The sequence below is a fragment of the Peromyscus californicus genome, unplaced genomic scaffold, assembly GCF_007827085.1.
Source record: "Peromyscus californicus insignis strain IS unplaced genomic scaffold, ASM782708v3 Scaffold_23__1_contigs__length_62951481, whole genome shotgun sequence".
Classification (NCBI taxonomy): domain Eukaryota; kingdom Metazoa; phylum Chordata; class Mammalia; order Rodentia; family Cricetidae; genus Peromyscus; species Peromyscus californicus.
The window spans coordinates 37,424,059-37,568,237 of NW_026294534.1; the positions used below are offsets into that span (position 1 = coordinate 37,424,059).

The 144,179-nt window shown below is 43.4% G+C and overlaps 3 protein-coding genes across 13 annotated transcripts; 2 read left to right on the plus strand and 1 right to left on the minus strand.

The window, feature by feature from the left end:
• Window positions 1–13,507: 13,507 nt before the first annotated feature.
• Window positions 13,508–36,009, plus strand: Cenpu (centromere protein U). Of its 2 annotated transcripts, none has more exons than XM_052752242.1 (13): window positions 13,508–13,638; window positions 15,243–15,291; window positions 17,162–17,273; window positions 20,277–20,379; window positions 22,645–22,705; window positions 23,297–23,521; window positions 26,115–26,184; window positions 27,398–27,506; window positions 29,589–29,667; window positions 30,463–30,510; window positions 31,031–31,092; window positions 33,782–33,938; window positions 35,878–36,009. In XM_052752242.1, the coding sequence occupies exons 1-13, from the start codon at window positions 13,598–13,600 to the stop codon at window positions 36,004–36,006; spliced, it is 1,245 nt and encodes a 414-aa protein (XP_052608202.1). In that variant the 5' UTR covers window positions 13,508–13,597; the 3' UTR covers window positions 36,007–36,009. The 2 variants fall into 2 exon arrangements, with proteins under 2 accessions (XP_052608202.1, XP_052608204.1); XM_052752244.1 differs by having other exon boundaries at window positions 33,885–33,938.
• Window positions 36,010–36,022: 13 nt separating this feature from the next.
• Primpol (primase and DNA directed polymerase) lies at window positions 36,023–70,165 on the minus strand. 9 transcript variants are annotated; one of them, XM_052752235.1, is made up of 17 exons: window positions 70,070–70,163; window positions 69,703–69,911; window positions 69,036–69,187; window positions 66,785–66,881; window positions 66,296–66,371; window positions 64,955–65,192; window positions 64,236–64,333; window positions 60,302–60,431; window positions 55,318–55,465; window positions 50,871–51,086; window positions 49,962–50,124; window positions 47,360–47,448; window positions 44,892–44,981; window positions 44,706–44,814; window positions 39,934–40,016; window positions 39,795–39,841; window positions 36,023–36,802 (listed from the first exon to the last, which is right to left on the minus strand). In XM_052752235.1, the coding sequence occupies exons 6-17, from the start codon at window positions 65,129–65,131 to the stop codon at window positions 36,548–36,550; spliced, it is 1,605 nt and encodes a 534-aa protein (XP_052608195.1). In that variant the 5' UTR covers window positions 65,132–65,192; window positions 66,296–66,371; window positions 66,785–66,881; window positions 69,036–69,187; window positions 69,703–69,911; window positions 70,070–70,163; the 3' UTR covers window positions 36,023–36,547. The 9 variants fall into 9 exon arrangements, with proteins under 9 accessions (XP_052608195.1, XP_052608197.1, XP_052608193.1 ...); XM_052752237.1 differs by lacking the exon at window positions 66,785–66,881 and having other exon boundaries at window positions 64,955–65,189; XM_052752233.1 differs by lacking the exon at window positions 66,785–66,881.
• Window positions 70,166–70,364: 199 nt separating this feature from the next.
• Casp3 (caspase 3) lies at window positions 70,365–93,683 on the plus strand. Of its 2 annotated transcripts, none has more exons than XM_052752245.1 (7): window positions 70,365–70,463; window positions 82,027–82,094; window positions 82,181–82,305; window positions 86,335–86,463; window positions 87,586–87,761; window positions 88,013–88,133; window positions 91,919–93,683. In XM_052752245.1, exons 2-7 carry the CDS (start codon window positions 82,042–82,044, stop codon window positions 92,146–92,148), a joined length of 834 nt encoding a protein of 277 aa, XP_052608205.1. In that variant the 5' UTR covers window positions 70,365–70,463; window positions 82,027–82,041; the 3' UTR covers window positions 92,149–93,683. The 2 variants fall into 2 exon arrangements, with proteins under 2 accessions (XP_052608205.1, XP_052608206.1); XM_052752246.1 differs by lacking the exon at window positions 70,365–70,463 and adding an exon at window positions 70,822–70,845.
• Window positions 93,684–144,179: the final 50,496 nt, after the last annotated feature.

The following is a 144,179-nucleotide window of genomic DNA, read 5'->3' on the forward strand; positions in this document are numbered from 1 at the left end:
GTTTAATACCACTGCCACCATTGTTACCACACCAACCTCTTCAAGTTTGTGTTTGTCTTTGTGAGGGGGGTGATGGTGGTGTTTTGCTTTTAGGAGGGGAGGAAGGAGAGAGAGAGAACCAGAGCGAAAGAGTGTGTGTCTTGTAGGGGTTTGAACCCAGGGCCCGATAGATGCTAGGCAAGTGCTTTGTCATTGAGCTATCCCCCTAGTACTCTCTTCTTTGATGAGTTCTCATTAAACCACTCCAAGCTGGCCTCGAACTCACTGTGAAGTCAAAGGTTGGCTTGAACGCCTCCTGGGGAGCTGGTATTACAGGCCTATGACATTAGGCCTAGTCTGTTCTTTCTGGTTTATGTTTAGTGTTTCATGTTTGTATTCTTCCTCTAAAGCCCAAGTTTATGAATATCTGGCACAGCTTGGTTTATTCCATTTTCTGTTGCTATAACACCGTATTAGAGACCAGGTAGTTTGTAAAGAGTAAAGGTTATTTAGCTCACGGTTCTAGAGGCTTGGAAGCCCGAGAGCACAGCAGCCACCGTCTTAAAGTGTACAGTTGTGGGTCTAAAGACAGTTCACATTCATGGACCCATCTGATTAGATGCCATCTGGCTGATAGGGACTCTCTGCAGAGCCCCAAGGTGTACAGGTTATCACATGGCAAAGGGGGGCCTATGGGGGTGGCCGAGCTCGCTTTTATTAAATTATTGTATTATTTTATGTGTATGGGTGTTTTTTGCCTGCATATATCACCATATGAATGCAGTGTCTGAGGAGGCCAGAAGGGGGCACTGGATCCCTGGAACTGAAGTCACAGACCGTTGTTAGCCACCATGTGGGTGCTAGGAATTGAACACTGGTCCTCGTAACCACGGAGCCATCTCTCCAGCCCCCAAGCTTGCTTTTCTAGCAGACCTACCTGAAAAACCCAGTAACTCCTTTGACAACCCGTGACTGTGCAAATGGGTTAACCCATTAGTGACCACAGAGCCAATCACCTCTAATACATAAGGTATTGGGAGTGACATTTCTAATGAATTCATGGCTCCTGGTCCAGACCGCCTTCCTTGTTTTAAAGATCCCATTTTGCCTTCATTTCCCCTCTTGCCCTGATGGAAGCACAAGGTCTTGAGAGAAGGCATTGCTCTTCTTACAGCACCAAACCTGGGTCTTACAAACTAGTGAATATTCACTAAACCAGCCTTGTAATTCAGAGCAGAGCTGTTACAGTGAGGTTAACAGACAGGTTGTTGGGTTTGTCCTGGGGAAGTGCTCAGACAGGCCTCGTCTTAACCTGTTTAAACATCCACCTCTGAGAGGCCTTGTGTTGACATTCCTGGGGTGTTGCTGTCTTCCTTCCCGAGGAAATCTTTTGAAGTACAAACTTTGTGTCTGTTAGTCAATAACTCCCATGCTTCCTTTCACCTCGGCCCCTAGCCTCCACCATCCCACTTCCTCTCTGTGAACTTAAGTATAACCCTGGTAAGTGGCAGCAGGTAACACTGGTCCTTTCATGGCTGCTGGCTTATTCCACTTAGCACGTGTCTTAGTTAGGGTTTCTATTGCTGTGAAGAGACACCATGAGGGCCACAGCAACTCTTATAAAGGAAAAAATATTTCATTGGGGCTGGCTTACAGTTCAGAGGTTCAGTCCGTTATCATCATGGCAGGACATGGCAGCATGCAGGCAGACATGGTGCTGGAGAAGGAGCTGAGAGTTCTACATCTTGACCCAAAGGCAACAGGAAGTGGTCTGAGTGTCACAATGAGCGAAGCTTGGACAAGGGAGACCTTTGAGACCTTTTTGAGTCCCTGCTTTCGACACTTCTTTGTGTGTTCCTGGAAGTGGAATTGCTGGGCCGAATGATCATTGTGTGCGTATACATTTTTTTTTTAACAGAAATGTTTTCTGCGGTGGCTGCACCATTTTACATTTCTGCTAGCACCATCATTTGTTTTTCATAATAGTCTGAGTGAGTGTGGTTTGGGTTTGCATTCCCCAGGTAGCCATTGATACTGAGCATCTCTGCTTCAAGGACATTTCTATATCCTCTCTGGAGGAGCTGTCAGTGAAAACCCTCTCCCCCTTTAAAAACCTGAGTTCATGGAGCTGGAGAGGAGTGCTGTAGTTAAAAGCACTCACTGCTCTTGTAGAGGACCAGGGTTCAGTGCTCAGCACTCACATGGTGGCTCACAACTGTCTGTAACTCTACTTTTGGGGGCTCTGATTCCACCTTCTGGCCTCTGCAGGTGCCAGGCACGCATGTTGTATGCATACATTCATGCAGGCAAACACTCATTGCATTGAATAAAAAAAAAAAAACCAATTTTTTAAAAACTGGATTCTTTGGGTTTTTTGTTATTGTACTGTGGGAGTTCTTTATATATTCAGGCTATCAGTCCCTGAGCATCAATCACTTAATTCTTGTAAGGTGAGCTGTTGAGGGTGGGCACCCACACAGCAGAACTGACTCTACAATGGGCTTTCTTCCCACAAACAAAGGCTGCACCTCAGAAGCTCACTGGGCTCTGTCTCTCGCCTCTCCAGAAAGGCAAATGCCTTCAGGGTGTCTTTGCCTACCCACAAGGCAGTTCTTTCTTCCCTCCAGGCTCACTGCCTATTAAGCATCTTAGCCACTGCCAGGACAGCTGGTCCTCTGATAGACACCGAGCCAGGGGCCAGAACCTGAAGAGCATTTCACTGCAGGGCAGGCCAGTCCAGCATGCAACCCTGCTGCCCTGGAAGCTCGTCAACCCTCCCTCCAGGCCGGTCAGGAGACACCCTCACTCACTCTCTACTCCCAAAGGCAGTCTGTTTTTAAGGACAGCTGGCATTTAGTAAGTGTGTCGGCTTGCTTCCCGCCTTTAGAGCTGCCTAGACTCATGACTAGGCTGTGTGGAGTGCTGCCACAAGCCAGATCAGCTCGTCTTTTTAGCCAGTTTCTGCTTTTATCCCCAGGTGACAGATGCAACTAAAGCGAACATATTTAGAGCAGCGTCCCGCACTAGACAGAGTCGACAGTCTAGCCGGTTTGTGTGTGTGTGTGTGTGCGTGTGTGCAGTCTGGCCACATAGACTGAACCTTAGAGGATAGATTGCTGGTGTGTGTGTGTGTGTGTGTGTGTGTGTGTGTGTGTGTGTGTGTGTGTGTTTCAGCAATGAACTTGGAGGAAATGTGGACTGCTGGATGGTGGCAGTTGTACCTCTAAGCTTTAGTACCTGTGGCCTTGGGTTCTAGGTAATGGCTTTTCTGCATCATACATCAGCTAACGCCGCTTGAGTTGTACTCTGTTGTTTATGATGTCAAAAGTTATGCTCGATTTTGGCAGCCCCAAATCCACTGGGAGCCAACGGCTTGATGGAAACCGCCATTGTGTGTAAGGGGGAAATATGCATAAAGCTGGGTTATGGATGTGCTGTGACTCATTACACGTCTCGGAACCCCCAGGAGTCACCAATGGTGAGGATGGCGATAACCACACCTATTGGGAACCTGCTGTGGGCCGTGTCTATGTGGTGCTCTGTGCAATTAATCTTAAAGCCCTATCAGGAGAGTGATCATGGTCACCGCTTATCTGCCATTGCCAAGCTCCAGACTTGCTCTGTTTGGAGGGATACACAGTCCTCCCGGCCAACAAGGTCCTTCCATGGAGATGAATCAGAGAGGCAGGCAATCGGCAAGGAAGCGAAGGAGTATTCGGATGTGATGGGCTTAAAGCAAAAAAGGTTGTGTTGATCTGCCCTTTTGAGTGTCATCACAGTGGTTCTCAACCGTCCTGATGCCCTGTCCCTTTAATACAGTCCCTTGTGTGGTGACCCCCAGCCATAATATTATTTCGTGGCTACTTCATCACTTAATTTGCTACTGTTATGAATTGGAATGTAGATATCTGTGTTTTCCGAGGGTCTTAGGCAACCCCTGCGAAAGGGTCATTTGACACACACCCCCCCAAAGAGTCACAACCCACAGGTTGAGAACCACTGCATTACCAGAAGAGGTCTGTGTGGGGAGGTGACACTGGGGGTGACAACCTGGGTGAACAGGAAACAGCTTCCCATGGCTTCCAGAAAACAGTTTTCAACTAGAAGAAACTGAGTGCAAAGGCCCAGGGGTGAGAGAGAACCTGATTTGTTCAAGGAAGCAGAAGGGAGTCCGTGTGGCTTCAGCATCATAAGCAGGAGAAAGTAAAAGAGATTGCCTGAGTTGACAGCCAGGAAAGGGGTCTTAATTGAGCTCTGAGTTCAGGAGGAAACTTCCAAAAGTAAAGAGTGATCTTCCCTGAACTACCCTTCTGGGGAGCAGCTGGCTGCTCTAGAAATTGCTGCAGAGGGATAAAAACAGAAGACTAAGGGCCAGATAAGAACCACAGAGTCAGCTGGGGTTGGTGGCACACACCTTTAATCCCAGCCCTCGGGAGGCAGAGGCAGGCAGATCTGTGAGTTCCAGGCCAGCCTGATCTACAGAGAAGAGTTCCAGGACAGCCAGAACTGTTACACAGACCCTGTCCTCGAAAAACCAAAACAAACAAAAACCATAGTCTAAGGTGACAGCTGGAACAAGCTGGTTTCAGTGTTGAGAGAGTATTTGGATAATCAGAGCAGAGCCTAGGTGTGTGCAGAGTGATCTAGAGTCTGCTTACTGAGCTGTAGAGGACTCGGAGCCGCATAGATCTTGAGAGGGAACTTGGGGCCTTGATTTGAACTCTTCTCCCTTGAGGATCCTACTGAACAATGGAAGAGACTGATGAGCCTGTGGCCAGCTGTGGAACTGGCAGCCACAGCTGGAGCCGGGAGTTAGAGCTGTCAATAACCCCCGAGAACCTGGGGACGATGGCTATCTAGACAATAGAGAACGGTTCCCGACTGATCCTACCCTGACGGAAGGCAGGACAAGTCAGGGACCCCGGAGAACCATCAGCGGCTCTGGACAGAACTTGCTGGGGAACAGGGAGGACAGAGCCCTGGGTAGTGAGTCAAGGCACGCTGCCAGTCTGCAGCCTCCCCCCTTCCCATTTTCTATGGAACCAGGCCTAAAATGTGAGTCTGACTGCAGGGGGGTGAGTGGTCCTTAGGTCTCAGTTCAGCAGCAGTTCTTCCAACGTGGGCTCCAGGTGGTCACGGGCTAGAAACCTGGGCTCCAGGTTAGCATGGCCCCTGAGGAATGGGAGCTCCTTTTTTTTTTTTTTTTTTTTTTCCGAGACAGGGTTTCTCTGTGTAGCTTTGTGCCTTTCCTGGAACTCACTCTGTAGCCCAGGCTGGCCTTGAACTCACAGAGATCCGCCTGGCTCTGCCTCCCGAGTGCTGGGATTAAAGGCGAGTGCCACCACCGCCCGGCTCGGAATGGGAGCTCCTAAAAGGCCACCTGTCGTCTTCCCCAACCCGCTTGAGCTACCAGTTCACCGCTGTTTCCCAGACTAAGTGCCAAAATCTGTACTGGTTCCCATCACACTCACTTCTTTTGGCAGGGGTAATTGTGAAATTGGCCTGCCATATTAACTATCCATATATTTGGGCTAAAAAGCAATCTAGATTCCCCTCCCCATTGGATCCTTAACCCTTTGACACCTTGTTCAAAAAGGTGTGTGTGTGTGTGTGTGTGTGTGTGTGTGTGTGTGTGTGTGTGTACATGTGTGTCACTTGTATACACATGCATGTGGAGGCCAGAGTCAAACTCAGGCGTTGTTCCTCAGGACCCATCCACCTTAAGACAGGGTCTCTCACTGGGACTTGGGGCTCACTGAGGCCAGAGTAGCTGGCCAGCAAGTCCGGGAGATCTACTTGTCTCCACCAACCCGGATCGGTGGGTGCTGAGACTATAAGCACAACACTGTCACACATGCCACCAGGCTGAGCTTCTGATGTGGGTGCTGGCAGTTGAACTCGGGTTCGGGTCCTCATGCCTATACAGCAGTCATTTTTACCAGCTGAGTGGTCTCTTCCCCTCAGAGAAGCCTTGGCAGTTGGATTTTGTTTCTATATCATGTTCTTGAGTTATAGAATGTTCTGGTTTTGGCCTGAAGTAGAACCTTTCCCCCAATATATTTTGCATAGAATTTTTTTTTTTTTTTGAGACAGGGTTTCTCTATGTAGCCCTGGCTGTTCTGGAACTCTCTCTGTAGACCAGGCTGGCCTTGAACTCTCAGAAACCCACCTGCCACTGCCTCCCGAGTGCTGGGATTAATTGTGTGTGTCTTCCACTGCCCGGCTTGCAGAGTTCTTAGCAGCTCTTTCGTGCTGATGTTTTGAACAGGAGAAGGGAAATACTTCTGACTGCCAAATTTCACAGATCAGATTCATCTTTGCTCAATACCGCAAGGCTGCTGGGGTTCCAGATAACTCGGGCAGGCTTCCTGCTTTACATGTAGGTTCTGCAGAAGGGAGGGAGAAGAGAGGGTGCTGGGAGTAACCCTGGCAGCAGTGCCCTGCCACAGGGGTGGGTGGACACTATGCTCAGGTGACATGTGTGAAGCGTAGACAAAAACCAGTTTGCCCGCATTCGGCATTAGGCAACATATGCCAACCCAGAACTCTCGCCTCTGATTCTCTTGTGTTCCCATAGCCATGGATGCTGTTCCCCGACAGCTCTTTGGTCCTAGGAAGTCTTCCTAATAAAGAAGCTATGCCTTTGGGAAAAATTCAGGCCTACCTCCTACCAGGTGCTAGTGATAAATTCTGTTATCTACAACTCTGGTTGCTTCTCTCTGTCTTTCATGTCCACTGCCCAAGAAGGGCAGAAGCCATCTTTTGCCAAGACAATTATGCCAGCCTTAGCTGCCCACCTGTCCCCTCTATGGGTCTTTGCTGCCCCACTCTCTAGCAAGAATGGTTAGTGTTATGTGAGTTCCCTGTTTAATCTGTCAGGGGCCTATCGCATGCCACGCCGAACTGCCTGATGTCCTCAGAGGAGGGCATTTCAGACTGTACAAAACATCACACCACGTGTTGAACTTGAAGACTCTGGTGCATGAAGTCTGGAGTTGGGCCAAGAGTTCTGCACATCTGTGGACACCCGGTGACAATGTCGCTGGTCTCTGCCCTGCACTTTGGGAGTAAAGAAATCGGAGACACTAGTCCCTCTCTAGCCTCGTCTTTTGCCGCCTCGTCAGCGCTGTCCAAGCCATGCTGAACTTCCTTCAGTTCCCAAAATGCATCACACTTTTGTTTCCTGCACACCCTTTGGGCATGCCATGCTTTTTCAAACCCTGGCCTAGCAGGCCCCTACTTCATTAGTTCGGTAGGATTGTAAGATTGTAAATCACTTCCTCCAGGAAAGCTGCACTTTTCCAAGCCCAGAGAAAGTGATGCTCATGGCCTACTGAGGGGGAAGGGCATTGTGATCTTCATTTATACTTACAAGGTCAAAGGGTTGTGAGGGCTGGCTGTGAGGGGTTTAGCACAGCAGAGGAAGAAGCTATGTCCTAGAGAAGATCTTACAAAGAGGGTGGTATGTCGACCGGGAAGCCATCTGATGGATACTTTCTGTTGACAGTACCTTTGGCTATCCGGCCACTCCCATTCTCAGCAGAGCAGAAAGGGCTGGGTTGTTGTCTGGTTGGTTTGTTCTGCTTTGAGACAGGAGCTCACAGTGTAGTTCTAGATGACCCAGAACTCACTGAGATCTGCCCGCCTCTGCCTTCCCAGTCCTGGCTGCAGAAAGTGTTACTGTGGGCAATTGCCAGGAGCCATCAAATCAGGGCTGGCTTTGCAATTGTGTATATTCTCAGGCTAATCAAAAGTTGTGTCAGAATGAGCAAGGTTGCTAAAAATGTGAAATATTGTGTTTCCTACTAAGTTTTGCTTTTGAAGTGCTGGGAAATGACCCCAAGGGCCTTGTACATGCTAGACAAGTGCCTTCTTGGTGAGCTACATCCCCCAGCCCAGAAGGTTCTAACCATTGTTTGCAGAAGTACTGGGGAGACCCCTCTCCTGTAGAGATTTTCTTTTTATTCTTGTCTTTCTTTGCTTTTCTCTCTTTATTTCCCTAAGAAACTCTTGCCCTTCCTTGATTCTTTTATATCAGTTTGGATTATAATAAAATGGTCCCAAGCCGGTGAGTAGGCTATTCCGAGGCTAGAGAAACCCTGGATTCGGGTGGAGTTGTTCCCGCCAGGGTTCCATCTGCTGTCCCTCTCAGCCCTTCAGGGCTCTGGGAATGGAATTTGAAACACGTGAGGTTGCAAACTCATGAGGTGCTGGTCTGACTGCTTTAGCCGCGTGGGCTGGCACGGTGCCAGTCAGGTCTGGAAAAAGTAGGCCAATATTAGTTACATAGCAGCAAGTAAGTTTAGTCTCCTGGTGAGAGGGGCCAAGGGACTGTTGGAAAGCATGTGACACAGAAGGAATCTGATGTCCCGGCTGTTGGGTGTAATGGAAAAAATCTTTCTGCTCTCTAATTTTAAAAGACACCGAATGTGACCGCTTCCTTTCTGGGTCTCTTAAAGGGACCAGACCAAGGGCAAGTGGCCCTCCCTCCCTGGCCCTCCTGGGGACTGCAATTTGTTTTTGCAACGTCACAGCTACAGTTACAACCGTTGGTCTGTTTGAAACAGATAATGACCTGTTTATTTGTGAAATTGCAAATTTAGTATCTACGCAAAGTTGAATAAGTGCTGTAGGAAGGTAAATAACAGAGCAGGAAAATCGGAGAGCTTCTCTTCCATGGCATAAGACCAGACTCTGAGACTGGCATGGCAGCCCATGCCTGTAATCCCAGCACTTGGGAGGCAGAGGCCGGAGGATGGGGACCTCAAAGTCATCTTCAGCTACATGGTGAGGTCAAGGCCGGCCGGCATGGGCTATATTAGACCCTATAAGTAATATAAGATACAAGGAAGGAAGGGAAGTCAGACTGGTTTAAAGGGACAGTAGCCGGAATGTCTTTCACAAGCTAGGGAAGACTAGAATTCACACAATGGGGAGGAACAAGGTAAGCAACCTCGGTCCTCGATCTCAAACTGATGACATGTGTGACGTCCTCGTCGTTATGAAGCAGCTCAGGTCTCCCGGGACAGTTGGAAGTCTCCAGTCCCTTTCTTTTTCTGCCCTCTGCTGGACACTGCTGAACAGAAAATTCAACAAGTGGTTCCTAGAGTGAGGAGTGTGCTAAGCCATTCCGTGTACTATCTAGGGTCCTGTTCTCTTACCTCCTCACAGTCCTGAAAAGGAAACAACAATACCCCCATCTAAACGTCAGCTACAAATTCAGGACATGGACCAATGTATACAGTAAACTACTCCACAGGGGAGAGTTATCATAGGGAGGTATCCGTTACTCCCCCACCCCACTCAGTTTATCCCAAGTGGTCAGTGGGTTTCATGGCGCTTTCTTTTGCTTTTTTTTTTTTTTTGGATTGGTTTTGGTTGGTTGTTTGTTGTTGTTTCTTCTTGTTGATAGGATCTTATTATATAGCTCCTCTGGTGACCTAGAACTTACTATATAGATCAGGTTGGCCTTGAACTCAAAGAGATCTACCTACCTCTGTCTGCCTCCTGAGTGCCGGGATTAAAGGCATACCCCACCACGCCTGGCTGGTTTTATTTTTTGAGACACCCCTGCTATGTAGCTCAGGTTGGCATAAGGCCTTGAGATTCTCCGGCCTCAGTCTCTCAACTGTTAGAACTAACAAGCATGCACCAGGAGACTTTGAGTATTCTCTTTTGTATTATAATAGCAGTAGCTTTTCCTTCAGCTTTCTAAACATGAAAATATTATATGTAACTTAAATCCCCACAACCCACGTCCTGAAGTAACCTGTTCTCAGATGTCATGAAGGCTCCCCAGTCCTCGCTGCCATTGTTCCAGGTCACCCTGGACTGTGTCCTCTGCCCCCTTTCCACTCTTCTCCCCCCTGAACCCGAGCTTTCATTCATTACCACCCTATGAGCTACAGTGACTCAAGGCCGGTGAATTCAGCCAACATTCACAAAAGGCAGGCAGTGGTGGAAAGGCACAGCCCGACACAGCTGCCATCTTGAAATAGAAAACACTGGCCGTGGCCTCCCTGCAATACAGCCCACCATTCTCTTCATGGGATGTTTCTCACAGTCGGATCCTCCTTGGCTGTGGTGTCTCCTGTCTACTGCCCCCTTCCCTCTCCTGACCACTTCTGCTAATTGGCCACTTGGTAGCACCCACATTTCTGTTAATGCCTGAGGATGAGTGAGCTCTTCTGTTCTTTTCTTCCCACTCCCAAGCTAGGCTGTAGCTTTACCTCTTGGGAAACTCAGGCGGGCACCCTGGTTTCCATCGTCCATACAGACAGCCAACAGAGACTTTGAAATTGTGTTTTCAGGTGTGAATTGCTATGCCTGCTCTCACGTACAGCCAGCTAGAGCTGTGATATACACCGGTCTGCTTTAATCATGCCACTGCTACCCTAGACAGCTCCTACGATCTCCTGCCCTCTGTTCTCTGCTCCCTCCACCCGAGAATTACTAACTCTGCAGATGTTGAATAAAAGTAGCGCTAGAGAGTGGATGGAACAAAGTTGAGCTCAGATGTTCAAATACTTAGATGGAAATTTTCGTGCTCCCGTGACCAGTTTTGGAAGCAGCAGGCTTGAACTGTCTGTCTCAAAGCACCCATTTCCCCTTTCATGCCTAGCACCCCATTTCCTGTGGGAATCCATGTGATTCCAGGAGGTTAAGGAGTATATTGTCTATCCCCAGCCACAAGTAGCGTTGAGTAGTGTGATTGTTAATGTTTATATGTCCATAAACATTGTTTGTAACTAACATTTCAGTTAGTATTCTGACGTGGCCTTGTGGCCCAAGCCCAGAAACCCAGCTAGTCAGGAGGCCGAGGCAGGAGGATCTCAAGTTCAAAGCCAGCCTGAGCAACTTAGTGAGACTATGTCTCAAAAGGAAAAGGAGGGCTTGGATTTAGAGACATTGTAGAGTCTTTGCCTAGCATGCAGGCAGACCCTATGAAAAAGCCTGAGCAACATAGATGGACACATGTATGTCAGGCCTTTTCCTGAGTGTTCAAGTCTAGGCTTTTGCACTGAATGAATGGTGGAATCCAAACCACCCCTTCATTTTCTTCCCCTTCAGGAAGATAAGTCTCAACACAGCAGCATACCTGCCAGGTACAGACCTGATCTAGACCCCTGCGTCAAGGGCAGGCAGATCCACTAGCTTTTGATGGGACTGTTCTTGAGCGTCTTCAGATGTAAAACGGGGTTACAGTGCCCACCACACAGGGGTATGAAGAGCATTCAGTGAGCTGACAGAGACTAAGCACCTAGAACAATGCCTGGGTCATAGTAAATCCAGGCGGCGGTGGTGGTGGTGTGGGGTGGTAGAACCCAGCCTGAGGAAAAGGTTGACGAGGAAGTCAAGAAAGTGTCCCTAGAGCTCCAGTGACCTCTCGAACCTTTGGATCAACTGAGAAAACAACATGACACACATCCTATCTCAGGACTTTTCAGTGACACACACTCAGAAATTCCTTTAATGATTTCAACCTACTTGGGTTGAGTTTTGGTTGTTTCCACTGAGGGAAGAATCCTTTCCTGTTTTAGCGTCTGAGTGATTTCTTTTTTTTCCAGAACCACAAAGCATAAAAGGTTTATCCCAACCCCCTTTCCCAGAAAATGGAGCTACCGCCTCTCTCCAACTCATGCCAGTTTTCAGTGGTTCCAGGAAGCCCGTTTCTACCCATCCATGGGGAACTTCCTTCAATACCCTCAAGGTCATTTACCCTTCTAAGGCAGTCACCCAGAGGATTTCTGGGTAGTTGTGAACACACATTTCACTGAAGAGGAAACAGGAATGAACTGTAAGCAATGGGGAGATGATTTGCTTGAGGAAAAGGCAAATTATAAGCACAAGCATTTCATCTCAAAACCTTATCAGAAATGTGGAATCAAGGGGTGCGTAAACTGAACAGTCTACAGTTTACAAAACAATGTACTAAAACTGGCATGACGCAAAGCTGATCACGTCTATATCTCCCACAGTAGCATCTCTACTGACTCTGTCTCTAGGCACTCACAGACATGTGCCCTGGGATACATGGGAATGTGTAGCGATGCACTGTTGGGAACAGCAAAGGGCAAGAAAGTATCCATAGAGCAAGAGTATAAAAATGATACAGGTATTTACTTAATGAATTCCAAGGGCAGTGTGAGTGAGCTACAGCCACACACTTCAAAATTATGGCTTTGGTAAGGGTACTTGCAGACAACCTATAAATGTTATTTATAACTATGCAATAATTATGCATAGGGGCATATCAAGGCTGAAAAACATTAAAATGCTTTAAAAATAAAAAAGATAGTTATGGTTGGGAAGAAGAGGGCACCATAGAAGAGTCTGAAAACTATAACATTTTATGTCCTAATTCAGTAATATGGGTGTTTGTGTTTTATCTTTACATTATTATATTCTTTTGTACGCATATTTTTATTGTGATAAAATATATAAAAAAGTTGGACATTCCATTTTTTTTCATTCTAATCTTTTTTTTTTTTTTTTTGGTTTTTCGAGACAGGGTTTCTCTGTGTAGCTTTGCGCCTTTCCTGGATCTCACTCTGTAGACCAGGCTGGCCTCGAACTCACAGAGATCCGCCTGGCTCTGCCTCCCGAGTGCTGGGATTAAAGGCGTGCGCCACCACCGCCCGGCCATTCTAATCATTTTTAAGTGTATGGCTTAGAATTAAATACGTCCTCCTTTTTGTACAACCATCTCTAGCATTTCTTATTGCCAACTGTGCTTTTAAGTTAATCAGTAAATCATTGTTGGGGTTGGAGCGATGACTCAGCCATTTAGAGCCTCTTGCTGAAGACCGCGGGTTCGATTCTCAGCACTCGCATAGTGGCTCACAAACAAGTTAACTCCAGTTTCAGGGTATCTGATGCCCTCTTCTGACTTCCACAGGGACCATTCACGTACATCACACACACACGTAAAACATTCATACACATAAATCTTTAAAAAACTCATTGCTATGTCCAATGTTTTGACTCCGTTTTCTTCTGAGTTTCGCCGTTTTAGCTCTTACGTCTTTGATCTATTGAAGTTCATTTTTCATTCTTCTGCACCACAAGAAATTAAAAAAAACAAACAAAAAAGAGAATCGTAAGTATGCATGCAAAAGGGACCCTCCCGGGTTACAACGGAAGAGCCTGGAACGGAGGATAAATAACATGTTAAGTCCAACAGTTAGCTGCTGCAGGGAGCTAAAAGCAGCGCCTGCATCTCTCCATGCAAAGCGCTTGACAGCTGTCCACAAACTAGCAAATAAACCTCCCGGAAGCCCAGGCGTTTGGATCCGCCGGCGGCTGGCTCGGATCCACCCACACCCACACCAGCTCCGGGTCATGTCAGCCTCGCGAGTTCTGAATTTCCGGAACACTGGAGCGGCATCCGGGCGGGAGGGACAGACAGCCGGGGAGCAGCTAAGCGGTACGCTTCGGGACTCCGCTCCGCTGCCGCGTGGCATCCAGGCCTGGGTTTTTATCATGCTCTTGCTCTGGAAGCCCTCTGGGCCCGCCCCGGAAGAGGCGGAGCAGGGAGAGGGCTAGGCTCTGATTGGCTGCTCTGAACAGGGCAAGTTTGGCGCGAGTTTTGGCAGCCGGAGGCGTCCGGAGCGGTAGGATGGCATCACCGGGAAGCTTAAGATACCCGGGGTCCCCGGGGTAAGTGCTGCCGCCCCGCACGGCGTCCTGGACGGGCTCAGCTTGTCCCAGAGACTCGCCGACCGGTTCCCACAGTTCCGGGTCCTAGAGTCGTGGGGAGGGGAATTTAGTCCCAGCAGTCAAGCTGGGTGGGAGAGGACCCTAGACACCAGCTTTGCGTGACAAGCAGTTAACCCATCCTTCCGGGTTGGTGGTCATTGCTTTTTTTTTAATGTCCAAGACCCAGCTGTTTTCGTAATGGACAACACGGACCCTGAAGACAAACCAGATCTGTAGCGAGGGTCCAAGCGCCCGCTTGTTTAGTGTTTGGGATGGCCTAAATGCCCAAAGGACATGCAGGGTGCGTCAGGCATCTTTTTATTATAAAGAGAAATACGTCTGAAAAGAAGTCGCCAAATTGTGCTCTGAAAGGTTAGTGCTAGGATCTCCTGGCGAAGGATCTTCTGGGAGTGTCTGGCGCGCATCCAACGCCTGGTAGAGTAAATAGGTCTCCGCTGGGTAGGATGTCTTCCATGGGAAGATTGCCTATGGAAGATGGTGTTTGTAGGTACAACAGGACACAGATCGTGGGAAGTCCACACTCGGCTAGCAGTGAGGAGAAAGATTACAAGTCAGCTGACTAGAGAAATGTTCAAAGCTTGATCTGCTAAGCCACTGGTTTTTGTTTCAACACCTTGAGGCTTGAGACTAGTGAAATCTGTTCATCTTTCACCCCTAAAACACTGGCGCATACAGCAGAGATTGTATAAATGGTTATCGTAGAGTTTTCCATCGTTTGGAAGCTGCTCCCGGACTCCAGCGCAAAGCCAGAGGGAAATTGCTTTGTGTTTTTTGGAGCATAGACAAGAGAAAGGTGGGAAGAAGTCAGGCTAAGCAGCTTGCACCACCTGGTTTTCATACCCACGTCTGTCACGTGGGACAGTTCAGAAGTCACTTAAGTGTTCTGAACCCCGGAGTTACAGTCTGTAGTTATCACAAAGCAGATGTTCTACAGGTCTGAGATCAACTAAAGCTGGGGATTGGTCGGAAGTGGGAAATCTCGGCCTCAGCTTAGAGTTTCTGGGGTAGCGGATGCTGGGGATGCAGTGACTTCGGGCAACTTGTTTTTAACAAGGCACTGAGGCAAAGCAGCAGTGTTTAGCACCCCATTTCAGTCCTGGAGATGAAACCTAGGGTCCATGTGTGCTGGACAAGGGTACCATTGGCCTGCATTCCAAGCCCACGCCTTTTAGGTGGCTCATGTCAGCAGGTGTTAGAGTGTGTGTGGGGGGGGGGGGTACTCGTACACAGAGTAGTCTTGTGAAAATTCTATACCTGGCGCAGGCTTTTAAAAGCATTTTCCTGCAACTCATAGGAAGACATACCTGTTATTGTAACCTAACACACACAATTGAGCTGGTTTACAGGTGGTGTATCTTGTGTGCTCCCCTCCCCCATTCTGCTTCCTTTGTTGCCATAGCTTCTGCTCTGCTGGGTGAGCAACCAAAGAAGAGAATTTGGCAAAGGACTGCCTGGGAAGGATCACAGCTTATAGCACTTTCCCCAATTACTTAAAACATTTTCTAATTCCCCCTTCTTTAACTTTGTTGTCTGTGTTTTAATAGTGCAAAACATTCAAAGAACACTCTGGGAAGAGCACATTCCAGGAAACACGTAAGTAATCTTGGTTAATGCGATTTTTTTTTTAAACCTTTGATAACAAAACTTGTCATTTTGTGGGATCACATTTTTTGTAGCCTTCTTTTGACAATTTTTTTTTTTAATGATTGCTTTATCAGCTGGGCAGTGGTGGCTCACGCCTTTAATGCCAGGAGGGAGAGAGAGGCAGGTGGATCTCTGAGTTTTAGGCCAGCCTGGTCTACAAAGCGAGTTCCAGGACAGCCAGGACCATACTTCGTCAACATTTTAGAACTATCGTTCTTTTTTCTGAGCCTAGATTGGCATTAATTTTATTCAGATAGTTGACATCATGTAAAAGTTGTATAATGTTCTGTATTGTCATTTTTCACTTATAGTAATTTCTCCCTGCTACAGTTTTTTAACAGCTGCACGTGGGTTTATGGTATTCCTCTCGGTCCATATTATAGTTTTATTTTTCTACAGGAAGTGTATATTAAAGGCAAGTGCATTTGTTTAACACTCTTGATTGCCAATTCCGAAATATCCGTTGCCATTTCAAATTAGTGTGATGAAGGTGCTTGCTTTTCAAGTTTAGGGCTAGCTCTTCAGAGCACTTTTGGCCACCTTCTCTGTCCCTGGCTTTCTCCATCTGAGGCAGGCTTTGTCCTGACTCTAGCCCTGCTGCCCTGACCCTAGCCTTGGATGATGCTCCTTCACTGTGGTGAATCTCTAGCATACGTCTGGGGGTGCTCAGCTTTCCTGCCCACCACTGCCCAGAGTAGCTTTGTCCATTGTGCCCTGGGGATGGGTGGGGTGGGGGAGTCGTTCTTTACTCACTTTAGCCTTTTTCCAGCCTTTCTTGCTGGAAATCAGTGTCTAGAATGGATTTTCTCAGCCTTCAGGTTCTCCCTGTGGGAGTTAATTGCCTTGCATGGGATGGAATCTTTTTTGGCTTGAAAGCAAATCTTGGCATTTCTCCATATAACACTCTGAATGAGGCTTTCCCTGAGGCTCGGAGTTTTGTCTGCCAGTGTTATTGCATATTCTTTATATCTTCCAGATTTTTCTTATCTGTAATAATAATATCCTCTTTTGTAAGCTACCATAGGAGATTATCTCATTTTGGTCTTTCATCGGGATTTAGGGTTTAATCTGTGTATTGAACTAGATTGAACTGTAAGCCCCGGTCTCTGCCCTGTAGAAGGCAGCTTTAGCCTGTGTGCGTTCAAAACTGCTTATGAGCTTTTGGGTATGTGTCCTTTTTGTGGGACAGGATCATAGCGTCCCCTACATCAAGGATTTAGGTAAATGATACCCTGTGGGCCAAATGTAGCCTGCCATTTGTTTTTGTACAGCCTTGTGAACTAAGAATGGTTTTTGTTTGTTGTATTTTTTTTTTTTTTTTTTTTTGGTTTTTTCGAGACAGGGTTTCTCTGTGTAGCTTTGCGCCTTTCCTGGAACTCACTCTGTAGACCAGGCTGGCCTCGAACTCACAGAGATCCACCTGGCTCTGCCTCCCGAGTGCTGGGATTAAAGGCGTGCGCCACCACCGCCTGGCTTGTTTGTTGTATTTTAAAATGATTTAAACAAGCTGGACATGATGGTTTACACCTGCTTCTAATTCTAGTACTTAGGAGGACTCCTGTGAGTTGAGTTCAAGACCAGCCTGGAATACAGTGATACCGTGTCTCAAAAAATAAAGATGGCCTAGAATGAAAATGTCTCTTCACCTGTAAAAATGATAGGAAATTTCGGTCCCTGCCTTGGATCATCAGAGTAGTCTGGAGGTTCAGAAAGCGTCAGCTGCTTCCATGGACCGTGGGACTAGCTAGAGGGTCCTAAGGAGAGGAATGTGGTAATGTTCACAGTCGCCATTTCCGTGACTGGTTTTATTCACTCTTAGAAAGCTGATCAAAAGCACAAGCCTAAGGACGTGTTTGACTTTCCTAATAATTCTGATGTCTCAAGCATGCTGGAAGAAATGGAGGAAGAAGAGGAACCGTATGAAACCTTTGGTTAGTATTCTACATTCCTATTCAGGACTTAGTTAACAAGAGATGAGCGGTCATCTCCATTATCTAATTCCAGAGCATTTTTGTTGGCCTAGAAGAAACCTCCCGACACCCGTCAGCTCCTTTTTCCCTTCCTTTGGTCTCTGGACACCATGAATTTACTTCCAATCTCTATGGATTTGTCTCTCCTGATGTTTCATATAAATAGTCATATAATATATATCCTGTTCTGGTGAGCTCCTTTGGATTAGCATCACATTTTCAAGGTTGTAGCCTGTGCTTATTTCATCCTTAATTTTTATGGCTCAATTATGCTCAGTTGGCTTTGGGTTCTCCTTTTCTTGATCATAATGCTGCTATGAACATTCATGGTCAAGGTTTGTGTGTCTGTGTGTGTGTGTGAATTTTTGAGTCTATAGCAACTCTGGTATTAACATTCTGACATTTTTATTCTAGCCAGTCTAGTGAGTATAAAATAATGTCTCATTGTGGTATCATATGCATAGAGGGTTGATCTACGACACACAATGTACTATTTTAAGCGGTTTTAAACGTGCAGGTCTGTGGCCTATAGGTCATCCACATTGCTGAATAACCATCTGTCACCATTCATCTTCAGAACTCTCAATTTCCTTAACCCAGACTCTCTGCAGCCACTAAACAGCTCCCTGTTCTCACACCCCAGCCCCCGGCAACTACTCTGTGAATTAGGCAACTCTAGGAACCTCATGGAAGAGGAAGATCCGATGCTTGCTCTCTTAGTCAGGGTGACTACTGCTGTGATAGAACACTGTGGCCAGAGTAACTTGGGGAGGAAAGGGTTTGTTTGGCTTCCACTTCTCATCACTGTTCATCATCGAAGGAAGTCAGGACAGGAGCTTAAACAGGGCCGGAACCTGGAGGCAGGAGCTGATGCAGAGGCCATGGAAAGGTGCCTCTTACTGACTTGCTCCTCAGGGCTTGCTCAGCCTGCTTTCTTATAGAACCCAGGACCACCAGCCCAGGAATGGCACCACCCACAATGGGCTGGACCATCCCCCATCAATCACCAATTAAGAAAATGCCCTACAGGCTTGCCTGCATTTTCTTAATTGAGGCTCCTTTCTCTCAGATAACTTCAGCCTGTGTCAAGTTGTCGTAAAACTAGCCAGCACACTTGTCCTCTTGTAACTGGCTAGTTTCATTCAGCTATTGCCTTTTGGTTCATTACTCTCGTCATGTGTCCAAACTAACTGCCTCTGGTCCGGTTGTTTTCTGTCTGGTGCTGGGGATTGGCCCAGGATCCTGCAATGGTACAGGACTGTCTTTGTGAACCCGACTCCAGCTGAATGTGGTAGCACACTGTAGTCATAGCCCTTGGGAGGTGGAGGCAGTAAAATCAGAAGTCGAAAGTCAAGCTTGAGTACACAGCCTGGGCTGCATGACTCAAACGTGCTGTCGAAAACACAGCAGTGAGAGAAAGCGGACTTCATCAGCCACTCCTCTGCCATGGAGCTTTGGTGTGCAGACGTCTGAGCCCCGCTTCACTTTTGTGCAGGCACCCACAGGTAGGGCCTCTGGGGTGGGGGTGTCGGTCATAGTTGTAGGGTTGTGTTTGTGAGGACTCCTCGATGCTGTTTGCCACAGTTTCTGTCTTACATCGGTGTGTGTGGTTCAGTTCCTGGCTGACCCAGACTTGCGAGTTTGGGCTTTCTCTGCTTTCTTTCATTCTTTCTCTTCTCTCTTCCTGGTTATAGTTATCTACGGGATGTGAGTGTATCGAATGGTTGTATGTGCGTCTCCATAATGCTGTCAAGTGTCTTCTCGGTGTGCTCCTGATCTGTTGTACATCTTCAGTGAAGTTGGCTGTCTGTGGAAGTTTAGCTTGGATTTATCTGTCTTTGTGCATCCGCTGATGACCCCCCCTCCCCGCCCCAGCTGCAGAATAAATAAATCCCATTGCTTAATGGAGGGCGTCATGGAATATATTATCAGTCTTAAAATCATGCACTTGACATGTTCAGTATTTAAGCTACTATTTATTTGGGGAAGAAAGTTTTTAAGTTTGTACATCATGCTAGCATTTGAACACTAAAAAAAAAAAAAAAAGTGGTTGCTTGGCTCTTCCCAGCTCCCCTTGCAGCAATTAAGTCTGTTGGGACTGGTCACCTCTTTTGTCCCTTCAGGTTTTCCATCCCTGCCATATCCCCCGCCCCCCAGGTAGGAGCAGCCTTAGCGTCTCCTTTCCACTAAGGCCCCGTTGTCTCCTGCATCTTCATTCAGGCTCACTTTGTGCTCTAGTGTAAGGTTCTTGCAGTCCAGGTGAGCTCAAGAGGCAGGGAAGTGAGAGAGGACAGGCGCCCTCCCCAGCGCCCTCAGATGCTGGCTCGGCACTCTGTGAGTGATGACGTCAGAGGGCCGCCCTGTAAACTCGAGCAGTTAATAACTGGTGCAGTGGCCTCCCGGCTGTACATATGATGATGCAGAGCGCTATGGAAAGACCACGTCAGTCTTCCCATTCATGTTTATCTTATGTTATGAAAACATTTCTATCAATATACATGAGAACATAGATACATAATTTGAAAATATGTCTTTAAAAAGTTTTTTAGCTTTATTTTCTTTTGTGTGTATGAGTGTTTTGCTTGCATGTATGTCTGTACCGTGTGCATGCTTGGTGGCCGTGGAGGCCAGAAGAGGGTATTGGAAGTCCTGGAACTGGAGCTAGAGAAGGTTAAAAGCTGCCTTGTGGATTCTGGGAATCAAGGCCAGGTCCTTGGCAAGAGCAACAAGTGCTCTCGACCCCTGAGCCACTTCTCCAGCCCCTGAAAACGTGTTTTTTATTGGCAATAAGGTTTATGTTTTCTGTTGCTGGAGTACGAGATAAACATTGTCTGCGAAGTGCCTTGTATAACAGACTTTGACTTTGTCAGCCATTTAAACAAAGATGGCCTTGTATCCACTGTCAGGGAATATAACTTAATTCCCCAGAGAGCCCACGTTAAATTTGCTGTTTTGTTTTGTTAGACCCTCCTCTGCACAGTACTGCTATCTATGCTGAAGAGGAACTATCCAAACACTGCGGGTCCTCTGCCTCTCCGGCCACTCACGGAAGAGAGGAAGGCAGAAGGTACGGATCCATCTCGAGCAATTGGGGCTTTTGGTTGGTTGGTTTTGTTTCAGGAGGGTTAGATTTACTTCTATTATTTTTAATTATGTGTGTGGGTATATGCAAGTGAGCTCAGGTGCCCAAGGAGTCCAGAGGCGTTGGATCCCCAGGTGCCAGAGTGTCTTCGTTACGGTTTCTATTGCTGTGAAGACACCATGACCACCACAACTTTTATAAAGGAAAACATTTAATTGGGGTGGCTCACTTACAGTTCAGAGGCTCAGTCCATTATCATGATGGGACATGACAGTGTTCAGGCAGACATAGTGTTGGAGGGGTAGCTGAGAGTTTTACATCTTGAAATTCTGGCTATAGGAAGTGAACTGACTCACTGGGCATGGCTTGAGCATATATGAGATCTCAAAGCCCGCCTCCATAGTTGATACACTTCCTCCAACAAGACCACACCTACTCAAACAAGGCCACACCTCCTAATAGTGCCACTCCTAATGAGCTTATGGGGGCCTGTTACATTCAAACTACCACACAGAGTTACAGATGGTTGTGTAAGTCACCTGACATCAGGTCGTCAGGAAGAGCAAGTGCTCATAACTGCCAAGCCATCTCTAGCCCTTAAGCGGTTGTTTCTTATAGATATTAAAAAACAAACAAACAAACTAAAGTCATTTTAGAATCTTTTGAACCAGTCTGTTATGATTTTCCTCAAAAAAACTGCTGCATAAAAACATAATTTTCAGCCTTTAATCCCAGCACTCGGGAGGCCGAGGCAGAGGCAGGAAGATCTCTGTGAGTTCGAGGCCAGCCTGGTCTATAAAGCAAGTTCCAGGACAGCCAGGGCTACACAGTGAAACCCTGTTTCAAAAAACAAAAACAAAAAAACAAAAAACAAAGCAAATGCCCATAAAACCTGACTTTCTGTAATTGTTATTGCTTACCGTAACTATGACTGGCACCCTGGTGCCCTAGCATGCCGTCTCTTTGGTTGGGTGGCAGATTGAAGATCTAGACGGAAGAGGTGTCTGGTGCTGAGCGCTGCAGTGTCTGCTCCTGGGCTCAAGGGCTCTGCATCCTTTGGTGATGTCCTAAGTTTATTCATTTGGATTCTGACTCTTTCTTGGGTTTATTCCAAGGTTATTTGTCAATATTTTTGTCTGTTTGGCAGTTACTATAAATAGGATCTTCCATTTTATCTGTTGTAGTTAATAATATGTGTGAAAGCTATCAGTTTCTTACAACACACACACACACACACACACACACACACACGTGCACACACACGAAGGCCAGAGGATGACCCTGGCTGTCTTCCTCTGTCACTTCCTACCTTACTTTTGTGAGACATAGTTTGTCACTGAACCTGGACCTCATGAATTCAGCCAGTGGCAGGGCAGGAGCCCCCAGGACTCCCTGTCTCCACCCCAGTCAGCACTGGGGTTCCAGCCAGCCTTTTATGTGAGTGAGAGGGAGAGGGGCATTGGAGAGACCAGTTTGTGAGCTGCTTTCATGGTGAGGGTGGGGTGGTGATTTCAGAGATGATGGGAAGTGGATGGGTCTGAGGCATAGTCGAGAAGCACACCGGTAGGTCTTGATGCTGGAAGAGAGTGGCCAACCAGGCAGCTCTGGGATTGCTTCACGGTCTCTAGATAGATGGGGTTAATGGTCCTGCTACCAAAGGAAGGACTTAGGAAATAAGGCAGGGTTTACATAGAAGTACAAAAGAAAGTCAGGGAGGCATGGGGAGAGCTTAGCATGTCCCAGGACCCCAAGAGGCCTCAGTGACAGTTGGCACCTTCTCCCTAAGTTGTTCAACTGTTTTGTTCTTGGATCTCTCCCTCCCTCTCCTCCCGCCCCCCAGCATCCTGGCTAGCTGGTCTGTCATGGAGAGGCCTTGCATCTGAGACCACCTCTGCTGGAGCCGATGCTTCTAGGTTTAGGTGTTGCTGCGAAATCTTCCACTCCCCCCATCTGCCTGCATCTGCCTACCCAAGGCTCCAGATTAGCACAGGGCCTTCTGTGTCCTACACACAGCAGGCGGTGACCCAGCCATGGGACCAGTGACTTGGGGGACCTGATCACATTGGCCCATGATTACTCAGTTGCTTAGGGAAAAGTGACGCGAGCAGATGTAAGAAATGGCCAGAAAATCTAGAAAGGTGACAGAGCTGCCGTGGCAGGTAGAAACCTCCTCACAGCCCACTTGTTTTCACGCTGAAGCAGCGTATAGAACACGTTCTGACAGGATAATGACGGCTTGTTGTTTGGCAGTATGGACCCTTCTGCAAACGAAGCAAATGGAAACAAGTCTGTAAAGATGAGTTCGAAAAAGGTATGTGGGGTGTTTCTTCTTCTGTCTTTATTCGCAAGGAACTTCATACTTTACTTGGAGTAGATGCAAATAGAGAAAAACGTCCTGTAGCAGTATTTTCCTATACAGAAATGTCTGAGAAATTTCTTTTATAATAAAGGAAGTTTAAAAAATAGATTGATTTGTTTTGTGTATGTATGTATGTGGGCATGTACGTGATACAGTGTGTTTAGAGGTCAGAGGACAGACAACTCGTGGGAGTCCATTCTTCACCTCGACCGTATGGGTCTTAGGGATTGAACTCAGACTTGGTGGCCAGTGCCGTTCGTTCCCTGCCGCACTATCAGACTAGCCCAGGAAAAAGATTTTTATATCCGCAGTGTTATGAAAGAGTTCTCAGCTTTCTACTTACCCGCCAGTTTCTGCAACATTCTGATAGTGTGTTCAGGTTGTGGCTTACAAAGGCAGAGGGAAATTGTTGGCATTCTGATCGTGCTGTCTTCTATATGTCATGTGCAGTTTTGATGTTTATAGATGGGGATTCCGTGGCCCCCGACATTAAGAATCCTAAGATTTGCGTTTTCTAAACTGGCCGTGCTGTTTCCTTCGTAGCCGAGTAGAAAGCTGGATCCCATCAGCGACGAGTGTGAGAGCTCTGAAGATGACGTCAGGAGGAGAGTGGGGTCCCTGGAGAGAGCAGAACAGCACCAGGCTGCTCCTGCAGTGTCTTCGGCACCCCCTGTGAAGCCAGCCGAGCGATCCACTCCTAAGAGGACAAGACCCCACAGCACTCAGCCCTCTGCTGCAGAGGGGACTCGAGCAACACAAAGACAGCGGGTGAGCAGTGTTTGCCATCCGGCCCTCAGAGAGAAAAGTTCATTAGAAAGATTGAGGAGGAGGAGGGCTGGAGAGCTGGCTCAGCGCTCTTCTTGAGGACCTGGGTTCGATTCCCAATACCTGTATCAGGAGGCTTACAGCTGCTTGTAACCCTAGCTCCAGGGGGCTCTGCCACCTCTGACCTCTGTGGGCACTTGCATGATGTGCACATACACCCCTCCCCCCATACACATAATTAAAAACTAATAAAAATAAATCTTAAAAAAAAAAAAAGATTAATGGGGACTGGAGAGGTGGCTCAGAAGTTAAGAGCACTAGCTGCTCTTCCAGAGGTCCTGAGTTCAATTCCCAGCAAACACATGATGGTTCACAACCATCTGTAATGAGATCTGGTGCCCTCTTCTGGCCTGCAGGCGTACATGCAGACGGAACACTGTATACATAATAAATAAATCTTAAGAAAGAAAGAAAGAAAGAGAGAGAGAGAAAGAAAGAGAACAAAAAAAGATTAAGGAAGAAATAAAAATTTTAAAATAAGTATAGAGCTTTTATTACAGAAAGCAATGTTTCCTTTAGAAAACCTAGATGATCTAGAAATATAGATAAATTTATCTACAGAACAACACCTGTGTCCTGGTGTGTGCTCCACAGTCTTTCCACGACATCATTTTAACCAGTGTTTGCACTCTGTTCATGGGTACCCATAGTATCGATTGATGGAAATTGCAATTTTGGTGCTTTGATGAGTTTCTTTATATTCTTGAGATTGTAATATGGTGACATCATCTCCCTTCCCTTTCCTCCCTCCAAGCCCTCCTATACACCCCCATTGCTCTTTTTCAAATACACGGCCTCTTTTCTCACTAATTGCTAGTGTGTGTGTGTGTGTGTGTGTGTGTGTGTGTGTGTGTGTGTGTGTGTTTTCCTCAGTGTGTAAGTATAACCTGCTCAGTCATGGATTTCTTTGTAGCAAAGTCTTCATATATACTCTTGATTCATTTCTTTATGAAGAAATGATATGGGTCATAATTTGTTTTTGAGGTCATTGAAATATAGTATCTTTTGGCTCATATTCTTATATATTTTATTAACTTATTTGGTTGAATATTTTAGATAAATAATTCTGCTTATATTGGTAGCCAGAGATACACCCTCATGAATTATATGTGTAACCACGAATGTCGTCATAGGTATTCTTATAAGAGAGATGTAGATTAGACACAGAGGGTGATGTGAGGGTGGGTGAAACGTCCATGGCACCAGTCACAGCCCCCGGAAGCTGGAATGGACAAAGAATGCTTTTACACCCCCCCCACACACACACCCCTTGCTGGGGACAGGGATGGGTGGGGGTGGGCTGGGGGGTAGGGGCTGCCTATAATCTTGACTGGGTCACTTCTGTTCCCCAGGAGGTTCTCTGCTAAGACTGTTGTTCCCTTCCTAGACACAATGGCCACCGCTTCAGCCCTGGTTTCCTGAACCACTGTCTGGGTCATCTTTGGGTCAACTTCTCTTGGGTCTGTTTTTGTCTTGACTCAGGGTCACATTTTCTGGTGTGTCCATTTTAGACTAGAACTTGAAATGTAGTCCCTGTTGTTTGGAGATACTGAGTTCTGTGTCCTGTCTTGTGAGTGGCTATTCTGAACTCAGCCTGACATTGGCCTGCTGTTTTGAAATTACAGGCTTGATTTTATCCTTTGCTAGGGGTGAGTGTGTAGAAGAAAGCCTAAGATGTTTTCCCAGTATCTAATTTAGTGGCACTCAGTTTCTCTATTTGTTTATGATTGTTTCACAACTAATTACCACAAAGTTGGTTACTTACACATGCATATTTATCATGGCATAGTTTCTGAAGGCTGGGAGTCCAGCTTCAATTTAGCTGGCTTCTTTGCTCGGGGTGGTATAAGGCTGAAGCCGAGGGCTGTCCAGGACCAACCTCTCAGGTGAGGCTTGGATTTCTCCTTAAGAGTTTTCAAGTTGTTGATAGAGTTGAGTTCATTGAGTTCATTTCTCTCTTTTTGGAGGTTGAGGTTGCTCTCAGTTCCTGCAGGTGCTATATGTGGCCCTTGAAGTATGGTGCCCACATCTGCAGAGCCAGCCCAAGACTACAGGTTACGACAGCGGTGTCTTACCCACACAGAGAGTCCAGGGAACAGATCCTGTCCTGTTCACAGGTGCTGCCCAAACTTGAGAGGGCGGGAATTCTGGCTGCCAGTCATCTTGGAATTCTTACCTTTGTGCTCTTCCTGGTGAATCCCTTGAGGAGTTGGTTTTAGGCTTTGTTAGGAAGGGGTTCTCGAGTGGGCCTCACGCCAGCTCGGGAGTTTCCCAGCATGCTTCCGTTGCTGTCCTCTGCTAGACACGTTCCCGTCAGCATTCGCACAGATGGAGACCTCAGCACCTCAGAGTGTTGTGTGTTGCCTCGTGTCCTGGAACCCCTGGCCTAAGGTTGTCCTTCATCTTTCCTAAGAACGAAATAAGAACTGGAGCTAAGAGCAGCTGATGATTTGCTAATGTCGTCTTAGTCTTTACATTTTAGAGAAAAGAATTTTTCCTGAATAGCTATACCGTTTCTTCTTTTGTTTTTTGGTAGAAAACTCAGAAGGAAGTGAGGCCGTCTCCCAGCAGAAGGAAGACACCAGGGAACAGAGCCACAGACTCGGGTACAGTGGCGCTTTATCCTTGTCACTTGTGGAGTGTCTCCAAAAGTTCCTGTTTTTAAGTGTCCTGGTTGTTGAAAGAGCAAACTGTATTGGGGGTGGGGGGGCAGATGTGTTGAGATAGTTCCTGGCTGTCCTGGAACTCACTGTGTAGATCAGGCTGGCCTGAACTCACAGATATCCATCTGCCTCTGTCCCCCAGAGTACTGGAGCTAAAGGCGTACACCACCATCTTGGCTAAAACTGCCACTTGATTAAGAAATTATGACTTTGGAGTAACATTTTTCCTTTTTTATCATTTTATCATGAATTTTAACAATGCACACTAATACATGCATATAATAGAGTTTGATAAAATCCAACCCCATTCTCTCCCCTCTCCTCCTTACTTGTCCCAAGTTCAGTTCCCAGCACCCACATCAGGCAGTGTACAACAGTTCCAGGGCATGTGTGCCCTCTCCTGGCCTCCATGGGTACCTGCATGCACTCACACAGACACTTACACGTAATAAAAATGAAGTCCTGTGTAGACGGAATTACACGCGGTAGTCTGTTTGAGAATCCTACTGTTGTGAGTCCTGTCCTTGCTCACTACAGGGCTATGATAAATAAAGCCTGGTGACCCCACCCACCCCTTTTGTTTTCTCTTCCCTCTTTCTTTCATCTTTTTAACCCGTGCAGTGCTAGGGATTGAGCTCCTGGCCTTGCCCGTCCTAGGAAAGTACATGGAGCTCGGGCTCCCGCCTCTTTATGAACTGCCTCCTGCCCGTGAACTTTCGTATGCACAATTTTGTCAACATGCTTTTATTTCTCTTGGAGGAATAGGGAGTGAAATTGTTGAGTCATAAGATAGACATATCCCAATTTCCCAAGTCACTGTAAACTCCTGCTATACGCTGCACAGTTTAAAATGGTACTAAAAATAGAAATGGCCGTGTCATGTGGACAAGCGGAATAGAGTTCAATGTAGCTGAAAGGAGACCCCACTCAGGAGCACGTTAGTGTGGAGAGCCTGTCTCCAAAGGCAAGCTCTAGACGCAGGAAGAGTGACGGCAGGCGGGTTTGTTAGACTGGCCTGGAACAGGGAGAAATGAGTGTGGTTTTAGCTGTTTCTACACCCTGGTAGGGCTACGGTTGTTCAGGGCTCGGAGTCCTGGACCTAGAGCCAGGTTCCAGAGAATGAGTCTATTAAACTGACATGTGCTTACTCTTCTAGATGCTTCTGAAAGTATGCATATTTGGTGTCTAGAAGGAAAGAGACGTGGTGACATCATGGAGTTGGATGTTATTTTGTCTGTCTTTGAGAAAACCTTCCTGGAGTATAAGTAAGTCCTTTGATGTTGTAATGCTTGGACCTGGTCAGTTGTGCTCCGAGTACCACTGGGTTCATCCTAGTTTTTAGTATTATTACGTTTAAGATGTCTTTACATTTTCATTATAATCCTTTTACATACATTTAGTATGCTAGTTTCAAGTTATTGAATCGTCTATTCTAGACATTTCTCATAGACTTGAATTTAATCTAGAAATAAGTGTCTCCCCCAGTGCTGTTAGTTTTTCTCAGTCAGATAGTGTATGCCAAGTATGGCCACACTCCAGTCCCTGCCAGCTCCATGAAGGCAGGGATGGGGGAAGAGCCCACGGCTACCCAGCCTCCATCACTCATGGCAGAGAGCAGCCGCTGCCTCGTAAGGGCTTCACTCTTGCACCCCTCTGGAGCAGGCTTTCCTTTGGACCACCAACCAGCTCCCAAACCATGACACGGAGACTTCTTATTAGTTATGGATGCTCAGCCTTGTCTTATGCTTGACCCACTAGCTCTTATAACTTAATTTAACCTGTTTCTCTTCATCTACATTTTACCTCGGGGCTTTTTACCTTTCTTTCATTCTGTATGTCCTACTCTGTGTCTGTCTGTCAGGCTCCAGGCATCTCTTTTTTTTCATTCCTTCTCTCTCCATTTTCCCTGCTAGCCTAGATTCCTCCTCCTACTTATTCTCTCTGCCCAGCAGCCCCACCAGTCCCTCTCCTGCCCAGCTATTGGACATTCAGGGAGCCCACATGGAGTCAACTGACTGACCAAGGGGCAAAGACAGTACAGTGGAGGCAGTCAGAGAGAGACAAACGGTGCTGCAGGCGGGCTGTGTGCTGCACACCTTCGTCCCGGGCTCTGCAGGCAGGAGCCAGCCTGGTCTACATGTTCTAGGCCGGCCAAGGCTACATAGTGAACAAATATAAAGAAAAATAAAGTCTCAAAAATAAAGAAAACACAGGTACTACACCAGTGGGACATCCATAAACAACCAATACTGCCCCTTAACAAGCTGAACCAGATTGGATCACAACCCTAAATGTAAATCTGCAGAACTAGAGGAGAACATAAGGGAAGCTGCAAGTGACCTTGCATTTGATAATGACCTGTCTACAGCGAGAGCACAACCCATCTAGGTTCATAAGCTGGACTTCAAGACTTAATCATTTCTGCTCTATGCAAGATACTTCCAAGCCTGAAAAGATAGTCCACAGCATGGAAGAACATCTTTGCAAGAGACTTACTTGTTCCCGACCGACCCATGCTTGAGCAGGCAATCCTAAGTAGGTGGATCACAAAAAAAGACAGTAAAGTAGAAGAACTTGAAAAGAAGGGATATGATAGGGAAGGGAAGGGAGTAAGAGTGGATCACGAGGGGGCTTTGATCAAATAACATACGTGTGCATGAAATTATAAGAGAATAAAGTTTTAGATGTATATGGTAAAGGACTGTTACTCAGAATTTACAAAGAACTCTTGGAAACTCGGTGATAAAACCGTGGATTGGGGGTGTGGCTCAGTGGTCAAGTGCTTTTCTAGGTGCTCAAGGCCCTAGTGTGTCAGTGGACAGCTCAATCCAGTCCTGGGCTGGAGACCTAAAAGCTGTTCCTGTGTCCTACCCCGAGGTTCCCAGAGCCTGTCCACCGGTTTCTTCTCCTATTCTCTCCCTGCTCCTCTCCCTCCCTCTCCTCTGTCTCTCCCTCCCCCATCTCTCTCTTTTTTTAAAAAATATTTATTTATTCATTATGTACACAGTATTCTGCCTGCATGTGCCCTTGCAGGCCAGAAGAGGGCACCAGATCTCATTACCTCATTCCGGATGGTTGTGAGTCACCATGTGGTCACTGGGAATTGAACTCAGAACCTCCAGAAGAGCAGTCAGTGCTCTTAACCACTGAGCCATCTCTCCAGCCCCCTTCCCCTCTCTTATTCCCAGTTTGATTAAGTATGAGAAAAAGCTATAGGTTTTACCGTGCTGTCTTAGGTATTTCAACAATATGTGCCAAACTATATGTACTTATGTATCAAGTAAATGAAATGCATCCTTCAGAATCCTTTATGATACCTATTTTGGTTTTCTTATAACAATTTACAGACCAAGAGTAGAATCTGAAAGGTGTAATGAAGCCATCAACAATTTTTATTTTAAAATTAAAGGAGAACTCATCAGAATGGTAAGTTCACTGACATAATTATATTGCTTAAAATTATTTATGTTTTTTGTTTGTTTGTTTGTTTGAGACAGGGTTTCTCTGTGTAGTTTTGGTGCCTGTTCTGGATTTCACTCTGTAGACCAGACTGGCCTCGAACTCACAGAGATTTGCCTGGCTCTGCCTCCACAGTGCCTGGATTAAAGGTGTGCGCCACCACCCGGCTTATTTATGTTTTTCAAGACAGGGTTTCTCTGTATAATCATGGCTGTCCTGGAACTCACTCTGTAGCCCAGGCTGACCTCGAACTCACAGAGATCCGCCTGCCTCCGCCTCTTGGGATTAAAGACGTGTGCCACTGTGTCTGGCTGCTCCAAATTGTTTAAACTAGAGTTTGGAAAGTGTCCTGTGGTTGTAGAAAAGCTTGCATTTGCCGGCTCTGTGGAGTAAACCCATGAGAACTGCCCTTATTTCTTTTTGTGGGTGTGTGGATGTAGAATTGCACATATGCATGTATGTGGAAACCAGAGGCCCACGCCAAGTAACTTCCTCAGTCGGTCTACAACTTATTTTGTGAGACAGGGTCTCACTGAACCTGAAGATCATTGATTTTCACAGCGGGCCTGTGAGCTCCAAGGAGCTGCCCTCCTCACCAGCACCTGGTAAAGCCAAATGTGCTGGTGCTGGGAATCTGAACTCGGGTCCTTGCGCCTTCACAACAGGCAGTTTGTCTGGTGTCTCCCAGCAGCTTCTTACATGGAACTTGAAACACTGAATTTTGGAAAACTAGACATACTTGTCTTTTTGTTGTCTTTGTAGCTTAAAGAAGTCCAGGTGCTGAGAGCCCTGAAAAGGAAGAACGCCAAGGTGAATCGGGGTCTCTTAGTGGGTCTCAGGGTAGGAAATGACACCTGCTGTAGCTTATAACCTGCACACCAAGGTGAATCGGGGTCTCTTAGTGAGTCTCGGGGTAGGAAATGACACCTGCTGTAGCTTATAACCTGCACACCAAGGTGAATCGGGGCCTCTTAGTGAGTCTCGGGGTAGGAAATGACACCTGCTGTAGCTTATAACCTGCACACCAAGGTGAATCAGAGTCTCTTAGTGGGTCTCTGGGAGGAAACAGGAGGAAATAACACCTGCTTTCCTTTATAACCTGTACAGTTTGTGTAAGCTCTTTGTGGTTTGGGTCAGGTTTTAATTTGATTTTGCAATGTTAACGGAGACTAAGGAATGGGGATCTCTGTTAGTCTGCGGTCATTATCATTTCGCACCTGAGACAATCAGCTTATAAAGAGAGAAGGTTATTTGGGCTCGGTTTGGGAAGTTCTGGTCCATGACTGCTGGGATCCACTGTGTTAACCTGAGTAATTATTGCATTGCTCAGATGATCTCCGACATGGAAAAGAGGCGGCAGCGTTTGATTGAGGTCCAGGATGAACTGCTTCGGTAAGATACTGTCCACTCCTGCTAGGACTCACCTACAGGGCAGGAGAGCTTGTCACTTACGGGAGTGCTGTTTGCAGCCGTGACCCAGTTTCCTTTGCACGTGGACAGTCAGTGGCGGCAGCTTCTGATGCCCAGTTGCGGAGCCTTAGCAAAGGACAGTCTGCACGCTCAGTCTCCCAGCATGTCTGGTCTGGCCTCAGGCAGCCTGATTGCAGATTTAATGAGTAGACTCCAGGACTAGACTGTCTGGGACTTGAATCAGGCTCTACCACTGACTGCAGACCTGGGTGAGTTCCTGACTTTCCCAGCGCCTCATTTATGGGTATAATTGTAGTATATGGGTACAACTGTTCCTCAGAGGGTGTTGTGTGAGCCGCTGAGTAAGCCTAGGAAGGGTTCTCGGCAGCAACTCATGCAGATGGTTCTGCTTATGTTGTTTGCTTGCTTGTTTTGTTTTTCAACAGATGGTCTTGCTGTGTAACCCAGGCTGGTCACTGGCTCTTTAGTTACTGTTGAAACATACACTCTACAATGAAACTCATGCCAGTCCATGTCCTGAGGTCTAGGCTTGGGGGCAGTCCACATGCATTAGTGTTCACACACACACGAGTCTGGCAGTCTGTCTCTATATTTTGGCCTTCTGAGGTATGGAGTGCCGTGTGAGACAGAAGCTAAAGTGATGTAGGACTGGAGTGCTCTCCACTCTTAAGATGCTTTAAAAGAGCTTGGACAGGCTGAGGATGTGGTTCAGTGGTAGAGCAGCTGCCTGGCATGAGCAAGGCCGTGGGTTCAATTCCCAGGACCACATGGGTGTGGTAGCAGGAAGCTTGAGCAGAAAGGAGGTATGCCAGCAAACACTTGAAATACTGTGTAAGTAAGCACTAGGTTTTAAAGTGACTGCACAGGATTTTGAGAGAGACCAATGAATTGTCTATTCCATTGTTTACAAGTTTAGTCTATGGGAGGAACTAGAAAGTGTGTTCATTGGCTCTGGCCAAAACATGGAAAATTGGGGTAATATAGTAATCATGACGGTAACAGTTCACAGCTTCCTTTACAACATGGGCAGTTCTTAGCCAATATGATTCCATGACGTAGGCCATTGAATGGCTCTATAACAAGGTTCTGTTTGGTTAACCTTGGCATCCATGTGAGACTGTTGAGATGTGTTGAGACTGGCCTCTTTAGTTCCTTGTCTAGATGCCACTGTAGTAGGACAGACATTTTGAAAAAGCATAGTAAAGAAAAGCATGTTATAGTTTTTCATATGAGAAGCCTAAGGCACAGGGAGTCACTTCACCTCAGCCGGTCCCACCCTCAGGAAAGACAGGGAATGCAATCCCACACCTCTGACCACCACCACCAGTCCAGTCTGGAGTGTGCTGAAGAAATGTTGCAGTTGTTCAGTGTGCAGAGCTCTTTTTTTTTTTTTAATTGAAAATAATTGTTGCTGAAGTTTTCCTGTGTCCACTGAGCTCCTGCAGCTGCTCAGACCCAGGTAAACACACAGCGACTTGTATTACTTATAAACTGTATGGCCGTGGCAGGCTTCTTGTTATCTAGTTCTTATATCTTAAATTAACCCATTTCTGTAAATCTATACCTTGCCACGTGGCTCGTAGCTTACCAGTATCTTTACATCTTACTTCTCATGGCAGCCGTGGCTGGCAGCATCTCCTCACTCAGCCTTCCACCTCCCAGCATTCTCCTCTCTGCTTATCCTGCCTATACTATACTTCCTGCCTGGCTACTGGCCAATCAGCGTTTTATCAGTCAATCAGAGCAACACATTCACAGCATACAGACATCCCCAGCAAATAATTTTTTTAAATTTATTGTTATTTTATTTATTATTTCTGATCATGGTTCCCCTCCCTCATCTCCCAGATCCTCCCCACTTCTCCACCCATCCAATGCCATGCCTTCTTTCTCTTTAGGAAAACAAATAGGCAAATAAAAACAGAGAGAGAAACCAAAGAAAAAAGCACGAGAAACACACATACAGATGCACTATTCTTACATTTGAGAATAGTTGGTTTTTATATTTTTATTTGCAAGATGAGACTGGCAGCCTTTCTTCCTCCCCCACCATAAATCACAAGTTACCCCTTTTCTTTATAGGTGAAGAAACTCAGCCCCAGGGAGGCAGCAGTTGGCCCAAGGTCATGCACACATCTTTCTATCCAGGCCTTATGCCTGCTTTTCTGTTGATTTTATTTGGCCTTGGAAGCTGGAGATTTTAATAAGGGAACTTTCTGCATGGCCTCCTGGTTAAACTGTCATGCTGGCTACTCCTGCCTGTTGGCCAAATTTACATTAATCCAGTAGTTTCCAGGACTTGGACGACTTGAATTCAGCATCTGTGAGGCATGTTCACTGTGGCCATCACTGCTAATTGTGTATCACAGTTGAGATGAACGGAAATGTAGAATCTTCTACATTCATAATCTGAGAGGCAAGCGCAGGTCATCGAGCCCACCCCCATTTCTTCCTTCTTCTCCCAGGATGGTCATGTCCTATATACTGCTGGACTTTATGTCATTTATGTGGGAGAAAATGGTATTTTTGGTTTGGGTTTGTTCTTTATAGTATGGGCATTTTACTATTTTCAGTCCATGAACAGTACATATATTTCTATTAATTTGTGCTTTACCCAATTTAAGATTTAAAAAAAAAAATTGTTGTCTAGATTAGAACCACAACTGAAACAACTACAAAAACAATATGACAACCTTAAGGAGAGAAAGTCATCACTGAAGAATTCCATGCATTTCTTATCTAATTTAAAACAGCTATATCAAGACTATTCGAATGTCCAAGAGAAAGAACCAAAGAAAAAGGAGAAGGTGAGTCCCACTCACCTTTACTGTACGGCAGGAGATGGTGTGGACATTCGCTTGTAGAGTGCCAGGAGCTTTGAAGAAAGGTAACCAGCAGCATTATTGTAAGTCAGTGAGATCACAGCATCACCTTTAGCTACTTAATGAAGAGAAGTATCCGTGTTACTCCCACGTTCCCCCTTCAGAGAACTGCACTCGGAGGGCGGTAAGGGCGGTGTGTACTGTGCACAACTCTCACTTGAACAACTACACTCTGCTTTATTCGTTTCCATCAATACTCGGCTCTCTCAGATGGGCTGTAATGACCAGCTACCTTTATTTGTCCAGCCCATGGTCATGCTTTCGTAGCTGTCCCACAGAAATGGCAGGATTGGCTTGAGAGGTTGAGAAACAGGAAGACAGTTGGGAAAATGTAGCTTTCTATTGCTTTAATACACTTTGAAGTTGCTTCTGGGACTTTGCTATTGCTATGACACCTAATTAAGATAAATAGAAATGTTTGCTAAAAAATTGTAAGTTTGTTTACCTAATAGAACTAGAAAAATATGATTATACTAATAGAATTATGTATAGAATTACACTAATAGAATTGTGTATAGAATTGTATATAGACTTGTACCAATAGGATTGTGTACAGAATTACACTAAGAACTGTGTACAGAACTACACTAAGGATCGTGTGTAGAACTGTGTACAGAAAGCGATACATAATTACACACAATGTCTCTGCGTATCTAATGATCAGTTTTGTATTCTTCACCTCTGAATTCAATTTTAAGAATCTGGCATTGATCTAAGTTTTCCTGAGCTGAAGATTTGTTCATATATAAGCTACAAAAACAAGTTTTTAAAATGTACCTAAAGTTTACTTTAGGGATTTGGTTACTAAGTTTGTGAAAGTTATAGTAGCATTGACCCAGTCTGAACACGGTCCTCAGTTAAGCCAAGATCACTCTTTTCACGTGCAAGGCAAATGCTCCCCGATCTAACCCAGGGCTTGAACACCAAGCTGTGGTAACTGTGGAATACAGTGCTGCTCTCACAAATGAGGTGGTATGCCTTCAGTGTCTGTTGTACTGTTGGGCACTTACCCTTTTTTCCTGGGACATCTGGAGATGTCACACCGCTCCTTACAGAGTGGGTGCTTGAGGTGTCTTGAGCGTAGGCGATCCTACATCTGTTTGGTTGAATTCTCCAGTAACATGGTATGTGTGTGGCAGAAAACAAACCCCATTGTTCTGAGGGGTCACCACTGTCTGGCAGCTTTTCTGCTCAGTTTTCATCACTGAGAAAAATACCTTGGAAACACATTTATCAGCAAGCTGCCAAAAGTATGGTAAATTATTTAAGTGGAATTTAATTTCCCTCAGATAGTTTGCAACAGGAAGTTTGGCTTTGTTAATTACTCCCAGGTCATGAGTTGCATTTCGAGTTCTAATTTAGGCTGGCTTTGTGTTTTAACTTTGTGCTTACATTTGGAATGGGAACCTTTCAGGCTGAATTGATCCAATAAGTAACTGTCCTAAGTAGACTTTAATAGGCCATTCTTCTCATTCCATTAATTCTTGCAGCCAGAGGAAACCTGCTCTAGACATTTCTGTTTTAAAACAGTTGCGATCAAGTAGCCCCCACATACCACTAACACACTTGCCTAGTCCACGTTTGAGGCATGACTTGCCATTTTTAGTCATGCAGATGCCACAGTTCTTTGAGCCAGCTGGTCTTGCCTGGGGTACAGAGATCTGCTCCAGCTTTGTTGAGTGGTTCTATATGACATCATATTCTGAGGAGATGGGATGGACTAAAATATGGTTTCCTACTGATCTTAGCTAAACATAAGGAGTGAGAAAACTCAAAATTGGCCTTGGTTGTAGGGTTATAAACTAAAGAAATTATTAAAGTATCACTATTTGTGAGTCTAAATAGTTTTTTTTTTCATCAACAGTATGATTCATCTAGCCTTCCAGCTCTGTTGTTTAAAGCAAGAACGATTCTAGGAGCCGAAAAACACCTGAAAACCATCAACTATCAGCTGGGGAAGCTCCTTGAGCAGGACCGAGAAGACATTAGCTGAGTCAGCCCCCTGCTGCCATCTCTTGAAACTGCACTCTTGATAACCAAACTTCCGTTCTGATAATAAGTGTGCCTACTCATCAGAATTTATTACCATTTGTCATCCAAACTAAATTACACCAGTTCAACTGTCTAACGGTTTCAGAAGCCATAGTTATAGTTCTGATTATTGTTAATAAATTTCAGTCTCTTGACATGTTAGTCATCATGAGGCATAGAGTTTTAACCTATAATAAGCTTTTTAATGATGTCAATGCAAGCATGGAATAATTTTGATTAGGAGCAGTTACTGAAGTATGTCAAAGCTAATCTTCAATAAAACTGGCTCAGGTAAAAAGCAAATTATTAGAAAATCAAGTGATACAACAGTTGCTATAAACAGGTTTAGTCATAAGCTAATATAATTTGATTTTTTTAGTGTTGGGGATTAAATGCAGGGCCTTCTACCCTTGAGCTATAGCCCCGCCCTAATTTAACACTTATGTCATCAACTCTCAGGCTTCAGGCAAACTGTACCCTCGTTAGGTAAGTTCTATGCATAGTTAGCTACTCTGTAATGCTTCTACAATTAGTTCATCGGGAATATCGTCCATCGCACTCTTGTAACCCAGAAGACTCTTGTCTGCAGCATCAGCAAATTCAACATCTTCTGTAGCTTCCAGGAAGCAGACATCATCTTTGTCATCCCAGTCAGCATCAGAAAACTGGCCGGGTGACAGGTTACTGGATGGTGGGTTTTGAGAATTCTTGGTCAGTGAGTTGCTGGTTTCATCTGCTTCATCAGAAGTGAACTCCTCCTTTATTTTGGTGGAAAAGGGAAGTAGGATAGAGGAATAAAGATTAGCAGAATATGTGACTTCACTACACACTCCAAATATGTTGAGTTAAGGTATGAAGTAATAACCAGTTTTTCAAAGTCAAATGGCATGCTAGATTCCTGTTGTCAAGAACCGTCCCCATGGGGCAGGTAAGTTAGCTCAAACATGGTTGCTTTTGTAGTGTAGACATACTTGAAACGCCAGGCTGAAACTGCCTGTAGTTCATGGCAGATGCATTTCAATATCCCCAGAAGGGGTACAGCAAAGGTAGATGTAAATTCCTAATGGGAAGATAGGCTAGCTGGAGACAAGCTGGAAAATACATTTCCTTTCTTCCTCCCCCCCCCTTTCTTTCTTTCTTTCTTTTCTTCCTTCCTTCTCTTTTCTTTCTTTCTTTCTTTTTCTTTCTTTCTTCCTTTCTTTTTTCCTTTCCCTTCCCTTCCCTTCCCTTTCCCTTTCCCTTTCCCTTCCTTTCCCTTTCTCTTTCTCCCTTTCCCTTTCTCCCTTTCTCTTTCCCTTTCCTTTCCTTTTTGAGACAGGGTTTCTCTCTGTATAACAGTCCTGGCTGGTTGGAACTCACTCTGTAGACCAGGCTGGCCTCGAACTCAGAGATCTGCCTGCCTCTGCCTCTGCTGGGATTAAAGGCATGTGCCACCACCGCCTGGTGAAAATACATTTCTAAGTTAACAAAAATCATTCCCTAGAATCTATGTAAAAAAATGTAATCCCAGTGCTAGAGAGGTAGAGAGAGATGGATCCTTGGAGCTTGGTGGCCATCCATCCAAACCTCCTGAGTGAATACCAACCCAGTCAGAAGCTGTCTCAAAACAGGACAAAACAAAAAGGCTCCTGAGGGAAAGAATCAAAATTGTCCCTCTGGCCTGTATGTGTGTGTTCATGTATGTGCATGAGCACACACAAATGCACATCTATATATACATGTGTATAAAGATGTATATATATAAAGATGAGGGGTAAATGGCAATGTTAACTGTTCACTTGAAAGACATTTCTAGAGTTATTTTTAAATAATAAACATTTAAGTTATGCTCAAATAATGGTAATATTGTACACCAAGAATACTTTCATTTGGCATTTTGGGGGTATTAGAAAAGAAAAAAATGCCACCAAAACCAGTCACCAAAATAAATGAGTGACTGGGAATGTAGCCCGGGGGAGAGCACTTGCTTCCCATGGATGAGGCTGCAGGTTCACTTCCAGCACTGCAAAAGAAATGAAACCACTCAAAACCAAACAAGATGATACATTGCCCTTTCAGAAGATAGTTTAGGATTTTAACCTGTTCCTAGTTATTTCTAGCACTTGTAAACCTAGCAGTCTGCGGGAGAGGGTCTGCCTGTCAGTTCTTTATGGCCAGCTCACGGCATTTTCCCTTTAAACCTGGATGCTGGGTCTGCAGAGATGGCTCAGTGGTTAAGAGGCTGCCTTTCCAGAGGACCCGGGTTCAGTCCCCACCACACACATGGTGCCTCACAACCACCTGTAACTAGAGTTCCAGCGAACTTGCTTTCTTCTGCTTCTTTGGGTACCAAGCACACATGTGGTGCATAGACATACAGGCAATCAAAACACTCATATACATAAAATAAATGTTTTCAGAAGAGATTTTAAACGTAGGTTTCAAAGGATGCCAGTTTTTTAGGATATAAATATAAGTACTTGTTCAGCTTGTAGCAGGTCATTTATTTTAACCAGGGCAATCTGAAAGAAGGTGTTGATAGATGTGGGTGAAAATAAAAATTTAAAAAATTGTAAATAATACATGACAAAAATATTAAGATGTCATAGGAAAATGGACACACATTCCTAAGAGGAACAGAAGAACCTAAAAAGAACACAGCTTCATTAATAAGTACAAATGGAAAGTGACCTGGCACCTGTCTCCAGGCTGGTGATGACTGGACTCTCAGCAGTGCTGGCTAACTTAGCAGCAGGTGCTTTCATCAACATCTGTTCAACATCTGTACAGTCTCAATTCCTAGGATTTCTTTTTTTTGTTGTTAAGACTTTTTTGTTTGTTTTTTCGAGACAGGGTTTCTCTGTGTAGCTTTGCGCCTTTCCTGGATCTCGCTCTGTAGACCAGGCTGACCTCGAACTCACAAAGATCCGCCTGCCTCTGCCTCCCAAGTGCTGGGATTAAAGGCGTGTGCCACCACCTCCCGGCTAATTCCTAGGATTTCATGGAGCAATTTGGCAATAGCTAGTAATGAAAATGTTTCTGATACTTCAGAGAAGAAACCTATCCATGCATTACAACTTTGGAAATAAAGTGAGCACACACAAGTGTAAACAATGGAAGATTTATGCTAAAACCTTTGCATCAGTTTGGCCAAATTATGTGTGAAGGTTTTTACCTTTTTGCTTTTTTTTTTAAATTTTTTTTTTAAATATTTGTGTGTGTGCCAAATGCATGCAGGAGCTTGTGGAGGTCAGAAGAGGGCACTGGATCCCATGGAACTGGACTTGTGAGTCACCATGTGGGTGCTAAGAACTGAACCCGGTTATTCTACAAGAGCAGTAAGTGCTCTTCAACATGAACCATCCAGTCCAACCCACCTTTGCTTTTTATGTTTTTTCTTTCTAACACTAAATAAATCATTTGAATTAAACATTGGTTTGGCAAGCTAATATAATAAACAAAACCAAAATGTGTATTCCCTTTGACACAGTTCTACAGATAGAAATCCAACTTACAGATACTGTTGGTCAAACAGACACTAAGACAAGCACCTTGGTTTATTCTATAAAGCAAATGTTAGAAACTTCTTATATGCCTGGACTAAATTGATTACTCACTTTATTACCTAGCGGTCCATCTTATGAGAGGCCCTAAGGTGGGAAGATGATTAACATGTCCCACAGTGAACACAAGTGCCTCACATTGGACTGGATAATGTTCATAGTTCACTTATGCTATGTACCAAAACACAAGGCCAAGAGCTACACTCACCTCTTTCAGAAGAAACAGGAGACTTACTTCAGTGGGTAATGGGAAACCTGAATCAAAAAGATGGAATATTTTTAGGTGGATGTCTAATTTTCACTTTATGAAATGAATATAAAATTCACTATAAAAATTAATAACTCACAGTTAGATTTGAAGTTTTGTGCTTTACATACAGGGTCATGGCATTTTTGATACCAAACTTCATTTTTCAGGTCAACCAGAATCCTTTATGTATAAAGAAAAGAAAGCATTAATATCCATACTGTATAGAAAATAAAGTTCAGATATATGCCATTTGCCAGAGATGTGCCTATGACTTAAAAGATGGAGAAAGCTTAAAAAGCTAAAGGATGAAAATAAACATGTCTAATCAAAAGAAAACCGGGTGCTAAGAAAACACAGGGGCTAGCTGAGAAGGACCCATGAGGAAGTGCTTATGCCCAAGGCTCTGAGTTCCACCCTCGGAACCCACATGAAAACAAACCAGGAGGAGGCTAGGGAGTTGGCTCAGTGGGGAAGACCTGAGTCCAGATCCCAAGAACCCACATAAAAACTGGAGGCACATCTGTAACCCTTGTGGGGATGGGGAACCTGGGAAGAGGGAATGCAGGAAGATCCTGGGAGCTTGCCAGCCAGCCAGCCTAGCCCAAATGGCGAGCTCCAGGTTGAGCAAGGTATTCTATCTCAAAAAACAAGATGGAAGGCGTAGAGGAAGACACCTGATGATAATCTGTAGTCTGCACATATATATGCATGGATGAGGGCACCTGCACACATAAACACAGAAAACACACAATACACACGCATGCATTTTTTAAAAGGCCACAAGTGGTGGCCCACTTGTGATCCCAGTGGTGGATGTGGAGACAAGCAGATCTTCGGGACTCACTGACCAGCCAGACTTGTCTAATTGGTGAGCTCTAGGCCAGTGAGAGACCCTCTTAAAAACTTTTGTCTTCTGACTTCCACACATGTGCACTTACCTGCATGTGCACATATCAATATATACACTACACAAATGGACTTCTGAACAGGAAAAAAAAAAAAAGCAGGACATTTCTCTAGGAAGATCCAGAAGTTTCCAAGTTATAGCCACCAAAATAATATAGCTTCAAAATACACAAGCAAGAGTGGACAACATGCCAGGTGTGGTGGCACACACCTTTAATCCCAGCACTCAGAGGCAGAGGCAGGGGGATCTCTGTGAGTTCAAGGCCAGCCTGGTCTACAAAGCAAGTTCCAGGACAGCCAGGGCTGTTACACAGAGAAACCCTGCCTTGAAAAACCAACCAAACAAGAGTGACCAGCACTGTGAGGATGACATATCTCTTCACAGAGGTCAGCACAGACAGGGAGTGTGGAGTGTTCAGTCACAAACAGGAAGTCTGTATCTCATTTCCTATCCAAGGCTCAGGGACTGTTTAGAAGAGGGGGTGGAAACACTAAGAGCTGGAGGTCAGGAAGACTGCTGCAAAACATTGTCTTCTGGACATGAAGGACCATTACTCTTGTGAATGCACAGCAGCTGTGGTTGCCTGCACGAAACTTGCACAAGATCAGCTAGTCAATAGTCAATCATGGAGTCGGCACCCCTAGATGAGGGATGCGGACAGTTGATGGCTTCTGGAGGAGGGAAGAGTCAGTTTTCTTTAAGGGTGTAGCTCTTGGTAGGTCAACTACACTCCAGCAGATGACCCCAAACTCAGAAACATATGGGAAGGCGGGAAGGTGGGGGTTGATCTGGAAGGATTTTGGAAAGGAATTAGTATGAATATGATTGATTATAATACATTGTGTAAGGATGGGTGCACATATGCACTGAACGAGACTGAGGCAGCATGCTCAGGGCCTGACCGGTTCTGCACCAGATGGGATCCTAGAGCTGAAAGAAGTGGACATGTGCTCCCATCCCTAACCCAGAAGCTATCACCAATTGATGACCACTCACAAATGAAAATTTACTTTTCTCCAAGGAAGTTTCAAAGAGGAAACAAAGCACTCTTAAGATAGGCTGCATGCCCAGCAGTAGATGGTCAATAGAAAATGAACTCAACAGCGTCTTTGGAGGTTCCTTGTCTCATAATGTCATGTCAGGGCTTTTCCTCCTTTTTTAAATTTTTTTCTTATCTTTTATTTTTGTTTTATTTATATATTTTTCTCTCTTTTTATCCTAAGTGGCATTTTGAAAGATGGACCCCAAAGGGAGTGACACTATTAGAAGGTGTGGTTTGTTGGAGGAAGTGTGTCACTGGGATGGGCTTTGAGGTCTCTTTTGCTCAAGCTTTCCTCAGTGTGACAATCAGTTGACTTCCTGTTGCCTGCACGAAGTAGCACTCTCAGCTCCAATACTACGTCTGCCTGCACGCCACCATACTCACCATCATGATGATAATGGACTGAACCTCTGAAACTGTAAGTGAGTCACCCCAATTAAATGCTTTCTTTATACGAGTTGCCATGGTCAGGGTGTCTCTTCACAGCAATAAAATCCTAACTAAGACACCCTACATGTATATTTTTTCCATATGGCTTCTAGTTTAGTGTTTTTATGGGATTTCTGAGTGTGCAAATGGGTCTCTGCATCTACATCTGTTTCCTGTGCCTTTTCTTGTCCTCTCTTCCTTCTGTTAGTTGGTTTTGTCCTATTCCGATGTGTTTTTGTTTTATCTTATTTTATTTTATTATTATCCCTTACCTATTTGTTTTTCTAATGAGAGACAGAAAGGGGTCAATCCAGAAGAGAGGGAGATGGGGATAAACTGGGAGGAGCAAAGGGAGGAAAAACCATAATCAGGATATATTAAGGGAGGGGGGAAAAACCTATTTTCAATAAAAGGAAAAAAAGAAAAATACACTTTTTTTTTTTTTTTTTTTTGAGACAGGGTTTCTCTGTAGCTTTGATGCCTGTCCTGGAACTCACTCTGTAGCCCAGGCTGGCCTCGAACTCACAGAGATCCGCCTGCCTCTGCCTCCCAAGTGCTGGGATTAAAGGCATGTGCCACCACTGCCCAGCATACACATTTATTTGTAAAAAGAAAAAATAAACATTGTATGAACTTCTCAAATTCTTTGATAAGGATTTGATAAAACATTGTCTTCTCTTAGAAATCGACAGAAAATTAACCACCAAAGTATCAGTAGAGATGCAGAAAATATGAACAGAACAATATCAGTGCAGCTCACAAACTCTGTCTAATAGGCACAGATGAAGAGGCTCTTTGAAATCACGTGCAAACCACTAATGAAGACTGACTCCATGCTAGCTGTACTCGGAGCATCCTCAAATGTAAAAGGACTGGTCTGAGGGCTGCAGAGATGACTTAGTATTAGCGAGGGCTCACTGCTCAGGCAGAGGACCCAGTTCAGTCTGAAGCGCCCACATCAGCTGGCTCACAACTTCCTGTGACTCCAGTTTCAGAGGATCCTTTACCCTCTAAGGGCACTTGCATGCCCATGATGCACATAAATTCACACAGAAATAAACACAGAAATAAAAATAAATAAATCTTTAAAAAAAGAAGTAGATGCATTAGTTTGGGCTGGAGAGATGGCTCAGCAGTGCAGAGCACGTGCAGCTCTTGCAGAGGACCCAGGTTTGGTGCCAACACCACATGACAGCTCACAACTGTCCGTAACTCCAGTTCCAGGGAGGCCGATGCCTTCTGGACTCCACAGGCACCAGGCACATATGTGGTACACACATACTTAGCAGGCAAACACTCAAAGTAAAAATGACTAAATCTTCAAATGACTTGGTTTATATATAACACATTCTCTAACCACAAGGCCAATTTTGCAAATAAAAAGGTGGCTAGTAGAAACCCATAATTTAAAAATAAAAACGTGTCTAAATAACCAATAGCTTCAGTGGATATAATGGAAATTTAAAATGTGTGGGCCTGAGTGTAACCAAAAATACTACATTATTATGTGAAAAGCAGCTAAAGTGATCTTTACAGGGAAATTTATAGTTTTTATACCTTATGTTACAAAAGAAAAATGACTAATGACACCCTGGAAAATGAACAATAAAATACAAGAAATAGTAAAAGGAAAACCTAAAAAAAATTCAAAGATTAATTAAATTATTGCAAAATTGGTAAGGCAGATACAAATACTATTAGGCAGTAAATGCAACACATACTAAAACTAAGATTATGAATGTTTCCCAGCAGCTTTGGCAACTTGGGTAAGATAGACAAATCTTAAAAAAAAAAAAAAACGTAGATGCATTAGTTTGGGCTGGAGGACGGCTGCGCAGTTCAGAGTATGTGCAGCTCCTGCTGCCAACACCACACGACAGCTCACAACTGTCCGTAACTCCAGTTCCAGGGAGGCCGATGCCTCCACAGGCACCAGTGAAATATGCCAAACTAAGCAGACTTCAAAATCAGGAGGAAACTCGACAGTCTTAACTAATGAAAATAAAACCTGAAGCATTTTTTTACATAGTGTTAAATCTCCCCACAGGGAACTGAACCTGGGTCCTCTGCAAGAGCAGCCAGTGCTAAGTATATAGTTTTTACACCTTATACAGGACATACATTTACACATTGTAAAAATGATTTTATATTGTCAACATTGTTTTTTAAATTATAAGTATTTTAAATATATGTTAAAGGCACACAAACCATTAATAAACAATATTACTTCCATAATATTATTACTTTTGTGGGCTACACATTATAAAAATGATTTTATATTGTCAACATTGTTTCTAAAATTATAAGTATTTTCAATATATGTTAAAGGCACACAAGCCATTAATAAACAACATTACTTCCATAATATTATTACTTTTGTGGGCTATACATTATAAAAATGATTTTATATTGTCAACATTGTTTCTAAAATTATAAGTATTTTCAATATATGTTAAAGGCGCACAAGCCATTAATAAACAACATTACTTACATAATATTATTACTTTTGTGAGCTCTTCCAATGTTTTCACACCAGCGGTATTTGCAAATATCATAAACGAGTAATTCTTCTGGGAAAAAGTAGCTCCAACGCCGAATTCCTGAAATGCAAAGGTTGCTGCTCAAGGAACTATCTCTCTGTCGTGTAAGAATTACTAAAAAGTAAGCCAAGCTTTACCTCCTTTGACGTCGTGTTTATTCACCAAAGAAAGAACAAACTGGTCAACTTCAGGATACGGGGAGCACTGAAAACCTTCAATGGACTCGACTGCAACAGAGAGAAGTATGTACAAACGAGAACAGTTAAATGCTGAAAAAATACTGATCAAACTATGATCTCATGCAGTTAAGGGTCTTTCCACCCTCATCTGCAGCTGCCTTACTCTCAGTTCTTGGGCTCTTGCTGTGCCAGAAGGAGGCAGTTAAGACTGAAACTTCAACGAGGTCAAATGCTGCCTAGTTTTTCTAAAAAGACAAAGAGGAAAGGTAGACCCTCAGCCCAGAAGTGGAGAGGAAGGGTGGACCCTCAGCCCAGAAGTGGAGAGGAAGGGTAGACCCTCAGCCCAGAAGTGGAGAGGAAGGATGGACCCTCAGCCCAGAAGTGGAGAGGAAGGGTAGACCCTCAGCCCAGAAGTGGAGAGGAAAGGTAGACCCTCAGCCCAGAAGTGGAGAGGAAGGGTGGACCCTCAGCCCAGAAGTGGCACCACAGGTCTCCTGGCTGAGCCTGGGTGTTGCCTCCAGCTGGCCTGACTCCTACTTCAGCCTTGATGTTTTGCTGTTAAACACAAATGGTGCCACAGGACTTCAGTACATAGATACTGAGGCCATTCTGAGGTCACAAGGATTCAAGACAAAAATAGACCTCTCTGCCGTCTTGTCTGAGCAGGGAGAAAGCGTGAACACCCGAACTACAAAAATGCCCAGACACTACTATCCTGACTACCACAAGCAGCTGTTCTGCTTTACCAAGTATAGTGGTGTAAGTCTCCCTCCAAGATGCCTCCTCCTAGGAAAGATTTCAACACCTTACGAGATACACCAAGGACTTCCATCACCTCAGGGAATAGGAAATCATGAACTCAATTTGTGTTTCCTGGGTCTCTCACTGGAGGGCACTAACAACTTTATTTTATATCTAAGAATCTACTGTCATAATTTAGGATGATCTGTTCACAAATTCATTTAGGGTTTTTTTGGTTGTTCTGTTTTGGTTTTTCATTTTTTTCGAGACAGGGTTTCTCTGTGTAGCTTTGGAGCCTATCCTGAATCTCACTTTGTAGACCAGACTGGACTCACAGAGATTCTCCTGCCTCTGCCTCCCGAGTGCTGGGATTAAAGGCGTGTGCCACCACCGCCCGGCTCATTTAGGTTTTAATGACAGGAAAATCTAGTTTTCTTAAAATGAAGTTGTAATTTCACTTAAAATAGTTAAATATATAACTGGAGACATTTTGGGAAATATTTCAGTGTAGAAATGAGAAAAAACTCCCAGACAATGTCTAGAAATATATCTTAAACAATCAGAAGAAATAAATACAGGAAATATTGCCCATGTTTTTTAACAGGCTTGTAATCATATAATGTGTGTGTGTGTCTGTGTGTGTATATGTGTGTGTGTATGTGTTGTGTTGTTGTTGTTGTTGTGGCAACAGGGGACCTATTGAACCCAGGGCAAGCGCTCGATACTCGTAATTTTAGAGCCTACTTTTTCTCTTACCATCATCCTCAGTGGGCGTCTTCCACATTATACAGGCCTTACAAATCTAAACTTTGTGGTTATGGAGTATGTCATCCAATTCTGTTGTATACTTAGGTTGGAGTTTTTCACTATTCTGATGATATACCAACATATGTGAATAAAAGTATTTATTGGAGGCTTTATATAAGAAACTTTAGAAACTTTAAAAAACCCTATATGTTCTTCCGTACAGGAATGGGCAAAATACGACAAAGTCATCCGTGGAACACTTTTGCAGGAGTGCAGAGTCAAACAGGAAACTACGGTAGTAGTTACCCGTAATTTTAAAAAATACACTCATTTAGTGTGTGTGTGTGTGTGTGTGTGTGTGTGTGTGTGTGTGTGTGTGCATCACAGACTGAGTGTGGAGGACACAGCCTAAGTTGTGGGAGTCAGTTCTTGACTTTCACGTGGGACGTGGGTCCCGGACTGAATTTGGGTTGTGAGACTTGGTGGCAAACGCTTTTAGCTGCTGAGCCCTCTCCGCAGTCCACCTGTCTGTGTGTGGACAGAGGGGAGGGCGGGGCGGAGAGACGGCTCGGGGGTTCCTCCAGCCTCCACAGGCCTCAGACCTGCACACGGTTTGCACAGACAAACGTGCAGGCAAAACATCCACCATGAAAACACTTCTTAAAAAAATGGGGTGACAGATTATGTGGTCAAATCTTGATGTGCTTGTTCTATATCAAGTGCATTATTTATATAGTCTCTAAATACCACAGAATAAAAATCAGGTCTTTTAACTAATAAACACCCATGAAATTTTTTATAGTATGTCCAACCTGGTTAGGAATCCAGAAGAACTAGTTTTAAAGTGATCAGCGGATATGGGTACTTAAAATGTAAGATTTTCAAAGCAAAACAGATTTGAGGTCCCTAAACTGGAACGTGAAATTGTTTACAGTTACCTGACGTGCCGGTGCTGTTAAAATACTCAGCCCGCTTTCTTTTAGGCTGAGGCGTGTCACATGTGAGAATCCGTAACGTGTCTGAGAACCTAAAGAGAACGTGTGAAAGAAATAAAGTAACATCGCGTTAGAATTATCGTAAGATGACCAGAGAGAGGAAGCAGTCCCACGTGCCTTCACTGTTACCGCCCAAGGTGCCAGTCTTACCTCATCATGTAAGATTACGCCAATTAGAAATAGTTCCTGGGGGCTGCAGAGATGGTTAAGAGCACTGGCTGCTCTTCCAGGGGACCAGGGTTCGACTCCCAGCACCCACATGATAGCTCACACCTGTGTGTAACTCCAGAAGCAGGGCTTCTGACACCCTCACACAGACATGCATGCAGGTAAAACACCAATGCACATAAAATGCAACAGAAAAAGAGACAAACAAACAAAGAAACCCTTTCCTTTAAACAGTCATTTGGGGAGTGTTTAAAATAATTTCTTTACAGAGTAATCCAAGGCTTCTAGGGAACTGAAATGATCGAAAGCATAGTTCTACTCCCCAACACACAGACCTTTGAACTTTCTGTTAGGATTTGGAAGCTATGAATATGGAAGAAAAGGGTAATGAGAGCACGTGTGTGTGTGTGTGTGTGTGTGTGTGTGTGTGTGTGTGTGTGTGTGTGTGACCAAAATTCACACTAACCACGGAGAACTTGGCCTTCCTTCCACTCCAGAAGAGAAATGCCTAGCCTTCCCGTGGCTGTGCAAAGCACGGGCTAGGGGTCCTAGGAGGGGCACCTCTCGCTGTGAGGCCGCACTGCAACTACCCAGGAGTCAGACCTGCACTGCTGCACCACGTCCACAAGTGCAGACACTGCCCCCAACGCATGCGGCCACTGTTGCGGCAGGTTATGTGAATGTTCCATATTTAATTCAACAACGGGAAGGGAGGCCATTATTCCCACTTTAAAAGTCTTTGGTCTGTGGTGGTGCACGCCTTTAATCCCAGCACCCGGGAGGCAGAAGCAGATGGATCTGAGTTCAAGGCCACCCTGGTCTACAGAGTGGGTTCCAGGACAGTCAGGGCTACAAGTCTTTGATCTTACTTTTGAGAAGTATCAAAGGAACCCAAACAAAATAGAGATATGTGGTGAGAGGGAATGTATCTTCCCACTACACATAACTTTTCCTAGAGAAACATCCTTAAATATTTATTCCTTTTTTGTTTGTTTGTTTGTTGACAGGTTTCTCGCTGTAGCCCGGGCTGTCCTGGAATTTGCTCTGTAGACCAGGCTGTCCTTGAACTCAGAGATCTGCCTGCCTCTGTCTCCTGAGTACTGGAATTAAAGTCACGTGCCACCTACACCCAACTTAATATTTATTCTTAAAATTAATTTCTACAGAATTTTTTTCTTAAAAAGTTTTGGGGAGATACAGAGGCAGGTGGATTTCTGTGAATTTGAGGCCATCTTGGTTTATATAGTGAATTCCAGGCCCACCAGATTATACAGTGAGTCTCTGTCTTAAAAAACAAAAAACCCCCAAAGCAAAACCTTTTGAGGAAGGTAAAGGGCAAAAACAACACAGTAAGTTGATGTGGTTTAGTCTAGTTGTTAACTACTTTTGTTTGTTTTAGGGCTTTGCTTGTGTTTGCTGGTTTGGGGGGCAGGGTGATGATGAAGGGTTAACACATGGCTTCATGTAGTCTGGCTGGCCTTGAACTCATGGCTTCATGTAGTCTGGCTGGCCTTGAACTCATGGCTTCATGTAGTCTGGCTGGCCTTGAACTCATGGCTTCATGTAATCTGGCTGGCCTTGAACTCACTATGTAACCAATGGTGATCCTGAGCTCTTTGTCCTTACATGTCCACTCCCTGGGAGCGAGGATTACAGACAGGTCTGGGTACTAGCCACATTCTGAGCTGACCAAACTGCCACTCCAGTAAAAGTGGAATGGGTGACCAATACATAGAAACCTAATGTGTAACAACAGACCTGACAATAAGGCATGCCATTGGAGGACGGGAGCTCATAGCATTAAAAGTTTTACTTATGATTGCTGGCAAACTATTAACTTGGCAAATATTTGTGATAGGATGGTGATTAGAAAAAAAATCACGTGACATAACCATATGAGCAATGATCCCAGTCAAAACACATTTTCTGGGGCTTGGTGCAGTGGATCAAATACAGGGCCTTGAGTACTCCAGGCAAGCGCTATAACCATGAGCTAGCTATACCCAAGGCAAGAAAGGTTTTGATTAGGGAGCTCTGTAAGTTCTAAATGTATATGTGTGTATGTGGAAAGAAATTGAGACAGTGGTAATCATACTGTCAAACACAATGCAAATATCATTATTTTCTACTTTATAAAGTGATAATTTTAGACTAACTGGAATTTTAGAATACATTAAATATAATCATAAAAAAGATATAAAGAGGAAGTTGAATTGTTAGAAACATTTCTTGCTATTATTTTTCAGATATAGGGATACGAGACTTTTAAAAACAAACTTTCTTTTTCTGAAGGCAGAATCCATTTACACGATTCACGTTTTAGCAATCTGCAGTGCTGTTTACATGAACACATGATGGTTAACTCTGCTCTACAGACCTGACATTGCTCACCAGGGATGACAGGAAATACTGGTTTTCCTCAGAAATGTCCTTCGACTGTTCTGGAATAAATCTATTATCTTCAGCAACCTCCAAAGCCACACATTTTCCTATCTTGGATGATTGATACAGTCGAAAGTTTCTGTTTCTTGTATAAACTCCTACATCAAAAATTAATTTTAAAAATGAATCCATGTTTCCATGATTAGTTTTGTGGTCAGTAAATATTATGTTTCTGCAGAATTTCTAGAAAAGACGATTCTTTCTCATATACAAAATTAAAGCAATATACAAATTAAGATAAGCTGATTTAAGATGAGAGAAGGCCCCAGGCAGAGAGCTAACCAAATGATTCTGGAACAGCAGCTCTTCAAAGGAGAGCCAACAGGAGAACGGGACAAAGTGCCAGGAATAACATTTGTGACTGACAGCCGCCCCAGAGCTGGGGCAGAACACCCCAGAGAAAGGGAGACACCAAAATCTAAAAACAAACAACAGAGTATCTATAACAAATCTAACAAAAGGTGTGTACGATTTCTATGCAGACAATTATAAAACATGGCAAGAAATGAGGAAACACTAAAGAAACGGGGGACCCTATCATGTATCAGTACTAGCCCAAGAAATGAAAGCCAGAATGAACAACAGAACAGACCACAGTCTGAAATAGGTGCAGACTCTGGATTGATGGCAAATGGTCCTGCTGAGCAGTGGGGAATGATAGCCATTTCCAACAAATGGTGCTGAGGTAATGGGGTACCACAAAGTAAAAGATGAATCTTGACGTTTTCACTCAACAAGCGAAAACCCATTCCAAAGGGATTACAGAACCTAAGCATAGCCCAAGCAGGCACCGGCTTGCCTTTTACAAAGGACTCAGGCCGCTGATGGTGCTGATGTTACTTACCTAAATCTACAAAAAGACACTTTTCCCCCATGTTATTCTTCACAACTAAAAACGAAAGATCAGGGCTGTGCTGCTCCCAGGCCTCTGAAATCTCTTGTTTTAGTGGTACATCTGAAAAACAGGAAGCTTCATGGCCCGCTGCCTCTGGAATCTTATCTTCATCTTCCTTGGTAATTAAGTGAAGAGCAGGTTGCAAAATTCTTCTCACAAAATTACCTAAGAAGAAAAAGTTGTAAGACTCCAATCTGATCTTATTTTCTCTAGACTGTAACTTATGTCTAGATGCATATCTACAAACAACAGTTTTATGCACTGAAGCTTCTCCCAAGTGATTGCTATAAACTGCAGTCCGTCTCCTCTGCCACCTCCTTCCACTTGTGTGATGTTTTATGTTTTCGGCGCCCACTGGCCCGGGAGGGCGTCAGCTGTAAACACATCATTGACATGTTGCCAGTAGCGACCAGAGCCTAACGTGCCGCCAGCAGGAATGTCCACTTTGGCTACTCCACATGGAGCGGAATGACTGAAGGACTAGGACACCAACGCAGAGACAGGGACAGCACACAGAGGGTCTGCCACATGCCCCCGGAGATGGCAGCTTGGCCAAGTCTCATGGGTTCGTCCTCTCCCATTCAGCTGCCACCCATGCCCCAAGAACCCTCACGTCGAGAGTCCCAAGGCTGTTTCCAACCACACATCTCCCTCAAACATCTGGAATTAATTCACAGATTTTGTATTTCATCTCCCTAAGACTGGAATCCATGAATCCTGCACTCTGGAAAATCGGTGAGACAACTGAACTTCTTCAAATTCACACGGACTGTTTACACCACATAACCAAGCATTAACTCAGCTATTACGCTGTTGTGTATATAAAACTGCATACACAAAATAATGCAAGAAAACCTCCTCTAGACTGTAAATCGGGGCTTAACTACTTTAAATATGAAAGAAGCTTGAAACTACATGTCATAATACACACATGCTTTACACTCAAAATCTTCTTTCTCTAAACAAGACTTTCCGATGCCAAGAAACAAATACAAGTTGTTTTGCTTTTTTGAGGCAGGGTCTTGCTAAGCAGCCCCAAGATGCCCTTGAACTTGGGATCATCCTGCCTTGGCCTCCTTCATTCTAGGACTACAGGCCTGTGTCACCATGACTGATACACGTTTAGCATCTTAAAAGAAATTAGAACTGGATATGGAGGCACATGCATGCTACCCCAGCTCGTAGGAACCAGTCAGGAGCCAGTTTGAGGCCAGCAAGGGCTACATAGCAAGACTGTCTCAAACAAACAAAACGGGGGAGCTGGAGACACGGCTCAGCAGTGGAGAGTGCTTCCTGCTCTTCCAGAGGACCAGAACTCAGTTCTCAGCGCCCTTGTCAGGCAGCTCACAACTGGTACAACTCCAGCTTCTGGGGATCTGACACCTTCCTCCAGCCTCCCAGGCACCTGCACTCGTGTGGCACAGGTACACACACACACACACACACACACACACTAAACACAAATAAGTACATAAATAGGGTAGCATTAGAACATTAAAAGGAAAGCAAAGGCTTAAAAGACACAAGATGAAAAAATAACAGAGGTGTGATTATTTCCAGAAGGAAAAAGAGCAGGTAACACGGGTTAACAAGATACAGTGTATCGAAGGACTAGGAAACAATATAAACATAAATCGATGGAGCTGACTTTCCTGGAAACTTCAGATTCCATCTGCCTAGCCCCGATAATAAGAGCAGTGAGAAGTGGACCGCCAAAATGGTCTCACGGGCAGTACTGAGGCAGCCGGGCCTTTGACCCTGGGCGGGAAGCTAACATGGCAGGAGGAGATGGCAGGCAGCCAGCCTGAGTGTTAGCACTCTGGCTGCCGGAGCCCAGCCTGCTGTGTCCCTCTCTTCTCTCATCTGTGGTGGAAGCGCCCAGTACAGATGAAGTTCTCTAATCGCTTCCATTTGACCCAGTTCCCCTTTCTGCAAGGCTGGTAACAGGAACTTGAAGTCTCACAAAGAGGAACACCACGAAAGGGGAAAGAAGGGGGAAAGGTGGACTAACTTGTACTGCACTGGATTGCATTCTGGCTGGAGAGACTGCCTGGGATGATAGCCTGTTTGCCAAGTCTGACTGCTCTCGCTGTGGCTACGCTCTGTGAGAGCAAAGGCTTTCTTACTCTCGTCTGTACGATGAAATTCTACCCCCAAACTCAGACATAACATGATCTGCTTTCAGAAGCTATCTGCCGCAGAGGCTGCTGGGTACTAGCAACTACCCATTGTCCTCTAGCTAGACAGACTCTCAACATGCAGCCTTCCGTCAGCAGTCACAGGGCAGACTGTGAGGAGTGAGCCTGAAGAAAGAGTTCCTCAGGACTGTTGTCAGACTCTGCTTATCATCCGTGCACTCACTCAGCAAACAGCTGTCAAATGCCCACTTCCATTTGTTATTGCTGTAAGTATTCGAAATATTATTAATAACAATATTAATACATGCTGAACAATGAAAACGGGAAATAAACAACAGTTCCTGCCACTAAGAAACAGTAAGCAGAACTGGGAGGTGGCTCCATGTGTAAAGTACTTGCAGCATTAGCCTGAGGCCCTGAGTTCAGGTTCCCAGAAACTACAGAAAACATAGGAAAGGGCAAGCATGGCTGTGCCATCTGTAACTTTGGTGCTGGGGAGCAGAAACAGGCAGAGAGATCCTGGGGGCCTGCTGGCCAGCCAGCCTAGCTGAAACGGCAATCTTCAGGGTCCTATCATAGAGCAATAATGTGGGAAAGTAACCGAGGAAGACATCCTCATGCTACCTCTGGCCTCTACATGTGCCCACGAGGGTGAGTGCACCTGCACACACACGTGGACATGCTTACAACATACCCACACATGTGTGCACACTACACAGAATGGAGATAAGAAAACAGGAAACCACCCTAGGAAGTGGTGGGAAATGCTTTCACGTAGTAACACTGGATGCTGCAACCCGGAACACTGGCCTTTCAAATCTTAGAGTTGGCCCGACAGAACAGCTCCTCAGATGGTCTCAGATGTTCATATCTTGATTGACCATCCGAACTGGAGTTCAGAGCAGCAACAAAGAGTATGAAGGCCCACGCACTAGGGTAATGTGCTGGGGTGGGAACTAAGTTACGGATGGAGTGGAGAGAGGAGGTCAGGGTACAGTGAATCTCACTGCGCAAGTGGGTGCAGTTTTCCCCGAGGGCAAAGAATGACCCCTGAAGAGTCTGAGGTGCACGGTGCTATCATCACACCACTCTAGCTAGCTGACCAAATAATCAGGTGGAGATCTACCGAGGTTGAAGACCACACCAACATGTGCACTGGATGGGGGTGACTGACGCCACTCAATGACAGACATCACAGGAGGAGCAAGGTCTTTAGAGAGGGAGCTTGGGAAGGACATGTTGAGTGGAAATGTTGGTGGGACGCTGCTGCAGGAACCTGGTGTCTAGAACAATCTGGGCTAAATATAAAGATCCTAGTCATCTATGTGGATGATAATCATGGCCACGACAGTGGGTGATCAGGAAAGGCGCTGACAGAGTGGATAAAGGCTGACCCATCACCCAGCCTGCAATTACTGACAGCAAAGGGATGAGAGGAAGAGTCAGGCTGAGCCAACCAACACGGGAGGTGAGGAGCGAGCACTCTAGCTCGCCATGACCCAGCACTTCTCCAACCCAGCACGAGCTTTATGCCAGTCCTTCAGTGACCGTGCTCACACCTCTTATTCCAGGTGGCTGTGAAGTCACGGGACACTTGTACCCCTGAAATGGGTTGCCTATTACAAGAACGTTAGCCAGCTCCTTAAGCCTAAGGCTACTATTGCTTTGATGAACACCAGGACTTCTGGTTCTCTTTAAACTTAGATTAGGTGTTCCCACCTGGCCTATTTGCATGTTCTCTGGCTGACTTCACTTTATATTCTGGCCTTCATTTGTCCGAGGGCAAATACTCTGCTTACACCTTCAGGTGTATGCATCCCAACGTCACGGCAGCTCTAAAGTTCTTGTGGACAATAAGCCCTTCTTCATATGACCAAGGGCCCAAGCCTCCAAACTAAGGCTAATTTATGGCTGAAGCAAAGGTCAAAAATACTGATATTAGATATCACAGATAGGACCTCTCCTGACTTACCAGAAAACTGCCAAGGAATCCGTTGAAACAGAAACCAACAGTATCAGGCTATGCACACTCATCTCCGCGTGTATGGTTAGAGGTACTAATGCCGCCGATATCCTGAGTAGGTCAAACTCCCTGGACTAGAACAGCAGGTCAAGAGCTAAGGCCAATCATGAACACTCACTGCATCTTTCTAGAATAGGTAAGCAACCATAAAGGGCAGGAAGTACCTAGAAAACCTGAAGAGGAGAAGGAAAATACAAGTTTTTACTATAACTAAGATCTTTTAAAAGGTACTCACCAACATGAATGTTATCTTTAAATGCCACATCATGGAGCTGAAATATTAGATGTCGGCTAAATTTTTCTTCAGTGCTGGAATCCAAGTTGAACACATCTTCAGCTGAGCAGTGAACACTGTATAACTCCTCAAGTGCTTTACAAACATGCTAAAAATACAAGCACATGCAAATAATGTACGGTTTTGATTTTAGATTTCTCTACCAGCAATCCAAATACCTTGTTACAAATTGGATGACTGATCATCAGAACATTTGCATTAGAGCAGCCTTGCCAATTTACTTATAAGTTTAAATACATCACTTAAAATTATTAAATGTTTATGACAAAAATGTATAGGCAGGGCCAGAGCAATGGCTCAGGGGCTAAGGTGCCTACTCTCCCAGAAGTCCTGGTTTCAATTCCAGCACCCACATGGCAGCTCACAACCGTGTTCCTCCATTCTAAGAGCTCCAATATCTTCATCTGTCTTCTGGGTACCGGCATGCACTTGATACACAAACATACCTTCAGGTAAATCACCCATACACATAAAGTTCTAAAAGTAATTTTTAAAAATTTCTCTTAGGGCTGGAGAGATGGCTCAGCAGTTAAAAGCATTCACTGCTCTTTCAGAGAACCCAGGTTTGATTCACAGCACATACATATATGTTAGCTCATAATAACATGTAACCCCAGTTCCAGGAAATCCGCTTCCCTCTTCTTTTTTTTTCTTTTTTTAAAGATTTATTTATTTATTATGTATACAGCATGTATGCCAGCAGTCCAGAAGAGGGCACCAGATCTCATTTCAGATGGTTGTGAGCCACCATGTGGTTGCTGGGAATTGAACTCAGGACCTCTGGAAGAGCAGCCAGTGTTTTTAACCTCTGAGCCATCTCTCCAGCCCCGCTTCCCTCTTCTAACCCCTGTAGGTACCAGGATCACAGATAGACATGTAGGCAAAAGTACCCAAACACATTTAAAAAATAAAAATAAAAATTCATATGCTCTCAAGACTGAAGAAGACTCTTAAAGGTCAAACAATTTAATTTATACACGCATCTCCTCTAAAACTAGAGTAAAAAGCTCCTTGTTAAGTTTCTCCTAAAATACCAGCTGTCTTAGTTGGGGTTTCTGTTGCTATGATAAAACATCATGACCAAAACCACCTCGGGGAAGAGAGGGTTTATGTCTTCTTACAGCTCGTAGTGCACCATCCCAGGAAGTCAGGGCAGGAACGGGTGCAGTGGTCATGGAGAAAGGCTGCTCCGGCTTATTCCTCATCAGCCTACTTTCTTATACCTTCCAGGACCACCTGCCCACGGGTGCCAATGCCCCACAGTGAGCTGGGCCCATCTACATCAGTCATTAAAAGAAGAAAATGGCCCAGAGGTCAGTTGGAGAGGGCATCTTTTCAGTTGAGTTTTCCTCTTCCCAAATGACTCTGGCTAACGTCAGGCTGACAAAACACTAGCCAGCACAGTAGCTGAAAGTTATCATCGCTAGTTCTAGTCCTTTTATAACTTCAATTATTAGAACATTTCTCACTCCTGTTGAACCTACATCTACCTCTAAGAACACAGCCTGAAAGCGCGTGGCTTAGGAGACCAAGATTTGGAAAGTGCCAAGTTTGAGTTTGGCCCTGCCACTCACTGATCTTATTGCTATGATCAAATCTAACCCTGGCATTTCTCAGCCGTGAGAACTAGTAAATGGTAAATAGCACCTAACTTTTGGAGTATGGTAAGGAGTAATGAGAACAAGAGATTACGGAGTTAGCACAGTGCTGCACACGGGTAAGTGCTTAAGAGCATTGCCTGTGGAGCTCGAGACAAGTCATTTCTCTCTGGTCACTGTCAGTGTTCTCATCTGCAAAATGAAGAACTAACTACCATCGAGTTAGCAAAAACGTTTGCCAACCACTTACATATCTAATAGTTACACAGAAAGTTACACCCGCTGCCAATGGTTTCATATTACTAGATTCCTATTATGAATTCATAATTACTTCCTATCGGTCCCACCATCTGAGCTTACTTCCCTTTAGTAAGCTCTCACTTTCTCAGCGGTCTCCCTCAGTCTGTTCATCTATGTCAAGCATTCCTGGATATCTCTCTGAAGTACTCACATAGCTGCAGCTTCACACCAACTTATACCATTTTGGTATCTGCTCCCTCTGTATTACAGACAGGGAGCAGACCCTGGCCTACCCATTGTCTACTGACTACAATGAAGACACAGCAGTGTGAGTCAACTTGAACAATGTGCTTCAGGCAATAATTCGGGAAAAAATAACGCAGCAAGCTTAGTTTTTAATACAATACAGTCACACTAGATATTATATGAGCAATAGATAAGTTTCCATCTTCTTTAAGATGCTTTTTTGTTTGTTTTTCAAGACAGAGTTTCTCTGTGTAGCTCTGGTGACACAGAACTCCCTTTGTAGAGCAGGCTGGCCTCAAACTCAAATTGCTGCCTGCCTTTGCCTCCTGGGTACTGGAATTAAAGGCGTGCCCACCCAGCCTTGTTTAAGCTATTCTTTTCTATGGCAGCTAACTCAATCCTAATTTATTATTCTTTGTTAGATTAAGCAGTCTATAATGTCAGAAACCATGTCTCTGGCTCACCATTTCATTCCTGTAGTCCACGTACAGAGCCATACTCAGTAGATGCTGAAAAGTTTTTGGTATTTGAATAAACTTCTGTGCTTTAAAGTTACAGAGAGTAAATTTAGTGGCTCTTTAGTTTTATCAACCTTCCCTAAATTATACCTTCCCTAAATTATACTTCCCAAGTTAAACTGTAAACAGAATTATAGTTATCTCTGAAACTACACTATGAGACTTGGAGGTTAAAAAAACATGATTACTTAAGCAATCTGCATTACTGACAAAATGTATTAACACTAGAAGTCATCCTCATTGGTAGGAGTGGCTTTATTGAAATGTATCAGTTAAGTCATTGAGCCCAAAGTTGTCCACAGTTATTAAACAGTTATTTATTAACTATCTGTTCATTTAAAGATAAGAACTAATCGAATTTGATGGGTGTGGTGGTGCATACCTGTAATCCAAGCACTTAACTGGGAGATAGAGGCAGGAGGATCAGAGGTTGAGGGTTTTCTATGGCTACATAGTAAGGTGGAGGCCCCTTTGACGTATATGTGAGCTTGCTTTAGCCAGCAAGATGGCTGTGAGTAAAGGCACCTGGTGCTATGTGGGATGACCTGAGCTTGATTCCCAGGCCCTACATGGTGGAAGGCAAGAACCAGCTCCTGCAAGGTGTCCTCTCACATCCCCATGTGAACTGTGGCGCATGCATGCCGAAACACAACAAACAAGTAATGCTTACATGTAAAAAGAAAACAACAAATAGCCAACCTAATTTAAGCTCCATGAGATTCAAAACATATTTTCTAGATTATGAAGTGATTATGTGCAAATAAACTAAAATGAAATTCATTTTAATATAATTACAAACAGTTATATTTAAACAATACTAATACAAACTGCTCTATCAAATAGTAAACATGTTAAATAAAATTGTTACACAATTTTGAAGTTAGATTTCTATAATGTCCTCCACATTTTCCTGATATAGATTAGTTCTTCAATGGTTATATAGAGAAGATGTAAAGAATTAAGAGGAAAAAAAAATTCAACCCTTAGGTGATCTTTTTGTGTTTATTAAATCTGTTACATAGGAGTTTTATCCTCTGTTTATTACATTAGGGATATTTCTACTTTCCAACACATTGTAGCACTTTGTTTAATAGTAGCAATAGGTTTAAGTAGAAATGAAAGCCTCTGAATCTTAGTTCTCTGTAACCCATCTATGTAAGAAATCCTACATTAGACTGTTGAACTGTATCACATAACCAGGAAAAAGAGTCAATCCTGATGAATTATAACAAACATAAAGTCAAAAACTCAGCCAGTGGCTCACACCTGCAATCACAGCACTCCAGAGTCAAAGTGTGGAAGAGAGTCTACGTTTCAGGACAGCATACACAACACACACACAAAAACCAACCAACCACCACCAACAAAAGCCCATACACTTCACCAGCTACAATGAAACAGGGCATTTAAGTTTACTTTTGAGTGTTCAGTGGCTATAAAACAATGTTTCGTTTGGAGAATTAAGGAGGATGTTACATATGTTTATTCTGCTTCAAAGTCAGAATGTTTGCATATTTAACTTAAAGTCAATATGCAAAGATCCGATGAAATTAGCAGACCTCCTTTAGCAAAAACATTTGAATTGAGATGGACTTTCAAGTCACAAAATTATTTTTCATAAAATTATCATATGGTTAACATTCAAAAGAAAAAATGTTAAAACTTACTCTGAGGCCAAATGGTCACTGCAACTTTCACACAATTTATGCAAAACAATCTTAAGTTTTTAAAAACAGATGTCAATGTGTAAGTCCATATAATTCCTTTTTACTGATACAGCCAAATAAAAAAATAAAGATTAGCACTACACCCTTTTCTTAGATGAAAACAGACGTAACTATATGTAGTCTAGGTTTGGTCAGTTTCCATTTGTAGAATCCAAGTATGTTCTGTCTCTGAGTCTTAATTTTTTCATCCATAAAGGCGCAGATACAATTTCAAAATTCCCACCAGTTCAAAACTTCTGATACTACTTTTAGTCAAAATTTCCCTGAATTTCAAATCAATGCCCAATTTCAACAGTGAAATTTGCTTTACCTGGCTTTTGCTACAGGTAAGTATACTGGAAGTCGAAGAATTAAAACGTAGGTCAAAACAGAAAATTATCACACTGTCATTTATTTTAGCTTTTAAAATTAGATATAGTAATATTTTTTTAAAAATATAAGCATTAATTGAATTTTCATTTTGTTTTATTATTTACTCACAGAAAATGTTGTCAAAAGGAATACCAAAAAAAAAAATAAAAGTATGCGGACTATGAAACCTACGTGTGACCTAGAGTAGAGGCGGTGATTAATGGAAGTGTGTAGGAGAACTTACCTCTATGAGTAATGCAACCATCTTTTTCCCATCAGCTTCCGGATTGGCCAATTTGTTAAATTCCAAATCAAAATAAAGCTTGCACACAGCATTCTCGGGAATAACTTCGTAGCAATGCAAGAGGGTCTTTCTAAATTGAATAGTCCAAGATTACAAGATTTGTATCTTACACTGTAAATCTTTTAACTTATTATTGCTGGGGTAGGGGAGAGGGCACCAGAGGTGTGACAGCCAGAGGACAACTTACAAAAGTCATTTCTCTTCTGCCATCATAGGTTCCAAGGACTGAACTCAAGTTTACTAACTCAGCCACCTCACCAGCCCATACATCTTACACCTTTTAAACCATGGAGTTAATCCTGTACTCGAGAACAGTGATTGTTATGTTTTATGAACATGTAACTATGAATTAATAAACTGATAAAGACAATAAGCTAACAGTAAGTCTGTGGCTCACAGTATTAAAGAGTTTCTGCCGGGCGGTGGTGGCGCACGCCTTTAATCCCAGCACTCGGGAGGCAGAGGCAGGCGGATCTTTGTGAGTTCGAGGCTAGCCTGGGCTACCAAGTGAGTTCCAGGAAAGGCGCAAAGCTACACAGAGAAACCCTGTCTCGAAAAAACCAAAAAAAAAAAAAAAAAAAAAAAAAAAAGAGTTTCTGACAAAATGATGTTAACAATTGCAATCAGGAAATTATTTAACTGGCAAATAAGGAAAATCTTACAGTGCTGTTTATTCACAATGTCTTGATATGGCATCACTTCATTTTTGTTTTTGCTGTCCTTTTGAAACAAACATGATTTAAGAAAAGAATGTTCTTTCTCAAATTGGAATCCCAGAACCACACATGCAAGCACACACACACACACACACACACACACACACACACACACACACACACACAAGTCCATGTATCTTCTGTGGGAATTTTAAAATTCTATATTTTCATTAGGAAGACGCTTTTAAATGTTTTACTTTATTTATTTTTATTTCACATGCATTAGTGTTTTTCCTGCATGTATGTCTGAGGGAGGATGTCAGATTTCCTGGAACTGGAGTTACAGACAGTTATGAGCTGCCATGTAGATGCTCGGAATTGAACCCGGGTCCTCTGGAAGAGCAGTCAGTGCTCCTAAGCACTGAGCCATCTCTCCAGCCCCTTTAAAGGTTCAATGTTTTAAAAAGGAAATTCTCTCTCGAGACACCTTCATCCACCTCTTTCAGATGTGTAAATTGTTCTTTTCCATCTAAGTCTCTCCTCTGCTCCCATGTTTAAATCTTTATTGAAACCTTATCTCCATATATGTTTTGAAAATAATAGTTTTTAAGAAGTAAAAAAAAAAATCTGAATCTCGAGACTTCAATAATTATCCAATTTATGCAGGCATGGGAGGAATGACTTTGATTCGGGTAAATAAGAACAGATGCTGATTCAAAACACAAATACGTTCAGACGACACTCTATACAAATAAAGGGTCTGTAGTTAGTTTAAACAGGAAAAGCAGGGGCTGGAGAGACGGTTCCCTGATTAAGAGTGCACACTGCTCTTCCAGAGGACCAGAGTTCAGTTCCCAGCACCCATGTCAGGTACCTCACAACTACCTGAAACACCAGCTCCAGGGGATCAGACATCTTTTTCCAGCCTCCTCAGCACCTGCACACATGTGGCACTCACACATACTCAGAAACAGAAATAAAATAAAACAAATAAAATATTTTAAAAAGGGAAAGTGATGGAGTACACCATCACATGGCAGATAGTACCTGTGGGTACCACCACATACATTCTGACAGCACTCCATTTACAGTCCAAGATGAGATTTGTTTTCAATAAAACACCATCTGTCACATTGTATTGAGAACCTCTATGGTCTAGATGTGTTGGTGCACGCCTTAAGTCCCAGCATTCAGGAGTCAGGGGCAGGTGGATCTCTGAGTTTGAGGCTAGTCTGGTCTGCAGAGTGAGTACCAGGACAGCCAGGGCTACTCAGAAAAACCCTATCAAAAAATACTAAAAACAAAAACAAAAACAAAACAAGCAAGCAAACAAACAAAAAACTGGGGTTGGGGATCTAGCTCAGTGGTAGAGCACTTGCTTAGCAAGCGCAAGGCCCTGGGTTCAGTCCTCAGCTCTAGAGGGGGGAGGGGGGGTGGGGGGTGGGGGGTGGGGGGGCGGGATGGGGACGGAGGACCAAACAAACAAAAAACTTCATTCACCTGCCTGACATCCATGTATACAAGCATAACTAAAACTAGTTTTGCAACTGAAGCTACTTAAATAACATTATAATGAAAGTATTTTAACCCAAATCCGAGAAACAGGTGAATGTAACAGGTCTATTAGATGGATGGATGGATATCTACATCTATTTTACTTTGCACCATGTGTCTACTTTCCAATATCACAATTTTAGGTCTCCTGAAGACAATACAGCCTCCTGAGTAAACAGGGCATTCTGTGAGGAACTTTCGTCTTTGGTGTCAGCCCTGCCTGCCCTCTTTGAAATGACCTAAAGGCAGGCATTCCTTAATTAATATATGTATATATAATTAATAAGGTCAGTGCTCATTTATAATTAACAGTAGAGCTTGATATTTTCTTGTACAACACAATCTATAATACACAGATGTGTGTGTGTGATTCCCCCCTCCCAGAACTTATGAGACAAACTGAATACTGCAGGTGACAAGGTATCTCAGTGGTTAAAGGCACCTGCTACCAAGCCTGATGCCCCGAGTTTGGTTCCTAGAACCCATATAGTGGAAGATAAAAAACCAACTCCCGCCGGGTGGTGGTGGCGCACGCCTTTAATCCCAGCACTCGGGAGGCAGAGCCAGGTGGATCTCTGTGAGTTCGAGGCCAGCCTGGACTACCAAGTGAGTTCCAGGAAAGGCGCAAAGCTACACAGATAAACCCTGTCTCGAAAAACCAAAAAAAAAAACAAAAAACAAACAAACAAACAAAAAAAAACCCAACTCCCCAAAGCTGTCTTATAACCTCTACCTGTATGCCATGGCACGTGTGTGTCTACACACACATACACACACACACACACACACACACACACACGCAAACTAAAGAAATAAAATTTTAAAAAATTTAAAAGATTATATGTGCAGGGCATGGTGTTGTACACCTTTAATCCCAGCATTCAGTCTGCTTCCCTCTGTGAGTTCAAAGCCAACCTGGTCTACAAAGCGAGTTCTAGGCCAGCCAGAGACACCTAGTGAGATCTTGTCTCAAAAAACAAAAAAATAAATAAAAAAGAAGAAAACTTATTGAAAAATGATGTCAAATATGGAACCTCCATACGACATACGGTAGAGTCAATGATTACCTATCACTAGCTTCTGTGAGTACTGCAACCACTTTTTTTTTTTAAAAGGAACTTCAGAACTCAATTCTAATGGTTAAAGAGTAATGTGCTGGCTAATTTTGTGCCAACCTGATACACAGCTTCAGTCATCTGAAAGGCAGGAGCCTCAACTGAGAAAATGCCTCCACATGATTGGGTCGTGAGCAGACAAGCCTGTAGGGCATTTTCATGATTGATAGGGTGGGCCCAGCCCATTGTGGATGGGGATATTCTGGGGCTGGTGGTCTTGGGTTCTATAAGAAAGCAAGGCTGAGCAAGCCATAGGAAGCAAGCCAGTTAGCAGCACTCCTCCATGGCCTCTGCCTCAGCTCCTGCCTCCAGGTCCCTGGCCTGCTTGAGTTCCTGTCCTGACTTCCTCTGATGATGGACTGCAGTGTGGAAGTGTAAACCAAATAAACCCTTTCCTCCTCAACTTGCTTTTGGTCATGGAGTTTCACCACAGCAATAGTAACCCTAAGACTAATCATTTGGCCAAGAACTGAACATCAGTTCAGCATGAATTAATTTCAACAAAAAAGGAAACCCAACTTGAGCTTAGTGTGCTGCTCTGCTACTTACCGGGACTTATAGTAAAACCAAAGTTGAGCATAGGACGTTACAAGGTAAATACGTTGTCCATCTCCTGCTTTGCACTCCAAAGCAAATACGTGAACATTCTATAGAAAATTTAAAATCATTTTGAAAAATTTACAACATGCAAATCTAAGTTCAACTGTAACTAATGAATGTTCATAAAGAATTTTGCCACTCAAGATAGCAAAATTTGGAATACCAACAATTAACTTATTAAAACTAAGATAGTCACCACACCATGCTATCTCAAATTTATATATATTTTTTCTTTCATATTTATTTATTTTATTTCATGTGTGTAAGTATTTTCTCTGCATGTATGTATGTATACCATATGTGTGCCTGGTACCCAGAAAGGTCAGAAGAGGTCACTGGATTCCCTGGAACTGAAGTTATGCATGATTATAAGGCATCATGTAGGTGCTGGGAATCAAACCTGGGTCCTCTGCAAGATATGGTACACATACATACATGCAGATAAGACACACACACAATAAAATAAAACTTAAAAAGAAATGTCATTATTGTTCATTACTAAAATATATTAGGAGATTAATGGATTCAAAGGGATATCTTTATAAGCTGTGTGCCATCAAGATTACTATTGTGTTATCTTAGTAAAGTATCTTATTTGAAATGATAGCAAATAATTTTTTTAAACGTTGAATGTTACTTGAAATTAAAAAAAAAAATAGAGCAAGCACCTCTTTACAGCTTTTAACAAAATTAAAAGCTTGATTCTGACGATGAAAGAGCTTCCAAACGGAGGATGGCTCTTCTGGCTTGGACAATCTTGGTCGATACACAGAGGACAACGGCTTCCTCTCGTAGTGAGACGCTCGCTCTTCAATCTGCTTCAGCGTTGCTTCCCACTTCCTCATCGTTGGTTCGGAAGCAGGGAGAGGCTAAATCCAGCCTCAGAAACCTCTCTATCAACGACTACTAAACAAACAAAAATGTCAATTTCTTTGTTTAGACTGCATTCTGCCTGGCATAATCTCAGATCTGGTTTCCTGCCAGGTATGTGCTCCTTTGCTTTACATTTTCTTCTTTGCACAAAGCCTCACCAGAGAACAGAAATGGGGCTGGCCATCAGAAATCCTTAGATCCTAGCTTCTTCCCTCTACTAGTCTGATGACCATGGAGAGATTAATGGAGCTCCATAAAACCCGGGTTTAATCAATTGCAAAACTGGAATCAACAGAATCTTGAACGTTCTATGCTGTACCTTGAGAATAACTGCGATAAGACATAGGAAAATGTCTTATGAATTACAAAGCCCATTATAAAGTAAATGCTTTCAGTATCATTATGACTTTCATCACAGCCAAGCTATTGCTCAGCTGATGCTCACTATCTTGGACCCTGCTCTTGCATTACTATTTCTCAGTGTATAGTTCACATCTAGGCACCATGAACGCTTAGCTTTCTGTTCTCCTCTGTTCTCCCAAAGCAACAGAGGGATGGCAATTCTGCTCTAAGCATAGCTACGTTCATATGTCACTATACACTTTATGTTTCCCAGGAGGAGATGCCGTCTAAGCTCAGTCACACACTGACTCCGGGCTTGACCATGTGACTTGCTTGGGCCAAGGCCACACTGACAAATGGAAGATCAGGTGCCTCTGTATCAGACTTGGCTATCTTGGAGTCCTGTCCTGAGACTGCAGAGTCATCAATCTAGCAAGGGGAAGAGGACCATCGTTCTGCACATTAGAGGATGAAGGCCACACGAAGAAGGTATCCCAGGCAAAGCCAATCAGATACATGAGTTAGGACACTTCAGATCACACAACATTAAAACTGAGTGAACTCAGGGCAAAGTGTAGAACTGCCTAGCTTTAACCAGAAACCCACTTAATAAAATTTGGTTTTTTTTTTTAAACCAGTAAGTTTTGTGCTGGTTTTTACACAAAATTAGATAAATTGAGGTTCTTCGTCAATATCATCTACGTTATTATTTACTCATACAGAAAACAGTCATATTAGTTTTTAAGTGAAACAACAAAATATACTAAAGCATTTAGGGGCAAATTATTATTTACCTAGGCAATGTCTTTGTCTTCAGTTGTAGCAGAAACCTTTGCAGTGACAGAATCTCATTAGCAAATGACATATTCCCTGAGAAGAAAAAACAAAAACACTGAGAAGACAGACTCCTCCACAGTCAGTTTACTTTACTTTAATCCGATTCATATGTACACAAAATTCTGCTATATTTCAAAAAAAAACTGAGTCGATTCTATTCTGTGCAATTTATTATATTGTTGTCTCCAAACAACAAACAGAACGCAATCATGTCTGAATCATAGATTCAAAAAAGTAACTAAGAATGGCCATAAACATGTCCACATTTGGTGAACTAAAATCACTCACACACACACACACACACACACACACACACACACACACACACACACTAAAACAACTTGGTATGACTGTGGGAATATGCCGCACACGAAGGTCTTGGAGTCATAATGCCAAACCAGTTGAAGAGCCACGGCTGAGGGGAGGGCAGGGGAAGCAATGCTTACCATCTACTATGCCCCCGCATTGTTCTCACAGCTGGAAATGTGTGACAGCTGGAGCAGCAGAGAACAACTGGGGCTTGAACTATTCGAGCAGGGGGTGCTGAAGGACAAAAGCGGACAAGATGGAGTGCAAGGCAGCAATGGCTTCTGGTTTGGGGCTATCATATTCCCCATCCCAGCCTTCTGGGGGAACATGACCCCATATTAGAAATGCTTTCAATTCCTGGTGTGAAAAGAGAACTATTGTTCTTTTACACGATTTTAAATGCCAAAGCTCCTTTCCACTCAGAGACTATTTTTGGTAATGGACCACAAGTTCCAAAGGAAAACACTTGTACCAGTTTAAAATCACAGGCTTACAGACCTCTCGTGTTCATTTCTGCACCAAAACAGAATTTATCCACGTTTGCAGCGATCTTAACAGTTGGAAGTGTTGGAGTTAGAAAATAGGATTAGTCATTTTACGGTAACTACTGGGAGAAGGGGAAAGCGGGATAGAAGTGGAAAGCTGACCAAGTTCCCTGGGTTTACAGACTTGTCTATGGAGGACTGTGGATGGCCTGGCTCCCAAGAGCAACTGGACTGGGGTGGGGTGGGGGGGAGTGGGGGTGGAAAGTAGTATGACACAACACGGGTGCTGTATAGTCACCATCCGCTCACACTGATTAATGCTGTCAACTGGACTGGATTTCAATATGCCCACACTTGTAAAGAATACTTCTCGGGGTGTCTGTGAAGTCACCTTCAAAGGCAGTTAGACCATGTAGACTGTAACCTACTATTCATGAATCCTTTGATGGAGTCATGATATGATGGTATGACTGGGAGATGGTGAAGAGCAGGAAGCGGGGCCTAGTTTGAGGACAGACATACTGCTTTCTGGCTGCCATGATGTAAACTGCTGGTCTACCATGCCGCCGTCCCAGTCAAGATGGGCTGACAGCTTTAAAGCACAAGTAAACGCTTCTTCCGCTAAGTGATTCCACCAGGCACTCTACCACAGCAACGAGAAGTCTAAGCAGGTTACAGGCACACCTGAAGCTCCCGTTAGCCGTGTTCACGCTACCACAGCAACGAGAAGTCTGACTAAGCAGGTTACAGGCACACCTGAAGCTCCCGTTAGCCGTGTTCACGCTACCACAGCAATGAGAAGTCTGACTAAGCAGGTTACAGGCACACCTGAAGCTCCCGTTAGCCGTGTTCTTCGTTCCTTCTTCCTTTCCTTTTTCTGACATGGGCTGTTCCTATGGTTGCCCAAGCTGGCCTCACACTGAAGATCCCCCTGCTTCAGCCACCCAAGTACTGGTGTTATAGGCGTGTGCCACTACACAGACTCCCATTTCTTGTCTAAACATCAATCAACCCCCATTCCATCTCCAGCTTCTCCCTCTACCCTGAGATGAGATCCATGGGTATTGTGTTTACTGGAGATATTCTAGTTTCAGTGCTTATGATGTTCTTCTGTTTAAAAATACTGAACAATATTTTGTGTGTATGTACACATTCGTGTGTTTGTGTGCACATGTGTATAGGTCCACATGTGTGCATGAATGTGCAGGCCAAAAGGATGATAGGTCTCTTCCTCAATCACTCTCCATCTTATTTCTTAAGACGGGGTCTTTCACTAAACCTGGAGCTCATGACTAAGCTAGACTGGATAGCCAGTAAGCTCCAGGGATCCCTCTGTCTCTACCTCCCCACAATGCCTGGCATTTTACATGAGTGCTGGGGATCACAACTCAGGTTTCCATGTTTGTACAGCCAGAACTTCACCAACTATGCCATCCCCCAGCTCCTTCACCTTTTCTTAATATTACCTCGTTCATGAACTCTTTCTAAGTTTTATTTACGAGTCTATTTGTGTGAATGTACATTGTGTGTGTGTGTGTGTGTGTGTGTGTGTGTTCTTGGAGGCCAGAAGAGGGTGTTGGATCCCCTGAAGCCAGAGTTACAAGTGGCTTCAGCTATCTGAGTTGGGTGCCAGGGAACTGAACTTGGATCCTCTGGAAGAGCAGCAAGAGCTCTTAACTACTCAGCCATTTCTCCAGCTCCTTTTGTATGTACGCCCCTCTACAATAGCTCCGACTACTTAAGCATTCACTCTTAAATCGTCATCTTAAGGAATGCTATTAAAATTCACTTACCAACATATTACTATGTAAGCTTACTTTCCAGGATGTTTAACAACATTTTTTCCCTGCAGAATCTGGCCCTAAAACGATTATCTACTAGACTTCAAGTTCAGTTTTCTCACCAAATGGAAGGCAATGGCCACTCCGAGCTTCAAGACTACTTCGGAAGCCCTCTTACTCCAGCTGCTCCCACCCTGAAAGCATCCCTTGGCTTTTCCTGAATTCTTCCTCTCTGGGGAGACCCAGAACCCCTTCTGCTCCCTCTGGGTCACCGCTGTAAAGAGAAATTACAGGGCTCAGACAAAAGGCATCACCTCCAGGCGTTTTGCTCTAACAAGCTTCTCTAGTCGAAGTCAATATAACCCGATCAGAAAATTGCTGCCAAGTTTTATCTAACAGTATCATTTTGTTAAGAACCTTTAGCACAGGGAGGGGTGAGGGCCCACAAGATCAGGATTTCTCAAATTAGTTCCTTCTTTGTAAACCACAGCCTCCAGTGGTTTACATTTCCACTAGGAAATGGCTGATCACCACTCACTGTGGGAGGGAAAAGGATAGATGAGTTCGTTTCTGGAATCTGCACTTAACTACCTGTGGCTCTGTTCTTCGCAAGAGCAAGGCATTTAACCTTTTTAAAGCCTCTGTTGGAACCGGATAAAATATTACGTATTTTGAAATGTACTGTATTCTGTATTATGAAAATGCAAGAGCACGGATTTTTTTTTTTTTTTTTTTTTGCACTTTTTTTGCCTTGTGCCCTCAACAAATGGTAGACACCTGGGTACCTACGTATACTACCGTCCCTCACATCCAACCAGGCGAGAGCGTTCGCAAACAAGCTGCTGCTCTCGTGGGATGAATTGGTCGTCAGGGTATCCGGAGCCCCTGAAATCCGATGCCGAGTGCTGCACTCCTGTTTTGTCCTTTTATGCAAAACACGCTTCACCGCGTCAGCGTCTGAACTAGGATCTCGAACAGTCCGGCATTCAGTAAGGTAGCTGAGGGAAGGGAGAGTTGAGCGGAAGTGAAGAAAGGCCTCGGTTGGAGAGGAAACAAGAGATTCCGAGGGAGGGGTGCAGCCCTAGTTTCCCCTGGTCGGAGCCCATCTTTGCGCCCCCCGGAATCGGGGGCGGCCTAAAGACGTCTCTAAGTTTACCTCAGGTGATGCACGTCGGCCGGCCGGAGGCCTCTGCCAGCCCGTGAAAGCTGCAGATGGCGGGAACGGAGCTTCAAACCCCCGCGCGGGGCGGGGCCAGCGGGGGCGGGGGCCAGCGGGGGCGGGGCCGTGGAGGGCGGGGCCGTGGAGGGCGGGGCCTGCGGAAGCCCCCGCTGCGGCGGCCCAGCTCCAGGGGGCGGAGCACCGACCCCGGCTGAGAAAACAAGTCTGGACCGGCGCGCACGAGGCGGGGGTTTGGGGGAGGGGCCGGGGCGGGCCGTGGGCGGGGCGTGGCGTGGGCGGGGCTAGGGCAGCGGGGGTAGCTGCGGTTGCCGTGCAGGAGCTGGTGAGATCGAAGCCGGGTGTCCTGCGTCGTGGATCTTGGAGCGGCTCGGTAAGTGCTGGGGGCCCTCACCCCTTCCCGGGCCTGCGCCGCCGCCGGGAGCCGGCGTCCTCAGCCTGCCCGTTGTACAGCTGCTTCGAGGAGGTGGGGAAAACAGGCGATCTGGGTGGAGGATCCCTTTGTGTTGCCTCCTGGCTTGCTTAGGCATGCACCAAAGGCAGAGAAGCTGGAAACCCCGCAGGGGGCGCGATCCCGAGCTGGGAGCCCAGACCCGGGAGGCCGAGCCAGTGTCCCTGAGCCCGGGTGAAGCGAGGCTGGACTCAGACCCCCGAGCCTGGCGCACGCGCCGCGCCGAGGAGCAAAAGGCGGAGCCCCGGATCGGTAGATCGCCCCGAGCACAGAGCTTCTGGGGCGGGAACTGGGCAGGAAGGGGGTGAGCTCGGAGGCGGGTGAGCTTAGAGGCCGGGTGGCGGGAGATGGCGGGAGGTGGCGGGCTCCTAGAGCCCTAGGCCGAGGCGTGGACCCGGGAGCAAAGGATGGATAAGGGAAATTCTGCCCTGGGGCCTCGAGACCAACCTGATGCTGACCTTGAGGCTAGCTCTAAAAGACATAGCCTCCTACTGCACGAGTGTTTAGTCTCTACCTCTGGTTTTCTCGAGTTCACTGTGTGATTTTGGTTCTTGCAGAGAGCTGATTTTAAGCATTGCTTCCCAACTCTGTGTCTCATCCCGAAGCCTTTCGTGAATACCCCAGCTCATTCCTTTGTTGGTCAGTCACTGTAGGAGCTGCGTTGACATCCCTTGGGTCATGCTCATTTATTGTCACTTATTAGTGATCTACTCTGAAGCCCGGCTTGAGCAGCTGGGTCTTTGCCCCTTTCTCAGTTGAGTCACCCAGGAAACGTCCTTTTCAGGCACCTCTCACGGACCCCACTCCTTCCGCTGTTAGGCTGTTAGTCAAGGAGCCCTGGCCCTTCTGCTGATAAGTCTTTTCCCAACACATTTGCTTATGAATAGGAACTCCTCCTTAGGTTTCTGTTCTTAGTAAACAATTCAAGGGTAAACCTTCCCGTTTCTTCCTTTGCATCAGGCATTTCCTGAAAGCAGATGTGTCATAGCCTCTACTTTTGCTTGTTTCCCAACAAAATTGTGAGCAAACACCACTGTTTAGCATGGTGCCCTCCTTACTGGTGTTTTGGACAAGAGAATGCTCATCCATTTGTTTGATTCCAGTAAAAACGATTCATTGAAATGTGGAGGCTGGTAACACTATGAGTGTGCAGAACAGCAGAAGGAGATCTTGCTAAGCTGGGTGTTTGGCCAGCCACTGGGAAGCCACTTTCAATGTGTTCTGGTGGCCATGGCAAGAGCTTGAATCATCCCCTCCCACAACCCAGTGTTTAAGCTTTGGCTTTGATTTGCTGTCCAGCAGAGTACATTGGAAAGTAAGACTGTTTTAGTGAGTGGACAGTTTATTGAAATGTAGCAATGGACCTGCTTGTTACAGAGTAACAAGTGAAATACTGCACCTAATTAGATCAGATTGCTTTTGTCATTCTGAAGAAAGGTCTTGCCTCCTGCCGTCTTAAGAACCCTATATCAGCCGGGCGGTGGTGGCGCACGCCTTTAATCCCAGCACTCGGGAGGCAGAGCCAGGCGGATCTCTGTGAGTTCGAGGCCAGCCTGGACTACCAAGTGAGTTCCAGGAAAGGCGCAAAGCTACACAGAGAAACCCTGTCTCGAAAAACCAAAAAAAAAAAAAAAAAAAAAAAAAAAAAAAAAAAAAAAAAAAAGAACCCTATATCTTTATCTGATATAAGCAGTTACTGTGCCACTCTGTTTCCCTTTCGAACCTAACAACACACCCACTTCATCACGCCCTTTCTAAAGTTACAACACAGTCCTTATTTTCTTCTAAGACCTTGCATTAGTTCTGGTCTTTGAGTTAGATAATACTTTAAGTTCTACACCAGTGACGGGGCTTTTAAAGAAAGATGTGGAAATTCTTACACCCTTAAGTACTGTTATATATTCATTTAACAAATTTTAAAAAAAAGCATTGAAGAGGAAACTTTCCTCTCTGTGTCTGACCATCCGAAGCCAGGTCCCAAGGCGCTTACCAGCTCATTCATAAATCAGGCATAATCTATACAATCCATAGGGTTGCTGTAAAGATCAGATGAAATAATGTATGTACAATGTTTTGTTGAGTGTGAGGTTCTACATAATAGTTTTTGTTTGGGCCTTTTTGTCCTTACCTTCAATGTTCCCTGTAGAGCTTCTTCATTCTGCTAAAAGTACAATAAAATTATCTAACGAGAACTGAACATGGGCTAGCATCTATCTACCCTGCTGCCGTTTTTAAATACCAGTGAACATGGATAAAAGCTCTGTAAAAGGGTCTGCCTCTTCTGCTACTTCAGACACTCAAGGTCCAGTGCAGCTTTTGCATATAGTTGATAGTCAGTAAATTATATAGTTATCTGTAATTTATACAGACACTTATAAAAGACATTCAGAACCTTCTATTCTGTATTTTATTTATTTCAACAAGAATGCTTTCAAGCTGGGTGGTGGTGGTGCATACCTTTAATCCCAGAACTCAGGCAGAGGCAGGCGGATCTCTGTGAGTTCCAGGCCAGCCTGGGCTACAGAGTGAGTTCCAGGAAAGGCACCAAAGCTACACAGAGAAACCCTGTCTCGAAAAACAAAAAACAAAAAACAAAAAAAAAAAAAAAAAAAAGGAGCATATGGGGTCTTAAGGTCTGCAAGGGCTTTGCTGTTTTCTTTTGTCCCTCCAAAAATTGTGGTCTGAGGGTTTCATTTGGGAGTGGATGAGACTTTGCAGATAGTAAGTGCTCATTCTTTTCGACTTGTAGCACAAGGTCAGGTAGGTTCAGCATACCAGTCTGCTTCCCCTGTTGTGTGGCCCATACCAGAAACAAGAAAACAAGATCATGTATTTGTCCCTAAGTACAACTGAACTGTTCTCTGTAATTTTTTCCCCTTCCCAGCTTTCATCTTTTCACTTTCATTCTATTCTAAACATTAAAAGATTGGCTTTATCAGGCTCAATGGCATCAGTCAGTTCAATGTGTCCCCAAAGGAACTGAGACCAGGTGGGACAGATTTGAAAAACAAAACAAAAAGCCACTGGTGTACTACAGATGAAATCTTTTCCTAACCAGACTATTGTGAAATGGGTGCTCTTTCTGTTTCGTTGACTTAATGTGAAAGTCCCAGCGCTTGTGAGGCTGTGTCCTCACTGAAAGGCAGTCAATACAATCCCGACCTTTCTCAAATTGTTCTGCACAGATACAGGTGGGCTTCCCGGAAGCCACACTGCTACGGTGGCTTCCCCTTCCTATTGACAGGAAGGTAGGTAGACCTATAGAAAACATTCTGATGACTTTCATTGAATGACTGAATGCTTAACTAGATATTTTACATTTATAAATAAATTACCCAGTGGCATGAGAAACATCATAATCATTATCCCTATTTTCTTCATTGCAATAAGTACACTATAGTTGACCTCTTGCATTTACCCACCCACAGGTAGGATTTCAGAGACTAGACACTGAATCTGTATTGAAATGTACAGACTTTTTAGTCATCCACTGATCAACACTGCATAAAAATGTTATGTTGTATTAGGTATCATTAGTAATGAATAGTAGTAGGGATGCTTAGCTTATCTGTAAAAAAAAAAATGCACCATTTTATACAAAGGATTTGGATTTGCTATTTGAGGCAGGTTCTAGAACCAGTCATCCAGGAGTGCTGAGGAACAACGGTATATTTGATTTCAGTTTTTAACCAGTTTCTGTCATGTTGTACATGTTTTAAATCTCACTTAATTGGAGCACTTCGGCTTATGGGTTTTTGTTCCCTTGAAATTAACTGTAGTTCTGTCACTCCTATATGGTGTTGAGCGGTCCAGAGACTATACAGTTGAGTTTGCTACCTGGAGCTGGAGCTGTGACTCTGTCACTTAAAAAGTGATTGACTTTCTAAGTTCCATTTAATTCAGATCTAAAGTGGAACCATTATGCGTCGGTGTTATTGGGAAGCCCAGTTGAAAATACTTGCGCACTGCCCGATCTAGCATGTGTGAACTGGAAGTAAGAGGAATGCTTGCTTGTTAAGTCTTTACTCCTAATTTTGAACATTCGTATCAGAAATGAGGAGTGTTGATTCTTTTGTGTCATTATGAGATTTAGAAAACAGAGACCAGATTTGATGCCTGGGCTCATGAGGTCTTCGTAGGTCAGCCACTGGAACAGCCCGATGATAGGGGACAAATTTCTTCGATGAAAGACACCCCAAACTGAGTCTGGGGAGGTGGTTCAGAATGTCAAGTGCTTGTTATGCAGTCATGGGTACCCGAGTTCAGATCCCTAGCACCCACGTGAAAACTGAAGGTGGTGAACTCTGGCTGTAATCCTACCAAAGATAGGCAGAGCCCAGGACCCACTGCCTTAGTCTAGCCAAAATAGAGAGCTCCAGATTCAGTGAGAGAGTTTTGTCTCAAAAAAATAAGGTGGTAGGCAATAGAGGAAAATACCAAAAGTCTGCCTCTGGCCTCCCTGTGCTCAGGTGTAGGCAAACACACCCTCACACTCATGTATATAACACACACATCTACCTCTAAAAGTGGTTTGTACTAATGTAACATCTCATTCCAAATCCCTACCATAAGCAATCTTTCATTTACCTATTTTGTAATGGGTATTTATTTGTCTTGTTTCAAGTTGTTATTGATACGTTATACCTCACTGTCTAGTTTTTGATTTTAGAAATAACTTCTGTTCCTCTGCCTTAATTCCAAAGATTACTTGTTCTGTGTCCTCCACGGTTGCAAGGGGAAACTGTCAAACACCCGTGTAATAGAAACAAGTTCCAATCTCTTGCTTCTTTAAGGCAAGCACAGCTTGGGGTATTTAAATCTCTGTTTCAGATTAGTGACAGCAAACACATGCCATCATTTCCAAACTTTTGAACAGATGGTTGATGTTGCTTCAGTGATCAGGGGATCTGGGAACTAGAGAAGTCAATCGAAGCCCTAAATTCCAGAATGTCATGAGGCCAAAGGCATTGACCTATAGCTTCTTGGTGACTGTTAAATGTTTTCTGAACTTTTAAAATCATTTGATCTAAACTAACCAGGGATCTTCAGCAAGTCAGAAACAGTCGTGGTGAGTTGTCTGCTGAGCCAGAATGGATTGTTGTGAAACACCGTTTATGTTCTCTACTTTAATAACCTAAGTTCCTGCCATCATCAGGGACCGTCTATACATCCCTGAAGAGATATTTTTTTTTTTAATCCTTCAAAGATGAGATCACCATCCCTAGAATAATTTGTATCCAGCTGGGTATTAGCTAATGGAGATGAGGTAATGCTAAGCTCCCTCCCAAGAGGGTGGATTTGGTACCTCACGTGGAAGAAGCAGATGATGACAAATAGTGTGAATGTACACATGTCTCATGCTAGAAGGATTTTGATTTTGTATGAGAAATGTAGCAGTATATCAAGATGAGCTGATAACAGAGACAGTCTACAGTGTTCAAGTGCTAAGATTGAAATACACTATATGTTATGGTATTGAGAAATTCTTATCAAATAGGAAGATAATATTTTAGCATCTGTTCTAAAAGATTTTTTTCTTTCATCCACTAACTACTTTAGTAAAATAAATTCAATTGTTTTATGGCTAATGCCAAGTGTTTATAGTTCTCTACATTAAGACTCATCTGTCTGAGTTTTTTCTAATTTTCCATAATAGGGTATATGAATAGGAAATGACTACTTAAAAGTCGCCTAATACTTAGTTAAATTCTAACATCGGGGGGCCAGCAAGATGGCTCATCAAGTAAGGTTCTGTGGTGATATATTGCTTGTAATCTAGGAAATAAAGCTTGCCTGAAGATCAGAGGACAGAGCCAGCCACAGAGTTAGCCATAGAGGTCAGGCAGTGGTGGCACACACCTTTAATCCCAGCACTAGGAAGGTTGAGACAGGAAGTGATATGGCTGAGCAGGGAAAGGAATGTAACGCAGGAGGAGACAGCAACTCTCTCACTCAGGCTGAGGAGTTGGTCAGGTGAGAGGTGGTGGCTGTGGCTGCTCTGCTTCTCTGACCTTTCAGCTTTCACCCTGATATCTGGCTCCAGTTTTTTATTAAAAGTCTATTTAGGATCCGTGCAACAAGATTTTTTTTCTACCAAGCCTAACTACCTGAGTTTGTTCGCCAGCATCCACATGGTGTACACAAGAGAACCAGAAACAGCTCCTGAGGTTTGTTGACCTCTGACCTATACTCCCATGCCCCAAAACACACACTAGATTAATTTTTAAATGCAGCTGAAGTCTTACCTTGGCCGGGGCCAGGAAGCAAATGTTACAAAGTTCTGGAAGCTGGTTACTGTGAAGCTTGTATTTGGGTGTGCCAGTCAAAGCAGGGAATAGTTTTATCCCACAGTTGGCATGAGACGAAAGGTTATTAAAACTCAGTTTTCCAGTCTGAGTGACTGTACTATTCGTAGTTCTTGGAAAGAGACCGTTAGGACCGTGATAGTTGGCGGGAACCAGTGAACACTTAGGGTTCTCAAGCTTACACTGAATTCTGTAGGGGGCAAGCTCATGCAGAGGGCTAATTTGGGGACCATGGGGACACTGGCAAAAACTCAAATTCAGAAGTTGTCTAATCTTAGTTTCTAATAAAAGCAAAAGGGGTTTGCTTTCATGTTTAGAGCAATTAAGAGGTACCCCATATCTGTCTGGTCCACACAGACTCCTCATTATTAACATTCCCCCACCAGAGTAGTACATTTGTTAGAACTGATGAGCCTGGTTGACATCACTGTCCCCCAGAGTCTTACAGGTCACAGTAAGGTTCACTCTTGGCACTGTCTGCTTTCAACTGGGGTAAGCGTATGACAACAACTTGTATCCACTTCTGTGGCACAGCAGGGACAGGTTTCGCTGGCTTCAAACACCCTCCGTGATCTCCTCCTCCTCCCCCATAACCCTGTGCCGCCATGATCTGCTTAGGCTCGCCACGTTTTCATCTTTTCCAGAAGGTTGTACAGTGGAAATGGCACGGTCAGCGTTTTCAAAGCTGCTGCTTTGAGTTAGCGATGATGTGTTACAGTCCGCCATGTCTTCCTGATGCGCGACGTGAGCATCTTTTCTCACGCTTCTTTGACATCGTTCTATCCCTGTTGAGTCCCCCTGTGTTGTTTTTTCTTACTTTCTTTTTGTTTTTTGGGGTTTTTTTTTTAACTACACATTTCCCATTGGTTGACCACTGGAAAGATTATGTTCTCCTGAGCCCAAATGTGTATTAAACCATTTGTTCATTTATCTATCTTCTGTCTAGACTCTTAGTGGTGCTGTACTATTCTCTAGTTAATCAAATGAACTGCCCCTTGTTTCTCAACCACACATTGCTGAGTATTTTAGCTTGTGGTCTGCCCACTTCGAAGAGGCATAACTAGAGACAAGTTGATCTGTGTGATATTTCTAGTTCTTGGAAATTTGAGAATTCTTAGTACCTAACACGTTTGTTGTCCATAAGAAACCAAAAGACCCAAACCTGGTAAAAAGGCAAAGAGGAGTGACTGTTTTCTCAGTAGGAGAGCATGCTTATTTTTTCACTCTTTTGGTTTTATGAGATTGTGCAGCCCGGCTTAGAGCTTGCTAGGTGAATCAGACTAACCTCAAACTCGGCAGTCCTCCAGCCTTGGACTCCAGCGTTTTGAGCTTATACGTGTGTGCCACCGGGCCCCACCATTTTTTTTCTTTGCTCTTGAGATAGGGTTGGGGATTGAAACTGCCTAGCATAATCCTGGTGACATGGCCTGCTATGGTTGACCTTATTTTATAAAATAATATTTGATACTGTTTTCTAACATTGAAATGTGTTAAGAAAAAGTTAGAAGATATCGAAGAGTATTACAAAGTAAGTAAGTTGTCAGACATAAATATGGTAAAATGTAAACAGAGATCATGCTGGGTTTCTTTAATTTTTTTTCACTTAGCCTTATAATGCTGGCATTTGTGTTGTTGATATGGACTTCAAGAAAACTGTAAAGGGAGTTAGCCACAGTAACTTGTATGGGTTTACTATAACACTTACTTCTCTGTACTTACACTCAGGGATTTATTTTTGTTTGTCTTTTTGGTTTTTTTCGAGACAGGGTTTCTCTGTGAAGCTCTGGCTGTCCTGGAACTATCTGTAGCCCAGGCTGGCCTTGAACTCACAGAGATCCACCTGCCTCTGCCTCCCGAGTGCTGGCACTAAAAGTGTGTGTCACCACCGCCCTGCTAACACTCTCAGTTTTTATGACTAATGCATAGTCTTCTCTTTCCTTACTTCATCCATCCCGCAGGGCATTTGTAGACACACTCTTAGTAGAGTCAGTTTACTACATCAGACTTCAGTTTTTATGAGCAAATGGGGAGAAACCCCCAAAATATTCCCAGGAGGTCTTATCAGTTTATGTCCCACCCAGTATGTATGAAAATGCCTCTTCCACATACTTGCCAGCTTTGTGTCTGATCTCGTTTTGGTATTACGTGGTAAAATGTAGAGGTACGTCCACAAGAAACTAAAGACATTTGGAGTTTCTTGACTCACAGTTTATCTTCTAAATATAAAGGGAGTGGGCGCCATCTTGTGAGAAGTACCAAGTCCTTCTCTTATCGTTTTCCCGGGCTTCTCTGTTACCTCCGGATACCTTGTACTGGAGCTGTGACTCAGTGATAGAGAACTGACTTGTGCCTGAGGCCCTGGGTCAATCCCCAGCACCTGCCAAACAGATCAATACACTATTTTGCTTTCATTTTCTTTCCTGTGGATGTGCTTGCCCTGTTCTTACCTGAGGTAAATTTCATGTGTATGCTGGACATCTCATCGCATCCCTTCAGACACCCCAGTGTTCCTCTGCTCTTCTTGAATTATTAATTTCCCGTTTCCCACTATGCCATTCTCACTGACCTAGGAAGTATGGCTTAACCAAGAGGCATCCTCTGTCCCCCCTCCCATCCAGCTACTGTTCATTTCTCTCCTGTTCACAGCCAAGCAGGAAAGAACTTTTTGCTACTAACCCGGGATGAGGTGCTTATACGGTTGCTTTTCTCAACCCAGGACAACCATCGGTTCCTTTAAAGTACAATTTTAAAAAAGTTAAATCCTGGCCGCTCAAACAGAAAATAAGCCCATGTCCAGAATTTTATTCACCTGCTAGCTAATGAGTGGAACCAATAAGATGTTAAGTCCAGTTCAAAAAATTGGAAGAACAAGCAAATGTAAAGAGCTGGCTGGGGCGAGAACATTTTACTGGTGGTTATGAAACTAGTTACTTTCTATAAGGCAATAACTATAATTTAGAAGGATTGGTCTTTCTATCAAGTATAAATACATTGTGTCAATACAAGACAAATTTATGTTTTGCTATGGAAAAGAATCACTATGTAGCTGCTACTTTTTATGGCTTAATTTCCTACGAAGTTGGAAAGTGGCCCTAGCCAGCAGTGAGTTATGCAAAAGACTATGCCCTGGGGAATCCAATAATCTAGGGAGTCCTCTGGGTAACACCCGACATCCCACTGAAATGGTATCTAGTCATTTATTTGGCTTGGATTTGCTTGTCCTTGCAGCCCCCACGGTGGCCATGACATGTTCCGTAGTGGCCTTCTGCCCTCATTGAAATAGGCCTTCTGGCAAGGTTGGAAAAGGTGAGCGAGCGTCCCCGAAAGGCTTCTGGGAGTGCTGGCACACCACATCCACCCAGTTTACTTTGCTCTCGGCTCTTCTGCTGACTCCACTTCCTCTAATCAACTTCTAAATCACAGGATGCCCAGACTTAACTGTCTGGATCTATCAACTGTTCGGCTCCAGTTCGGGCCTCCGTCATCTCCCTGGACTATTCCAGAAGGCGTCTCCCTGGGCCCTGTGCTCTAGCAGGCAGAGTGTGCAGTCCTCTTCGGCTTTAGCTATTGCAATGTTCTCGCCTCGTTATTGGTCCTAAGACCTTGTGTGATCTTGCCCTTCCTATCTCCCTGCCCCAGCACTAGTCCAACTGGTCTTACTGTACCTTGAGTAGAGCAAATTGTTCCCAGGCCTTGGATCTAGCTGATGTTTACCACCCCCGGGGCAGGGGCAGCCTCCCTCTGTATCATTCCGATCTCAGAGACGACTCCCTGACCACCCAGCTAAAGTAGCCTATTCTCCCAGTTCTTTCTCCTTTTTCATTTTTCTCATGGCCCCGACAGTAGCTGAAACCTTAGTTTCTATCTCAATTCTTTCTTTCTAGAATTCAAGTTTCTTTTCTTTTCAAAAAAATGTATTTATTTAATATGTATAGTGTTCTGCCTGCATGTATCCCTGCAGGCCAGAAGAGGGCATCAGATCTCATTACAGATGGTTGTGAGCCACCATGTGGTTGCTGGGAATTGAACTCAGGACCTCTGGAAGAGCAGCCAGTGCTCTTAACCGCTGGGCCATCTCTCCAGCCCGAATTCAAGTTTCTTGAAGGTAGACCTGGCACAAAAAAGTGTATGCTCTCTACATATTTGCCTGCTGAATAAAAGCATGGTACACCCCACTTTTGCTCACGTCCTCCTGTGGTTTTCTAGAAAGCCTACCAGAATAAAAAATTGTAGAAAGCAAAGGAATGCAAACCACTGGCTTTTGAAGACGAACGAAGCACTATCCTCTTCTGTGGTTAAACTGAAGGGGTCACTTCCTCTTCTCTGTATTCTTTCTCCACTGTTCCCAAAGGCACCCCAAGGGGCGGGGTGGGGCGGGGCAGATAGTAGAATCTTAGCTTTGGGGACTTCCGTGAAGCTGTCCTGGTAGTTCTGATTTTAGCATAGGACTGAGGTTCAAAGTTGTATTTTGATTGAAATATTTGACCTAGATATTGGCCTTCTAGAGTCTGAAGATTCATTCAGGATTTTTAGCACTTGTTTATGTTTTATTTCTGTTTGTCTGTCTTCTTTATTTGGGGAGGCATACTCCCATGGCAGTGTCTTTCCTTCTAGAGAATTCTAGAAGAAAAGGAGCTGGCTTCCTTAGCACAGCAGGTGAGGAGAGGGGCACACGTCCTGTATTTGTGGACATAGTCACTTAGTATTAGAAGTCAAGTTTCTGAGTGGGAGACTCTGGAGGTTTGGAAGTCCCTGGGGCCCTCACCTTTGTGACATCGTGTTATGTGACCTTAATATACGATTAGTGTTTGGGTTTTGTTTTAGTTGTATTGAGCTAGAAGCCGAGTTCCAGTAAATAACTGATTTCGTTGGGTGACCAGGGAAAGAAGGTGTTATCTGTTTTATAGGCAGGGGCACATGAAAGGGAGGAAAGAGAAAAAGAAAGACGGAGCTACTACCCACTCTGTTCTTGATATATAATTCACAGTTAAGGAAGAGCAAGCAAGGATAAGGGGCCTACACTGTGGTGCCATTGCAAAGGATCATGGTCCACACATCTGCCAATAGCAATGGAGACAAAACAAGAACTCCAAGAGAAATAAGCATAGCATTGCTAATATACTGCTCTGGCTCTAGAATGATTTGTTATGGGTAACATCTCTTTTTTTTCTATATTCTAGTTAAGAAAAGTGACCATGGAGAACAACGAAACCTCAGTGGATTCCAAATCCATTAATAATTTTGAAGTGTGAGTACTTATTTCTTTTTATTTGTTGTTAAGGCACATTCTCCACCTACCCCAGGCTAACTAACTGTCGCTTGATTTCCATGCAGAAAGACCATCCATGGAAGCAAATCAATGGACTCAGGAATATATCTGGACAATAGTTATAAGATGGATTACCCTGAAATGGGGGTGTGCGTAATAATTAATAATAAGAACTTTCATAAAAGCACTGGTACGTATCTAACAAAATTTTTTTTAAACATTTCAAATATGTATGCCATTTCTACTGGATATAACATGAAAAGCAATATCAGTGTGTTATGAGTCAGTAAACTGATACAGAAAAAAAAAAAAAACCCACAAAAGTGGAGATGCGCTGGAACCTTACAGGTCCCACATGCAATATGAACTCTTCGTCCATGTTCAGAATCTCTGCCTCTCCTGTGACTGTGAACGGTTGGATTCTGCTGCTACCCAACAAAGCCAATACCTTGAGAGGCTGAGTGATGTGTGGGAGCCCACAGAGGTTTCCTAGTGAGATCTGAGCTTGCTTTACCCAGCAGGCTGCATAAGGGGATGGATTGACTGTGTGCATGGTTACCAGGTGTTTGGAAGGGTCTGCACTTGGCTATGCTAGGGGGAGGTCTTTTGCCCCACTCCTTGGCATTCCTTTAAAAAGCCCTTTAGAAAAGACAGAAGGGGCCAGTGGATTAGGACCCAGGCCCTCCCGAGGCTATCCTATGTTTCTATCTGTCTCTCTCTCCCCTCTGTATCTATTTAAATCTCTTATCCCTCACTCCTCAAGAGTACCCTGGGAAAAAAGATAAGGGTGAGCCCTGCACAGTGATGGGAGAAGAAAAGGTTTCATAAGCAACAAGCCAGCAGGGATGAAGATGAATGACTGGCACCTGAGGTCCTCTGCCCTGGGGCAGCTGAGAAAGTGTCTCTAGCATCCTTTGCAGGGGCCCTTAACTTACAGCCTCACGCAAGTGGGCGTGACCCTAAGGTCATTCCTTAGTTCTAGGATACAAATTCAGGCCTCTTACCTCAGGCTTGAGGTTGCTGAGTTATCCCCACCCTGTGCCACATTTCCCATTTGCAAGTCTGTGTGCCTGGCTTCAGGCACAGTCTGCTTCTGTGTTTACAACTATTATTTAATTGAGGCCTTTATCCCAGCCCAAGAATGCATGCACAGGAAAAGGAATGGTGTTTTCTACTAATCCTGTGAGTAGTTGTCGGGTTGTGCCATAGATCTCCCACCCTCCAATGGAAGGCTGCATATCCAAGGGTATGTGGGCAGCAGGAAGTGGACTTGATGGTATTTGTTTTGTTTTGGTGTTTTGAGACAAGAGTGTCTCTGTAGTTTTAGTGCCTGTCCTGGAACTCACGCTGTAGACCAGGCTGGCCTCGAGCTCACAGAGATCCGTCTGTCTCTGCCTCCCGAGTGCTGGGATTAGGATAATTCCTTTTTTTAAAAACTTTTTTGTTGTTGTTGTTTTGTTTTTGTTTGTTTTTTGGGTTTTTTTGTTGTTGTTTTTGGGTTTTTTTGAGACAGGGTTTCTCTGTGTAGCTTTCTGCCTTTCCTGGATCTCGCTCTGTAGACCAGGCTGGTCTCGAACTCACAAAGATCCGCCTGCCTCTGCCTCCCGAGTGCTGGGATTAAAGGCGTGCACTTCCACCGCCCAGCCATTGATGTCTTTTTTTAAAAAGAGGACACAAAGTTGGGTGGGAAGGGAGGGGTCATGGTCCTAGAAGGAGCTGGGGGCACAGGGGTGAATATGACGAAAATATACTGTATGAAATTCTCAAAGAACTAATTGAGAAAACGAGAAAAAATAAAATTAAAGAGGAAGAAAAGGAGGGGAAAAGGACAAGAAAATGGGGGTCAGTAGAGTGCTTGAGACATAGTTCTATCCACAGTTCCACATAAACCCTGGGTCATGGTACATTCCTGTAATTCCATCACTGTCACTTGGGAGGAAGAAGTAGAAAGATGCCAGCCTGGGCTAATGGGACCCTGTCTCAGCAACAAAAACCAACAAAACCAAACCTTACCTCAGCATCTTTACTTCTAGCAGTTAGCGTCCAGTATGTGTGGCTGAGCTGTACTGATGATCTTTAGTCTTCATTGGTACCTCCTTGATGGTCTGTAGTCCTCATTGGTACCTCCTTGATGATCTACAGTCCTCATTAGTACCTCCTTGATGATCTACAGTCCTCATTAGTACCTCCTTGATGATCTACAGTCCTCATTGGTACCTCCTTGATGGTCTGTAGTGTCATTGGTACCTCCTTGATGGTCTGTAGTCCTCATTAGTACCTCCTTGATGGTCTGTAGTCCTCATTGGTACCTCCTTGATGATCTACAGTCCTCATTAGTACCTCCTTGATGGTCTGTAGTCCTCATTAGTACCTCCTTGATGATCTGTAGTCCTCATTGGTACCTCCTTGATGATCTACAGTCCTCATTGGTACCTCCTTGATGGTCTGTAGTCCTCATTGGTACCTCCTTGATGGTCTGTAGTCCTCATTGGTACCTCCTTGATGATCTACAGTCCTCATTAGTACCTCCTTGATGGTCTGTAGTCCTCATTGGTACCTCCTTGATCTGTAGTCCTCATTAGTACCTCCTTGATGGTCTGTAGTCCTCATTAGTACCTCCTTGATGGTCTGTAGTCTTCATTGGTACCTCCTTGATGATATGTAGTCCTCATTGGTACCTCCTTGATGATCTACAGTCCTCATTGGTACCTCCTTGATGATATGTAGTCCTCATTGGTACCTCCTTGATGATATGTAGTCCTCATTGGTACCTCCTTGATGGTATGTAGTCCTCATTGGTACCTCCTTGATGGTCTGTAGTCCTCATTGGTACCTCCTTGATGGTCTGTAGTCCTCATTAGTACCTCTTTGGTGGTCTGTAGTCTTCATTGGTACCTCCTTGATGATATGTAGTCCTCATTGGTACCTCCTTGATGGTATGTAGTCCTCATTGGTACCTCCTTGATGGTATGTAGTCCTCATTGGTACCCTCCTTGATGCCAATAAGAGGTTCTCCTTCCCTTCTTCCCTCAGTCCTCTTCTTGCACCATGTGGATGGACACCAGGGATCAAATTCATGTTATCAGGCTTGGCAGCAGATGTCCCTGAGCCAGCTGAAAGGTCCCCAACTTTATCAGTTGAACAAGTTTGCTTCCTTCCTTCCTTCTTTTAAAACCAAGCATCTCTCCTGCTAACCATGCATGTATGAAGGGCAGGTGTTTAGCTCATTTGTGTTCTGCATCTCTCACATGAACAAACGAGCTAGTAATAAGCATCTTGTGATGGTTGGAATGACCGAATATTACCCACGGAGCAGAATACCTGATTAGCAATACTAAGCCGATAATATTTGTGGATTTTCCCCCAAAAAAAAGATGTGCAAGAGAGCTGGGCAGTGGTAGCACGCGCCTTTAATCCCAGCACTGGGGAGGCAGAGCCAGGCAGAGCTCTGTGAGTTCAAGGCCAGCCTGGTCTACAGAGCAAGATCCAGGACAGGCACCAAAACTACACAGAGAAACCCTGTCTTGAAAAACCAAAAAAAGAAAGAAAAAAAAAAAAAAGATGTGTAAGTAATACTGTCTTAAAACTGATTGAACCTAGAATCAAATATAGTGTCTGTGAGGTAAATCATATAAACAAAACTAAGATCACATACTTTTTTTCTATCTTTCTACAGTTTATTGAATGGATATTATCATGTTACATGAAATAAATTAGTGATTTTTAAAAAGATCAGTGACCATTTCTCCATGGTCTTAGAAAATATTCATCATGAACTGAGTTTGGCGGCCTGTGCCTATAACCCCAGCACTTGGGAGGATTATTATGAGCTCAAGACCAGGTTGGGCTACAGCATGAGACTTTGCCAATGAATGAATGAGTGAGTGAATCAGGTGGTGACATAGTGCTTCATCATATAAACAAATCACAATTTATCAGGCAAACCCCTATTGCCAGGCATCTGAAGTCCCCTCTTGTTTTTGCTGTTGAAGCTGCTGTGCAGGATGTCCCCGCCACGACAGCTTGCAGCAGCAAATACAATGAAGTGTCTTGTGTGCTAACAGATTGCAGACTCTGTGGCTATCATCAAAATAAGTAGACTTTTCTTAACATTTAAAAGGAAGAGTTCATTGGTTGTGTTAATTGCTGAATAGCTCATTTAATCTCAAAGCAGTTATTCTTTTACATCGCAATTAAGAGAAGTTCTTTCTGTCCCAAGGAATGACCCCTCGGTCTGGTACCGATGTCGATGCGGCCAAACTCAGAGAGACATTCATGGGCCTGAAATATGAAGTCCGGAATAAGAATGATCTTACTTGTGAAGAAATTGTGGGATTGATGGATAAGGGTAAGAAGGAACTAACTAAAAGAGTTAAAGGAAGCATCTAACAACTGGACAAAGGACAGAGATGAAGTGTCTGCAGAACTCAGCCAGAAATGGCACATCCATACCTCAACCCTACACACACACACACACACACACACACACACACACACACACACACACACACACACACACACACGGCTCGGGGACCTTGGCAGAAGATGGGGCAGAAAGAGTTTAAGAGCCAGCGTCTGGGGAGGACCAGAGGGAGACATGACAGGAAGTCTACACTCAGGAACTCAGAGCAGTTGGGGCTGCCCACTCAGGGTCAAGGCAGTCAGCATTCTGACATGAAAGGGAGAGGGACTCACGAGGCTCCACCTCTAGGCTGGGGCGCTCTTGACAGTTGGTGGCCGCTGGAGGAGGGCAAGCCCATTTTCTTTAAGGGTATAGTCCCTGGTAGGTTGGCCATGCTCCAGTAGCATGTGGCCAGCACAAATTGGACCCTGTGATACTTAACAAAATAAAACATAAAGTTGGGAAGTTGGGAGGAAGGATCCAGGAAAAGTTGGGTGTGTATGTATGGGGATAAATATGATCGAATCACTTGTATAGAGTTCTCAAAGAATTAATAAAAATACTACATTAAAGAAGAATGACTTTCACTGGGCAATTTTACTTTATGGTCTAGCTATAATTAGACCATATATGATGATTAGAGGCATAAAAGTATGCCTCTGCCTCCCAAGTTCTGGGATTAAAGGTATGTGCCACCATACCCGGCTACTTATTTATATATTTTAGAAAAAGTTTAAAAGAATTTTTTTTTTCAGTCATGTAACCCCCGGAAATGATTCCAAACATGCTCTGCCTCTGTTAGATTTGGATAATCTTATAATTCTATTCTCGATTTCTTCCTCTTTTGGGCATGGTGTAAATCAGTAACCCCAGAAGTCAGGAAGCTAAGGCAGGAGGGAAGATCGTGAATTCAAAGCTGTCTTGGTCCAGTTAGAAAACTGGATACAAATCAAACAATGGCAGATTCTTTGTTATATTCTCATACAGTGTCCTAACGTTTCAAATGAAACTTGCAAAGTGTGTCTGTGTCTTTGTTTTGTCTCACGTTATTTCTGAACGCCTTCCCAGTTTCTAAAGAGGACCACAGCAAAAGGAGCAGTTTTGTTTGTGTGATTCTAAGCCACGGCGATGAAGGAGTCATTTATGGAACAAATGGACCCATCGACCTGAAAAAGCTAACTAGTTACTTCAGAGGTGACTACTGCCGAAGCCTGACTGGAAAGCCCAAACTCTTCATCATCCAGGTAGTGCGCCGCCGAGCAGCTCCATGCCCGCTTGAGAAGAAATTAACGTACTTATTAGTATTTACCTTTTGTTCTGGGGCTCCGGGACCACTATAGCTCTATTTATTTAAACCACCACTTGGAAAATAATGGAGTCCATTTCAATGTTGCTCTTATATCAGGAAGACTTAACAAATTTCTACACCGCTCTTACAGTTTTTAGATGTAAGTTGTGTGTTTTTTAAAAGAAAAGTTTGTTTTCTACCACACAGGCCTGCCGGGGTACGGAGCTGGACTGTGGCATTGAGACAGACAGCGGAACTGACGATGACATGGCATGCCAGAAGATACCCGTGGAAGCCGACTTCCTCTATGCTTACTCCACGGCACCTGGTAAGAATGCTTCAAAGGAATGTTCTGTGTGGACTGTAGATGAATGACATGACTAGCGTTAGAGTTGAGCAGTAAGGACTATGTTTTAAAGGCTACTAAGATTTTTATATGACCTCACAAAGATTTTTACACCCTTAAAATAACTAACATGTTGTCTTATTTTTCTGTTGCCATGACAGAACATGATGGCCAAGGCAACTTACAAAAGAAAATGCTTAATTTGGAGTCCATTGTTACAGAGGGTTAGAGTCCATAGCTATCATGGAGAGAAAGGGGAGGTGGGGCATGGCAGTCGATAAGCAGGTGTGGTGCACATCTGTAAGCATATATATAGCACACGGCAGAGAGAACTAACTGGGAATGGCATGGGTTTCTGAAACCTCAAAGCCCACCTGACATACCTCCTCCATCAAGGCCACACCTTCTAATCCTCCCCAAATAGTTCCACTGACTAGGGACCAAGTATTCAAACATGAGCCTATGGGGGCACACACACACACACACACACACACACACACACACACACACGGGGGGGAGGGGGGTATTAAGTGTGTGGGTGTGGACCTATATGTATATATGTGTGTGTCATTGTAGAGGAGAAAACTGACTCCCACAAATTGTCTTCTGAGTTCCATGTGCATTATGGCACATGCACAACCATACACACAAGTAAGTAAACAAATAAATCTATTAAAACAAATAAACAAAATATACTCAATCTTGTTTCTTTTATCCACTGGGTATCTTAAATTATTCTATCTGTCTTTTTCCTCTGGGCTTTTCCCATTCTCTTACTTCTTTAAATCTTACTCTTACTCCATGGATTGGTGGGTGGCTAGGTGGCTGGCCCCTGAAGTCTTCCTTTCTCTCTGGCTCCTCTTATTCTTTTACCCAGGATTTCTCCTTCTATATAGTCTCTCTGCCTGCCAGCCCTGCCTATCCTTTCTCCCGCCTCTCTATTGGCCATTCATTTCTTTATTAGACCATCAAGTGTTTTAGACAGGCACAGTAACACAGCTTCACAGAGTTAAACAAATGCAACATAAACAAAAGTAGCATACCTTAAAAATAAAAGTGAAAGGGTTTTAAGGTAAACATAGTAAGACTATATACAATAACAATGTATCCAGTAAGGTTTACATTCACAATATTCTGTCCATTTGTGGTTAGCATATTCAGAATAATGCATTGTCTGTCCTATCTAGTGAATCCAAAATTTTGCACCTAATTTGCTTTCTATCATAACTAAGGAAAACTGCAACTATAACTAACTAGTCTTCAACTCCATCAAAGACCCAGAAGGATGTAATGTTATCTAATAACAGAGACATTTGGCTGTCTGAACAGTCACCTAAAGTTCCTCTGCAACCTTGGGGCATCTATCTTCAGCCTACAGGCCCAAGCATCTGGCAGACTTTTCTATGAAGCAGGAATTTTGGACTGTCCTACTTTGTTTTGGCAAAATTTGTCACTTTCCTCTGTGTTCTGCAGAATATCTGACAGACTCTTCCTTTTTTTTTTTTTTTTAAGATTTATTTATTTACTATGTACACAGTGTTCTGTCTGAATACTATAAAAGGGCACCAGATCTCATTGTAAATGGTCATGAACCACCATGTGGGTGCTGGGAATTGAACTCAGGACTTCCGGGAGAGCAGCCAGTGCTCTTAACCTCTGAGCCATCTCTCCAGCCCCCTGGCAGACTCTTTTGTGAAGCAGGAATTTTGAAGGACTGTCCTGCCTTGTTTTGGCAAAGTTCAGCAGTCTTTTTCCTATATGTCCTGCATGTCTAGTCTGCACAGCACATTGTCAGCAGTCAAAGGCAAGAGCAGTTTCTTTGTCCAGTGGCTAGTCTTGCCACAATGAAAGAAAACTTTATAAAGAGTTTCTTCAATGCTCATCATCTTCTCTGAAGTAAATTGGTGCTGCCAGGAGCAGATGTGTATCATTGTCACGAAAAGCTCTAAGTTAACAAAACATTTTAAATGCCACATTCTGTAGGTCTTTGAAAGGTTTGAAGACCATCTATCTGTCTAAAATATATCACTATATGATCTAGAAAGCATACCTAACATGTCTACAATTTTTTGGGGTTTTTTTTTTTTTCTTTTTGGTTTTTCGAGACAGGGTTTCTCTGTGTAGCTTTGCGCCTTTCCTGGAACTCACTCTGTAGCCCAGGTTGGCCTCGTACTCACAGAGATCCGCCTGGCTCTGCCTCCCGAGTGCTGGGATTAAAGGCATGTGCCACCACCTCCCGGCCATATCTACAATTTTGATTGTTATAAATAACAATCTATGTTTCAAACACTAACCTGTGTTTCCTGATTAGCCTATATAGTTTATAATAACAGCTTTCAAAAACTGGAATATTACCCTGCATTTTTAAATGCATAGGTATAATACCTTAAACAAGAATATAAACATATATACAATATGTTGTAATAAAAATAACCTTAAATTTTTATCAATATACAAAAATCCTTTAAACAAGAGTAGAAACATATACAGTGTAACAAAATAAACTTTAAATTTATTTGATTCTATATTCCCCTAAATGATAACAAACATCCATAACCATCAAATAACCAAAGACCATCCACACCCCCTAACTCTTGGAAATGTGGGCATAGTTTTCTCTAAACTGCTTCCTGCTGTCTGTGGATGAAGTATCTTTAGGGTCCCAGAGAGAAAACTTCAGATAATGGCCAAGTCCTGGGAAGACCAGCAGTAACCTTTGCTGATAGATATCACCTGTCAAGATTCAGGAGGTCTCACCTGATCAAACCTGATCCAACCTGATCCATATTAACCCTGAAAGAATCCACAATCCACAGCCTCTCATCTCCTGTGGAAACAAAACTCTTAAAGCATTTTTTGATTTCTATTTGACAAATATATTTTTTGACTTTTTTAAAAGTTAAGGCATTCCTAAAGTGCATAGGATGATTTATTTCAACAGTCCTTCTTTCAATTCCAAGCTGTCCTTTGCTTTTCAACAATCAAAAAATGCAAAATCAACACAATAACATACAGGATCCAGACTTCCCGTGTATTTCCCATCTTATGTGTTTATTTTCTTTTACTCTTTAAATACTTTATTTTATAAACTTTTTTCTATGACTATACCCTTTTCCTTTTCTTAAGCCTACACACATTTGTTAAACACACTGTAGCCTGTTTAGTAGTTTTTCTGTCTGGACCTCTTTAACTGCGTATCTCTAGTCTTTTTTGGACCATACTAGCAAACTTTAGACTGCTAAGGTACACCTGGATCCTCTACATGCAGCTTTCGCCTGGCTTGGCCTGCTTCTCCAGTCGTGAAAGCCAAGCGTGAAACTCGCAGCCGGGTGGTTGAGGTTTGTCTGACCAGGAACTGCATTCAACCTTGCTTGAGCTCTAGAATGCCAATGCTTGCACTGTGGTGGGAATTTTTACTTAATTTTTTGTTCCTACTTAATGTACTAGTTGTTCAAGGGCTCAGTGACTTGCAGAAACTGTCCGGATGAAACTCTTAAGGAGCCTCATCTTTTCGTTCATTTGTTTGTCTTTGACTCGGCTTTCTTAAGCCCTGTGTGGAAATAAGGGCCCACGTTGGAATGCCAGGATGTTGTTGTTTGTTTTCTGGCTCTTCACAGAGCTAAACAAACACAATATAAGCAAAAGCAACACACCTTAAAATAATATTCTACAGCATTTTTGTTGTGATCCTGTAAACATGTGTAAGATCTGCTAAAATGATGGCATGAAGTAATGGCGGCTGTGGTGCTTTGTGTTTTGCCTTGTAGGTTACTACTCCTGGAGAAATTCAAAGGATGGGTCCTGGTTCATCCAGTCACTTTGTGCCATGCTGAAACTGTATGCCCACAAGCTTGAGTTTATGCACATTCTTACTCGCGTTAACCGGAAGGTAGCAACAGAATTCGAGTCCTTCTCCCTTGACGCCACTTTCCATGCGAAGAAGCAGATTCCGTGTATTGTGTCTATGCTCACAAAAGAACTGTACTTTTACCACTAAGGAAACGATTGGGGGTTTATTTCTCTTCGTTTTGTTTTGAATGCCAAATGGGGAAATGGTTTCAGGCGTTTAAATAAAATCTGATGTTCCAGATGGTACTTTGAACCGTACCACTTGCCCTAGCAATGCAACCACAGTGCAGCTACCTCAAGTTCAACGTCAGGTAGTTGAAGTGGAATTGAATTAGGAACAAATAAATGTCAATGATGGTACTATCATAATAGAGGAAATTACAAATTTACCCTTTTTTTATAATTAGTAAGATTTGCTGATACTATGAATTTTAAAGTAATTATGAAGAAATTAAACATGATTTTATACTCCCTATTCACACTAAGAATGTCATTCTAGTTTTTGTTAAACTATAGACATAATGGTGTCAAATGATACATCTTGGAACTTGAATCCGTAGGCAGAGTCAAAGGCTTGAACCTTTATTTTGGAAGTGATGTATGGAAATGAAGCATTGGACCACCAGTAGCATTCATTATAGCTGCTGGTTTTGTGATGTGTCCTGAGCATGTATTTGTTATTTAAAAAAAAAAAATCATGTTTTATTGTTGAAAAAAAATCGAGTATTTATGTGAGAGGAAAACGTGAGTGAATTTGGTTGACTCTGAAGGCTATCATACATCAGTAGTGGACATGATGGCAAGGTGCTAAGGCTACCAGCATTTGTTTCTTACTTCTTCTTATACAAATCAGGTTAGTTTTACAGACCAGCAAAATATCTAGAGGACGGTTATGGAACAGCCTCCAATTGTTGATTATTAGAATGAAATAAAGAAATTCTGCAGGAAAGTATTAAAATACCAGCTATAAAACAGAATCTAAGGTGAGGAGGAATGAATCTACTGTAATTGGAGAAATATGGTTTTAGCCAGAGCAGAGACGTGGCAGAGCCAGCCAGCCACAGGCACAGCTTCAGAAAGGAATACCAGCTGGGCTCACTCACGAGTGCTCATTTGTGGGAATGATGTCCCCAAGGTCCAAGTCGCCACGGTGAGAAAGTGAGCCAGATCAGAAACTTCTGAGAAAGGGCTTTCCCAAAGTGGTGAGAGTCTCGAGAAAGATCCCTGAACTCCATGTGCAGAGTCTGTAAGCATGCTGAGTTTTCTGTTGAAGTTTACAATAAAAGGAAACCAATGGTGACGTATGGATCGTCACCAGAAATGAAAGGACCATGGCACACAGGACTTGGGAGACATCTAGTCACAGACCCTGCAGCCCACATGGGAAGCTGCAGAATGGAGTCCAGCTGTATCAGAGAGGCTGTGCTCCAGGCTTTTCCTCATTCATGAAGGTGCTGAGCCATTGCTGGCTAGCCGGATATATCCAGCATTTCACATAAGCTTCCTTTTTGCTCAAAGGAAGGAAGGAACTCACATTTATGATGGGTAGATTATTGTTTAGACTGGATCTGTAAACTCTAAGTAAATGTAGCATGTGATGGTATCTTAAAGTGTGTTCCCATGTATCAATTTTATAAGAGTTTGTTGACTTTATTTCAAAACATAAATTCAGATTTAAAATTATCAGTGTATTTGAGTTTTTTTGTTATCGATACTTTTGGTGTTGTGATAACTAAGTGAAAGTTAAAATAGTTTTAACCCAGAGCTTAATTTAGGAGATTCAGCAGGGCCCTAATCTAATATTTTGAGGTGTTGGCAAGTGACAAGACCTGAGGGGATGGATATGATTTAAACCCTGAAAAAGAATATAGGAAAGGAGGGGTTTATCTCTTCCAGTGTTTACATAATCACAGCTGCTATAAAATCAAGAACAAAACTGGATCAAGGAACTTATTCCCAAGGAGTAGAGTGGCATGAATATTTTTTATTCAGCCTCTTTAACCTGTGGCTAGGGGCTGGAGAGATGGCTCAGTGGTTAAGAGCACTGGTTGTCCTAAATAAATCTTTTTTTAAAAAATCTTTAGCTCTCTATAATGTTCTAAGAAAAAGCTAGCCTATTTTAATTTCCTTGCTATATAAAAAGGTCTCAGATATTACAAAGGAAAGTGGGGCTATGGCGCTGGAAGTAGCTAATTGGATAGAAACGCAAGAACCTGAGTTTGATCTCCAGAATGCATGTTGAAAAGCAAGTGTGGTGATGCACACTTGTTTGTATTCTAGCAGTGGTGAAGATAGTTGAACTCCTGAGGCACACCGGCCAGCCGGCCTACTCTTCTTAGCAAGCTCCAGGCCAATGTGCTGAGTAGTTGAGGAATGGCACCTGAGGTTAAGCACTGGCCTACACATACACAAGATAAAACCATCAACCCGGTAGGAAAATGGACCAAGTATATGAAGAGACCAGGAACAAGAAAGAGCACATGTGCCTTAAATCCAGAAAAAGAGCTTAATTTCTCCCATCCTAAAAGGAGGAATGTAAACTCAAGTATCCTCTGCCAGACTGGCAGGTATCACCCAAGTGCTGGAGTTAGAGGCATGCATCGCCGTGTCTAGCATGTGTTATGGATTTTGTTTTGTTTTGGTTTTTTTAGACGATTTCTTTGTGTAGCTTTGGAGCCTTTCCTGGGACTCACTTGGTAGCCCAGGCTGGCCTTGAAGTCACAGAGATCCGCCTGGCTCTGCCTCCCGAGCGCTGGGATTAAAGGTGTGCGCCACCACAGCCCGGCTTGTGTTATGGATTTTTAAGACATGTTGCATGAATGTTTGTGAGATGGGTGGCATATTCATAGGAGTAAGATGACTAATTTTCCCTTCCCAAGCCGTAGTGAACCAGATCTCTTTTCTTGGATAACTCTTTCCATGATCCTCTTAAAAAGGAGAGACAAACTCACGAAGAAAATGATAAGGAAATTGAGGTTTCTTGAGGATGCAGACCTTATGGATGTGTGGCATTTGGGTTAAGTTTTTCCTGGTACTCAGTTTCCCCTATGTTGGGGAGAAGCCAACTGCAGTTAAAAGGTGTTAAGCCACCAAGGAGCATTCCATTTGAACACCGGGAGACACAGCTACCAAGAAACAGCCATAATGCTCCACGGGTACCTCATATCTAACTCAACTACCAGTCCTTGGTAGGAGTAGTGAAACGGTAAGACTCAAATATGAGAGACTGTGGTCAGAAATGGGTTGTCTGAGTCAGAGGGGAAGCGGATTTTACTGTGAAGTAACATGAGAGAGTTGCCTTTGGAAAAGAAGGTGCGTATCAAAGATGTAGGTAGGTAGGTGTGGTACCTTCTTTGTGTTCAGTTGAGACACCCACCACTTCCTTCTCAGGGTCGATAATTTGGTAGCGTGGCTCACAGAACTCAGGAATATACTTTACTTATATTCGCCAGTTAGCTAATACAGTTAAAGAATGTGGAAACAGGGCAGGGTGTGGTGGGGAGGGACACAGAGTGCCCTTTTCTTGGAGTGCCCCATCCCCCTGATCTATTCAACAACCTGGACACTGAAGCTCATTAGGACTTCTAGACCCAGCAACTCTACTTTCCCCAGGGGTTAGGGGTAGAGTAGACCAGTCCAAGCAGCCTGCATTGAGGTTATCTATGGCTCTGCCTAAACATTAGCATTATCACAGGTGGGGGCTAGTGGGGCTTGCTATTGAGATCAAAAGTCACTCCTGTTCTTCCAGAGATTCCAAGCAGCTTGGGACCTCTGCATGCAGGAACTGGGATGAAGATCGTGATTCTCATACTGGAGTTGGGAACCTGGTTGGCATGATTAGAGATTTGCTTGGGAAGAAAAGAGTTGAAGGAAATGGGGCACTGCGTGCTCCAGGACCCTCAGGATGCCTACTCACAGGAAAAAAACAGCTGTTCCTTTGGGTTTTTGGTGGGATCTGGAGTATGAACCATGAGGATGGTATTTTCCTCCTTCTCTGGCTTATGGGAATTTTCCCATTTAAGATAACAGAGCAATGACCAATTTGTCCTTGAAGGCATCCTAGCATTACCTTGTACCCGGTGGGGTCTCATGATACAGGGAGACGGGGACAGGCGCATTCTGTACATCATATACAGAGGAGAGAAGCTGAGTGAAGACCTGTGGATTAGAAATGTGAAAGCCAATGTCTGCCGTCCCCGTGAGTTAAATATACCACACATCTATATCAAAGTCATGTGACTAAGACTGTATCTACCTTTAGGCTGTGTACACGGTGCTTATTTTTCATCGGAACATCATAATAGCCAAAAGCACCATGCAGAAATAGCTTCCTGCTTCTGGCCAGTGCTGCTGTATCTCTGCCCTGAACATTGCTTCCAGAGTCATTGCTGAGAATTGCGTTAGGTACTTTTCCCATTCCTGTGACCAAGTGCCTGGCAGAAGCAACTTGAGGGGAGAGGGATTTATGCAGATTCAAGATGTGAAAGAACAAGGTCCATGGTGGGGAGGATGTAGCTGGATGTTTTCCTGTGTCCCACCCATTCCTGCAGCCGCTCGAACCCAATTAAACACACAGAAGCTTATATTGCTTACAAACTGTATGGTCTATGGCAGGTCTCTTGCTAGCTAGCTCTTATATCTTAAATTAACCCATTTCTATAAATCTATACTTTGTCACATGGCTTGTGGCTTACCAATACCTTTACATCTTGCTTCTCTTGGTGGCAACTTGCAGCATCTGCCTGGCCTCTCCTTTTTCTTTTTTTTTTTTTTTTTTTTTTTTTTTTTTTGGTTTTTCGAGACAGGGTCTCTCTGTGTAGCTTTGCACCTTTCCTGGAACTCACTTGATAGTCCAGGCTGACCTCGAACTCACAGAGATCCGCCTGGCTCTGCCTCCCGAGTGCTGGGAGTGCTGGGACTAAAGGCGTGCGCCACCACCGCCCGGCCTTCCTTTTTCTTTTTGTCTATCTGTTTGGATTTCCAGCCTGCCTCTAAGCTGCCCTGCCATAGGCCAAACGGCTATTTATCAACCAATCAGAGCAACACATATTCACAGCATACAGAAAGACATCCACAGCAGGAGGGCATGGCGGAGTCCATGGCAGCTTAGGTGTGTGTCCACGATTGCTCACACAAGTGCACGAGAACAGACAGAGGGGAAGGCCAATGTCTACTTGGCCTCCTCCTCTCCCCTTTTTATTCAGTCTGGGCCCCCAGTTTCTGAGTTGACGGAACCTATGTTCAAGGTGGGTCTTTTCCTCCATCTTTTCTGGAAGCACATACTGTGGTGGTATTTTATTTGTGCTTTAATAAATAAAGTTTGCCTGGAGATCAGAGGAAATAGCAAGTCATTTTAAGCAAACAAAGAAGTCAGGCAGTGGTAGCACGGGCCCTTAATCCTGTCACTTAGCAGGCAAGAACTCTGTGTGTTCAAGGCCACACTAGGGAACAGAGCCAAGCGTGGTGACACACGCCTTTAATCCCAGTACCAACCATAGAGTCCTGGAGGTCTGTACAGACAGGCAGGAAGTGACAGAGCTGCGTAGGAAGAGGGAGTGAAGTAGCTGAGCTAAGAGAGCCAATGAGAGGGCAGAACAGCAAGGCAATAAAGGTGTGGGTAGACAGGAAGTAAATGGCATTTGGAAGCTACAGAGTTGGTAAGGTAAGGTTGTCTGGTGGCTTTCCCTATTTCCCCTGATCTAAGGCTTTCACCCCTCTATTTGACTCCGTATAAGATCATTTAGAAATTCGTCTACCAGCATTTGCTACAGTCAAACATCCCAGTCACCAAGACGAGCTTGATAATTTATGGACGGAGTCAGTTAAGAGTGTCAGACTTGGTCTTCATAGAGCTCAAACACCAGCTCAGAAGACTCTCTGCTCTGTGATGTCCAGATAAAATCGACTCAAGTTCATTGGCAATCCCAATCCCTTCCTAGGACTGAACATCAGGCACCTGAATGTAAGAGCACCTGTGTTAATGGGAACACACCCAGTTCGGAGCTTCCTGCAGTTCGGGTTATGCTGTAAACATCATCATTCTCTTCTGCTCTGTGTTGTCTCAGACAGAAACATCAGCCCCTATATTTGACACGAGCTTAGTTGTTAAAGCAATGGTATGTAATAAACTTGTACATAGGAAAAAAAAAAGAAAGAAATTCGTCTACAGCATACAGCACATGCAAAGGTATTTCACGTAGGTGATTCTAAACCCAGCCAAGCTGACAGTGAAGATGAACCATCCCCTGATGCAAATCAGAAGGAAAGGACCGAGAACAAGATTTGCATGTGGTTTGTAGAGCTTATCATCTATGGGATGAGTTCTGAGTGCTGGCGTGAGTGGTGAGTGCAGTCTATGCGCTAAAACCATGCCTTATTTCTGCACCATCTTGGATGCCTTCCTCACTTCCTCCCCTCACCTCCATGGCCCTCAACTCCTGCTATAAGCTTGAGACCATGGGATAGAAAATAATTTAAATTTTCCTGGTGTGTGCATATCACAGTGATCCAACCCAGCCTGCTATAAAAATTAAATGATTTAAAAGTCTTTTCATATACAGACTACTCCATTTTTCCAATTTTATTTTCTACCACTTTATTAATATTGATCATTTGGTCTGTATGTGAAAAAATGTTTTCCGATATTGTTTCTTCATATATATATATACATATATATATATATATGAAATTTAATATGAAGCTAAGATTAGTGGGGCACACTTCTTATAAAGACACTAAGGCAGGAGGATTGCAAGGCCAAGATCATCTTGGGCTATATAGAGAGACCTTCAACAAACAAACAAAAGAGAGAAAAGAAGAAATAATTTAATATGAACTCTCAGGGAATATCTCTGATATTCACTCCATTCAAATATCCTTGTTTGTCATTTGCATCCAGTATAATGCAAAATTGTAACCTGTTTTATCCATGTCCTCTTCCCATCCCAGCTGGTCCCTTCTCACCTCATCAAACAGAGCAGAATAGAAAAGTTGAAACAGTTGATTCAGTTGAACAGTCTTATTAAATAGGAAACACAGAGTCAAATGCAGAGTTAAAAGCCTAAGAGGTCAGAGCAGTAGCTAAGAGTTGATACTAAAACCCTTTCTTACCCTTCTCTGCTGCTGCCATCCTTCCCTTGAGAAAGAGATCTACTCTTCGACTTTCTGTTCTGCCTTCTCATTGGTTGTAAACCCAACCACATGACCTCCTCGTCACTGCCTGTCTATACAGACCTCCAGGTCTTCTATGGTTGGTATTGAGATTAAAGACGTGTGTCTCCATGCTGGTGGTATCCTTGAACATACAGAGATCTGCCTGTCATGTGATCAGGGATTAAGGGCGTGTGCTACCACTGCCAGACTTCTGCTATGGCTTGCTATTAGCTCTGACCTCCAGGCACTTTTATTTATTAACATACAAATAAAATCACATTTCAGCACAAATAAAATATCACCATAGATCCAAAACAGCATTTTGGTTTACCCAGTGAAAAAGACAAGACTAAATCTGTTGCCGTGATCAGGTCCACCCACCTACCTCTCAAAATCCAGTACTTAGGAGATGATGAGACTTAGTGGGAAGGAATCAGTTTTCTCCAAGGGCTGGGACCCTAGAGGACGAAGCAGGCTATCATGCCCAGAGTTTTTTCTTGAGAAATTTGAGTGTACAGCAGGCTTTACCATTTACAGTAAGGAGCAGAGAGCAGAGGTGGGAAGGTAATGTGCTAAGTCGCTTGTGTCTCTCATTTCCTTCTCCCACTAAAACCTGGTGGAACTAGTAATTCACATGTTTTGTATTACATGTTGTACAGAACTGAACCCTGAGAAGGAGCATTTGCATATCCTAATGCAACAGATGTTCTGGGGTCTAGAAAGCTAAGGAAAGAATATTTAGAATTGCATGTACCATCTTACTCATTTAGACATGGGTTTTTATTCTGAATTTAGAATTTTGGGCGAAAGGAAAAGACATAACTTTGCCAAGGTCAACTTTCAAAGGGGTGGCCGCTGTTACAAACTCAAGGCCACATGAATACGTTCATATCCTTAAACTTATCCTCCTAAGATTTAAAGATGACTCATCATAGCGTCTCTTCACAAGCTTCTGAAAACTCAACAAGGCACTGGTAGGGGGTTATTGTGAGCATTTATCTACAAGCCATCAGCCCCCTCAACTTTATGCTTGAGTCAGGATATAAATTTCCCTTCAAGTCACCAAATTCAGACCAACAATCATACTTCCCTGGAGAGAGGTATAACTTGCAGAAAGTAAATTCTAAGGAGTTTCAAGGTGCCATTGCCTGTCTGTCTGTCTGTCTGTCTATCTATCTATCTACCTACCTATCTATCATCTATATCTATCTATCTATCTATCTATCTATCTATCTATCTATCTATCTATCTATCTATCTATCAATCATCTATCTATTTTTGTTTCTTTTCCTGTCAGGTAGAACTACTCTGAGAAAAGCAACGTAAGGGGGAAAGAAGTTTATCTCAGCTCATAGTTCAAAGTTACAATCCATTATGGCAGGACAGTCACAGTGGCTGGTCACACTGCATCCACAGCCAGAAGCAGAGAACCATGAATGCATGCCCAGCTCCTTCTCTCCTTTTCATTCAACTGAGGACCCAGCTCATGAAACAGTACCACTCACATTTGAGGTAGATCTTCCCACCTCAGTCAATCCAATCAAGAAAAGCCTCCATAGTCATTCCCACACACCAAGCCAATCCAGACATTGAGACTTCCCAAGTAATTCCAGATCTTGCCAAGTTGACTATTGAAACTAACCATTACACTGTCTGTCCTTACGCCCATCCATCCATCCATCCATCCATCCATCCATCCATCCATCCATCTATCCATCCATCCACCCATCCATCCCTCTTCTCCATCTGTATTGTTTGTCAGGCAAGATATTTTCAGCATGTGAAACTAACAGATAAACCATTACTAAGAAACATTTTTTCCTGTTTTTTTTTGCAAACCATACCCACAGTTCATTTTGACTCAGAAATGAACAGTCTTCAACTCCCCTCCCTTTCCCCTGCATTTCATGTGGTTTGGGTAATACCAGGTCTGGAATCCCCCAGGTAGCCACCACATCTCTGACCTGAACGCTAGTTTCTCTATCTCTGAAATGGGGCCAATGATATTGTCTAAAGACAAAACTACATTTAAAGAAAGTTTAAAGATGAATTTGGTTTTATGGGTGTGCAGTGTTTCATCTATGCTTGTCACCCCGAGAAGCTGAACAGAGGAGGTTGGCTTTGAAGGCAAAAAAGGACCAATGAAAGCAGAAATAGAGAACAAAATGGGAAGCCGGTCCCTCCAAACTTACCTCTCCCTGTGGGATTATCATAGAGGGGCTTTCTTTAGCATGCTGGCTCAGGTAATCATGGTTCCTTCTGGTTGGCTGTTCTATTTATATTTATGCTGCTTTGAAAACTGGTCAATTTCAAAGTTCAGTTTGATGATGTAGCACTTAGCTTGGATGACTCCACTCTGATTTGGTCTTTTCCTTTGTGCCTAATGGTATAACCTCTGTCCAAAACCAATAATAGCCTCTCATAAATTTGATTTAGTGATATTGTCTTTCAAGTATTAAAGACATATGGTTTAAACATAAAATATGGGAAAAATATCCTGGAAAAGTACTATTTAACCCAGGTAAGTTATTCTAAACATTCACTGAAATTTGCCACCATTGAAAATGTTAGGACTAAAAGAAAACTCATGTCAACATATATTTTGCTCTCAACTATGTGCTGGCGTCTATGATAAGTGATTTCAAACCATGTAATTCTTTTATCACTCTTATAAGACAGTCCCAGTCTACAGAAGTGGAACTAAAGTTATCTGCAGACAAGCGCAGTGCAATATTAAATATTCTAGTCAGTATATGCTGTAGCGTGAATGTAATTGGCCCCCATAAGCTCATAGGGCGTGGCATTATTAGGAAGTGTGGCCTTGTTGGAGGAAGCATGTTCTGTTCACTTCCTCTTGCCTGCCGATCAACGTGTAGAGCTCTCAGCTCCTCCTCCAGCACCATGTCTGCCTGCGTGCCACCATGCTTCCCGCCATAATGATAATGGACTAAACCTCTGAATTGTAAGCCACCCCAATTAAATGTTTTCTTTATAAGAGTTGCCACAGTCATGGTGTCTCTTCACAGCAATAGAAACCCTAACTAAGACCATGCATTAGTTGCCTGTCTTGTCGTTGTGACAATAAGCAATGCAAGGGAAGAAAGGTTTATTTTGACCCACGGTTCAGAGGAATAAGTTCATCTTGCTGGGAGAAGTGCGGCAACAGGAAAAGCATGGGGCCAGAGTAGGTTGATCCCTGGTGCCCACTAAAAAGCAGAGAAAGGAGAATGCCAACACCCCCGAAGGCATGGCAGCCATGATAGCAGGTTTAGCTCGGTGCTCACCAGCCCTGAGATATTTAGGTTTGTCATCCTGTGTTTATTGAAGTCTGTCATCTTCCTTTTTGCCTATACCCATTGCCAACACCGAAGCCAAGATTTAGTGCCTAAAGACAAAATAATAATAATAATAATAATAATAATAATAATAATAATGTGCCATCTTCGTATTGTTGTGTTTTTAGAAGGATTCAAGATCCACCAGGCTGGAATCAAGGTAAGGGTTGGTCTCTGTTCTTATCTTGGGCTCCAATGAGGCAAGAAACTGTTTCTAAGGTCACAGTTTACTGATAGAATCAATTTCCTCGTAGTTGTAATATAAGCAAACACGGTATCACAACGTGTGCAAAGCCAACGCAAGAATGACTGAAAATAAGACACTAAGGAAAGATTTATTATCTGTAGCAGATAGAGAAAACATGGACATTATTTCTAAAGCAGTGTCTTCCTTGAACAAAGGAATCATGGGGATTTTATTCATGGAACCCATAAATATCCCTGCAGAAAACCATTTTAGGTTCAGGCATGTTCCTGAACATGGTCAGTTAAAAGTCTTTAAAAAGTAAAGTGTCCAACACAATTTAGAGCATGCTTAGCTCAAAGAACACGTAAAGTTAAAATGGTGGACAGGAACATGGAAGGAAATTCTCAGCTTGCCTCGTGACAGTCTCAGCTTTCATCGCAAGACTGTAGCTTAGAAAAGGGAAAGGCGGCTGGGCGGTGGTGGCGCACGCCTTTAATCCCAGCACTCGGGAGGCAGAGCCAGGCGGATCTCTGTGAGTTCAAGGCCAGCCTGGGCTACCAAGTGAGTTCCAGGAGAGGCGCAAAGCTACACAGAGAAACCCTGTCTCGGAAAACCAAAAAAAAAAAAAAAGAAAAGGGAAAGGCTTAGGGCTTGGAGACGGCTCAGCAGCTCAGAGGACTTGCTGCTCTTTTAAAGGACCTGGGTTCAGTTCCCAGCACCCACACGGCAGCATACAAATACCGGAAACTCCAGTTTCCAGGGATCTAGCGCGGGTTTCTGGCTTCCAAAGGCTCCTTCATGCATGTGGTGCACATAGACTCACTCGGGTGTACACACACACATACACATAAAAAATGATAATATATCTTTTTTAGAGGTAAGAACTCCTTGAGATTATTAGTATATGTATTAGCTTTTCATTGAACCTGTCTCTAAGCAACAGTCCAGCTAACAGCGAGATTGACACTTCAACATCTACGGCCACCCTCACCCTTGCCTTGAGTCCCCCTCTGTAGCCACTCATAACATGGCTATTTGCTTCTCGAAGGCCAGCAGGAGGACTCCCACTCCAAATATCTCCTCCTTTCAGGGGCCTCCTGGATTCCTAGAGAGTTTATCAGACCCTGTGGTGCTCACTTAGAATACGTTCCTGTTTGACCAATACAATTAGAGCCCTTCACTACATCACCTCAGGATAGCCATGGGAACTAACCGAATCACCGGCATGAGATCCCATCACAACCACATGCTCTGGTCACATGTGCTTGGATGCAGTCGTAGAGTGTGGAGGGAACGGCTTAGAGGTGGGCTGTTTGCTTAGTCACGCCGAGCTCCAAAGGATGCTGAGGACTGAGTCTGAGTAAGCGATGAATAACAACCTTGTGATTCAGCTCTTGATTTACTTGGGATATTCACCAGGTCAGTTTCTGTCATCGCATGTTTATATAGTCTACAGCATTTCAGCAAAGATTCTAGATGACCCAAATGTTGTACCTGGGAGGAATCTTCTTTTGCTATCGAAGACTCCTTTCAACTCTTTTTTAGAAAAATGTATAATTTTGCTTGCATGCATGCTTGTATCGCACATGTATGCCTGGTGCTTGTAAAGACCAGAACAGGGCACTGGATTCCCTGGAACTAGACTTATGGATGATTATGAGTTGCCATGGAGAGCAGTAAACACTCTCAACCATGTAGGTACCGCTTCAGTTCCCTGCCCTTCATTTCTTATGTCCTTCAGCGCATCGTAATGTATTGTGCAGACCTGGGAACACAAATCCAAGGACCTGAGGTCTAAGTTTGGAAATACTTTCAATTTAAGCATCAGGAGACTAAAGCCCAGACAGGAGCCTAACACATCCTGCTTGTTTTAGGCCTCCTGTGGTGCTCTCTTGGCGGAATTCCAAAGGGGTTGGGCCTAGCAGTCAACAGAGAGACTTATCAACTGATCAGAATTCTTAGTAGGCAGACTCATGTAGGAGCAACAGGTAGAAAGTGGAAAAACACCAGCCAGTGTGATCAAGTGGGAGCATTTTCTGTGTAAGGTTTTCAGTTCCTGAGTAAATATTACTGTACACAGACAGACGTTGATTAAAAAAAAAAAAAAAAAAAAAACAAGCCGGGCGGTGGTGGCGCACGCCTTTAATCCCAGCACTCGGGAGGCAGAGCCAGGCGGATCTCTGTGAGTTCAAGGCCAGCCTGGGCTACCAAGTGAGTTCCAGGAGAGGCGCAAAGCTACACAGAGAAACCCTGTCTCGAAAAACCAAAAAAAAACAACAAAAAAAAACTTTTTTTTTAATTCATTGAGATTGGATTGATTAACTGAATGGAGGAGTAGTTGTTAGGTATAAAACATTCTTTTTCTTATTTGTAATAGGAAACCAAACCAAATAAAACCATGAAGCTGTTGTATCTCGTCTTCCCAGCTGCCATAAGACAGTAATTGACAGGCTCTCAAGTCTACTAGGGCTAAAATGGCTGTTTTCCTTTCCCTAGGCTGCTGACATCTGGCTAGTCCACTGTTCCCTACTTTCCTGGTGACCGTCACATCTCTTTCAGGTTGAGCTCCTCAAGGACACCGGCAACCAGAGCTGTAGAGTTGGCTCAGGGACTAAAAACACACACCGTGCTTAGTGGGAGACCCAAGTTCGGTTCCCAGTGCCCACGTGAGTAGTTCACAACTCAACAGATCCAGGAGATTCAACAGCATCTGCTGGCTTCTGTGAGCACCTACCCTCACAGGCACAGACCTATGCACAGACCCACACACATACACATAAAGAATTTTTAAATCTTTAGACACTTCCTTTGAAGTAGATTTATTTATTGTATTATTTTATGTGTGTATGTGTACCATGTGCATGCCTGGTACCTGTGGAGGTCAGGAGAAGGCGTCACATCCCCTAGGACTGGAGGTACAGACAGTTGTGAGTCGCCATGTGACTTTTAGGGAATTGAACTTGGATCCTCTGCAAGAACAAGTGCTTTTCACTGCTGAGCCATTTCTGCAACCCCAAGAATTTTTAAAAAGAAAATTTCAAAAGAATATATAACACTGTTAGTTCTCTCTTAGGGAAGGATCTTTCATGGTGACAAGGTGTGAGGCTAGCCCCTTCCTGAGGAATACTTCTCATGGTACTCAAAGTGTGAGGCTAGCCCCTTCCTGAGGAATACTTCTCATGGTACTCAAAGATGCTATGCGAACTGTCAAGGGAAAAAAAGCAGTTAAAATCATCTGGTTGTCTCTGAGTTCGAGGCCAGCCTGGTCTACAAAGTAAGTCCCAAGACAGCAAGGACTAAACAGAGAAACCCTGTCTTGAAAAAACTAAAACCAAAACCAAAAAAAAAAAAAAAAAATTATCCAGCTGTAAAACCTATGAACTACAACAATGACCAGCAAGGTAACATACCCCTAAGAGAGCAATGGTGATACTTAGATCTTGGAGGCAACTACCAGTTGTCTAATTAGACTTGAGCCTGCTGAACAGGATGTGCCTGGGACTGTTAACCTAGCCGACTATCCATGGCTAGTGAGGTCATGGACCCTAGAGAAGAACCTACTACTGCTGCTAGCCTAAATCTGTATAATTTCTAACTTCGTTCTAAATACGTATCCTTACATCCTCAGGAAAGGGTAGCTCACCCCTCACCAACAAAGCTTTTTTTTTGGTTTTTCAAGACAGGGTTTCTCTGTGTAGTTCTCTGTGTAGCCTGTCCTGGATCTCGCTCTGTAGCCCAGGCTGGCCTCGAACTCACAGAGATCCGCCTGGCTCTGCCTCCCGAGTGCTGGGATTAAAGGCGTGCGCCACCGCCACCTGGCAAGCTTTTCTTTTCTTTCTTTTTTTTTTTTTTTAAAGATTTATTTATTCATTATGTATACAGTGGTCTGCCCGCATGTATGCCTGCAGGCCAGAAGAAGGCATCAGATCTCATTATAGATGGTTGTGAGCCACCATGTGGGTGCTGGGAATTGAACTCAGGTCCTCTGGAAGAACAGCCAGTGCTCTTAACCTCTGAGCCATCTCTCCAGCCCCCTCTTTTTTTTTTTAATAGCAGGTGGAGACTTTCACAGACACCTATAAATGGTCAAAATGCAAAGAACAACAGACTATGGGGTGCCCAGCCCCAAAGGATACATCTTTAACACAACCCCTACCTCTAAGACTCAGAGACCATGGTGGAAGAGGGGCCAGAAAAGCTGTAAGAGCCAGTGGACCAGGATATTTGCTGTAAGACAGTGTCTTCTGTATATGACAGTGAGCTACACCATGAAATGTCAACAACATGGTCATCTAAACAAGACCTACACAGTGACACCACCAACTGACATCCTGATGTGGATGGGGAAATCTCACAAGACCCACCCATATGATGAACAATAGCAGTTAACAACTGCTAATGGGGGCGGGGAATCAATCTTCTTTGGGGGCGAGCCCCTGATGGGTTATCCAGTCCCCCACGAACATCCCTAAACATAGATACATATGAGCAACAATAATTGGACTCTGCAGGTTGTATTTACACATATACACAGAGAGATATGTAACAATAGTTAAAGAAGAAAGTTCATCAATTTGAGAGAGCGTGTGGCAGATACTGGAGGAGTTGTAGGGGCAAGGAAGGGGTGGACAGGGTGTACCTACAGTACTCATTCATGAAACTCTCAAAATAAAATAAAATAAATATGCAAAAAACCGAAAACGTGCTTTATAAACACAAAGAGGCCAAGGGTGGGCTTGAGAAATATGTGCAGTATTCGAACTCCAGAATTTCAGAGTCAGATGGTGCTGCTGTCCTGACCGAGGTTTAAAGAACTGAAAGGCTGTGAGCACGGGGCTGGTTAGAGGTGCCTCTGTGGAACCTGATACCGGCTCAGAGAGAACCGCACCAGCGCTGGGACTAGAACTGGACGCCTAAGGCTACGGAGTCATCAGAATTCCCCATGTGCCCTTCCTAGAAACGTACAATTTGGCAGCATCTCCAGATGTTGTTGGGTGTTAAACTTGCCCACTGCTATGACTAATGCCTGACCAAAATGACTCAAGGGAGGCCGGGTTTACTTGGCTTGTGGCTTGTGGGGTGCAAACCTTCGTGGCGAGGGAAGCAAAGTATCTGAAGCGGTTTGTTACCTCGAAGCAACTCGGGGAAACAGGGACCTGGGGCTGTAACCAGAAGCAATATCACCTTCACGACTCACCCCCTTCCTTCAGCTCCGCCCGGTTCCTGAAGACCCCCCGCATCCTCACAAACAGCCCGGTCAGCTATGCGTCAAGTGTTGAACACATGAGCCTGTGCGAGAGACACTTTGTATCCGAACTGGACCGACTTGTTTCTTATCAAATTAAATATGCCCTTGCCATTCGAACTAGACGTTCTGCTTCTTGATGTTTAGCCAAGAGAAATGAAAATATACGTCTAAGAGACGACATAAACTCTGCCTCTCAATTCTGATGGGCTTCCTACTTATTAATACAAAAATGTCATAGGAGCCCAAAGGGAGTAGATATAATTCTCCCTATTCCTGTTGCTGGGTATATCTAAAAAGCCTGAACATAATACTTAAAATAAATCTATGATTCTGAAAGTGTGCAGAGGAAAATGCACCAGATAGGGAGTGAGCAGCCCAGGAATTGACCTTTCCTTTCGTCCCTTCCTCACACTTTTGCTCCCTTCCTCCCTCCCTTACTTCATGTGGTGTGTGTGCGTGCACGCCTGCATGTGTGTGTACGTGTGTGAGCAGTGCGCACGGATGTACTTATGGAGACCAGAGACCAACCTTGGCTCTTGTTTCTCAGGTACCACACTCCTTGTTTTTTGAGACAGGGTCTCTCTCCCTGGCTTGGGTCTCACTTACTCAGTTAGGCTGGGTGGAGTGACCCCCAAGGCTGCTTGTTTCTGCTTCCTCAGGTCTGGGTTTGTAAGCCCGTGCCGCCATGCCTGACTTTTACATGCGTTCTAAGGTTGAACTCAGGTCCTTAGGTCTGCAAGACAAACCCATTACTAGCTGAGCTAGCTCCTCCCCCCACCCCCCCCCACCCCTCCCAGTTTTCTTTTTGCCTCCCGTGTTGGACTCACTGTTGGAGAAGCCAGCAAGCTATACCGATGGACAAAGACTGCTGTGTGCCTTTGGTAACCCTCCTTAGAAAGCCCGTGTCTAGTCAAGGACCCAGAAGGGGACAGTCTAGCAAGACAGGAACGTGTTGACAATTGTTACCTTTCTCCAGCCAAATAGCATCAGGCAGCTATCCCACCCACCCTGCTGTGTCAGCAAAGGCGTTCCCTGCCTGCAACATTCATTCATCTTCAACTGAGCATTATTTCTTCTTAAAAAAAAAAAAATAATTCCCTGTGTTCAGGAATGCTGGCTTTGCTTTGGAGCAGTTGATGACGAATGACAATTACAAAATATTCAGGGTGGTTCTTCCTAGAAGAGATGGCATATCAAAATAATTCTGTCTTCTGCAGCTATGATATTCTTGGCTCTGTAACGCAAATCTGCCGATCCTCATTCTTAGACTAGACCCCTTGACGTTAATTTTAATTTAATTTTAGTTTTGAGAAAGGGGCTCATGTAGCTCAGGCTGGCCTCAAACTCTCTCCCTACGTAGCTGAGGATGACCTTGAACTTCTGAACTTCCTTCCTTTATCCTTCCAGCGCTGGGACTATGGGCACGTGCTACCACATCCAGTTTACATAGTCCTGAGCATCCAACCCAGGGCTTTGGCCATTCCAGGCAAGTACTCTAGCAATGGAGTTTCTTCACCAGCTCTTGTTTTTAAAAAAGCAAAACCAGTCTTTTCTGAGAGTCCCAAATGCAGTGGGAAAAATACTTAGCAAAAATACCAGAAGGATTTGTGCCCAGTTTATCTTCGACACTCCTTAGATGGCCACTTGGTTTTGCCAAATGATTTGCTTCCATTTCCAACAAATTTGACTCATGTCCTGTCACAGGGGATCAAAGATGCATTTTAAGAGTGATGGGATGTGAGTAATCTGCTCTAGTCTCAGCAGGGTGGTGCAACAGAGCCCTGTTTTTCCAATTTAGGGTGAGAAAAACTTGGAACACAAAGAGAGTTCATTCCTCTTGAAAGCTACATACAGCTATGCAGACCCGACATGTCTCAGTTAGAATGCCGTCATTATAAATCTATGCCTTTTAGTAGTTGTATCCCTTCAGGTCAGGTAGAAGCAACCCTTATGCAAACCCCTGACAGCAGATGTTAGGAAAGCCTTTGTTTACACCTTGTCTGAAAGGCCTTATTCAGGAGTGAGATGGCTCAGAGGTTAAGAGCACTTGCTCCCAGTTCAGCTCCCAGCATCCACGGTGCCAATTTGTTTCTTGGGTCCATTTTCTTGGAAAATCTTTTTCTAACCCTTTATTCTGAGGTAATATCTATCTTTGATGTTGAGGTATGTTTCTTATGAGCGGCAGAATTCTGTTTTTGAGTACATTTTGTTAGCCTTCGACTTTTTATTGGAGAATTGAGTCCATTGATATTGAGTGATATTAATGACCACTGATTGTTAATTCCTGTTATTTTGTTGTTGTTATTGTTATTGTTGGTGTTGTGTGTGCACATGCTCCTGCACACACTTCCCTTCTTTTGGTTTTGCTGATGTGAGATTACCTATTTCCTGTGTTTTCATGAATGTGGTTAGCCTCCTTGGGATGGAGTTTTCCATCTAATACCTTCTGTAGGGCTGGATTTGTGGATGAATATTGTTTAAATTTGACTTTGCCATGGGATATCTTGTTTTCTCTATCTATAGTGATCGAAGGCTTCAATGGTTATAGTAGTCTAGGCTGACATGTGTAGTCTCTTAGAGTCTGCAAGATATCTGTCCATGCCCTGCTGGGTTTGAGAAATTGGGTGTAATTCTAATAGCTCTCTGTCTTTATATATTACTTGGTCTTTTTCTCTTTGCAGCTTTTATTATGCTTTCTTTGCTATGTATGTTTGGTGTTTTGATTATCATGTGGCAGGGGGACTTCCTTTTCCAGGCCAATCTATTTGGTATTCTGTAAGCTTCTTGTACCTTCATAGGCATGCCCTTCTTAAGGTTAGGAAATGTTCTATGATTTTGTTAAAATATTTTCTGGGTTTTTGAGCTGGAATTCATCTCCTTCTTCTATTCCTATTATTCTTAGGTTTGGTCTTTTCATAGTGTCCCAGGTTTCCTGGATGCTTTGTGCCAGGAATTTTTTTTTTCAGATTTAACATTTTCTTTGATCAGTCTATCAATGTCTTCTACTGTATCTTCAGCACCTGAGATTCTCTCTTCCATCTCTTACATTCTGTTGGTGATATTTGTGTCTGTAGTCCCTGTTCGGTTACCTAGATTTTCCATCTCAGGAATTCCCTCAGTTTGTGTTTTCTTTATTGCTTCTATTTCCAGTTTCAGGTCTTGAACCATTTTATGAATTTCCTTTTCCTGTTTTTTCTTGACTTTCTTAAAAGATTTATCATTTCCCTCCTATTGTTTGTGTTTTCCTTTAAGGGATTTATTCATTTCCTTTTTAAGAACCTCAATTGTCTTCATAAAGTCACTTTTAGGGTCTTTTTCCTGTGCTGCACCTGTGTTGGAATAGTCAGGGTTTGCTGCAGGAGGATGGCTGGGCTCCGCTGGTGACACAATGTCCTGGTTGTTGTTGACTGTGTTCTTTTTTTTTTTTTTGTCTCATAGTGCTTTGTGTATTTTTAAAAACCTTTTTATTGATTCTTTGTGGATTTCACATCATGCACCCCAATCCCACTCATCTCCCAGTCCCTCTGTATCCATCCTCAACCCATGTAACCTCCCCCTAAAAATAAAATATAATAAAATAAACTCATTGTGGAAGCTGTAATGTGTCACAGTGAGTCACACAGTATACCCTTTAGTCCACACATCTTTACTTGCAAATGTTCATTGCAATGAGTCATTGGTCTGGTTCAAGTCCTTTGGCTTCTGTTACACTATCAATACTGGATCCTCCCTGGGACTTCTCTTGAATATCCTGTTGTTGTCCTGTGTTGTGGAGATCCTACAGTTTTTGATCTGTTGGACCAACCCCTTCATGTGGTCCAGCAGTTCATAGATGGGGTGGATGGTGGGGTGGGCCAGCTCATAGCCCTGGATCTGGACCTGGGTGGTAGCTGAGTTGATCAGCCTTCCAGCTCTCCCCCATCCTCACTACTAGGGTGAGCTCTCCAGCAATGCCCAGGCTAGCTCATCCACTGCAGGAGACAGCAAGAGGTAAGGCCAGTTTTCCTGCTCTTATGCCCTGGGGCAGACTCACGGGCATCCACACCACCAGGGTCAGCTCTACTGTGCTGCCCGGGTGAGATGCAGGGCTCACTCCCTCTAGTGCTGCAGCCTCTTATACTGGTGTCTAGGCATCTGGATTTGGGGTAATTATAGGTTGAGATGCCAATTTCCTAGCCTATAGCCAACGTCAAATTAAATGGAGAGAAACTCAAAGCAATTCCACTAAAATCAGGAATAAGACAAGGCTGTCTACTCCCTCTACACCTATTCAATATAATGCTTGAAGTTCTAGTTAGTGCAATAAGACAACTAAAGGAGATCAAGGGGATACAAATTGGAAAGGAAGATGTTAAAGTATCCCTATTCACAGATGATGTGATAGTATACATAAGCTACTGTGGAGGCCCCAATTACTCAGGGTCCGAGAATCTGAGCTTGCTTTACCCTGCAGGGCTGCATAAAGGGATGATTTGCTTACAGGCGTGGTTACCAGGTGTTTGGAAGGGTCTACACTTGGCTGTGTTGTATGCCCCACCCTTTGGCATTGTTATAAAAAGCCCTTTTGAATAAATGGAAAAGGACATTGGGTATTGACCCAGGTCCTCCTGAAGCTATCCTGTGTTTCTGTCTTTCTTCTTGCCTGCTAGATCTCTCTATCTGATATTTTCTTAACCCTCTGTCCTCCACCTAAGAACCCTAGAAAAGGTGGGAAAGGTGGGAACTGGCCTCCCACAGATGGCGCCTGAGCAGGGATTTGGGAGCAGAGGAAATAAGTCAGAGAGAGTCGGGGGCACCATGTAAGCAGTTGGACACATCTGGTTATAAATTAAGGTTGAGGTGGTGGTATTCTATTCTTTGGGAGTAAAGTTGTAAATATAAAGCAAAGTAAAGTTAGGCTATGCAGAAGGTATCTCTCTCGGTCTCTGTTTCTGTCTATGTTTCTCTGTTTCTCTCTAAAGTTGTAAAAAAAGTTTGGTGAAGTTTAGTTTGATAAGTGTAGGCTTAGGTATATTAGGGTAGAATAAGCTTTAGGTCTAGGGATATGGTGAAGGTTTAAGAAGAAAGCCACTTAGGGTAGGAGTAGTTCCTCAGCCCCCCTGCCCCGCTGCCCACCCCCACAGCACAGCAGGAAGCATCCAGGATCTAGCAGCCACTGTGAACTTAGCTGTCCAAGTGGCTTCAGAGGCTCCAGAGCCACCAACAACAGCGGTCTGAGAGCAAAAAGCCACTTCAGAGACTGCCAGCTTCAGAAAGCTGAAGCAGCATTGTGTGAGCGGCTGCCCCAGCCATACTTCAGCAGCTGAGACCCGTGGGGTATCATCGAATTCACAGGCAGCAGATGCTGAGCTCAGGCAGCAGGGTTCTGCGTGCTTCCTGCTGTGAAAGAGCAGTGGCGGGAGAATGCAGTCAGCCAGCTGGAGAGATATGGCTGGAGGCTACACTCAACCTTGACAAGCCTAGCAGGCAGCAGCTTGGAGAATGCAGCAGAGACTTTGGACCCCAGTGACTGGAGCAGAGCTGTGCGGGCAGCTGGAGAGAAAGAGTACAGGGTACTGTGGCAGCTGTGTGAAAGACAAAGCCTCCAGAGAAAGATGCCTGCAGGGCGCACACCAGGAGGGCCGGGGAGCGAACACCTCCGAGTTTTAGTGCATTTCGGGAACACCAGGGTCGCTGCGGAGGCCGAGCAGCATCCCCAAGGGCAGAACTGTGGCAGAGGCAATGCAGGACCCGAGGGAAGCTGCTGGCTGATGGGACGCCTGAGACGGGATGAGTCCTGGCATGGAGAGAGCAGCAGAGGTTTTGAAATCCTCCCTGCAATGAAAAGTACAGGGTTTGAGTCCCTAGCAGCAGCATGCAGCAGCGGTGCTCCAGGCTGAACAGCAGAGACACTGGAACTCAGGCCAGCCTGGGCTCCCAGCGACATGGTGAAGCAGAGCCAAGTGGCTGCCCTGAGGCCAGCATTTGGCCGTGCAAGCAGAGCAGTGCACGGAGGCTTCCAGGACTCTTGAGTACTGCATGAGAAGATCAAAGCAATTAACAAAGCTGGGGTGTAGCAGCTGCAACTGGCCGCGGCTGGATTTCCTCCTGTAGCCAGGGTTAAAGTCATGGCTCATAGTAGCAGGAGGAACCTTGAGCCCATGTGGTGTGAGGCAGTTGAAAGCCCTCTAGCCTCAAGACACAGGGGTCCTTGGCAGGCAGGCCAATTACAGGAGGCACAGACAGACCAGGACTGTGAAAGCCAGCAGCAAAAGCTGTGCAGTTTGTTTGCTGACTGTGAGAAGGTCTCTTCTGAAAGGACTCTGCCCCACCAGCTATTGTGGAGCTAATAGCTTTTGCCTGGGGCAAATTGCCTAAGCGGAAGGCTATAGACTGCAAAGCACAGCTGTAGCGGAGACGCTTGCTTGAACTGCAAAAAGCTCTTGGTTGTGGATTTCTTCATATTTGGAACTGTTTGCCTAAGAATCATTATGACTTGAACTGCTAAAAGGGACTTCAGGGCAGCTGACAAGTCAGGTACTGATCTTGGGCTCTCAGTGGAACTTTAAGACTGTTATTAGAACTGACTTTTTGAACTTCAAACTTCAGAAATAAGACATTTTTGATTTCACTTACAATTTTAACTGTAGTGACTCATGATTCATGTACCCTCTGTCTTGTTAGAAAAAAATGTAAATACTAATGTTTGCTAAAGTTTGTAAAGTGTAAATAGCCCTATTGAGAGTTTGCTTTTGGATGTAAGTTTATAAGAATTGTAATTGTGTATAGGAATAGTCATGCTAGAATTATGTTAACCTGTTGATATTGATGGTGTGGTGATGCTAAGGAGTCTTTGGATTTGATGTGGTTGTATCAGGAGTTTATTGATTTATTTGATATGGTTGCATCAAGAGTTTGTTGACTTAAAGAAGGGCTTGGAACAGTTAACACTGCTATAGACATCTTAGACCCATTCAAAAAGGCCATTCCATGGTTATCATCCTCTGCTCATTTACTAGGAGGCCTAGCAGGCATAAGGAGCAGGAGTATTGCTATAATTATTCCAACTATTTGCAAGCTCTTAGTGGAAAAACAGCTTCAGAGCTGCATGGAGTTAAGCTCTGAACCCCTACTTAAGATTTATATTATTAAGAAGGGGGAATTTGTGGAGGCCCAATTTACTCAGGGTCCAAGAATCTGAGCTTGCTTTACCTAGCAGGGCTGCATAAGAGGATGATTTGACCATGGGCATGGTTGCTAGGTGTTTGGAAGGGTCTACACTTGGCTGTGTGGTGTGCTTTGATCTAGCAAGGGGGAGGTCTTTTGCCCCACCCCTTGGCATCATTATAAAAACCCCTTTTGAAATAAACAGAAAAGGCCATTGGGTACTGACCCAGGTCCTCTTGAAGCTATCCTGTGTTTCTGTCTTTCTCCTCTGTGCTATCTTTCTATCTAATAGTTTCTTATCCCTCTCTCCTCATAGGAACCCTTGAAAAGGTGGGAACTGGCCTCCTACAAGTGACCACCAAAAATCTATCAGAGAACTTCTGCAACTGATAAACACCTTCAGTGAAGTAGCTGGACTCAATATTAACTAAAAAAAAAAAAAACCAAAAAACCAGTAGCCCTCCTATATACAAATGATAAATGGACTGAGAAAAAAAATCAGGGAAACAACACCCTTTACAATAACCACAAATAATAATATAAAATATCTTGGTGTAACTCTAACCATGCAAGTGAAAAACCTGTATGACAAGAACTTCAAGTCTTTGAAGAAAAAAATTGAAGAAGATATCAGAAGATGGAAATATCGTCCATGCTCATGGATCAGTAGGATTAACCTAATAAAAATGGCCAGTTCCCAAAAGCAATCTACAGATTCAACACAATCCCCATCAAAATCCCAGCACAATTCTTCACAGACCTGGAAAGAGCAATACTCAACTTCATATGGAAAACCAAAAAACCCAGGATAGCCAAAACAATCCTGTACAACAAAGCTACTTCTGGAGGCATCACCGTCCCTGATGTAAAGCTCTACTATAGAGCTATAGTAATAAAAACGACTTTGTATTGGTGTAAAAACAGGTTAATCAATGGAATCAAATCAAAGACCTAGACATAAGTCCACACACCTATGGACACTGATTTTTGATAAAGAAGCCAAAATTATACAATGGAAAAAAGAAAGCATCTGCAACAAATTCTCCTGGTCTAACTGAATTTTGGAATGTAAAAGAACACAAATAGATCCATCTCTATCACCCTTCACAAAAGTAAAGTGCAAGAGGATCAAAGACCTCAACATAAAACCAGATATACTAAATCTGATAGAAGAGTAGAAACCCCATCCAATGACTGAGGGAACTGGATGCAGAGATCCACAGCTAGGCCCCAGGTGGAGCTCCAGGAGTCCAATTAGCGAGAAAGAGGAGGGTTTATATGAGCAAGAATTGTTGAGACCAAGGTTGCATAAAGCACAAGGACAAATAGCCAAATGAATGGAAACACATGAAGTATGAACCAATGGCTGAGGGGCCCCCAACTGGATCAGGCCCTCTGAATGGGTGAGATAGTCGATTGGATTGATCTGTTTGGGAGGCACCCAGGCAGTGGGACCGGGTCCTGTGCTCATTGCATGAGTTGGCTGTTTGAAACCTGGGGGCTTATACAGGGTCGTTTGGCTCGGCCTGGGAGGAGGGGACTGAACCTGCCTGGACTGATTCTCCAGGCTTTGCCTGGAGGAGGTGGGAATGGGGGGTAGGCTGGGGGGAAGTGAAGGGGGGGTGGGAGGGGGGAGAACAAGGGAATCCGTGGCTGATATGTAGATCTGAACTGTATTGTAAAATAAAATAAAATTAAATTAAAAGAAAAAGGGAATAGCCTTGAATGCATTGGCACAGGAGATAACTTCCTGGACAGAACACCAATAGCACAAGCACTAAGACCAAAAATTAATAAATGGGACTCATGAAACGAAAAAAACTTCTGTAGGTAAAGGACACTGTCAATAGGACAAAATAGCAGCCTACAGAATGGGAAAAGATTTTCACCAAGTTCATATCTGACAGAGGACTCATTTCCAAACTATATAAAGAGCTCAAGAAACTAGACATCAACAAACCAGATAATCCAATTTAAAAAGGGTTAACTGATCTAAACAGAGGATTCTGAACAGAGGAATCTCAAATGGCTGAGAAACAAAGAAATATTCAAATCCTTAGCCATCAGGAAAATGCAAATCAAAATGACTCTGAGAATCCATCTTATATATGTCAGAATGGGTAAGATCAAAACCACAAGTGACAGCTCATGCTGGTGAGTACATGGAGCAAGGGGAATGCTTCTCCATTGATGGTGGGAATGCAAACTTGTACAGAAATTAATATGGTGGTTTCTCAGAAAATTAAGAATCAATCTACTTCAAGACCCAGCTATACCACTCCTGGGCATATACCCAAAGGATGCTTAATCATACCACAAGGACATTTGCTCAAACATACCACATGGACATGTTCATAGCAGCTTTATTCATAATAGCCAGAAACTGGAAGCAACCTAGATACCCTCAACCAAAGAATGGATAAAGAAAATGTGCTACATTTACACAGTGAAGTATTACTTGGCTATTAAAAAATAATAAAAAAATACTTGGCTAATAAAAAAATCATGAAATTTGCAGGCAAATGGATGGAACTAGAAAAAAAATCATCCTGAGTGAGGTGACCCAGGCCCAGAAAGACACACATGGTATGTCTTATAAGTCATACCATGTGGTTATAAGTGGTTATTAGCTGTAAAGTAAAGGATAACCATGCTACAATTCACAGATCCAGAGAAGCTAAGTAACAAGGAGGGCTCAAGGGATGATGATGAATCTCCCAGGAAAGGGAACTAGAATAGCTATCATGGGTGAATTGGTGGCGGGTTGGGATGGGAACAGGAGGGATCAAATGGGTTGGGGGAGGGTGGAGGGAGAGAGCATTGGGAGTGAAAACAGGAGTTGGGGAGCACCTCAGGGTTGAGCTAGAAATCTAGTGCAATGAAAACTCCCAGGAATCTATGCGGGTGACCCTAGATAAAACTCCTAGTAATGGGGGATATGGAGTCTGAATCAGCCATCTCATGTAATCAGGCAAGACTTCCACTGGAGGGACTGGGACACCACCTCAGCCACATAACTGTCAACCTACAATTTGTCCTGCTTACAAGATGTGCTGGGGTAAAGGTGGTGCGGAAATTATGGGATTGGCCAACCAATGACCGGTCCAGCTTGAGACCCATGCCATGAGAGGGAGTCCACCCTTGACACTGCTTGGAGGGCCAGGAAGCAGAGGCTGTGTAGCCCAGAGAACCGGGCTAGAACCAAACAGAACTGACAATAAAGTCCAAACAAACAAACTTATGACCAAATGTAGCTTGGGGAGGAAAGGGTTTATTTCACCTCAGTCTGAGGAAAGCCAGGGCAGGAACCTGAAAGCAGGAACAGGAGCAGAGGCCACGGAGGACTGCTGGTTACTGTCTTGCTCTGTCTTGACTTGCTCAGTCTGCTTTCTAACAGCATCAAGGACCACCAAGCAAAGGATGGTACCATCAACAATGGGACATCAATCTCCAATGAAGAAAATGCACCACACACTTACCCCCACCCCTGGGCCAACCTTATGGAGGGACTTTTCTCAATTGACTTACAAAAGGACTCCAGCTTGTGTCAAGCTGGCATAAAACTGGCCGACACACCCATCGGTGTGTCCCAAGAGTGACCACAAGGCTGGAGCTAGCTCAGTGGTAGAGCACTTACCCAGCATGCACAAGCTCTGAAACTCAATCCCCTGGACCACAGGGCAACTACCTGGCCTTTCGGGGATGAGACAGTTATTATTCCTGTTTCAACCATATTCCTCAAGCTGATCTAATCAATTCTTAAATATTTCTGTTGTTTTGAAGAACCCCAAATCAAGGGTTAAATAATAGACCTACTTCCTTACTGAGAGTCCACCTCTGCTCTTCTCCTGCTTGGCTGTCTTCCTCAGCACCCCCAAACAAGTTTATCCTGTTATAATAGGAAAATACCGGAAAATCTCCCAGGAGGCCTTTGTCTGCCCACCTATTCTGCTCAGGAAGACAGATGCACGAACCACCACAAATGCCAACAGTGCATGACCTGAGCAACCCCAGGACGTTGGCTCTCTGGTCCAGTCAATGAGTCATGACATTGAGAGGAAGGAATTTTCCATTCCAGGCCCAAATCAGACTTTCTCTGTACATATCCCTGGACTTAGGGGCTATCCCTGAGATCTTGTCTTCAGGAAGGAAACATGGTCTGTTCCTTTAACTGCTGTATTGATTTACAAAGTACTTAAGTGCTTCTGAGTGGGACCCTGCTCTCATGGGTGATAGTCACCAAAGGAAATCCTCTCTAACACATTTGCTTTTCACCTGGGTATGTGTGACAGTTAAACAGCCCAAGGTTAAAAAAAAAAAAACAAACCAAAACACAAAACTCCCCAAATATTAGGGGTATAACAACCAACTCACAGAGGTTATGCTTTCCCTTTCTAACTCAGTGGAAAATAGAGATACAAATAAAGATAAACATTACCACACATCTTAGTTCACTAATGGCCTGGCCTTCTCTGTGGCTGGCAAGTGGCAGATCCCTATGCTAGGCTGTATTAGAGATGGGCCCAAGGATTCGCAGAGTGTAAAGACATGTTGGTTCTCGATGATAATAACACTACTCATTTTGAATTAATTTTGTCCTAACTTCTAACTATGACATTTCAACACAAATTTATTTATTGTTGTTGCTGTGAAATATTATTCTATAAAACGCAACATAACCCTACCATAGTGCCATTCTACTTGGTTGTTTTACTCGGTCATTGTTTGCTCTGTTTTATGATATTGAAATTGGCTCCTCCAGTTTCCAAAAGGCACGGCTATCAGAAGGGTTTCTGGGGCCTTTAGGAACATGGCTTCTGCATAGGCATAGGAACCCCATCCACACTTCCTGCGCTTTACCTTCAAAGTGTAGTGGGCAGAGGAGCACTTCCTCTTGCTTATGGGAATAAACGATGATGCTCGTAGCAAGAAGTGAATGACCAAGGGCTCCTGTGATCCCTGATCCTCCAAGGAGATCCTCTGATGACTGAGGGTTTGTCTTAGGGGTTCTATTGCTGCAATGAAACACTATGACCAAAAGCAGGTTGGGGAGGAAAGGGTTTATTCAGCTTTATGATTCCACATCACAGTTCATCATCAGAGGAAGTCAGGACAGGAACTCAAGCAGGACAGGGACCTGGAGGAAGAAATATATGTGAATGTTTAATAGACTCAGATCCTCATCTTTGTAAGGGAGAGTATCTGATCCATTTTCTGGGGCCCTATCATTGACAGGAAGTACTGCTGCCTTGTGCTGGCTGGTTAGATGTCCACTTGATACAAGCTAAAGTCATCTGAGAGGAGGGAACCTCAATTAACAAAATGCCTCCATAATATCCAGCTGTAGAGCATTTTCTTAATTAGTGATCAATGTGGGAGGGCCCAGTCCACTGTGAGTGGTGCCACTCCTGGGTTGGTGGTCCTGGGTTCTATAAGAAAGTAGGTTGGGCAAGCCATGAGGAGCAAGCCAGTAAGCAACACCCCTCCATGGCCTCTGCATCAGCTCCTGCCTCCAGGTTCCTGCCCTGCTTGAGTTCCTGCCCTCACTGCTTTTGAAGATGAGCTGTTACATGGAAGTGTGAGTGAAATAAACCCTTTCCTCTCCAAGTTTCTTTTGGTCATGGTGTTTCATTACAGCAAGAGTAACCCTAAGTAAGACAGTGGGTGACATGGTTCCACAGGTTCTTCATGGAGTCTTGAATTGAGAACATAGACATGTTTGTCCTGATTCGAACATTATACAATGTATTCATGTATCAAAACATCACATGGTAGCCCATAATATGTACGACTTTGACGTATCATTATGGGCGAACCTAGACATTATGGTAACAGAGTCAGATACAAAAGACAGTTACTGTATGGGTCTATTTATATGAGTTAGCTCAGATAGTCAAATTCTTAGAGGGAGAAGAAGAATGTTGCAAGTGTCTTGGTATCCAGGGTGCCAAGGAGTGCTGTTAATAGGAACAGAATTTCTGGAGATGGATGTTGGTGTTGCTTCTGCTACAATGTGGTCTTACTTAAGGCCACTAGGCAGTTCACTTAAAAAAGAGTCATAATGATTAGCTTTATGTTATGTATATTTCACCATAAAAAGTAAAAGTTTATTTTAGTTAAATGTTTAAAAAGTTAGGGCCTAGTGTGGTGGCTCACACCTTTACTCCCAGCACTCAGGAGGAAGAGGCAGATGGATCTCCATGGGTTCAAACCCAACCCAGTCTGAATACTGAGTTCTAGGCAGACCAAGGTTCATAGTGAGAGGCCAGGGATGGCACCACCCACAATGGTCTGGGCCCTCCCACGTCAATAACTAATTAAGAAAATGGCCTACAGCTGTGTACTAGAGAGGCATTGTCTCAATTGAGTTCCCTCCTCTCAGATGACTTTAGCCTGTGTCAAGTTGACATCAAACCAGCCAGCACAAGGCAGCAGTACTTCCACATACATTTTGATTATGGGGCCCCAGAAAATGGATCAGACACTCTCCTTTGCTCAAATGAGAAGTTGAATCAGTTAAACATTCATATATATTGAGATCTTACAGGATTTGTGTCTTCCTCATAAGGCAAATTGCCTAAACCAGAGGAAAAATAGTTAGCATAATTAAGCAAATCTGTTTCTGTGAAAGTCTCGACTTAACAGAAAGAACTTCAGTGAAATAAATGCTAACATTTCAAAGATTTTCCTTTTTTTGCTCTGTGAAAGATAAATCTTCCAAGCATTCCTTTCCCTTTAATACAGGAATTATGGAAAAGCCACTTACGCTATTTAATGGTAGCTCCTAGGCATTCATGCATGTCTTTTTTTGAGACCCTCCATGCTCGTTATCATATCAGTTATATTAAAGTGATGACACATTCCACATCAAAAGTTCCCTAGGTAAATTGGGTGTGTTATATGTGCTTGTTTTGTGGGTGTATGCTTATGTGCATGCGGGTGTGCCGTCCATGTGTGCACATGAATGTGGAGGTTGACGAGCGAGCCAGGTTCTCCTCAGACTGCTCTCCACTTTGATTTTATATCTGTCTTTTTTATTTTTGTCGGCTCTACTCTAAAATCTTACATTGAAAATGAAGTGTAAATGATCACTTCAGTCTTTCCTCAGTGACGTCTGTTTGAACCAAGATATATCCACTTTGTAGTTAGTTTAGGAAACATCTAGAGTTCTCATCCTTTGGTGGCCTTTTCTCTTTCCCCTCACTCTACAGCAAGATAAATCTCCCCCACATTACAGTTTTACTTAACACAGTCATATTGACTATTTAATGGTGGGCCTTGAATGCTCATATTTTTAGAGACCCCCCTATGCCTTATTACATCAAATACAAGTTATTAAACAAGCCACATTAAATACAATTTCCGTACATGATTTTTTTTTCAGGGCCAAGGGTCAAAGGAGGTTTTGTGTGTGCAGGCAAGGACTCTACCACTGAGGTACACCCCCAGGCCTTTGTTCTCTCTGTCTCTCTTTCTCTCTCTGTCTCTCTCTCTCTCTCTTCAGTTTTTCAAGACAGGGTTCCTCTGTGTAGCTCTGGCTGTCCTGGCATTTGCTCTATGGACCAGGCTGTCAAACTCACAGAGATCAGTTTGCCCCTTCCTCCTGAGTGCTGGGATTAAAGGCGTGCACCACCTGTTTGTCACATCTTTGGGTTTGGTTGTCGCTTCCTAAATGATTCCAAATTAAATATAATCTTCAGTTTCGTCATCTTTCATCTCAGTTAGTTTCTTTTCAAATGGCTCAGGATTATTTCCCTCCTCTTAACCAAAGCTGTTGGAATCTAAAGCATTCTTTCTCTACTAGAGAGGAACGTGCTTCAGTTAACTTCTTATTGGAGTCTGTGGCCATACCACACTGAGCATGCCCAATCTTACCTAATCCCAGCATCCTTGCCATCTTCAACAGTCAGCTTGACACAGCCTAGAGTTATCGAGGAAGGGAGTCTCAATGGAAGGATTGCCCAGATCAGATTGCCATGGGGGCATGTCTGTGAGGGATCATCTTGATAGTTATTTACAGCAGGAGAGCCCAGCCCACTGGGGGCAGCATCAATCCCTGGGCAGGTGGTCCTGGGCTGTATGAGGAAGCTAACTAAGGGTGAACCTGTGAATGAGCCAGGAAGCAGTGATCTGTCTCAATTTCTGTTGCACTTCCTTGGCCGTGAATGGGTTCCCTGGTCTGAGATGAAGCTGTGTAAAATAACAAGCAATCCTGGCCTCAAAGGTCAAGGGAGAACAAAACCTTTTCCTCTGTGGCATTTGGTTATGGCATTTGCCATAGCAATAGCATTAAAATAGAATAGAAGCTGAGCAGGTTTGTGTCTGGTGTACTCAGATGGGAGACTTATTGTTAATACTGTGCTGATATTGTTGATATGTTCAGTTTAGCCCATGTTGCCTCTTGCCTGTCTTGTGTTGTGTGGGACTTGCAAAGCTGACTTTTCTCATCCATTTTCTCCTCACAATATTGTCTGCTATGGAGTTCCTCTTGCTTCATTACCATACTTCCAAGCAGTTTGTATGGCTTTGGGCACTGTAAACATTTGCTCTTTTTTTTTTTTTAAAGATTTATTTATGTGTAGGAGTGTTTGCTTCATGTATATGTGTGAGCTACATTGCTGTGGAATAATCCTTCTGTACACTGTGAAAATGTGTTGCTCTCATTGTTAATAAAAAGCTGGTTGGCTGATAGCTAGTCAGGATTTGGGGGGCAGAGAATGCTGGGAAGAAGAGTAGAGTTTAAGGAGTCTTGAGAGGACTTGGAAGAAGCAACATGGGATGTTCACAGATGAGGTAAATGAGCCTGGGGCAGCACACAGATTAATAGAAATGGGTTAATTTAAGTTATAAGAGCTGGCTTGAGACAAGACTAAGTTATCGGCCGAGCATTTATAATTAATATTAAGTCTCTGAGTGGATATTTGGGAGTGACTGCTGGGACACAGAAAAACTCCACCTATACTACATGCATTCCTGGTCCTCATAGGAGCTAGAAGAGGGAGTCCAATCCCCTGGATCTGGAGTTACAAGTGGTTGTGAGCAGCAAGTACTTTTAACTGAGCCATCTCTCCAGCCCCTGAAAGTTTACTTCTGTAATTGTTTTTATGTGATAAACCCTAGAGTTCCTGGGTTATTTCTTTCTTCCTAATATCTCTTGGGTTTGATGATATTAATATTGTTACTACACTGATGTTGGAAAAGGGATAAAGTGATGGTATTGTGTGTTTTTAGAAATATATGAGTAGTAAGATGAAAGAGTCATTTGTCTTGGTTTTGGTTTTATGCATTTACAGCTCTTCATAGAGTAAATTTAACGGGTTTTGGAGGCTGTGGCACAATTTTCCAGTGAACGTTACATCTTATCACCTCAGGCTGACCTCAGGCAAGAGAGGGTACATTTGATAAAGACACGATTCTTCATAGGGTACAGGGGACCTTCTGTATTTTCACATTCTGAATTCCTGGGTTCAGTCAACATCATATCCAAAATATTTGAAAGTAGACGTTGCATCTGTACTGAACATGCACGGGCTTCTTTTAAAATCTGGCATCAATCTCTAACCGTGCAACAGTGAGTCACACAGGATCTACTCTGTATTAGTTAGTATAAGTAATGCAGAGATGATTTAACATGTCTGAGAATATCCTAAGGTCCTGTGTAAACACTATGCCATTTTTTTGTAAGGGACCTGGCCAGCCCAAGATCTGATGCACTGGTGAAGGAGGTCCTGGACCATTCCCCACAAACAGAGAGAACCGCCTTTGCATCCAAAAAGAGGAGGATGAGGAAGAAATTGTGGCAAACTTGGTATTGGGTTAAGTGCCACAAGAAAGAATGGAGTGTCCTGAAACTGATTACTTCTTTCTATGCTTTTGAGATAGGATCTCACTGTGGAGCCCAAACTGTCTTGAAAACTTACTATGAAGCCTTGGTTGGCCTTGAACTCTAAACCCACCTGCCTCTGTGTCTTAAGAGGTAGGGTTTCAGGCAGGAGGCACCATTCCCTGCCCAAAATTTTGAACCTACATCATCTGGAGAGGGGTTGAGGAAGGCGGATAGAAAAGAACAGAACATCAAAAGGATATTACAACACACTTTATATAACACTGCAAATGATTTATTAATTAATTTATTAATTCTAGGGCAAGAATGTGACTCTCTCCCATCAAAGCCCCTGCATTGCTGGTCCTTGCGCACAAAGGTCCTGGGATGATGGTCATAGTTAACATGACCATCAATAAATACTCTTTGAATAATTTGTGTTATGTTTAAAATATATTTTTAGCAACCTTGTACATGGAGGTTAAAATTCTCTGGTATTTATACACAAAAAATGTTAGTTATGACTATAGAGACAACACTCTAATGTCTAGATAGAAAAGCCACCTCTACAAAGTTATTAAATTGATTGTAATGTATGGTAACTATCAGCCTGTCGCAGGCTGACATGCCCGCTTGGATGTGCATCTTCTCCCCACCACTAGGGGGAAGCACAGATAATAAAATCAAATCTGTCAGCCTCTTGCTCACAATATGCAGGAAAAAAAAAATAACCCATTGCTTTACATTAAACACTAAAGGTACTACTAAATAACAAATAATTGTGATGTACATGGCAGTTTTAGCATTGGATTTCCCAAACGTATTACCCAGTAGATTACCTTAGTCTATAACTCTATGACAGGGCCTCATCTATTGATTGAAAGGTTTGGTCTAAGTTTTCTTCTAACATTGAAACTAATGCCCCCCCCCCCCCCCCCCCCCCCCCCCCCGCCGTTAATCCATTCTCTGACACCTCTCAGCCCTTAGTTTTTACAATGTGAAGGTACATAGTAGGTGAGCAGGTTTACCTCCAGGTCAGGAGTGATGGATGTGATACACATAGGCAAAACCAGAATCTGGGGAAGAGCTCTCAGGACCCTGTCCTGCCTCTCATAACATGGTGATTGTTATGAAGCTTAAATGCTGATGAAAGTCTGACTAGTATAATAATATGTTTACAAATATCAGGCCAAAATAACGAAATTTGGACTGTCTAAATCAGTGGTTCCTAACCTTCCTAATGCTGCGACCCTTTAATACAGTTCCTCATGTTGTGGTGACCCCCAACCATAACATTATTTTTTGTTGCTACTTCATAACTGTAATTTTGTTACTGCTATAAATCATAACGTAAATATCTGTGGGTTCCCATGGTCTTAGGTGACCCCTGTGAAAGTCATTCGACTCTCTCCCAGAAAAGGTCTCCACTCACAGGTTGAGAAACTCTGGTCTAGAAAAATCTGTTCTATGTGTCATTAGATCCATGGTCCACTGTAACAAGGGCCTATGTGCACCCCCACCTTCATTAGAATCTCTGATGCCAAAATCAATAACATCTCTCTCTTTGTTCAGCTTCTTTTCATGAGCAGACAGGCAGTTTTAACCATGAAAATGAGAATCTATAAAAAAAAAATTAGATAGAATATAGGGGAAATAACAAAAGGTTTTGTCTTAGTCACTGTTCTGTTGCTGTGAAGAGACACCATGACTATGGCAACCCCTATAAAGATGAATATTCAACTGGGTGCAGGAGAAGGAGCTGAGAGTTCTACATCCAGATCTGGAGGCAGCAGGAAGAGAGAGACTGGGACTGGCTTGAGCTTCTGAAACTTAAAGCCCACCTGCAAGTGATGCACTTCCTCCAACAAGGCCGCACCTCCTAATCCTTTCAAATAGTGCCACTCCCTGGTGACCCAAGTATTCAAATCTATGAGCCTATGAGGCCATTCTCATTCAAACTGCCACAGGTTTGGCTCTTAAAAAAATCCCTCAAATCTCTTAAATAAGTTAAGTTATATTGGTGAAATTATTAAGGCCACTCCATGTAGTTAAAAGGGAGGTTTATTTTGTGGGGTAACTTACAAGTGAATGGATAGTTTACAGAGTCTGGGAAAGGTGTAGCATAGTCCGGTGGTGTTCTCTGGAGAACTCTGCTCGGTCTACCTCTAGTGTCCAGGGTCCAGGAACCAAGACAGCATGGTGCATCTGGATCTCAGGTCTTCAGGGTCCTCTCTGGGCCCCGCCTTGTAGGTGTGACCATTACCGAAGCCTCAGTGGGGGTTGGAACTTCCAGATCAAAGCTGGAATGGCTACCCACTACCAAGTTATACTATAAATGTGTGGAGAATATTTTTTATGTTAGGCCAAGTTCTTAAAAAAATTGTTGAAGGTGCCGGGCATGATGATGGATGCCTGCCTGTAATCCCCGAATAGGGGAGGTGGTGGTAGAAAGAGTAACTTTTTGGGGCCAGTCTGGGATACATAGCAAGGGTCTGTCTTAAAAAAAAAAAAGAAAAAAGAAAATCAAAACAAAACAAAATGATTAGCAATAGATAATCAAAAACCTAAAACCACAAACTAAGCACATAAATAAAACCCACAGCAGAACTGATGAGGGACTCCAATGAGTATCATGCATCCAGAGGATTCTGATGTTTTTGGAATAGATTGGTCCTTCCATTTCTGAGGTTTGTTCTTTTGCTCTTTGGCCTCATGTATCCCAACCTGGGCTTGAACTCACTACGTACACATGGATGATCTTGAACTTCCGATCTTCCTGCCTCTATTACCTGAATGCAAGTACCATCATGCTGACTTTTATGTGGTTCTAAAGCCTGAATCCAGGGCTTTGTGCATGCTTGGCAAGTACTCTAACCGACTGAGCCAAGTTCTCAGCTCTTTCCCTTCATTCTTTTGAGGGTCCTTAAAAGCAGGGCTTGAAGTGAACACTTGGAAGTGGTAGTTTATTGAGGAATTAACATCAGGAGGGAGCAAGCAGGAAGCGTGAGACAACCAAGAAGGAAAAATACCCATGACTCTTTGCCCCCCACGGCTATCCCATGCTGGTAGATTTCTTCAGATACTCCAACTTCTGTGTATTTCTGAGCTGTACTTGAGTGCAGACATATTCCTTCAATGTTGGATCTAGCCCCAAGGCAGAAAGTTTAGCTTGAGTTGGGATGCTGGCAGCACAGGAGTCTGAGCTTCTAGGGAACTCTCTACTATGGCTGAGATTGGAAATCGAAGCTGAGCCAAAGACATCTATGGTCGTGCTAGAGGATTGAGCAATTGACTAATAGACCCAGGAAGGGGGAACCCTATTCTGGATCCTGTGCTTTTCAAAGGTGCCTCTCTGGCCCTCCACTCTGTGTGTCCTTCCCCCTGTGGTTTACAGTGTCTTCTGACCCATGCTCCAGGCATCAGTACTCTATTTCAATGGCCTGGCCTAACCCATGCCTTCTTCTCCGGGCTCACCTTCACAGGGCACACTGTGATTGTCCCAAAGGCACCAGGGCAGAACATCTGAAGGGCATCAGGATGGGTGGATAGAGCTTGGATAGAAACTAGGGTGTCTACATGGAGAAGGGGGTGGGAACTTGTTCTCTGCCTACCACCATGTTCTCGAGTAGGTGCCAAGGAGGCTGAGAATTCCAAATTCCACTTCAGCTATGTAGGTGGTGACTACTTGCTAAAGTGGAAGAACAGAGCACATTTTATGGAACTATTTACTTAGATAATACAAATGTTGGCAAAAAGTTAACTTCTATCATATAGTCTGATTTTTGTAGCCTTGAACTAAGAAAAAAGGGATGTTGGACAGAAGTGACAATTCATTGATGGTTAGCTAGAGATTTTCTAGACTGGGTCCACTGAGGTGGGAAGACCTACCCTAATTGTGTGCTGGCTAGTTTTATATCAACTTGATACAAGCTAAAGTCATCTGAGAGGAGGGAGCCTCAGTTGAGGAAATGCCTCCAGAAGATCAGGCTGTAGGCAAGTCTGTAGGGCATTTTCTTAATTAGTGATTGATGGGGGAGGGCTCAGCCCATTGTGAGTGGTGCCACTCCTGTCTGGTGATCCTGAGTTCTATAAGGAAGCAGGGTGAACAGGCCATGAGGAGCAAGTCAGTAAGCAGTATCCCTCCAGGGCCTCTGAATCAGTTCTTGCCTCCAGGTTCCTGCCCTGCCTGAGTTCCTGCCCTCACTGCTTTTGAAGATGGACAGTAATATGGAACTGTGAGTGAAATAAACCCTTTCCTCTCCAAGTTTCTTTTGGTCATGGTATTTCATTACAGTAAGAGTAACCCTAAGTAAGACAGTGGGTGACATGGTTCCATAGGTTCTTCATGGAGTCTTGAATTGAGAACATAGACATGTTTGTCCTGATTTGAACATTATACAATGTATTCATGTATCAACTGGTAGTTGATAATTATGGCAGTCCATAATTATGTACAACTTTCATGTATCATTATGGGCGAACCTAGACATTATGGTAGCAGAGTCAGATACAAAAGACAATTACTGTATGGGTCTATTTATATGAGTTAGCTCAGATAGTCAAATTCTTAGAGGGAGAAGAAGTATTGCAAGTGTCTTGGTATCCAGGGTGCCAAGGAGTGCTGTTAATAGGAACAGAGTTTCTGGAGATGGATGTTGGTGTTGCTTCTGCTACAATGTGGTCTTATTAATGCCACTAGGCAGCTCACTTAAAAAAGGGTTATAATGATTAGTTTTATGTTATGTATATTTCACCATAAGAAAGTAATTTTTTATTTAATTAAACATTCAAAAAGTTAAGGATTAGTGCAGTGGCTCACATCTTTATTCCCAGAACTTGGGAGGATGAGGTAGATGGATCTCCATGAGTTCAAAGCCTACCTGGTCTATATACTGAGTTCTAGGCAGTCCAGTGAGACCCTGACTTGAAAAACAAAAACGAAGCAAAACAAAAAACAAGCAAACAAACAAAAAGACAAGAAACAAAACAAAATTCAAGTTCATTAGAACCACATAAAAATTAATGAAATCTGCTTTTCGAGTGAAGCTAACATTAATTCTCTTTTAAGCGCTACACCCATATGCTATGGGTGTTCCAACCTTCTGTTTGCAGAGTCCGCTACGTATGGCCTTTGGCGACTTCAGAGAAATAGGTATGGCCGAGCACTGTTTCTTTTAATTGTCTTCCTCCACTTAGAGTCTGTATTCTGCAGAGAACACAGGGCACACTTCACTGTCTTCTGCTTCCTCTCTCCATATTCCTCCAGTAGCTGTTTTTATATATTACTCTATATACAAGGTGACATCTTGGCATTGGTAACCATTAACACATAAGAGACACCGAGACACTGATGTTTCTCTTTGCGGATGATCTTGAAATAGAGTCTTTGGGGAGATCACTCATGTCCATTCATCCCCACGAGCACTGTTACAAATGTTTTGTGGCTTAGAACTTTAAAGAAGGGGGATTTCACCAATTGATCTACCAGATCAGCCTTCCAACAGCTTGGGAAGTGTTTGCAATTGCTTCGGCTGAAAGTGGTGACAACATGAAACATTTAATGAGAAACCATCGCGGCACTTGGCCCGCCTCCAACAGCCTCGCTCCAGGAGACGTCTTTTATGCCATGACAGCTCTAAAAAGAAAGCTATTGGAGTCCGGGCTACCCTTCCAGTTCCTGCCTCAGCTTTATTCCAGCTGACGTGCTGCAGCTCAGTGAGACAGCTACAGGCTCCTCGCAGGAGGCTCAGACAACTGTAATATGCTTCCTGGTGATGAATTTCTTTCCTGTCTCGGAGTTGACAATGATCTGTAAAGTGAGTGTCAGTCACTTTGTACTGTCAGGCTGTTATTGCCCTCTGCATGTTCAGGTTTCAAACCCGAGACTCAATCAATCTTGGATAGAAACTATTTAGGGGGAAAAATTGCACCCATGCTGAATACATAAGATTTCTTTCTTGTCACTGTTCCTTAAACAGCCTACCAGGACAACTACTTACATATTTCTCTTGTATTAACTATTATTTATAGATAATATAGAGATGATTTAAATTATACAGAAGAATGAATGCATTTAATGTGCACATACTACATCATGTTATATATGAGATGAGCATATGAAGATTTTGGCATTTGAGTCCTAGAACTAATCCCTTTGAATACCAATGATAAGCATATACTAACTTTTAATAGAATGGATTATATTATGTATATTGGTCAGGGTTCTCTAGAGGAACAGAACTGATAGAAAAATATATATTTAATGTAGAATATCTATATTCATGAGGAGATTTATTAGAATGGCTTACAGACCATGGTCCAATTTGTCCAACAATGACTGTCTACCAATGGAAGATTTCAGAATCCAGTGGTTGCTCAGTCCACAAGGCTGGATGTCTCAGCTAGTGTTTGCCACATACTACAATCTCAAAGAAGTAGGCTCTAATGCCAGTGAAGGAATAGACTTTCCAGTGAGGGCAACCAGGCAAAGAGAGCGAGCTTCCTTCTTCCATGTCCTCTCTACAGGCTGCCGGCAGAAGGTGTGGCCTAGATTAAAGGTGACTCTTCCCACCTCAAGAGGATCTGGATTAAAAGTGGGTCTTCCCACTTCAAATGATTTAACTGAGAAAAATTCCCTCACAGGTGTACCTAGCCACTTGGGTTTTAGTTAATTCCAGATGTAGTCAAGTTGAGAATAGTGAATAGCCATCACAATATGTATATATTTACCCGCCCATACATCAGTTAGAGCTATGATTTTTAGGTAAATATGAGCACAACTTATTCAGCCATCACAATATGTATATATTTACCCACCCATACATCAGTTAGAGCTATGATTTTTAGGTAAGTACTAGCAGAATTTATTTGGTATTCTATTATGATGACAAACTCTATTCTCAGCAACATTTTCCAGTATTTCAGATTATTAACAGAAACATTCAAGTTTTAAAGACAGCATTAACACACACTTTCAGCAGCACCATTACAATTTCTCATCTTTAAAAACTTGCATAAACAAGTTTGATATATAAATCTTTCTTTTTTCTTTTTTTTATGATTGTAGGGGAAGTTTCTTAAATCAGGTCTGAGAATCTCGAATCATGCATGGGCCCTAGTATCCTGGGTGGAACAGCAAGCTTACAGAGGCAACTGTGAGTTAATTAATTTTTTGAGACAAGGTCTCCCTGGCTGTCCTAGAACTCGCTCTGTAGACCAGGCTGGCCTCGAACTCAGAGATCTGCCTGTCTCCGTGCTGGGATTAAAGACGAGTGCCACCACCACCCTGCTTGGTGTTATTTTAAAGTCTGAGAGAGACCAGCCTTTGTTGGATACAGAGTTGGAAAGGTCGGGGAGCTCTGCATTAAAAAGATTAGCTGGTCTAACATCTAACTGTTTGAAATCCTTACTTAGTGTCACCCTGCTGTGTTACAGACAGGATAGCTGAGATCCAGCAAGGTCAGGTCTTAACTCTAGCCCCACTGCAGGGCCTATGGCTATACAAGTCAGATGCACTTGACATTCTGTCCAGGCTTGCATCTGCAGGTGGCTTCTCTCTTGACTTTGCAGTGAATAGAATCCCCAGCTTGCGCATAATCCTCAGAACAGCTGAAGCCAAGAGACTTACTCACTCTCCAGGACCCTTAGCTTCCTCATCTGCACAGGATTCAAGATGCCACTAATAGTACATGAGAAAGACGAAAATGGATCATGAATAAGTAAAAACAATAGGTTTGGAAATGCCCCAGAAACTTCCAAGTGCTTTATTCGATCACTGGTTTTGTTAAATAATACTTACATATTTTCCTATGTATGTACACTGGGAACTAAAAAGAAAAACAAGCAAACAAAATCATTTCTCCATTTAAGAGACATATAGGTGAAAAATATAATAATTATAATTAAGATTGATAAGTATTTTAATAGAGGTAATGTGAACACAGAAAGTCAGCTGAAGAAGTTGGGAAATCCTTACAGTAATGGCTGATAAAATGTAGAGAAGGAGGAGGTGATGTGGTGGATGAGTGTGTGTTCCAAGAACATTCTAGAAAATGAACACAGCCTGCCTCAAGAGTTGTGGAAAGGCAGAGTGCCTCCAGGAAACAGGACATTGTCCTGGACAGTTGGAGAGAGGATAGTTGCAGGTGGTGATGAGGGTTATCGGTGGGGTAGCAAGTGGGCTCTGGACTCTGGCCATAAGGGACCTGGTATCCCTTCGAAAGGAATACATTTTGTTCTGGAAAACTAGCGAAGGATTTCAAGCAAACAAGGGCTATAACCAAGTGTATAAACTTGAAATGTGCTCTTTAAAATACTTACCAATCTTAACTATAATTTTTATATTTTTCACCTTATGTGCCTTAAATGGAGAAGTGATTTTGTTTGCTTGTTTTTCTTTTTAGCTTCCAGTGTACATACATAGGAAAATATGTAAGTATTATTTTACTAATTAGGAAATTTTGGAGCTTCAAGCATCATGTAGTTCTGCCTGTATCATTCATTGTATGGCAACTTAAATATGATGAGAAACAGTCCTAAGACAGATTTTAACTACAATATGTATAGCAAAATAAGAAAGGAATCATCCAGGGGTATGGGGGGAGGGGACACAGCCTATCACTATTTCTTATATTAGTCATCGTCTAGCTGATTTTATTTTTTTAATGGAGAATTTCAAAGGCTTGTGAAATTAGGAAAACTGAGATGAGGTGTTTTTGTGTTGCTCACTCATGACATCTGGTGCTATCTGGTCTTACATTTGAAATGGTCAAAAGGTCTTCTCAGGTATTCTCTGGAATCAGGAAAGAAAAAGTCCCATTGTCGATTTCCTGGTAATCAGATAAGACAAACTATTTCCCAGGTAATCAGATGGCCAGCACCTCTGCAGACAGCCACACCCAGGGACTCTTTAGACAATGCTCGCCTAGAGCTAAGCAAAACCTGGTTCCCGGAGCTTTCCAGATCATTGTTTTATCTGCCACCCACTGCCTTCCTCTCTACACTTGATGTTTTGGTCAAGAGTGAATAAACCACAGGCTAGTTCAGCCCCAAATTCCTTGGAAGGAAACCGATTTCAAAGCAGAGAGATGGTGATTCCTTAGTTGAACTGACCACACAACAGAGACATGGGCGTAGAACACCTCAGCTGCTCTTCATTTGCAGTCAGATATAATGAATAGGCTTCTTCAGCTGTAGTGTGTATACCAGGGGACTGTATGGGACAGTTTGGGAAAGATTAGGAGGTGTGGTCTTGTTGGAATGGGTGTGGTCTTGTTGGAGGAGGCACATCACTGGAAGTGGGCTTTGAGGTTTCAGAAGCTCACACCATTCCCAATGTGCTCCCTCTGCTTGTGCTGTGCTTGTAGATGGAGATGTAAACTCTCAAATACTGCTCCAGCCCCATGCCTGCCTGTCTGCTGCCATGCTCCCCACCATGATGGTCATGGATGGACTCACCCTCTGAAACTGTCAACCAATAAACTCTTCTATAAGTTATGTTGATCATGGTGTCTTATCACAGCCATCGAAAAAGAACGAGATACCTACCTTACTTGAAAGTGACCTCATTTTAATGAATTCTGGGAAGAGGAAGGGCAGAGTCGGGAGTGGCCAGCAGATGCAGAGGGAGCAAGATGAGAATGCCTTACTGAAAAAAAAAAAGTAAAAAGCCATGTGTCTAAACATAAGAAAAAAGAGTTAATTTAAGTGTAAGAGGTGGCTAGTAATAAGCTTGAGCATTTATAAGTAATATAAGCCTCTGTGTGGTAATTTGGGAAGTGGCTGCTGGGTATTTGGAAACAGGCAGTTAGGACAGGAAACATCCATTTACAGGGGACCACACCTTTCTTGGATGAACCTTTTGGAGTAGGGATTTGACATCTGGACTATTTAACATCTTACTATGTATTTTATCTCATGGTATTCTTTCCCCTGTCCAGTGTGTGTGTGTGTGTGTGTGTGTGTGTGTGTGTGTGTGTGTGTGTGTGTGTGTGTGTGTGTAGTCATCCTCCTTAATTGTGGCAGCACATTTCACTCAGTTGGTGCATCGTGGCATCGTGACATGTCCATGTGTTCCTGTGGCTGAGTTTCAGATTGTTTTCAGCCTTCCTGATTTTACCAGCAAACAATGGAAGTCATTATTTGTGCCTCAGTGCACAACGGGAACCAATTTCTGAGTTAAAGATTATCAATAACTTTGATATCATACCAGATTTCCTGGAAAGCAGTACCGATAGCTGGTTGTGGCGGTTCACACCTGTAATCCCCGCATCCAGGAGGCAGTGGTGGTGAGATCACTGAGAGTTCAAGGCCAGCCAGGGCTACATAGTGAGATTCTGTCTGATAAAAGGAAAACAACAGCACTAAACTGTCCAACTACCAATGTACAAGGGTATCTCTCTGCAATTCCAGCTCTCTGAGGGTTTCATGTCCTTTTCAAAGTTTACTGTTGATGGGAGCAATATGGTATTCATTGTTGCACAGATGTGCATTTTTCAGACTGCTGGAGATGGTGAGGTGCCAGACAACTTACATTTCCATGTGTTGTATTTCAGGGAGTCTTCCTACATACAGGACCCAACAGTCCCTCTCAAGGGCTTAATCATCAATATATTTAAAGCTTAGGCTTTTAGAATAGAACTCTGTAGATTTTATAACTAACCCATTATGGAAATGAAGGCAGTATTTCATCTGAACTCACATTGGCTCTTGGTTTATTAATGTATCCAGTTCTTTCTCTGATGCTCTTTTAGGGAGGCATGACAGCATGTCAGAGTTTGGAAAAGTGAGACTGATTTTTCATTTATTGTTGTCATTTATTTAGAAGTCACCCCAAAGAAGTGCTCCTGCAAAGTCAGGCATGGAAGCAGCAGTTAAGCAAATCTTCTAACACAGGAATCAGCTTCACTGTCTCCTTCAGGAGGATCTACTGTCTGAATTTCTGAATTCCAAAAGATTACTTTTAATTTTATAAGGAATATAGTGAAAGCTTACTTAATTGATATGATCAATACTGATAATTATTTGTTTAATCATAAAAGTTCATCAAACCAGAGTTGTAAAAATTAGGACACATAGTAAACATTATGGCTAAAGACATGGATACAGACTCATTTGCCATGTTTATTTTTTAATAGATAAAATCAAATTATTTTCTCTTTGTATGGATCTGCTAACTTGATTCTATTGAAACTTTTTTTTTTTACATAAATTACCTTCATATGTATTATCTTTAATGTTTGGCATTTTAAAAAAAAGATGTATTTATTTTTATTTTATGTGTATGAATGTTTGCCTATATGTATTATGTATGTATGTGTGTATGTGCACCACATGCATGCCTACTGCTCATAGAAGCCATTGGATCCTCTAGAATTGGAGTACCAGATGGTTGTGAGCTACCGTGTGGGTGCTGGAAACTGAACCTGGGTTCTCTGCAAGAGCAGCAGATGCCCTTAACCACTGAGCCATCTCTTAGCCTTGTTCTTTCTTTCATTCAAGATTTACTTATTGTTGTCTTATGCATTTAAGTATTTTGTCTGCCTGTAAGTATTTACATTATATGCATGCCTGGTACCCACAGGAACCAGAAAGGGACATAGGGTCCACAGGAACTGGATCCAACAGTTATAGACAGTTGTGAGCTACATGATGTAGGTGCTGGAAACTGAACCTGGGTCTTCTGCAAGAGCAGCAAGTACTCTTAAATACTGAGCTGTCTTTCCAGTCTTGGTATCTTTTTTTTTTTTGAGTTGAAAAGTTTAGTAATTGTGTGTGTGTGTGTGTGTGTGTGTGTGTGTGTGTGTGTGCACACGTACATGTATGGTGTATGAATGTGTGTATGTGTGCACACATATGGTATATGAATGTCTACATATTCTTGTGCATATGTACAGGCATGCATGGACACAAACATATGAGTGAAGGGCAGAGACTGATGTTGAGTGTCACCTTCTGTGGCTCTCCATCCTGGTTTTTTTGAGGCAGGATCTCCACTGAATCTGGAGCTCAGTGACCCAGCAAGACTAGATGGCCAGTTTGCTCTAGAGAGTCTCTGTCTCTGCCTCCTCGTGCTGGGATTACCGGCTCACACCACCACACCTGGGGGGTGTGGATCCAAACTCAGATCCTCACACTTAGGTGGCAAACACTTTACCTACTGAGGTATCTCCTCAGCCCCGAAAAGTCATTTTTTTTTTCTTTCACATTTTGAGTAGTCTAATTTAACTGCATTTCAAAAGACACTTTCTTCCGTGTCCCATGATTTCCAATTGTTTGTTATAGAAACAGCAGGAGTATCTTATTGCACTTTTACTACATTGTTTGATACAAAGCTTCATTTATCTATGTGCCTAGAACAAACATAAATGGTGCTGATAAGTCCGAGGATACTGGCAATAGCCTTTGGAAAAAGGACACCTTGACCTTGAGAAGTCGGGGAAGCACAGTCTTATCCTTTTAGTCAAAGATAATCTCTTTTGCTCCTGTGGTGGTTGGAATGAGAACAGCCTTCACAGATGCATGTGTTTGAGTATTTGGACCCTGAGTAATGGAACTGTTTAGGAAGGACTAGAAGGTGTGGTCTTGTTGGAGGGGATATTCCACTGGAGGGAGGCTTTGAGGATGCAAAAGACTCATGCTCATCCCAGTGTACTCTTTGACTCCTGCTTGTAGATCAGCTCTCAGCTGCTGCTCCAGATGCCCATCCCCCTGCCTTCACTGTGCATGCATAGAGGCTAACCCTCTGGAACCTAGGCCCAATTAGACTCTTCCTTTGATAAGTTGCCCTGGTCATGGTGTCTTATCACAGCAGTGGGAAAGAAACTGAGACAACTCCACGGACAGCAATAGGCTTCTTTAATTTCCCTGGAACTCCTAGTTCTGCTGAACTGGAGTAGGCTTTCCTGATTCCCTTACCATGGAACATCATTATGATGTTCAGAGGAAAAATTAGTAGATAATGTGATTCCAGGGAGAGAGACTATGCCCAACTTGTTTCTGTGACCCACAACAGAATTGAGAAGTTGACCTCTTAAAATAGTTTTTTTAAAAGTCATGTGAAGAGGGTAATTCTTACCATCTAAGTATCTAACAGCTGAGAAAATCCACGCACACACCAGGAGGGGTTTGGGGTCCTATGCAGCAATCCGAGGTTATAGTTTGCTTTCCTTTGAGTGGTAAGACATTGCCCAAAAGCAACTTGTGGAGGAAAGGTTTATTTGGCTTGCATGTACTGGCTATAGTCTATCACTCAGGGAAGCTAGGACAGGAACTCAAGTAGATGCAGAGAGGCAGGAACCATGCAGAAATGCTGCTTATTCGATTGCTTTCCGTGGCTTACTCAGCTGGTTTTCCTATTGTATTCATTACTGTCCTATTGCTGTGATAAAACACCATGACCAAGGCAACTTATAAGTGAGAGCATTTAACTGGGCTTATGGTCTCAGAGAGTTAGAGTCAATGATGGCAGAGCAAGACACAGTGCAGGAAGAGCTGTGAACTCACATCTCAACACTGCACGTAGGAGACACAGAGAACACAAGGAATGGTCTTTTGACATCTCAGCTTGCCTCTAGTCTATTTTTTTTTTTGGTTGTTGTTGTTTTCCAGACAGGGTTTCTCTGTGTAGCTTTGTGCCTTTCCTGGAACTCACTCTGTAGACCAGGCTGGCTTCGAACTCACAGAGATCCACCTGGCTCTGCCTCCTGAGTGCTGGGATTAAAGGCGTGTGCCACCACCGCCTGGCTCCAGCTTGCCTCTAGTGACATACCTCCTCCAATAAGGACATACCTCCTAATCCTTCCCAAACAGTTCCACCAACTGAGGACCACTTATTCAAACATATGAGCCTATGGGTGCCATTCTCATTCAAACTATCACACCTATACAACCTAAGACCGCCTGCCCAGAGGTGGTACTGGCCACAGTTGGCAAGGCACTCACACATCAACCACTGTTCAATCACATGCGAGTCCTCAGTCGACATTTCCTCCTCCCAGGGACTCCAGTTTGTGTCAAGTTGAGAAAAACTAATCTGCACACATGTCATCCTCTGGGTGTGACATGCACTGGTTGGGAGTCATGCTTCCATAGCATTCATAGAACACATGTTCCCCATCTGTGGAGCTGGGAAAAGCAGAAGACATGACAAAATTTCTATGTTAGATCAAAATTTGGCTACAGTTTTTTTGAAAAATGTGATTCTTTTTATTTAAAAATTGCTTTTTCATTAGGTAATTTATTTGTAATTACAGCTGTTCTCTGCAGTGCAGATGTTTTGTTGACATCTGGGGCCATTGCCGCTAGATGTGGGATCATAGCCTCTGCCTCACTGGAGGGATTAATAATTCTAAATGATTTGAACCCAGTCTTTTCCTCTCTGCATATAGATAACCAAGAGTTAACTGCTTCTATTTTTTTAATACTTATTAATTTTTTTTATCACATACTACTATTTACTTAATGATATAGTAACCTAATAAAGCCAAACCATTAACATAAAGGAAGTATTAATGATATCGATAATATTAGCATTCAAATTTTATGTGTGTGTACTTTTTTTGCAGTTCTGGGTCTCTCTTTTTTTAATGAAGGGCTTAATAAGTGGTAAACTCTACTAGTGAGTTATAGATCCAGTCTCTAGTAGTGAAATTTTAAATAAGTGAAGACATAAAAGTCACAAAAGAAATGCTTTACATTATGTGTTTCCTTGCTTATGCTTAAATTGTAGTGATTTCCAGTTTTTCCTTCTTTGAATTTTGGCTTGGTGTGTGTGTGTGTGTGTGTGTGTGTGTGTGTGTGTGTTACAACGAGGTGTGTGAGTATGTGCACAGAGGCTGGCAGTCAACATTGGGTATCTTCCCTGACTGCTCTCTACCTTATTGTTTGAGGCAGGGTCTCTCACTGAACTTGGAGTTCATCTGTTTGGCTAGGCTTGCTAGCCAACGAGCTCTAGAGATCTACCTGTCTCTGTGTCCTAATCCTGGGGGTTCAGGCATACTATGCCCCCTTTCCTGGCTTTTATGTGGTTGCTGGGGATCCAAACTCAGGGTCTTGTATTCACATGGCAGGGATGTTACCTACTGAGCCATCTTCCAAGCCCCAGATTTTCTACGGTTTATCTAAGTTCTCTCATAGCCTTATCCTTTGGTTTCAACTATATATTTTTTGATTGTAGATTCAAATTCCCAAGGGTTGCCTTGCTAGAATCTATGCCTCTCTGATTCTGGCAGAGATTATTAATAGCTTAAAAGCACAGGTGCAGCAAAACTAATTTGACTCTATTTTATTTAACTAGTATATTTTCTGTCCTGTAAGATCCTTCTATTCAATAAAAGGAAAAGCAGGTCTTTTATCAAAATTTATTAAGACATTTATATGAGAAATACAATGTCTAACTTCAAAACTTATGAGAATTGCTTGAAGTTAAGACACATGTTTGTAAGAAACTATATAAACTTATGAAAGACATGACTAATATTTTTATTTTGAGGAACAAATAGTGACACCAAGTACATTCTCCTTTCCTATCTTGTTTTTCAAAAGTGATAATTAATGAACATTTAAGTTTTAAAACCCCAGTTATAATGTCAAGCATCCTTTTAAATTAAAATTCCAGCCACTGGAGTTTGAGCACTGACTAAAACATTAGGCTCCTGCTGATTAACAATGATAAGACACACAATGAATATTGAAGCGAAATACAATTTTCCAGAAGTATAGATGAGGAAACTTAAGTCTGTTAGGGACTCTGAAAGAACATAAATCTCCTTGCAACAAGGAGCATTGGGAGGGAGGAATTCAGGACAGGGTGTGTAGCATGTACAGCAGACATGAAATCCTTAAATGACATAATTTTGCCAAAGAAGTGCTGGTAGTCAGTTTAGTGCACCTTGGGCCTAGGACCGTGAGGTATTGAAGACTGTTGGTGGTAGCTGGGAGAGGCAGGGAGGTTAGAGATGTGCCTGAGCAGGAATGACGCTGAGAATTTGAGGTCCTATAAAGCAGGAGGGTCAGTAAATGGGATAATGCAATAGTGTAAGCTAGATTCTGAGCTAAGGGAAGGATGGGAGGAAAAGGAGGAAACTGAGAACATTTAAGAGTCAGAGTTCTTAGGACAGAGTGGGTATGGATTTCCTAGACTTACAACTTGTATGACTGGGTTTTATGAATGCTGTCAATCACAGAAAGGGTAAAAAGGGCGATACTAACAAAACTGGCTTCGTCAGACAAGTAGGGTAGACCTGCAGAAACAGGAGACTATTTTCAGTCCCTACGGCAGGTAAATGTCCAAGCAAAAAAATCAGGAACGGAACTTCTGAGTTTTTATCAGAAGCCAAGTGAGTGGTGTAGCAAGCTTTCTTGTTGGACCACCCTCCCACCCCCAAAAATGACCCAGAGGCTTATTATGAAACCTTGATTTTAGCTTAGGCTTTTTCAACCAGCTCTTCTAACTTAATTAACCCATCTTTTTTAATCTACATTCTGTCACGTGGCTAGGTCACCTCTTCTTAGTACGACAAGTCTGGCTGGCTCCAAGTCTCCTCACCTAGATTTCTCCTCCCAGTTTCTTTCTCTCTCTGCCTGGAAGTCCCGCCTATTCTCTCCTGCTTAGCTATTGGCCATTTAGCTCTTTATTAAGCCAATCAGAAGGTGCCTTAGGTGTAGATGTAACCAAGCGTCTTATTAAATAAGAAACACAGAGCCAATTCAGAGAAGAAAGCCAAGAGGTCAGAGCTAAGAGCCTCACCCTTCCTGATTCAGCGATCCTCTTCAGCCAAGAGAGCTCTCCGAAAAGGAGCTACTTCCTGTGTGTTTGTCTTTATGAAGACTTTCGGTTCTGCCTTCTCATTGGTTATAAACCCATGCCTCGTCACTGCCTGTCTGTAAAGACTTCCAGGTCCTATGGTTGGGATTGAGATTAAAGGCGTGTGTCTTCAATGCTGGCTGTATCTTTTTACACACAGAGATCTACCTAGCTCTGTCTACCAAGTGCTGGGATTAAAGGCCTGCGCCACCACCGCCATGCTCTTGCTATGGCTCTAATAGCTCTGACCCCCAGGCAACTTTATGTATTAACATACAATTAAAATCCCATTTCAGTACAAGTAAAATACCACCACACTTAGGAAGCAACACATCTTTACAGTGTGAACAAATACTCCCCAACAGAGTGGCTGAGATTGTCTGGAGAGGAATAAAACATAGCAAGAGAAGAAAGCCAAGGAGGAAACACCAGGAATCAAACATTTATAAGGAAGGGAAAGAAGACAAACGCTTCAGCTTCTGGTTCAAGATGAGGTCTGGTTAGCCAAATCCCAAAGCCCTACTAAAATACTAATGAAAATTCACAAGAAGATGAAAGGTCATTGTAACTTTAGAAACAAAACATAAAACCACCATTTGTTAGAATCTGTGAGGAATTTTCCACTCAATACAGAGCATGTGGAAGTAATTTACATGAAATTTAGCCATCTCCATATGTATTAATCTCCAAAGCAAAACTTAGAGCTGGTTGAAATTTAAGAGGAATGTAAGTAAAATGGAAAATAAGAACATCATCAATGGAGTTTTGTACTATAATTCAGTAATTTCATTTTTGGAACTGTGAAGAATTAAGAATAGGCAAATGCCATAGCTTTGTTTAAGATAAATACAAATGCAAAATAAAATCAAATGTCCATCAGGAATAAAATGGGGGAAGGTATTATGATATGTTGATACAACAGAATGCTTCCTAGCCATGAAAATGAATGAATTACAAGAATGAAATGTGAAAATCTCATGTCTAGAAGCAATCCCTTAACAAATACAGGCTCTTTGGCTCCATGAAGGTCAAGGACAAGCAACACTAATCTGCTGTGGTGGCACTCAGCAGAGTGGTCCACTGTGGACACTGACTGGGAAGTTTTGAGGAAGGCTTTGGAGTGCTAAAGTTGTTCATATCATGTCTGTGCCTGAGTGATGGATCAGTGGGAAAAGTGCTTGGTACGCAAACCCGAAGACTGCATTTGAACTCCAGAAATCCGTAAAGGCAGAGTGAGAGAGAATAGACTCCACAAAGTTCTTCTCTGACCTCTGTTGTCATGCCATGGCATGTGCATACCTGCACTCATACACTTGCACACACACACATGCTTGCATACCTGCACTCAAACACATGCACACACACACACACACACACACACACACACACACACACACACACACACACACATGCTTAAATTCTGAGGATGAAGGGGAAAATCCTGAAACACTGAATTAGAAGGAAAACAAGTTTTCTCACAAAGGAATAAAAGTCTGACAGTTATGAAGAAATGGAGTAACTTTGATAAGACAGATGCAAAGTGTATGCAAACATGTTTCTTTACAATTTCAGAACATGTCACAAATAATCTTTGAAACACTTGAGGATTCAAACTGTCAGTGTTGACAGGTTGATACTTGATAACTTGACAAAGGAGACAGTTTTTTAATTATGATAAACTAAATATGTATATAGCAATTTTTTTTTGGTTTTTTGAGACAGGGTTTCTCTGTGTAGCTTTGTGCCTTTCCTGGAACTCACTCTGTAGCCCAGGCTGGCCTTGAACTCACAGAGATCTGCCTGCCTCTGCCTCCCGAGTGCTGGGATTAAAGGTGTCCGACACCTGGAGAGATGGCTCAGCCGTTAAAGGCTAGGCTCACAACCCAAAATAGCAAATAATTTTTAAATTGTATAATGGTTCAAAGAAAGACATTAATAAATCAAGGGAAATACTTTCAATAACTCATTAGTCAAAGAAGTTATAAGGCATATTGAATAGATACATATGACAGTCGAATGAGCATGCAAACAAAATGTGTCAAAGTTCATGGGATACTCCATGCAAATGCTACAAAGAGATTTATACTGTATATTAAATGATTATACTGGAAAAGAAGAAAGGTCTCAACTAACATTCTATATTTATACTTAAACTAGGGAAGTTAAGCCAGAGACCAGAAGTTCAGCAAATATTATTAGAAAGAAAATGAGAAAATCAACTCAATGAAAAATGACTCATTGAAGAAATCATTAAATTTTATAAAATTTTGTTAAGACCAGCCAGGGTGGGGTGGGGAAAAGAGAAGAGAGAATCTATATCAGGAATGAAAGTTGGGACATTATTACAGAACTTACAGACTTTAGCAGGAAAATAAGGGACTATAGCAACACTATTATGATCAATCCACGTGAGTCTATTAAATGGGTAACAGAATTTATTAAGATATAAATTGAGGAAATACACTCACGATTACAGAACGGAGT

Coding starts and splice junctions, on each gene's coding strand:
- Cenpu (XM_052752242.1), top strand. CDS start 13,598: ATGGCATCACCGGGAAGCTTAAGATACCCGGGGTCCCCGGG. Junction 23,522..26,114: donor GAGCAACACAAAGACAGCGG/GTGAGCAGTGTT, acceptor GTTTTTTGGTAG/AAAACTCAGAAGGAAGTGAG. Junction 31,093..33,781: donor GTCCAGGATGAACTGCTTCG/GTAAGATACTGT, acceptor ATTGTTGTCTAG/ATTAGAACCACAACTGAAAC.
- Primpol (XM_052752240.1), bottom strand. CDS start 65,131: ATGAGGAAGTGGGAAGCAACGCTGAAGCAGATTGAAGAGCGAGCGTCT. Junction 64,334..64,954: donor TTGTTAAAAGCTGTAAAGAG/GTGCTTGCTCTA, acceptor AATTTTCTATAG/AATGTTCACGTATTTGCTTT. Junction 50,125..50,870: donor GTGTCTTTTTGTAGATTTAG/GTAAGTAACATC, acceptor TTTTTGATGTAG/GAGTTTATACAAGAAACAGA.
- Casp3 (XM_052752245.1), top strand. CDS start 82,042: ATGGAGAACAACGAAACCTCAGTGGATTCCAAATCCATTAATAATTTT. Junction 82,095..82,180: donor TCCATTAATAATTTTGAAGT/GTGAGTACTTAT, acceptor ATTTCCATGCAG/AAAGACCATCCATGGAAGCA. Junction 82,306..86,334: donor GAACTTTCATAAAAGCACTG/GTACGTATCTAA, acceptor TTCTGTCCCAAG/GAATGACCCCTCGGTCTGGT.